Here is a 121,896-nt window from a genome sequence, read left to right as displayed (position 1 = left end):
TTCCTGATGGCTAATGAAGTTAAACAACTTACATGTTTATTGGCTATTTTGATGTCCTCTTTTGCTACGTACCTGTTAAAAATCTTGCCTACTTTGGGATCTTTTTCTTATTGATTTGTAGAAGTTTTTTGCATATTTTGGATGTGAGTCCTTTGTCAGATATGTGTACTACAGATATCTTCTTCCTCTATGTGATTTGCTCTTTCACTGTCTTAACGGAATGTTGTGATGAGTGGAAGTTCTTAACTTTAACGTAACCCAATTTATCAGTATTTCCTTTATGGTTAGTCTTTTTGGTAATATTTTACAAAATGTTTGCCTTTTCTAAGGCCATAAATATATTCTCCTATTTTATCTTCAAGTATTTTTCTTAACCTTTCACATTTAGGTTTACAGCCTACCTGAAATTGATTTTTGTTTATGTTATGAGGTAGAGGTCAAGATTTTTTTTTGGAGAATATCCAACTGATCCAAAACCACTTCTTAAAAAGACCTTCATTTTCCTACTGCTCTTCAGGGCCAATTTTGTCATAAATCAAGGATCTGTATATGTGTGGATCTGCTTCTAGACTATCTTTTCTATTCTGTTGGTCTCTTTGTAAACTCTCAATATCACGCTGTATTAATTGCTTTACAACATAATGTACTCTTCCTTTGGATTTTCTACATATAAATATGTCATCTAGAAATAATGGTAGTTTTCTTTCTTTCCAATCCTTATACTTTTTTTCCCCCCTCTCTTTTTTCACAGGCTAGTACCTCCAGGGCAGTGTTGAACAGAAGAGATGAAGGGGACATCTTTATTTCATTTCCAATATTGGGGAAATCTTTTAATATTTCACCATTAAGTGGGATGTTTTAGAGACAGTCTTTGTTAGGTTAATGAAATTCCCTTTTATTCTTAAGTTGCCAAATAGAGTTTGTTTATTGTTTCTTAAAATCATGAATGGATATTGATTTTTACAAGGGCTTTTTATATATTATAATTATACACTTTTTATTTTTTATTCTCTTGATATTTATCTTTATTTCCACTGATTAATTTTAGGATGTTAGACCTGTCTCTCATTCCTGAAATTAAACTCAGCCTGGAAGTGTTGTATTTTTTCTATCCATAATTATTTTTGGTAAGATTTTTGCATTTATGTTCATGAAATATCTGCCTCTCATTTTCTTGTCAGATTTGGTTTTAAGGTGATGCTGAAATCAAAACAAGTTAGGACATATTCCTTTTTTTCCCTTCTTTTTTGGAAGAGTTTGTGTAATTTGATAGCTCGCTCTTCACCATTGGGGTGAATACTCTTGATGAAATCCTTTAGAACTAGTGTTGTAGACCATGTTTTGGGAAACAGTGGTCTAGAGAGCAAGACTTAAATTGAAAAAATCAATTGCTGCCAGTTTGAAGGCTCTTGGTTTTATTCATTTTTCCTCCCTTATGCAGCACAAGTCACTTCACCGTTCCCTCCCTGGCTGTGTGGGGCTCAGCCAAGTCACCACACAGGAGAGAAGTGAGCCATCTGAGGCCTTAGCCTGGTCCTCAGGGACTTGCTCTTTCCAGCCCTGCTCAGCCATCTCCACACTCCTCTGACAGAATGAATGCCCTGGATGATGTCCCCTTCAAGGTGCCCAAGGGCTTTGTGATAGACACAGAGCCCTTCCCTGGGCCAGATCTCAGTGTTCCAGACTGCAGGGAACTTCTTCTGGGTTCTATGGTAAGTGCCTCTCTCTGTGTGTCTTCTCATCCCTGGGTCTGTGGGTCTGATGCTGAGCCTCATGAGGCCCCTTGTTCCTTGATTTTAAATGGCAGCCACTCCTGTTCTGATATATTCTAGGAAGTATGAAAATAACCCAAGAGGAAAAGATAGTCCATGAAGTCTAGAGACTTGGTCATGGGGCTATTTAGTGCATCTTAAGTTTAGAATAACCAGAAGGTTGCCTGTATGGAGTTACTGAGAGTCCTAGCAAGGATACTCCAATTCCAATTTCTCTCTTCTCTATCAGCCTACTGCCAAGTCTAAAATTCCAGTTAGAATCACTCCACTGGGCTAAGATGCTATCTTGAGATTACAATGCAGACAGTTACACAGGACACATCAGAATGGAGTACTGTTCCACAGACCCAAAGTACACCTATCCATGGGGCACCTTTGAAGCACCCCTTGCCCCATGGCTCACACACTGGGGTATGCCTTCAGTGTATACGGTGTCATCACATACCCTCAGGATAAACATGACTATTTAACTTCCAAGTGAGTCAAATCTATTTGAAGATTTAGGAGGAAACCTATTGCATTTGTATTATAACATAGATATATGAGGTAGAAGGCAAAATTCACATGAATTTTAAAAAATGAAAGAGAAGGATTGCAAACAGCTGTGGAGCTGGTGGTGGATCTCTTGGGACTGAGTCCTTGGGATCTTGTGTGTACATTCAGCACTGTCTGTGGGCTACTTGGTAGGAAAATTTGAGGATCTAGTTCACCTCACACTCACTTTGCACATGAGGAACCTGAGGCTCAGAGAAGGGAAATGATCTGTCCAAAGATAGAGGCAATGGTGGGACTAATACCCAGGTCCTGGGCTTCCCTGTGGTCCAGTGGTTAAGAATCTGCCTTGCAATGCAAGGGAAACTGGTTGGATCCCTGGTCCAGGAAAAGCCCACATGCCATGGGGCAACTAGGCCTGTGATGCAGTCACTGAGCCCGTGTGCAGCAACTGCTGCAGTGTGTGCGCCTGAGAGCCTGTGGTCGGTGACAAGAGCAGCCACCGCGAGGCAGCCCGCACGCCGCACCTGCAGAGCAGCCCCACTTGCTGCAGCTAGAGGAGCCCTGCTCGCAGCAACGGAGACCCAGCACAGCCAAAAATAAGGAAGTGGATTAATTTTAAAAATTAAGTGAAAAATAAAACCTAGATCTTGATTGCAGATCATTTCATGATAACTCAGAGGATTGGAAAATGAGAGACATCAGACACATAATGTTCAAGGGCAAAAAAATACAGGGTTATGGGAAGTTAGGTGCAGAGAAACCAGTCCAGGAAGGAGAGGCCTGGAGAGGGTCAGGTAGAGAGGCCTGAGTAGCTTGGAGGCATAGGAGCAGGAGACTTCATTTGCAGCCCCTGGAGTTGCACTTGAGTTCCTCAGGACCTAGAAGTGAAATAAGCTTCGTAAAGCCCCAAGTATAGTGTTCAGGGCCCCCCTCTTGGTGCGGCAGGAGCTCTTGCTTTCCCCAGAGAACCTGTGCTGTGGGCCCTCACTCTGGCAGTAGGGCCTGTATGGCTGGGAAAGGAAATCGCTTTACTAAGCTCCAGTGGAGGCAGACAGACTAACATAACTATTCCCTCTCCGCTAAGCTGGGAGAGGCTATTCTGAAAGTTACTTCTCCTAGAAGCAGAAATAGGTACCCTTCTGCCAAGTCTATGTCTTGTGTCCCAGCCCACATGGTGGCCCTGGCCCTGCCTTCTGTTCTCAGGGTGGGCACTCCATACCTACTTGTCTCCCTTGAGCCTATTTCCCCTCCTGAGTCTCCATTTCTTTCACTGCTGTGACCAGCTATCAAATAGAGAAGCATGGGACTCCACGTATGATTTATAGCCTCTCCTGGTCAGTCTTCCAAGTTTACTGGGCTATATTTCCAGTGTTTGGAACTTGAAACACATTTCCCCATAGCAACAGTGTTATAGATAGTGGTTAGATTACCAGATGAATCTGTAGCAGTCTAAAAAAGAAAAAAAAATGCCTTCCATTCATCAAGCACCTGCTGTGTACCAGGGCCAGGCTACGTGCTCTTCATAGGTTCACTCTTCTCTCTCATTCTTATGACCCTTGTAGCAGGTGGGTGTTCCCTCTCCATGGCACAGGAAACCAAAGTTCCCACCCATGTGACCAACAGGGCCATGTGGCTGTGAGTGGCACAGCCAGGATTCCAACATGAGCGTGCCAGTCCCTAAAGCCCACGTCCACCTCCTGCACCTACTGCTTTCTTGAGGAGCCTCGGCAAGTCTGTGTTTTGTTATTTCATCATAGTTTTCCTTTAATTAGAGCTAATTTCCTTTTTGTCAGTTAAATTTTTTAGAAAGAATATATATATATATATATATATATATATATACACACAGCAAGGGTCAACAAACATTTTCTGTAAAGGGCCAGATAGTAAAAACTAGCAATCACTCAACACTACTATTGTAGGGAGAAAGGGCCATAGACATTACAGAAAGGAGTGAGTGTGGCTGTGTTCCAATAACACTTTATTTAAAAAACAATGTTGGAGGTCAGTTTGATTCCCAGGCAGTTTGCCTGTCTTCAGTTCAGTTCAGTCATGTCTGACTCTTTGCGACCCCATGAATCACAGCACGCCAGGCCACCTTGTCCATCACCAACTCCCGGAGTTCACCCAAAGTCATGTGCATTGAGTCCGTGATGCCATCCAGCCATCTCATTCTCTGTCGTCCCCTTCTCTTCCTGCCCCTAATCCCTCCCAGCATCAGGGTCTTTTCCAATGAGTCAGCTCTTCGCATGAGGTGGTCAAAGTATTGGAGTTTCAGCCTCAGCATCAGTCCTTCCAATGAACACCCAGGACTGGTCTCCTTTAGGATGGACTGGTTGGATCTCCTTGCAGTCCAAGGGACTCTCAAGTCTTCTCCAACACCACAGTTCAAAAGCATCAATTCTTTGGCACTCAGCTTTCTTCACAGTCCAACTCTCACATCCATACATGACCACTGGAAAAACCATAACCTTGACTAGATGGACTTTTGTTGGCAAAGTAATGTCTCTGCTTTTTAATATGCCATCATAACTTTCCTTCCAAGGAGTAAGCGTCTTAATTTCATGGCTGCAGTCACCATCTGCAGTGATTTTGGAGCCCAAAAAAATAAAGTCTGACACTGTTTCCACTGTTTCTCCATCTATTTCCCATGAAGTGATGGGACCAGATGCCATGATCTTAGTTTTCTGAATGTTGAGCTTTAAGCCAACTCTTTCACTCTTCTCTTTCATGTTCATCAAGAGGCTTTTTAGTTCCTCTTCACTTTCTGCCATAAGGGTGGTGTCATCTGCATATCTGAGGTTATTAATATTTCTCCTGGCAATCTTGATTACAGCTTGTGCTTCCTCCAGCCCAGCATTCCTCATGATGTACTCTGCATATAAGTTAAATAAGCAGGGTGACAATATACAGCCTTGACATACTCCTTTTCCTACTTGGAACCAGTCTGTCGTTCCACGTCCAGTTCTAACTGTTGCTTCCTTACCTGCATATAGCTTTCTCAAGAGGCAGGTCAGGTGGTCTGGTATTCCCATCTCTTGAAGAATTTTCCACAATTTATTGTGATCCACACAGTCAAAGGCTTATAGTCAATAAAGCAGAAATAGATGCTTTTCTGGAACTCTCTTGCTTTTTCCATGATCCAGTAGATGTTGGCAATTTGATCTCTGATTCCTCTGCCTTTTCTAAAACCAGCTTGAACATCTGGAACTTCATGATTCACGTATTGCTGAAGCCTGGCTTGGAGAATTTTGAGCATGACTTTACTAGCGTGTGAGATGAGTGCAATTGTGCGGTAGTTTGAACATTCTTTGGCATTGCCTTTCTTTGGGATTGGAATGAAGACTGACCTTTTCCAATCCTGTGGCCACTGCTGAGTTTTCCAAATTTGCTGGCATATTGAGTGCAGCACATTCACAGCATCATCTTTCAAGATTTGAAATAGTTCAACTGGAATTCCATCACCTCCACTAGCTTTGTTCGTAGTGATGCTTTCTATGGCCCACTTGACTTCATGTTCCAGGATGTCTGAAAGAGAGTAAAAAGCCTTTCACTGACACTTCCTTATCTGTCCTGTCCCCACTTGCCCTGGTAACTTCTATTACTTGTATTTTAAAATGTATTCTTCTGGAGATTCTTATGTGTGTACATACAAGCAAATACAGCTATTTCCTCCTTTCACACCAAAGGTAGCATTTTCTATATATTATTATTCTTGATTTTTTTTCACTTAACATATTTGAAGACTTCCCATATCAATACACAGAATGCTTCTTCAGTTTGTCTTTCACTGCATTGTATTGTATTATATGGATATATTGTACTTTACTGAATGAATCCCCTCTTGATTGACACTTAGGCTCTTCCCAGTCTTTTGTCATTACAAGCAATGCCGCAGGGAAATACTATATGCAGATGTCCTTTTGAATTAAATCATGTTGCCAAATTGCCTTCCATAAGGATTATACTGTTTTACATCCAACCAGCACCGTACAAGGGGTTCCCAGGTGGCACTGCTAGTAGTTAAGAACCCACCTGCCAATGCAGGAGACATAAGAGACGCAGGTTTGATCCCTGGGTTGGAAAGATCCCCTGGAGATCTTGCATGTCAACCTACTCCAGTATTCTTGCTGGAGAATCCCATCAACAGAGGAGCCTGGTGGGCTGTGGCCCAGAGGGTCACAAAGAGTTGGACACAACTGAAGTGACTTTAGCATGCACAGCACTCTACAATGGGCTTATACCTTAGCTGCAATCCTCAACAAAGGAGGCATCAGATGTTGCATCTTTGCTGAGGGATAGGCAAATGGTATCTCAGTATAGTTTTATTTTCCTTTCTCTTACTGTGAGTGAGATTGAGCAGCTTTTCATGTGTTTAAGAGCCATCTGTAGTTCCTTTTCTGTGGACTGTTCATATCTTTTGTTTATTTCCCTGTTGGGCTGTTAGTCTTTTCTTATCTATTTCTAGGCACTCCTATGTCTGTGTTATCAGTGCTGTTTTCCTGCTAGTTTGTTATTTGCCTTTGACCTTGCTTATGGGGTGTATTTGCCATGCAGATTTTCACATGTGCATGTGTGTACTTTCACGGCTTCTCAATTTCAATTCAGAGTGAGAAATGTTTTCCCTAATTGAGATTATAAAGGATTTGTCTCCTCTTTTCTGCTAGTACTTTTATAGTCTCATTTCAAACAACTGAATCTTTGATCCTTTGGAATTTCCCCTTGTGTATGATATAAGAATAGATCCAACTTTATTTTCTTTCTGCTGATTAACACCATTTATTGACCAGTCCCTCTTTTTTCCCATTGCTTGAGATGCCACCTTATTATCTACTGAAGTCCCATAGATAACGTCCATTTCTGGACCTTCCATTTCTGAACAGAAGGAAGGTCTCTGTGCAGTACCTTAGCTTTAATTGTTGAGGTTTGTAATATATATTAGCAGCTGGTAGGGCCAGTCCCCTTTATTTCTCTTTTTGTCCCCAGAGGTTTTTAGGCTATTCTTTTTTTGGTGTGTGTGTGGGGGCTGTACTGGGTCTTCGTTGCTGTACAGGTTTTTCTCTAGTTGTGGTGGCAGGCTTTTCTTTGCAGTGGCTTCTCTTGTTGCAAGCATGGGCTCTAGGGTGTGCAGGCTTCAGTAGTTGCGACTCCCAGACTCTAGAGCACAGGCTCAGTAGTTGTGGCACACAGGCTTAGTTGCTCCGCGGCACATGGGATCTTCCTGGACCAGGAATTGAACCCGTGTCTCCTGCATTGGCAGGTGGATTCTCTACCACTGAGTCATCATGGAAGCCCCTGGCTATTATTTGTTATTTTTCATATGAACTTTAGAATCATCTTGCTTAGGTTCCACAAATCGCTAGTGCTGGTATTTTTATTGGGTCTTTGGATCATTTTATCCCCTAAGTTCCTCTGTCTGTTTCATTATCTCTCAGTCTCGTTCCCTCCACGACGGTCTCCTCAGCTCTGAAGTGGTCTTTTCACCTCCTCTGCTCTTCTCAACCCACTCGTTTTGCTCCAGTCTCTGTTTAATCACTTATTCTGCACACACTTACAAATATCCCCTCGGAGCCAGAACTGCCCTGGGCCCCAAGAACAGAGAGAAATAAGATACACTTCCTGACCTCAGTCGGGGAACCACACTTAGAACAGCTAAGTTCTGTTCCTCTCCCCAACTTAGGGTTGTGTCAGGAGTGGGGTGAGGGGAGAGGCAGTTCCTGTCTGATTTTCTGCCTCCCACATCCCTCCCGCAACTACTCCCCCAGGCTTACCTGGCCACCACAGAGCACTGAAGTTGCCTTTAAGAATATTTATATTTTTTAATGGAGTTTTATATTTCCAGTTCTTAATTTTAATAGTAGTTAGATCAGTCCTGGGTGTTCATTGGAAGGACAGATGCTAAAGCTGAAACTCCAATACTTTGGCCACCTCATGCGACGAGTTGACTCACTGGAAAAGACTCTGATGCTGGGAGGGATTGGGGGCAGGAGGAGAAGGGGGCGACTGAGAATGAGATGGCTAGATGGCATCACCGACTCGATGGAGGTGAGTTTGAGTGAACTCCGGGAGTTGGTGATGGACAGGGAGGCCTGGCGTGCTGTGATCCATGGGGTCACAAACAGTCAGACATGACTGAGCAACTGAACTGAACTGAATGGGAATATTTTATTTTTGCTTCACATAAACTCTCAATTTAGATTATTTGTGTGGGCTCCACGTTTATTTTTTAGGTGGCTTGATCAGTCAGATGGACAGGAATCCCAGCTCATCTACTCACCACTGATCTGACCTTGAGCAAACTAAATTTCCTGAGCCTCTTTTTGATAATGTGGAAATGGGAATAACATTAGGACCAACTAAGTAGAGTTCAGGGAAAAAAAAAAAAAACAACGAATGATTTTTACATTTCCTGGGCCCAAAGTAAGCTGGAAGGCAGTGATTGGGATGGTGGCAAGTACTCCTCCATGCAGAGGTTTGTGTGTCTGGGCCGGCCTTCAAGGCCAGCTGCCTAGTGGCAAATGGTGCTGAGCTCAAGTGAAAGCTTTTTGCTGAAGGACAAGTTTTGTTGAAATTTTTAAAAAAATTTTGTTTTGGCCGCACCGGGTCTTTGTTGGGTCGTGTGTGGGCTCTCTATTTGGTGCATGCATGGGCTCTCTAGTGGTGCAGGCTCTGCAGCCTGCGGGCTCAGTAGTTGCGGGTGCCCTGGCTTCTCTAGTTGTAGTGAAGAGGCCGAGTTGCCCCCAGTGGCATGTGGGATCCTACTTCTCCCACCAGGGATCCAACCCTCATCCCCTGCATTGGAAGGCAGATTCTCAACCACTGGACCACCAGAGAAGTCCCCTGGAGAAATTGTTTAGGCCACTGTTGTTCAATTATATGCTGAATGGCAAAGGGACTTAGACTTTCATTCTGTTAACCTATCCCTCACGTTGTCCTCCTGTCTACAGAGTTTGCTATTAAATTGTTATTGACCGCCAACCACTCCAATGCTAGCTAAAACGGAGGGTGAGGGTGGCCTGCGATGAATGCCTGGGGCTTAGAATCAGAAGCTGTCTAGGCCTGGAGAGTCTATGGCTGAACAGGTTCCCCGGGGGCCAGGAGGTAGGGGTGTGCCCCCCGACCCTGGTTTGCCTGGCGGAGATTCCCCTGGCCTTGTCTCCGCAGCACGACTTCAGCCTGGAGAGGAGGACACTCTTCTGGGTGGAGGCTGTCATCCGGGGACCCTGCCCAGTCCAATGCGATGCTCCGGGGGTAGCTTCCGCCCCTCCCGCCTGGCTCTTGCTGGCCAGCCCCGAGCAAGGGCTGGAACCCGTGCCTGCGGCAGTTGAAGATCCGGAGGCCGGATCCCAGGGGCAGCCTGAGGAGGAGGAGGAGGAGGAGGAAGCAGCCTTCGCCGCCGTGGAGGAAGAGCCGGAGCCCTGCAGCCCCCAGCCCAGCTCCGCGGCAAGCCCCCGTCCGGGCCAGCACCGGTGCTCGCTGGACGTGCTGCGCGGCGTGAGGTCGGAGCTGGCTGGGGCCCGGCGGCGGCTCTCCGAGGGCAGGCTCGCCTCCCGCCCCCGCAGCCTCCTGCACCGCCTCCGCCACCGAGCTCTGAGCCTCTGCCCCGGCCCCGCGCCGCCCCTGGGCCCGGCGCCTCCACCGCGCAGTGCTCCCACGCAGTCCCCGCCGTCCCCTGTCTCCGAGGCCTCGCTCCCCAGCGCCCGCACGCCGCCCTTGGGCCCCAAGCCGTCGCTCCCCAGCACCCTCGCACTGCCCCCGCGGCCCTCCACGGCCGGCGCCATGCCCCCGCTGCGGAGCCACAAGCCCACAGTTGCGGTAAGGAACCTGCCCCCTTGGCCAAGGCCACAACTCAGCAGCGAGGCCCCCACATCTGGGTCCCCTGCCTGGTTGGACACTCCTCCCTACCAGCTCTCACCTGGCCCTGAGCCATGCTGTCTTTCCTGAAGCCCTATGCCTAGAGTATTCCCTGCTTCGAGGTCCCCTTCCTTGTTTCTCGCTGTGTCTCCTTTGCTTCTATTAGGGCACCTGTTAGGATAATTGTAATTACCCAGTATCCGTCTCTTCCAATGGAATGTGAGTTCTCTTAGGGCAGTGATTGGATTGCATTTGTTTCCAGAGCATCCAGAGCACACTTGGCCCACAGGGGGAGCTCAGTGAATGTCCGTTGAATCAGTGAATGTGGCTCAGATCTAGGGCTTCCCACTGTTCAAGGATTGGGGGAGTTCAATCAAGGAATATTCACAGCGCAGTTATTTCTTGCAAGAGACTGGATTAGAAGAGACAAAGTCAAAAGCATGCGATGAGGAGATTGGTGAGGAAGTGTGAGAAAAGGCAGCACTGCGCAGTGGGAGGGATCAGGTTCTGAGGGGGAGGTGAAGGCTGCTGCAGGCTGGGACGGCTTCAGGACAAAGGATGTGCACCAAGAACTGGAAGCAGATGCGAACGGACTGTGAAACCAGGAAAGCTTAAGCTTCAGGCTTAGATCCTCCCAAGGCTTTGAGCTTGTGTGTTCAGTTGCTCAGTCGTGTCTTTCTTTGGGACTGCCCCCCCGCCCCCAACTGTAGCCTGGGGCTTCCCAGGTGGCGCTAGTGGTAAAGAACACGCCTGACGTGTAAGAGACATGGGTTCTATCCCTGGTTCCGGAAGACCCCTGGAGGTGGGCATAGCAACCTGCTCCAGTATTTTTGCCTGGAGAATCCCATGGACAGAGGAGCCTGGCGGGCTACAGTTTATAGGGTCGCAAAGAGTTGGACACCACTTAGCATGCGTGCGTTCACGGACTGTAGCCTGCCAGTCTCCTCTGTCCATGGGTTTAATCCCGACAGGAATAGTGGAGTGGGTTGCCATTTCCTCCTCCAGGGGATCTTCCTGACCCAAGGATCAAACGTGGGTCTCCTGAGGCTCCTGAATTGGCAGGAGCATTCTTCACCACTGAGCCACCTAGAGGCCCTTCCAAGGATTTGTGCACAGTTTTATGCATATGTTTATGCTCCTGTGTCTTTTTCCTTTAAGTAGTCTACATTGTTTAAGTGTCAGAGTCCATAAAACCTAGGTCTGGAACAGATGTGTTAGGTTAGATTAGTAGCAGGAGGTGACATTTAGGCACAGCTTTCTGCCCCTGAGCAACTCCAGTCAGGCCAGGAGATGCAACAGAATAAGGCCAAGGTGAAAACAAGTCCAAAAGACAGACTCAAAGTCTGGCTTTTCCCACTCGATGCCGTGTGAGCTTAGGCAAGTCACTGAACTGCTCTGAGCCATCCCTTCTCTATCTGTAAAGCAACCCTGCACACAGTTACTTAGAGCAAACAGAGAAGAGGTTATATAAACGGTACAGGCCACACCTACATCACGGGCTGGATGCTGATGCTAGGAGGGCTCTTCCCTGATCCCAATTAAATTTAACTCTAGCAATAACCCTGTAGTGGGATGGGAGAGAGATGGGGGCAGATGGGACACGTATTCTGCAGAGGAGGAAACTGGGGCAGAGAGCACCTAAGCATCTTTTTCAAGGTCACAAGGGTAGACTCAAATCCTAAGGCTTGCATGGTTTTCACTCTAGGAGTAGAGTAGATCCTAAGGTGAGGTCATGGCAGGAAAACCGCTGAGAAGATGAGGATGTGTAGGGAATGCACATGTCACATGCACTCTGCTCCTGGAGCCAGGGCAGCACCTAGGCCTTCCTGCCCGAGGAGGGGACCGGGTTAACAGTTGGATGCTTTTTCATGGGGAAAGGGCTAGGGATGATGCCAGCCAAACCTACTGAAATGCCTTCAAGCCACCCTCCTTAGTCCAGGGTCTGTGGGTTTCCCCAGCACCACATCTGTACCCAGTTCCTATCTTGCTCCTTGCCTAGCCAAGCCCCAGTCCAACCAGACTCAGGAAGGAAGTTCTGGCTAGGAAGCTCAGTCCTGCTCCCCTGCTCCCTAAGGTATGGGGTCGAGAACCCTGTGTTGATTCTGAGTAGGGTTCGGGTCCCAAAAGTGTGTTGTTTGCCAGGTCATTTGCCAGCTTCTCTGAACCTTGACTTCAGTAGCTATAAAATAGAATGAGCTTATCGTATTTGTCTTGCAGGCTTGTTCTAAGCAATAAATATTATTATCTACTGGCAGTTTCTGTATGCCAAACCCTTTGCTAGTCACTTTTCTCACCTTGTCTTATTTAAGCCTTGTAACAACCCTGTGAGGTATCTGGTATGATTGCATCCATTTTACGCATGAATAAACTGGCTTCCCTGGTGGCTTAGTGGTAAAGAATCCACCTGCAATGCAGGAGACTCAGGTTCGGTCCCTGGGTTGGGAAGATCCCTTAGAGAAGTAAATGGCAACCCACTCTAGTATTCTTGCCTGTGAGCTCTCATGGACAGAGGAGCCTGGTGGGCTTCAGTCTATGGGGTTGCAAAGAGTTGGACACGACTTAGCAACTAGACAACAAACTGAGTAAACAGTAGAAAGCTGGGATTTGAACCCAGGTCTGCAGGACTCCAAGACCCTCTCTGTATTAGCCCCGATGCTCTGTAGCGAAGGCACCTTTAAAAATGTCTTGCCCAGCCAGGTGTCACCTCCAGTGGTAACTGACACTTACAGCTTGTCTGTGTTTCAGTCCCTCAGCCCGTTCACCTGCCTGCCACCTCCTGGACAGGTGCCCCAGCCTTGTGCTGCCCACAGATCGCACCCTGATTCTGCTGACTTGCTGTCTGCCCTGAGCCAGGAGGAGCAAGACCTCATCGGGCCAGTGGTTGCCCTGGGGTACCCCCTGCACAGGGCCATCGTGGCTCTGCAGAAGACGGGGCGGCAGAGCCTGAGCCAGGTCAGTGGGGGACCCTGAGCTGGGGGGCTGTGGAACTGGAGTTGGGTCAGTGGCCACATTGTTTTTATCTTCAACTTGAAGTTATTTTGTGCTTTTCTTTGGAGGCAGAATTTCAGCTTTGAATTAATTATTGGGGGTGGGATCAAGTTTCTAGATCCTAAGGCTACCATCTCCATGGGAGTTTAGCAAGACTCCCCATGTCTACTTGGGGAGTCTCAATATTCTACTCCTGTCCAAGTCTCTGCCCCGAAAGTAGGACTGAAGCTCTGGGCAGTCACAGATCTTTCCAGAGCTGCCCAGTAGCACTTTCTGCAACAGGAGAGATGTTTTATTCCTGTGTTGTCCAATATAGTAAACACTAGCTATATGTGGTTACTTGAATGTGGCTAGTATGACTGAAAATTGTTATTAATTATAATTAAATGAAATTAAAAATTAAATAGCCACATACAGCTACCATATTGGATGGCACAGCTCTGACCACTTCCTTCAGCAGTTAATCCACACCGATATCCATCTCTCTCCATCTACCCATCCATCAATCTAGTCATAAGTATTTACTGGACGCTTCCTTGGTGTTTAGATGCAGCTGGGAGCTATGGGGAAACCAGTGTTGTGGGTTGGGTTCCCGGGAAGCAGACTCCAGTGGGGTTTGGCATACAGAGATTTATTAAGGAGACCCTTGGGAACAACTTCTGGGGAAAGGAAAGGACAGAAGCGGGGATGGGTAGAGGGAGAGGTTGAGCTTTATAGACCCAGGGACAGCCAACCCCAAAGCTCTGAAACACATATGGCCCTTTGGAGTTGTCCTAATTGGGGATGAGCTGGTCAGGCCTTCATACCTCTGCCTTAATGAGTCACCAGATGTAGAAAGAGGGTGACTTGAGAGACGTGATCTCTGCAGCTAAGGCAGCCCCTGAAGGGACAGATAGCTGATGGTTTCTACCTCCTCTGCAATAAGACCTTCAAGGAAGGTGTGTCTGGAAGGGGTATCTCAGAGTCTACCACCCCAGGTTCCAATTTTAAGGACTCTACTCCTATTGGAAGAAGAGTGGACACCAGTAATAACAAGGGTAGGTAGCACCCCAAGCGGCTCTAATATTTGGGAGCAAATCTTGACCCCCCCAATACAAGCTAAGAATATGAGAACACCTGCAGGAGAGTGAGAACCCCTGAACTGCCAAAAGAGAGGTGCTGGTGAGAAGCCTGAGAGCAGAAGGAACAGGAACAGTTCGGGGGTGTTTCAGTTATCCATTGCTGTGTGACAGTCACCCCAACACTTAGTGGCTTAACATCACAACCATGTAATGAGTCTCTGGGTTAGCAGTGTGGGTGGAGTCAGCAAGGAAGTTCTTTTGCTGGTCTCACCTAGGGTCTCTCTTGTGGCTACAGTTTGGTGACCCAGCTAGAGCTGAATAGTCTAGGATGACCTTGATTACAATCCAGTGGTTGGTGACACTTGTCAACTGGACCACATATCTCCAGCAAGCTAGCCCACGTGTTCCCAAGAGTACAGGAGTGGAAGATGCAAAGTCTCTTGAAATTATAGTCACTCCTGCCTTATACTGTTGACCGAAGCATATCATAGACCAGATCAGATTATAAGGATAGCAAAACAGACTCTACCTCTTGATGGAAAAAGTTGCTAAGAGTATATGACTGTTCTTAATCTACCATGGGGAGGTTTCAGTAATTGAGAAAGGCTTCATGAAGGTATAAAGCCTTGAGCTGGACTTTAAGGATGGATAAGACCTGAATTTGAAGAAAGGAGAGGATGATCTTCCAGGCAAAAGGAACAGTATCAGCTGAGAGGTAGAGGCAGGAAGGACTTGGGAGGCCCTGATCCAACAGTCTCACTGAATATATGACGTGGGCTGGGGGAGATAGGACAGGAAGGGGAACAGAGGGAAGATTAAGGGTGCCTTGAAGGCTGGCCTGAGAGTTTTCTCAAAGACCCCACAGCAGAAGGGAGGCATGAAAGGACTGTGAGCAGGGGCAGGAGGGCATTGAATATCATTGTCTGAATCCCTTCCCCCAGCTGAATGTTGCATCCCTTTTTGCATTGTTTTCTACTCACCAGGGTTATTTGTGGTTGGAAAGCTGAGCCACAGGTATTGAATGGCACATATTTCTTTCTCCTGTCTCTGTCCCACCACCATCAGAGGACTTGGAGACCCTCTCCCTTGTCACTGATGGTGGCCATATGTTGAGTCCCTGAGGTCTGGAGCTGCCTGCTCCTGGGTGAGGGAGTGACGGAGGGAGAGTGGCTCAAACAGGAGCCAGATCCGGATGTGCTGCTGCAGGTTGAGGGGATGGGAAGGCACTGGGTCCTCTTTCCCACCCCCTCCTTCTCCTGCTCTGCTCGGTTCATCAGTCCTAGGGGAAAGCGTTCAACATGGTGACCCCCACGTATGGTGGCTAACGTGGTGGAGGAGATGGCAGGGGTGCTGCTAATATTTACTGAGCACCTTTGTGCCACCCCCTCAATCTGAGAGTATTCATTTAGGTCTTCTCATTTCTGCAAGGTTGCTTTTACTGTTCCCACTTTGCAGATGAGGAAACTGAGGTCAGGGAGGTTCAGATAGTCAGTGGTGGCACCGGGGTGAATGCCAGGCTGGTGTGGTTCTGAATTTTGTTACACTGTGCTTTTCTCTCATTTTCTGTGTGAAAATCTTCCAGGGCAGCACCTTAGGTTGATCTGACATTTAAGAGTAGATTTAAAGTTGCCTCCACTTTCAGCTGCTGCTGAAAAGCCAGGACGTTGGCCAAGAAGCAGTCCAGAAGCGCCGTGAGGGGCCAGGCCCATGGTGGGGACTCTGACATGCCTCCCCAACCGCTCCAGACCCTATGACAAGGCTGAGGTCTCAGGTCATCACTGTGGGGATCTGAAGATTAGCTGGGGGCACCTCAGGGCATTGGCCTCCCTTTGGGTGGGCTGGAAGAATCTCACTGCATCAGGAACACTGTATTTCCAGGCATAGACTGACCACCTGCCTGGTGGGCCTTCTCCCAGTGAGCATTCAGGGGCCAGGCTCTAAGGTGTGGGCCTGAGGGCCATTGGATGACTTTATCTTGATCTCCCCGACCATATTAGTGTTCCTCTCTGTTCTGTGAAGTTCCACCATTAACTGAACATCTCTTTTGGGTTCACAGCCCTTTTCCCCATGAAAGACAAATACTACAATAAATCATTTTTGGTCAGAGAAGAACAGCAGATGGTCCGGGAGGGTGGGCATCAGGTGATGGAGACAGGGCACTTGGAAAAGCCAGGGAGAGAGGAAGAAATACAAAACCTCAGCTTTGTCCATCACTCCTTCCTTCCTGCCCCAGAATCAGCGTGCCCACTGACTGCCTGCAGGACAGGCATGGGTGGCACTTTTGAGGGTCCATCGGCCAGACCCAGGCTTACTTTTAGACTCTAGACACATCGTGGCCCCTCTCTGAGCCTCATTTTCCCCATTCACAGAATGGATGAGAATATGTTTATGACCAGTGACTGCTGGGGGTCCCATCCTGGGATCTGAAGGTGACATCCTCACCCACCCTGGATCCTGAGCTAGTCCTAGTTACTGACCAAGCAGCAGAATCCTTACAAATGCAGATTCTCGGAACCTACTCTGCAGGATCAGTAGATCTGGAGTGTGCCCAGGGGCCTATCATTTTAAAAGATCTGCAGATGGTTCTGATACGCAGCCTGGCTTGGGTCTACTTGGTTGGACTGAGTCAGAGACCCTTAATCTTGGCTGCACACAAGAATCACCTGGAGAGCTGTAAAAATCCCAGTGCCAGGCTTCCCCACTACCAGTCATATCAGGGCCTCTGGACGTGACCATCATCAGCAGGGTATGGGTAGTGATACTGAGACACCAGTGTTTCGTTGCTATTGTTTTGTTAACTTTTTATTTTGTATTGGAGGATAGCTGATTAACAATGTTATGATAGTTTCAGGTGGATTGCACAGGGACTCAGTCATACATATACGTGTATCCATTCTCCCACCTAATCCCCTCCCATCCAGGCTGCCCCCTAACATTGAGTGGAATTCCATATATTATACAGTAGGTTTTTGTTGGTTATCCCTTTTAAATATATCAGTATGTACATGGCCATCCCAAACTCCCTGACTATTCCGTCCTCCAAACTTCTGCCCCTATAGTAATCGTAAGTTCATACTCTAAGACTGTGAGTCTGTTTTGTGAGTAAGTTCATCTGTTATCATCTCTTTTTAGATTTCACATGTAAGGGATGTCATAGGATGTTTCTCCTTCTCTCTCTTACTTCACTGTATGACAGTCTCTAGGTCCATCCAAGTTGCTGTAAATGGCATTATTTCATTCTTTTTAATGGCTGAGTAATATTCTATTGCATATATGTACCACATCTTTTTTATCCATTCCTCTGTCAAAGGACATTTAGGTTGCTTTCTTGTCTTGGCTATTGTAAACAGTGCTGCAATGAACATTGGAGGGCATGTATCCTTTTTGACCGTGTTTTTCTCTGGATATATGCCCAAGAATGGGATTGCAGGGTCATATGGTAGCTCTATTTTTAGTTTTTTAAGGAATCTCTGTACTGTTCTCCATAGTGTCTCTACCAATTTACACTCCTACCAACAATGTAGGAGGATTTCCTTCTCCACACCCTCTCCAGAGTTTATTGTTGAGGCCCCATAGTTTTAAAGCTCCCAGGTAGCTACAGTCGGCACTGAGGCTGAGAACGTTTGCTGTAGATGAACAGACCTTCGGAAGCTCTGTCTACTTGCAAGCCAGCTGAGAGTTCCTCCTCTAGCGGCGGGACCCAGGGACAAGGCACTGGTCAAGAAGTCAGGTGATCTGGGCCCTAGTCCTGGGACCCTGGTCCACCCTGCCTGGACCTCAGTTCCCTCAACTGTGCCAGGAGAACTGATCTGGTTGGTTTACAAAATGTGCCCAGAGCAAGGTTCCTGGGGTGAGGGCCCCCACTCTGGGCTCCCTCTACCTCTTGCCCCCAGTTCTCCCAGAGCAACTGCAGCCTCCCCCTGTTACTGTTGAAGCCCCCTGGTGCTTGGACAGTTCACAGGCTGGAACAGTTTGAATGCCATTAGTCTGTGCGGCCTGCTTTCTGCTCCGTTCCGAAGGTCTGCAGAAATCCGACTTGCTTCTCCTCCACCGTACCCATACTTTAATCGTCTGGAGCCTTCGTTTGGCACCAATTCCCTGTAAATCCTGCTTTGATTTGCCTGGCACTCGTGTTTTCCTGTATCTGGTTTATCTCCCCCAAGGAGCTATGAGCTCCCGGAAGGTAGTTCTTAATTTCGTTTATAAACACAGCTTACATTTATTGAGCTCCTTCTGCCTGCCTGCCATGCTGGATGCTGGGACATAGTGGTGTCCTCCTGTGGGACAAAAACTTGGTGGATGAGAAAGCGGAGAAAGATAGTAGGCATTTACAGAGCTGCAGGTGCAGGGAAGCCCTGAGTGCTGTGGGAACACCTGGTGGAGATGGAGGTGGGAGTGGGGGTGGGGAGAGGCTGCCCAGGGCAGAGGAGTGAGGCTGGCCTTGGCCTTGGAGCCGGATAGGCAGGCGTCTGGGGGTGCTGAGGGAAGCAGCCAAGGCTGCTGACAGAGCGAGCAGGTCTTTGAACGTGGGGTTGGAAGGCAGAACTTTATCCTGAGGGCAAAAGCAGCCCTCGGTGAATAAGCAGGGAGTGGCTGGAAGAGGTGCTCAGCCCTGTGGGCCCTCGGCTGTCTCCTCCCCTCCCAGCCTGGGCGCAACACTGCTGTGGGGTGGGGCTTGTGGAGTCCCGGGTGGCAAAGATACTATGTGTCTGGGGGGGAGGTGCACAGGGGTGGGTGGGAAAGAGGCACCCTCACACAGGTGAGTGCTCACCAGGGAGGGTGAGCAGGCGGGGCGGATGGTGGGTTGACCCCTGTGTTTGAGGCCTGGCCTGTTCCCCACTTAGGTTCTGGGAACACCTTGACCACCCCCCGACAGCTCTCTTCCTGGACTCCAGCCCCCAGCTTGGACAGTTGGTGAGGCTGTGCTGTCCACCTGTGCCCAGGGAGGCCTCTGACCCTCTTCTGTTGGCTCATGGATCTCTGGGGCCATGTTGTGTATGGCTGGTTGCCCAGTCAGCCTGGCCCTGAGCTCAGCCCTCCCGAGGCCCTTGGGTGCCTCCGCCACCGCACCTGCTGTCCAGGTCATTCCTCTTACTGTCCTTCCATCTGTGCCCCTTCCCTGCCCAGTTTCTCAGCTACCTTAGCGCCTGTGACCGGCTCCTGCGACAGGGCTACGAGGAGGGCCCGGTGGATGAGGCCATGGAGATGTTCCAGTTCTCTGAGATCCAGGTCAGTGGAGCCTCCTGTCCGGGCCCCCAGTGAGCGGGGGGGTGGGTACCCATTCAGGCCTGGCATTCAGGGGCTGGCCAGCACCAAAGACAGCCTGGGGGTCTCAGGAGACAGCCTGCTTGCTGAACCCCAGGGAGAAGGAGACGGCCTAGGGAGATGAGACATGTAGAAGGCAAGAGGACCCAAGGGGAAGGGGTGGGGAGGAAACAGGAAGCAGAGCTTTGTGCCAAGTCGCTTCAGTCATGTCTGACTCTGTGCAACCCCATGGACTGCAGCCCGCCAGGCTCCTCTGTCCGTGGGATTCTCCAGGCAAGAATGCTGGAGTGGGTTGCCATGCCCTCCTCCAGGGGATCTTCCCAACCCAGGGATTGAACCTGTATCTCTTACATCTCTTGCATTGGCAGGCGGGTTCTTTACCACTAACACCATCTGGGCAGAGCTTTATAGCTGAATCAACACAGCAAATATTGACTGGCTCCTCTTTGTCTGACACCCAGGCAGGAGCCAGGCAGGTAGCACGATGATGCTTGAAATCTCTTCAGGGAGTTTGCCACCTGCCTGGAAGCCCAGAAAGCTTGAGGTTGTGGCCCCAGTTAGGAGGACAGTCTGAGACCTGTCCACGGTCGGCAGTTGGCTAAGGCAGAGCAGACTTCCCGGAGACTATGGTAGGGATGGTGGGTGGGAGGGATGCCGAGGGGTGGGGGGAGAGGCAGGGAAGTTTTGAGCAGTGGGGTCAGAGGAGGCAGGCAGAGGCTGTGCTGTGTGAGGGTTTGGGCCCTGTACAGAGACCCTGTGCTGTGCATCCTCTGGGCGCCAGTGTGCAGCCTTCTCTTCCTGCCCCAGTGCTGGGCATGAGCACAGGGAATCAGGAGGGAATGGGAGAGGGGAAGGAAAGCCACGACAGAGAGAGCCAGCAGCCAGGCTGGGGCCTCCTTCCTTGGCACAGGAAGTGAGGTTTGAGCCCATGTCACCTCATGTCATTGAGATACAGGAAAACCATAGGTGCTGGCCAGGATCAGGCTCACCTGGCTTGTGGGGTCATGGCTTTCTGGGGGTATGTGGAGTGGGTACTTGGGAGGGGACTGCCCAGGGCAGAGGCCCAGCCTCCCGGAGCCCCCCATGCCCTCTTTGCCTCCTCTTCCTCAGGCAGGGGAGTTCCTGCGCCTCTCGGAGCAGTTCAGAGACATGGGCTTCCAGCAGGACCGCATCAAGGAAGTGCTACTGGTCCATGGCAACCGCCGTGAGCAAGCCCTGGAGGAGCTGGTGGCCTGTGCCCAGTGACCCCCAGGGCACCTAGCAGTGTCTGTGCATCCTGGTCCTGACCCAGACCTGGCAATCCATCCTGACTGTATCATGAAGACTACACGAGAATACCAAAGCAGTGCATGCCTATTGTAAAAATGCACATGATGTCAAGAGCGGGAGTAAACCCTGTAGAGGAGGCAAAACTTTACCTCTGAGAACTTCACAGGGGCTCTTTAACAAAAAGATTCACAAGAGAAAAGCCAAAATGTATTAATGCAGGTGGCACACATCGTGCCCAAGAAACTTCAATGAAAAGTAACTCAGGATAGCAGTTTAGAACTCTGGCTGGGGAAGATCCCGTGGAGAAGGGAAAGGCTACCTACTCCAGTATTCTGGCCTGGAGAATTCCATGGACTGTATAGTCCATGGGGTTGCAAAGAGTTGGACATGACTAAGTGACTTTCCTCTTTCACTTTTATCAAGAGGCTTTTGAGTTCCTCTTCACTTTCTGCCATAAGGGTGGTGTCATCTGCATATCTGAGGTTATTGATATTTCTCCCAGCAATCTTGATTCCAGCTTGTGCTTCTTCCAGCCCAGCGTTCCTCATGATGTACTCTGCATATAAGTTAAATAAGCAAGGTGACAATATACAGCCTTGACGCACTCCTTTTCCTATTTGGAACCAGTCTGTTGTTCCATGTACAGTTCTGACTGTTGCTTCCTGACCTGCATACAGGTGTCTCAAGAGGCAGGTCAGGTGGTCTGGTATTCCCATCTCTTTCAGAATTTTCCACAGTTTATTGTGATCCACACAGTCAAAGGCTTTGGCATAGTCAATGAAGCAGAAATAGATGTTTTTCTGGAATTCTCTTGCTTTCTCCATGATCCAGCGGATGTTGGCAATTTGATCTCTGGTGCCTCTGCCTTTTCTAAAACCTGCTTGAACATCTGGGAGTTCACGGTTCATATATTGCTGAAGCCTGGCTTGGAGAGTCGGAGAAGACTCTTGAGAGTCCCTTGGACTGCAAGGAGATCCAACCAGTCCATTCTAAAGGAGATCAATCCTGGGTGTTCATTGGAAGGACTGATGCTAAAGCTGAAACTGCAATACTTTGGCCACCTCATGTGATGCGTTGACTCACTGGAAAAGACTCTGAAGCTGGGAAAGGTTGGGGGCAGGAGGAGAAGGGGACGACAGAGAATGAGATGGCTGGATGGCATCACCGACTCGATGGACATGAGTTTGAGTGAACTCCGGGAGTTGGTGATGGACAGGGTGGCCTGGTGTGCTGTGATTCATGGGGCCGCAAAGAGTCGGACACAACTGAGCGGCTGAACTGAACTGAAGTGACTTTCACTTTATATAGCATTTTCAACAAACAACAATACATTTGTAGAGAAATGACAGGACAAAGGAAAACAGTTTCAGGCTTCCAAGGATGGCAAACTGTAGGGAGGTAAATATATGAAGGGAACTAACGAAGTAAGATTTATTTTCTGGTTCCCTGGTGCACTGCTGGGCTGACAAGAATCTGTCTCCAGAAAAGAATGTATATCCTGCCTCAAGGCAGAAAAGAGGGGAAGGGAAGAGAGAACTTTGCGTGCATTTTCTGCTTAATTGCCTTCAGCTCAGTTATGTCAAGGGTTTCCCAGAGGGCTCACTGGTAAAGAATCCACCTGACAATGCAGGAGATGCAGGAGACACAGGTTCAGTCCCTGGGTTGGGAAGACCCCCTGGAAAAGGAAATGGCAACCTGCTCCAGTATTCTTATCTGGAGAATTCCTGTGGACAGAGGAGACTGGCAGGCTACAGTCTGTGGGGTCACAAAGAGTTGGGATGCAACTGAGCAGAATTATGTCAAAGAGGCATATTTTGGGATGACATTCCAGTTTCCTTCAATATCAGAAGAAGCGGCTTAAAGAGGTGAAAGTGGTTCCTTGTGAGGAGGGCCAGATGGGGTGCATAGGCGATGAACTGCGTGTTTTCGTATAAGCCTTGTAAAATGATCTGTATTTGATTCTTTAAACTATGGGCATTAGTAACTTTAAGAAAATTAAAGCAAATAAATAATGTGTATTTCTTTGGGTCCTGGTTTCTGATCTTGGTGTGGAAACGATATCTGACTGTGGGTGAGAGGACCTAATTCTGATTTTGGTTCTGCTGATGACTGACTCAAGGCCTCTTTGGGCTTAAGTTTCCCCAGGGAAAGTGGAATGACTGGGCCTGACTGCTATCCGTAAGAGTGCCCTGGGGAGTTTGTTAAAATGCCCATAGCCCCACTCCTGGATGATCTGATTCAGAAAGTCCAGCTTGGCAGCCCACAGGAATCTGTTTTGTTTTTATAAGAAGCTCTCTGGAGATTCTTTCGTTTTCCTTTTTATTTTTTAAATCGCTGTTTTGGTTATTTTGTTGGCCGTCTTCATTCATTTCCCCCCTTTCCCATCCCCCACCTCTGGCAACCACTATCTGCTCTTTGTATCTGTGAGCTTGTTTTTGTTTAGTAGTCCACATATAAGAAAAATCATACAGTATTTGTCTTTCTGTGTCTGATTTATTCCACTGAGCAAAATGCCCTCAAGGCCCATCCATGTTGTCACAAATGGCAAGATCTCATTCTTTCCTATGGCTCATTCTTTCCTATGGCTGAATAATATCTCATTGTATATATACACCAGAGTCTCTTTATCCCTGCATCCGTCAATAGACACTTAGGTTGTTTCCATTATCTTGGTTGTTTCTAATAATATGGCAGTGAACCTTTGGGGTGCAGATACCTTTTCAGTTTAGTGTTTTCATTTTCTTCAGATGATATCCAGAAATGGAATTGTTGGCTCATATAGGAGTTCTATTTTTAGTTTTTGGAGGAACCGCCACACTGTTTTCCTATTTTCTGTAATGGCTGCACCAACTTCCATTCTCACAATGTGCATGAGGGTTCCCTTTTCTCCATATCCTCACAGACACTTGGGGTTTCTTGTCATTTTGATAACAGTCATTCTGATAGGTGTGAGATGGCATCTCATTGTTGTTTTGATTTACATTTCCCTAATAATGAATGATGTTTTCATGTGCATGTTGGCCTTCTGTATGTCTTCTTTGGGAAAAACTCTATTTAGATCTTCCCGTTTAAAAATCATATTGTGTGGGTGTTTGGAGTTTTTTTTTTTTTCTGTTGACTTGTATGAGTTCTTTTTCTAAAATTTATTTTTAATTTTTTATTATTTTTTGGCCATGCCAAAAATAATAATGGGATCTTAACTCCGTGACCAGGGATCCAACTGTACTCTCTGTGGTAGAAGCTGGGAGTCTTAACCACTGGACCTGAGGGAAGTCCCTGAATGGGTTCTTTATCTATTTTGGATATTAGCCCTTTATCAGATATATGATTTGCAAATATTTTCTCTCATTATGTAGGTTGCCTTTTGACTCTGTTTATGGTTTCCTTTGCTGTACAGAGTTTTTTAATAATAGTTTGATGTAGTCCCACTTGCTTATTTTTGCTTTTGTTGCATTTGCTTTGGGTGTCAGATTTAAAAAGTCCTCACCCAGACCGACGTCAAGGAGCCTTACTGCCTATGTTTTCTTCTGGGAGTTTCATGGTTTCACATCTAACATTCAAGTCTTTAATTCCCTTGAGTTAATTTTTGTGTGTGGTGTGAGGTAGTTGTGGGGTTTTATTCTTTTGCATACAGCTGCCCAGTTTTCACAGCACCATTCATTGAAGAGCTGTTGTTGTTCAGTTGCTCAGTCATGTCTGACTCTTTGAGACCCCATGGACTACAGCACGCCAGACTTTCCTGTCCATCACCAACTCCCGGAGCTTACTCAAACTCATGTCCATCGAGTAGGTGATGCCATCCAACCATCTTGTCCTCTGTTGTTCCCTTCTCCTCCCACCTTCAATCTTTCCCAGCATCAGGGTCTTTTCTAGTGAGTCAGTTCTTTGCATCAGGTGGCCAAAGTATTGGAGCTTCAGCTTCAGCATCCGTCCTTCCAATGAATATTCAGGACTGATTTCCTTAAGGATAGACTGGTTGGATCTCCTTGCAGTCCAAGGGACTCTCAAGAGTCTTCTCCAACACCGAGGTTCAAAAGCATTAATTCTTCTGTGCTCAGCCTTCTTTATGGTCCAACTCTCACATCCTTAAGTGTCTACTGGAAAAACCATAGCTTTGACTAGACGGACCTTTGTTGGCAAAGTAATATCTCTGCTTTTTAATATGTTGTTTAGGTTTGTCATAGCTTTTCTTGCAAGGAGCAAGCATCTTTTAATTTAATGGCTGCAGTCACCATCTGTAGTGATTTTGAATCCCAAGAAAGTAAAGTCTATCACTGTTTCCACTGTTTCCCCATCTGTTTCCCATGAAGGGATGGGACCAGATGCCATGATCTTCGTTTTTTGAACGTTCATTTTAACCCAGCTTTTCACTCTTCTCTTTCACCTTCATCAGGAGGCTCTTTAGTTCCTCTTCACTTTCTGCCGTAAGAGTGGTGTCGTAAGGGTGTCATTGAAGAGCCTGACTGTCTTTTCCCCATTGTATATTCTTGGCTCCTTGATTGTAAACTAATTGACCACATATATGTGTGGGTTTATTTCCCTGCTCTCTAGCCTGTTCCATTCATCTGTGTGTCTGTTTTTATGCCAATATCTTGGGGAATTTTTAGTCAATATAATGGGCCCATGACCAGTGTGTCTGGCTTCTGTGCCTCTATGTCAGTTTTCCCTCACTTGGGGTTGGGACCAGAGTTGTCTTCAGTCATCCCAGGCCTATCTTCCGGAGGTCCCCAGGGACTGAGGGGACAAATTGCTGGAGCTGCCCGTGACAGGCAAGTAGAGGTCAGAGGACAGGGCACTGATGCCTCTGTCCTTCCCAGTTGCCCTGAGCACTGACCTGGAGCAATTAGTGCAGAACTGAAATCTCTCAGCCCCCTCCACCCAACAAGCAGGGCTGGACCTGGAGCTGAGGCCTGTGAAAAGACAAATAAAATCTTGTTTGAACATGCAGTGAGGACCTTAGCAGGCCTACACAGGCCTAAACAGAATCCGGGTCTTTTGAGGCCCATCCAGTTCCTGAGTACTTTCCACTAAGCCTCAAGGCCTGCCAACTTGAAATTACATTAAAAATATTCTTTGCCCTTAAAATTTTTCTTTAAATAACTTGCAGGCAATATAAAACTATTTGAGAAATCCATGAGATGGCATAAAGTCAGTAAAAAAGTATATATATAACTGCACTTGGAAAAGACAGGAAAATTAAAATTCAATTCTAAGATGCAATGTTAGATCCAAGGTTATTTCTGTTTTGATTAAGGTAATCTGGCCTTAGTCTGCTGCTTTATTAAGTCCTCTTGATTAGAGGCGACCAGTCGGCTGGCCCCTCCCCCACATTGCAGTGCCTTCCGCTGTGTTACAACCCCATCTTTCTCCCATCTGCCCAAACCTTCCCATCCCTAGAAACTATGGTTTGATTACAAATGAAACATCAACGGGCACATTGTTAGTTTACATTATTTTTTAGGAGGTAGAATAGTGTCACAGTTAAAGGCATGGGCTCTGAAGTCAAACTTGGGCTGAAACTACAACCCTATTACTAACTAGCTGTGTGACCTTTTGAAAGTCTTAACTTCTCCGTGCCTCAGTTCCTTACCCGTAAAATATGGATACTAAAACTTCCCAATTAGAATGATTAAACAGGAGAATGCACAGGAAGCTTGTGACATGGTATCTAGTAGCTGTTTACTTATTTATTCATATTTATGCCCTACTTTGTTCTATAATCACTACTACCTTATTCTGCCATCCTTCCCATTATTGTTATGGTTAAAATATCTCCAGCATTTATGATCAAACTCAGAAAACCTGGGAGAACTTCTCCCCCAGTGACTTAGCCTCTTGGTCAGCAGGATTTAAGAAGAGGGCCAGAGCAGAGGATTGTGGGAGAAAAAGAATCTCTACAACTAATAGAAAGGGTCACTGGTGGCCCCTTGAAACAGCAGCAGATGGCACATTCAGCCATCTGAAGCCAGAGTCTAGACAACATGACCCTTGGAGAGGAAGCCAGGGATGGTGGAGTCCCCCGAGGGGACCATTCTGACCCAAAGATGCAGAATGAAGTAAGCTCTCCCTGAGGCATTGCTTCTGCTTCTGTCCCCACATCCTCTGTCTCCTCTTCTGTGTCCCCATCATGTTCCCTCGGAGACCCATTGCCAGCAGTTTGAAGGACCTGACTGGTGGGGAGGGTATAGTGCGGGGTGGGGAGGCCCTCAGAAACGATTTCAGGCTGAACCCAAGTTCTTTGTGTGTTCCCTTCCCAGGGAGATGTGTGCCCTCTAACTAGCTGACCCTTCCGCCTCCACATAAGGACCTTTGTGATTACGTTGGGCCTACCTGGATAATCCAGGTTAATCTCCCACTTCAGAATCTGTAATCACATCTGCAAAGTCTCTTGTACCATGTAGGGCAGTTAACTCCAAGGATTAGAACATGGACACCTTTCAGTTCAGTTCAGTTCAGTTCATTTCAGTCGCTCAGTCGTGTCCGACTCTTTGCGACCCCATGAATCACAGCACGCCAGGCCTCCGTGTCCATCACCAACTCCCGGAGTTCACTCAAACTCATGTCCATCGAGCTGGTGATGCCATCCAGCCATCTCATTCTCTGTCGTCCCCGTCTCCTCCCGCCCCCAATCCCTCCCAGCATCAGAGTCTTTTCCAGTGAGTCAACTCGTCGCATGAGGTGGCCAAAGTATTGGAGTTTCAGTTTTAGCATCAGTCCTTCCAATGAACACCCAGGATTGATCTCCTCTAGAACGAACTGGTTGGATCTCCTTGCAGTCCAAGGGACTCTCAAGAGTCTTCTCCAACACCACAGTTCAAAAGCATCAATTCTTCAGCGATCAGCTTTCTTCACAGTCCAACTCTCACATCCATACATGACCACGGGAAAAACCATAGCCTTGACTAGACGGACCTTAGTTGGCAAAGTAATGTCTCTGCTTTTTAATATGCCATCTAGGTTGGTCATGACTTTCCTTCCAAGGAGTAAGCGTCTTTTAATTTCATGGCTGCAATCAGCATCTGCAGTGATTTTGGAGCCCCAAAAAATAAAGTCTGACACTGCTTCCACTGTTTCCCCATCTATTTCCCATGAAGTGATGGGTCCAGATGCCATGATCTTTGTTTTCTGAATGTTGAGCTTCAAGTCAACCTTTTCACTCTCCTCTTTCACTTTCATCAAGAGGCTTTTTAGTTCCTCTTCACTTTCTGCCATACGGGTGGTATCATCTGCATGCTGCTGCTGCTGCTAAGTCACTTCAGTCGTGTCCGACTCTGTGTGACCCCATAGACGGAAGCCCACCAGGCTCCCCCGTCCCTGGGATTCTCCAGGCAAGAACACTGGAGTGGGTTGCCATCATCTGCATATCTGAGGTTATTGATATTTCTCCCAACAATCTTGATTCCAGCTTGTGCTTCTTCCAGTCCAGCGTTCCTCATGATGTACTCTGCATATAAGTTAAATATTGGGGGACCATTATTCAGTCCCACACAGGGGGCAGTGATTAACCCCAAATAATACATGACTACTGGTGGAATTTCAGGCAGTCACATAAGGGGGTTTTGTTGTGGTTTGCGTTACTCTTTACACAAAGAACATTTCTATTTTGGAACAGAATGACAGTGGGGCAGGCCTTACCCAGGGGTCAGGGTCTCAGGCAAGGCCAGGCCCTCAGCAGGCTCAGGCCCACACAGCCTGCTCTGCTCCCCTCTCGCCTCTAACAGGAGCCTCTGGGGCTCTAGCTTCAACTTGAGTCAGCCTTCTACAGCTGACAATGTTCTCCTGGTACCCAGAGCAGTGCCAGCTGAGAGGCTGCCAGAGGCTCCTTTTGGCCCTGACTCTTGCCCTCAGGGGCAGTGGAGGAGGACACACCCTCTGGGCACAGGTGGCCTCCGGGGATCCCTGGAGGACTCAGGAGCTTCCTCTTCCCGGGCCCTCCTCCCCTCTGGGCCCCTTGCTTCCCACTTCCTCCCTGCCTCTGCCCCCGTCTGCCCCCTCAGTGCCCTGTTCTCCTGTCTTATCTAGTGATTAGACAGGTGATTGTCGGCCCCTGCAGAGAAATACTCTTTGCCTTTTATAAGAGGATTTAGGGCCAGAGCAATGCTCGTGAATAGTGGCTCATAAATGATAAGCTTTAGGCCAAGTAAGAGCCGGCTGAGGGATGGGGTGGCTCCCCCAGTTTTCACCTTATTTGACCATCCATTCTGTCTCTTTTAAGACTCACTTAGAGGAGGATTTGGGGCTTTTGGGGGTGCTGGAAAGAGTCTTTCATAATGAGAACTGGGGGAGGCTTCCAGAGCCCCTTCCTTAGGACAGGGTCGCCTGGCACACACCGCCCCCACCTTCCCACACCAGCGATGAGGGCTTTGTTCTCAGAAATGCTGAGTTCAGACGAGCACGTGGACAATCGGGAACCTCCTGGAAAGGCCTCCCCACGCCCACCACTGCCTCTCTTCCTCTCTGTCACTTGTTTATTTTTAGTTGCTCTGGGTCTTAGTTGAGGCATATGGACTCTAGTTCCCTAACGAGGGATCAGACCCAGGCCCTCTGCGTTGAGAGCACAGAGTCTTAACCACTGGACCACCAGGGAAGTCTCTCTCTCTCTTATAGCTACCCCACCTCACTGTCCTGGTGTTGGGGTGTGGGGCGGGGGGACGTTGGAAAATGAAGTCCCACCCCAGGCATTCTCTGGAACAGTTGTGGAGCACGCGTGCCTTCCTGCTTGGTAACCCTGAGTGAGGTAAGAACTGATGGCTCAGCTCGACTCAAAGGCAGGGGCCACCCAGGCACCGAGTTATTTCTTAAGCATTCACTTGGCTGTGTGCTTGTCTCCCTAAGGAGGCCCTACCTGTGTTCCAGGGGCTACAGCCTAGCTCATGAGTCCAAACTACCATTAAACAACCATTCACTTAATAATTCTTCTACCCAACAAAGCTTTACTGCATGCCAGCTGGGAGCCAGGACCTGCTGGGCCACGAGTGCGGGGAGTTGGGAAGGAAGATGAGACATGGCCCATCCTGGGGTGGGAGGGCTCTGGGTCCCAGGCTGGTGGTATGAGTCGGCGCAGCAGCTGGCGCAATGTCTGTGCTGCTGCTGGTGGCAGGGCAGGCGGGAGGACAGGCGGGCTTTGGCCCAAGCAGGGCCTCTGGAGATGGTACGTGTCCAGCTCTTCCTGTGGAGCTGGGTCCTCGCCAGCACCCCTGCTGGCCCCACTCCCAGCCCAGCGATGGGGCACCCACCCTCACCGCCACCTCCCTGTCTCCTGGCGGGTCTCTCTGCCTCCTGCCCATTCTCCTCCTGAACCTGCCCTTATAAGGCCACCCACTCAGGAGACGTGTGTTCTGTGTCCTCTGGGAAATTGCCCACACAACGTCATCTGCTGTTTTATTGCTTGAGACTGTTAACCTATGATTTTATTTATTTATTTATTTTTTGTCTTTAAGAAAATGTTTCCAGGCTGAACGGAGACATTAACTGGGTGAGGGTGGAAGGAGGGAAGCCAGGGGACCCAGGACAGGCGAGCCCCAGGGCAAGGCTTAGTCACAGACTCTGAAAGCCTCAGCAGCCAGGCGATTTCATGAATCTCAGCCGGCCCTGTGCCAGGTTCAAGGGGGACATGGGGGTGGCAGGGAGGGCATCAGGGGCTCTGCCAAGGGGACAGATGGCTCCTTAGCTTCCGAGGCTGGTGCAGCGAGGGCAGCCTCCAGGCAGAGGTGAGCCCCACCTGAAGGAGCTCCTGCCAGGCTGAGGGAGGAGCCTCAGGCTGGCAAGAGGCGTCTTCCAGGAGGGGGCACAACTGAACTGGGTCTTGTAGGATAGGTAGGAGTTCTTCATGTGGAGAAGGAGAGGAAGGGTCTTCCAGGCTGCTGTCACCCAAGCAGGAGACAGCCTGGGGTGGGAAAGGAGAGGCGAAGGCCCCAGTGTGCCTGGGAGGTCGTGGCTGGGCCCTGAGGGGTTCACACTTAACGCTGCAGCCAGGGAGCTGTGGAGTCGACACAGTGGTGCCAGTGAGGGGGATAGAAGGGAGACTGGAGTGATCACTGCTGCTTTCTGGCCACCCAGCTAGCGGTCCTTCCCCTTCTTCTTCTTTTTTTAATAACGCACCTTTAAAAATATTTATCTATTTGGCTGCAGCAGGTCTTCGTTGTAGCACACGGGATCCTCGATCTTCATTGCAGCATTCAGGATCTTTAGTTGCAGCACGTGGGATCTAGTTTCCTGACCAGGGATCGAACCTGGGCACCCCCACATCGGGAACGTAGAGTCTGAGCCACTGAAACAGCAGGGAGGTCCTCCCCTACCCCGCCCCGCTGCCACTGCCGCCTTATTCTTAGCTGACACCCAGTGAACTTGGAGGAATTACCTCCCCCAGCTGTGGGTCATCTTGTTGTCAAAGTGCCCTGACCTTCCCTGACCAGGCAGATGGGCTCATGTCACCCGCCCTGGGCCTGGCTGGCTCTGGCTGTCACCTTGGAACCGTGAGCACACTCATCCTGTCCTTTCTTAGCCAGTGCTCTGACCTTCCCTGGGAGCCTGGAGCTACTCAGCGTCCTTCCACTGGAAGCCCGCTCTCCTTAACTGAGCTAAAGGTGGGTTCCCTGTCAGAACCCAAAGTGTCCTGCTGATGCAATGAGAGAACGTGAGTAATGGCAGCCCCAAATGGGGCGGAGAAAGGCCTAAGAGTGTAAAGCAGGCTGAGGGAAACATGGGCCGAGGTGTGGGCTCTCTCCATCAGGGACGCCCTGCGGTCTTGTAACTGCGGACAGGTGCCCCCATCGTGCCTTGTGAAGCCCTGGAGGGTTGCGGGCGGGCAGGGGCCAAACCTGCTTGGTCTCTCTGCCCCCGTGCCTGACGCAGCTTGTGATTAGAGGAGGTGCTCCGAGTATTTGCTGAATGAAGAAGGAGGAAGGAAGGGAACAAGGGAAATGATGAAAATTAGCCCTATGGGGAGGGTCTATGCCAAAGGTAACTGGCTTCCAAGGAAGTGTCACCGATTTGCCAGATGAACGACTCACCAGAAGGTGTTAGGGAAGCTCTGGGTACTTGGGATGACACTCTGAGCACAGTGATCTTGGGGGACAAAGGCAGTAAGCCCCCATTCCCTAGTGTCCAGCCCCTCAGAGCCTGGAGGGACCATGTGGCTGGCGCCAGAGTGAGTAAGCCTTCTCAGTGTCTGCTAGGAGGTTCCCATGGAAGGGACAGAGGCTCAAGTTGGCTCACGACCCCTGTGATGGGCTCCCATGGGGACTGCATGGGCCCTTTTGGATGGCAGCAGAGCTGGACAGAAACAAGAGAGGGTCACTGTCCCTGCGCAGGCCGGAAGAAGTGACCACACTGTGGTGGATCACGCTGAGCTCTGAGGAGATCAAGGTGACCAGCCCTGACTCTGTGATGAGGAACTTTCTTTGGTCTACCCCAGTGCCAGGCAATGTGGGGCAGGTGGCCAGGGAGATGGCTGAGCAATAGTTGTCTCAGGGTTCAAGGCAGGTCACTGCTGCTGAAGTGAAGTGTTTTGAGCTCCCCAGGGGAGCAGGACTTTCAGTTCAGGGGTTGGGGCCCTAGGATCATAGGGATGACACAGTCTCATATCTGGTGAGAGAACTCATACGCCTGCCCTACCGACCCACCAGCTCTATGACCCTAAGATGCTGCAGGGTCCAGGGGTTACACTCTGGAGATAATGGCCAGCTGGGAGGAATGGTGCGAGAGGCTTTCAGGGTTCCCAGCCATACCATGTAGTCATTGCCTTCTCCACCGGAAGCCAGTCTGACTGCTACTGACCAGTTAATCCACTGCCCTCGCCTGAGGATGGAGAGTTTTCTGGGGTTTACTGACACTTGCTGTGGGCCTGGTACTGACTTTGGCTCCTTCTGTGTACTTTTTTGCTCACCTCCCAACAGTCTTCATTGACTCCTACCACCTGAGGCTCAGAGAGGCTAAGAGCTGCCCAGGGTCTCCTGGTCAGAAAGTGCTAAAATTGAGTTCGAATTCAGAAAGTCTGAGTTAGAAGCTGGAGCACCAGGCTCCCCTCTCATGGGTGTGTACACTCAACTCCTCACCTGACCATACAGCAAACATGTGCACCAGACTGGGGCTGTGTCTTCAGTGACAGATGCAAAGTGGGGCTCAGAGAGGCGGTGCGTTGGGCCCAAACGTCACCCAGCACATGGCTGGCAGGGACCCAGGACCCCTTGGTTGAACCTGGTAAAAGTCAGGTCTGACCAGGACAGTGGAGAGCTAGGCCTGACCTAGAGGCCAGCATTGCAGACCTGCCTGGCCCCTCACTTGGGAAGGGGTGGCCAAAGCTGTGCTCCCTGGAGCTCATGCACTTGGTTCTGTTTTCATTCCCAGTCACTCCACTGAGAGCTTCTAAAGGTCACTTTTTTCCCCTCAAATTGAAGTGGTTTGGGAAGCAAGTCCTTAGCTTCCGGTCACTGAGGCACCACCCATTCTGGTAAGACGTTTCTCTGGTTCCCATCACTGTGTAATCAGACCAAGATAGTGAGATGAACATTTTCCAGTCCAGGCGTATCTTGGAGATATTGCAGGTTCTGTTCCAGGGCACTGCAGTAAAGCGAATATCACAATAAAGCGAGTCACGTGAATTTCTTGGTTCCCAGTGTAAAAGTTATGTTTACGTTTATTCTATACACTATAAATGGCTTCCTGGGTGGCGTTAATGGTAAAAAAAAATCCCCTGCAATGCAGGAGCCACAGGTTCAATCCCTAGGGCAGGAAGATCCCCTGGAGGAATGCATGGCAACCCACTCCAGTATTCTTTTTTTTTTAATTAGTTAATTTATTTATTTTTTAATTGAAGGATAATTGCTTTACAGAATTTTGTTTTCTGTCAAAGCTCAACATGCATCAGCCATATGTTCCCTCCCTCTTGAACCTCCCTCCCATCTCCCTCCCCATCCCACTCCTCCGGTTTGATACAGAGTCCCTGTTTGAGTTCCTTGAGACACACAGCACATTCCCGTTGGCTCTCTATTTTACATATGGTGATGTCAGCTTCCATGTTACTCTCTCCACGCATCTCACCCTCTCCTCCCCTCTCCCTGTGTGCCTAAGTCCATTCTCCATGTCTGTTTCTCCACTGCTGCCCTGCAAATAAATTCTTCAGTGCCATATATGTGCACTAGTATATGATATCTATCTTTCTCTTTCTGACTTACTTCACTCTGCATAACAGGCTCTATCTAGGTTCATCCACCTCATTAGAACTGACTCAAATGCATTCCTTTTTATGGCTGAGTAATTGCAGATGCTGATTGCAGCCATGAAATTAAAAGACGCTTGCTCCTTGGAAGGAAAGTTATGACCAACCTTGATAGTATATTAAAAAGCAGAGACATTACTTTGCCAACAAAGGTCCATCTAGTCAAGGCTATGGTTTTTCCCTTGGTCATGTATGGATGTGAGAGTTGGACTGTGAAGAAAGCTGATCGCCGAAGAATCGATGCTTTTGAACTGTGGTGTTGGAGAAGACTCTTGAGAGTCCCTTGGACTGCAAGGAGATCCAACCAGTCCATTCTAAAGGAGATCAATCCTGGGTGTTCACTGGAAGGACTGATGCTAAAGCTGAAACTGCAATACTTTGGCCACCTCATGCGACGAGTTGACTCACTGGAAAAGACTCTGATGCTGGGAAAGGTTGGGGGCGGGAGGAGAAGGGGACGGCTGAGAATGAGATGGCTGGATGGCATCACCGACTCTGTGGACATGAGTTTGAGTGAACTCCGGGAGTTGGTGATGGACAGGGAGGCCTGTCGTGCTGTGATTCATGGGGTCGCGGAGAGTCGGACACGACTGAGCGACTGACCTGAACTGACTGAATATTCCATTGTGTGTATGTACCACAATTTCTCTATCCATTCATCTGTCAATGGACATCTAGGGTGCTTCCATGTTTTAGCTATTGTAAATAGTGCTGCAATGAACATGGTGATATATGTGCCTTTTTAAGTTTTGGTTTCCTCAGGGTATATGACTAGGAGTGGGATTGCTGGGTCATATGATGGTTTTATTCCTAGTTTTCCTCCATACCATCTTCCATAGTGGCTGTAATCAATTTACATTCCCACCAACAGTTCAAGAGTGTTCCCTTTTCTCCACACCCTCTCTAGCACTTATTATTTGTAGACTTTTTGATGATGGTCATTCTGATGGTGTGAGGTAATATCTCACTATAGTTTTGATTTGCATTTCTCTAATAATGAGTGCTGTTGAGCATCTTTTCATCTGTTTGTTAGCCATCTGTATGTCTTCTTTGGAGAAATGTCTGTTTAGGTCTTTTTCCCACTTTTTGATGGGGTTATTGAGTTGTATGAGCTGCTTGTATATTTTGGAAATTAATCCGTTGTCAGTTGTTTCATTTGCTATTATTTTCTCCCATTCTGAGGGTTGTCTTTTCACCTTCTTTATGTTTTCCTTTGCTGTGAAAAAGCTTTTAATTAGGTCCCACTTGTTTACTTTTGTTTTTATTTCCATTCCTCTAGGAGGTGGATCATAGAGGATCTTGTTTTGATTTATGTCATTGAGCATTCTGCCTATGTTCTCCTTTTAGAAGTTTTATAGGTTCTGGCCTTACATTTAGGTCTTTAATCCATTTTGAGTTTATCTTTGTGTATAGTAGTACATTCTAAAGGACATCAGTCCTGGGTGTTCATTGGAAGGACTGATGCAAAAGCCGAAACTGCAATACTTTGGACACCTCATGCTAAGAGTTGACCCATTGGAAAAGACTCTGATGCTGGGAGGGATTGGGGGCAGGAGGAGAAGGGGATGACAGAGAATGAGATGGCTGGATGGCATCACCGACTCGATGGACATGAGTTTGAGTGAACTCCGGGAGTTGGTGATTGGACAGGGAGGCCTGGCGTGCCGCTGCAATTCATGGGGTCGCAGAGTTGGACACAACTGAGCGACTGAACTTACGGTGTCAGGAATTATTCTAATTTCATTCTTTTACATATAGCTGTCCAGTTTTCCCAGCACCACTTATTGAAGAAGCTGTGTTTGCCCCATTGTATATTCTTGCCTCCTTTGTCAAAAATAAGATATGCATAGGTGTGTGGGTTTATCTGTGGGCATTCTATCTTGTTCCATTGGTCTATATTTCTGTTTTTGTGACAGTACCATACTGTCTTGATGACTATAGCTTTGTAGTATAATCTGAAGTCAGGAAAGTTGATTCCTCCAGCTACATTCTTCTTTCTCAAGACTCCTTTAGCTATTTGGGGTCTTTTGTATTTCCATATGAATTGTGAAATTTTTGTTCTAGTTCTATGAAAAATGCCATTAGTAATTTGATAGGGATCACATTGAATCTGTAGATTACGTTTGGTAGTATAGTCATTGTCACAATATTGGTTCTTCTTACTCAGGAACATGTACTATCTCTCCATCTGTTTATGTCATCTTTGAGTTCTTTCATCAGTGTCTTATAATTTTCTGTATATAGTTCTTTTGTCTCTTTAGGTAGGTTTATTCCTATATATTTTATTCTTTTTGTTGCAGTGGTGAATGGGATTGATTCCTTAATTATCTTTTCTGATTTTTCATTGTTAGTATATAGGAATGCAAGTGATTTCTGTGTATTGATTTTGTATCCTGTAACTTTGCTAAATTCACTGATTAGCTCTAGTAATTTTCTGATATTATCTTTCAGTTCAGTTCAGTCGCTTAGTCGTGTCCGACTCTTTGTGACCCCATGAATCGCAGCATGCCAGGCCTCCCTGTCCATCACCAACTCCTGGAGTTTATTCAAACTCATGTCCATCGAATTGGTTATGCCATCCAGCCATCTCATCCTTTGTCATCCCCTTCTCCTCCAACCCCCAACCCCTCCCAGCATCAGGGTCTTTTCCAGTGAGTCAACTCTTCACATGAGGTAGCCAAAGTATTGGGGTTTCAGCTTTAGCATCAGTCCTTCCAAGGAACACCCAGGACTGATCTCCTTTAGGATGGACTGGTTGGATCTCCTTGCAGTCCAAGGGACTCTCAAGAGTCTTCTCCAAAACCACAGTTCAAAAGCATCAATTCTTCGGCGATCAGCTTTCTTCACAGTCCAACTCTCACATCCATACATGACCACGGGAAAAACCATAGCCTTGACTAGACGGACCTTTGCTGGCAAAGTAATGTCTCTGCTTTTTAATATGCTGTCTAGGTTGGTCATAACTTTCCTTCCAAGGAGTAAGCGTCTTTTAATTTCATGGCTACAGTCACCATCTGCAGTGATTTTGGAGCCCCCAAAAATAAAGTCTGACACTGTTTCCCCATCTATTTCCCATGAAGTGATGGGACCAGATGCCACGATCTTAGTTTTCGAAATGTTGAGCTTCAAGCCAGCTTTTTCACTCTCCTCTTTCACTTTCATCAAGAGGCTTTTGAGTTCCTCTTCACTTTCTGCCATAAGGACAGTGTCATCTGCATATCTGAGGTTACTGATATTTCTCCTATCAATCTGGATTCCAGTTTGTGCTTCTTCCAGCCTGGGTTTTGTATACATATTATCATGTCATCTGCAAACAGTGAGAGCTTTTCTTCTTCTTTTCTGGTCTGTATTCCTTTTATTTCTTTTTCTTCTCTGATTGCTGTAGCTAGGACTTCCAAAACTATGTTGAATAATAGTGGTGAGCCCACTCCAGTATTCTTGTCTGGAAAATCCCATAGACAGAGGAGGCTGATGGCCTATGATTGATAGGGTCACAGAGTTGGACATGACTGAGTGACTAAGCAAGCACACATACACTATAAAGTGTGCATTAGTGTAATATCTTAAAAACAGGATCAGTTCAGTTCAGTCTCTCAATCATGTCTGATCCTTTGCAACCCTATGGACTGCAGCACACCAGGCTTCCCTGTCCATCACCAACTCCTGGAGCCTACTCAAACTCATGTCCATTGAGTCAGTGATGCCATCCAACCATCTCATCCTCTGTCGTCCCCTTCTCCTCCCACCTTCAGTGTTTCCCAGTTTCAGGGTCTTTTCTAGTGAGTCAGCTCTTCGCATCAGGTGGCCGAAGTATTGGAGTTTCAGCTTCAGCGTCAGTTCCTTCCACTGAATATTCAGGACTGATTTCCTTTAGGATAGACTGGTTGGATCTCCTTGCAGTCCAAGGGACCCTCAAGAGTCTTCTCCAACACCACCGTTCAAAAGCATCAGTTCTTCGGTGCTCAGCTTTCTTTATAGTCCAACTCTCACATTCATACATGACTACTGGAAAAACAATAGCTTTGACTAGACGGAAATTTGTTGGCAAAGTAATGTCTCTGCTTTTTAATATGCTATCTAGGTGATCATAGCTTTCCTTCCAAGGAGTAAGCATCTTTTAATTTCATGGCTGCAATCAGCATCCGCAGTGATTTTGGAGCCCCCCCAAATAAAGTCTGTCACGGTTTCCATTGTTTCCCCATCTATTTGCCATGAAGTGATGGGACCAGATGCCTTGATCCTTGTTTTTTGAATGTTGAGTTTTAAGCCAACTTTTTTACTCTCATCTTTCACTTTCATCAAGAGGCTCTTTAGTTCTTCTTCACTTTCTGCCATAAGGGTGGTGTCATCTGCATATCTGAGGTTATTGATATTTCTCCCAGCAATCTTGATTCCAGCTTGTGCTTCATCCAGCCCAGCATTTCTCATGATGTACTCTGCATAGAAGTTAAATAAGCAGGGTGACAGTATACGGCCTTGATGTACTCCTTTCCTGATTTGGAACTAGTCTATTGTTCCATGTCCAGTTATAACTGTTGTTTCCTGACCTGCATACAGATTTCTCAGGAGGCAGGTCAGGTGGTCTGGTATTCCCATCTCTTGAAGAATTTTCCACAGTTGTGACCCACAGAGTCAAAGGCTTTGGCATAGTCAATAAAGCAGAAGTTTTAAATAAATAAATAAAGCAGAATAAAGTTAAAGGCAAAGGAGAAAAGGAAAGATATACCCATTTGAATGCAGAGTTCCAAAGAATAGCAAGGAGAGATAAGAAAGCCTTTCTCCGTGATCAATGCAAAGAAACAGAGGAAAACAATAGAATGGGAAAGACTAGAGATCTCTTCAAGAAAATTAGAGATACCAAGGGAACATTTCATGCAAACATGGGCACAATAAATGACAGAAATGGTATGGACCTAACAGAAGCAGAAGATATTAAGAAGAGCTGGCAAGAATACGCAGAAGATCTATACAAAAAAGATCTTCATGACCCAGATAATCACGATGGTGTGATCGCTCACGTAGAGCCAGACATCCTGAAATGAGAAGTCAAGTGGGCCTTAGGAAGCATTACTGTGAACAAAACTAGTGGAGGTGATGGAATTCCATTTGAGCTCTTTCAAACCCTAAAAGATGATGCTGTGAAAGTGCTGCACTCAACATGCCAGCAAATTTGGAAAGTTCAGCAGTGGCCACAGGACTGGAAAAGGTCAGTTTTCATCCCAATTCCAAAGAAAGGTAATGCCAAAGAATGTTCAAACTATCGGACAGTTGCACTCATGTCACACGCCAGCAAAGTAAGGCTCAAAATTCTCCAAGCCAGGCTTCAACATGAAGTTGAAGTTCATGAGCCATGAACTTCCAGATGTTCAAGCTGAATTTAGAAAAGGTAGAGGAACTAGAGACCAAATTGCCAACATCCGTGGGATCATTGAAAAAAAAAAACAGCATAGTGACCTTAATTTTAAAAGATTTTATTGCTGAAAAATCCTAACCATCTTCTAAGCCTTCAGCGAGTCATAATCTTTTTTTCTGAGGTGGTAGGGGCCTTGCCTTGTGTTGATGGCTGCTGATTGATCAGGGTGGTGGTGGCTGAATGTTAGGGAGGCTGGGCAAATTTCTTAAAATAATACAACAATGAAGTTTGCCACATCAATTGACTTCCTTTTGTGAATGATTTGTCTGTTATATGCAGAACTCTTTGACAGCATTTCACCCACAATAGAACATCTTTCAAAAGTGGAGTCAGTCCTCTCAAACCCTGCCATTGCTTTGCCAACTAAGTTTATGTAACAGTCTAAATATTTTCTTGTCATTTCAACAATTCATTAAGTTCACCGTCTTTTATGGGTGCAGCTCAAGGCACCCCCAAACAATTACAACAGTAACATGTGATCACCATAACAAATGCAGTAACAATGAAAATGTTTGAAATACTGCAAGATTACCAAAGAAACCAAGTGAGCAAGTGCTTGTTGGAAAAATTGTGCCAGGGCTTCCCTGGTGGTCCAGTGGTTGAGAATCTGCCTTGCAGTGCAGGGGACACTGGTTTGATCCCTGGTCCAGGCTAAGATTGCACATGCCACTAAGCCCAGGTACCACAGCTACTGAGCCATTGCTCTAGAGCCCGCAAGCTGCAACTGCTGAGTCTGAGTGCTGCAACTACTGAAGCCTATACACCTAGAGCCTGTGCTCTGCAACAAGAAGCCCCTACACCGCAACTAGAGAAAGCCTGGGCGCAGCAACAAAGACCCACCACAGCCAAAATATAAGTCAATAAACTAAATTTTTAAAAAATGGCAGCAACACTTGCTCAGTGCAGGGTTGCCACAGGCCTTCAATTTGTAAAAAAAAAAAAATGCAACATTGGCAAAGCACGATAAAGCAAAGCACAATAGCACGAGGTAAGCCCACACCCTTTGCTGTTGCAAACCAAGGCACTTGATGACCAATGCCCAGAGAGACGAGTGCCAGAAGGGACAGGGCGCATATCTTGGCAGGAAAGAGATGGCAAGTCAAATGAGGTCACTAGAGGAGACTTGAGTGAAGAGGCTGTTTACCAAGGACAGAGGTTACCGCTCTGGGGCTGGTGCAGGGCTCGCGCCAGTGGGGCTCTCGCCATTCCCAGGCCTGCAGGGGGAGGGTAGAGGTGGCCACCGCAAACAAGAGACTCACAGGGCTGCAAGGGATGGGCCGCCTGACCGGAGCTGCGACTCTGGTCAGTGGAGGAAAGGAGTAGGTGCAAGGCCGCTGGGCAGGGAGGGAGCATGCAATGAAGTCCCCAGACTCCTGCTCCCCTCCGCCCCTCACCATCTGCTGCTGTCCCCACTGGGGTCAGAGTCAAGGAAGCCAATAATACAACACAAAGGGCACCCTCCCAGGGCAAGAGACAGGAGAGGGGACAGGGGCTCTGAAGGGCAGGTGGGACAGCTGAGGGGCTTGCTCTTGGAATTTGAAAAGCATGGCATCCATTTTCCATATTCATCACCCCAAACACATGCTGTGGCTCCCTCTTCCTACAGAATGAGACCCACAATCTCAGCCTGGCATTCAAGGCTTTTTGCACCCAGACTCCAACCTCCCTCCCTCCTAGGAGAGATACAGGTGCTTCACGGGATCTACTTGCACAACAACTCTGGGTACAATGAGCCTCATTATCCTCGACATTTTATAAACAGATGGAGTTTGCACCGGACGACACAGCTGGCAAGCAATGGAGCTGGAATGTGAACCCAGGTCCCCTGATGCTGAAGCCGACGCTTACCCACACTGCCATGCAGCCCCCTCAGCGAGGGAGAAATGCCTGGACCGCATGTCTGTGTTCAGCCCACCCCTGCCTGCCTCACAGAAAGGGTCTCAGTGGAGAAGGGGAGGGAGGAGAAGGGAACATGGATGGTGAGCATAATCTGTGCTGGCTTCCAGGTCCTCATTCCACTCTTATAACCACCCTCCAGGGAAGGAATTATCTGAGACATCTTAATATCAGAAAGGTTAAGGAAATTTACAGTGGTCAGAAAGCAGAGCTGGGACTTGACCTTGAAACCGGCTGCCTGCTCCGGGCAGAGCTGGCCCTCTGCAGAGCCTCAGCCTCTGTCTCCACCCCAGGCCAATGCTCACTCCTTCTTTGAGCCCCTGAAATTTCCTCTGCTAATCAGAACTATGGAGCTAGGGACCATCCACAGAAGGCCCCAGTTAGAATGAAGATATGTTACTTGAGAGAAAAAGCATAGTAGGCCAGTGTCATAAGGCCACCCTCAGAGTTGTCAAAATCATGTGTGTGTGCACATGTGATGTGAAGGGACCAGGTACTCAGATACCGCCATTACAGACGCCCTTTGTCTCTATCTGCTGAATAAAGCAGAGTGCTAAAATAATGTGACAAAGAGGGTTATATTTCCTGGAAAAGTGAGGGTGGAGGTCCGGAATCAGGGAAGGCAGACCGGATGGGTCATTTTGGAGACCTCCCTCATGGGTGTCCTGGCAGGCAACACAAGAGATGCAGCATGGTGTGATGGGAAGAAGATTCTAGAGATGTGGGTTTTAGCTCAGAGTGGTCCACTGCATTGCTGTGTGTCTCCACACAAGCTATTTGTCTTGCCTTTGCCAACTTCCCTTTCCTCTCTGTTCTAAGACACTGCGACCTGACAGAAAGACCCCTTTACCTTTTGCTAATTGCTAAGATGCCAGAGAGAGAATCCCCATTCCAGCTGGGGCAGAATCTTGAGGGTTGCAGGGACATTGCTGGGAAGAGACCCAGGAGAACCCTTCCATGGGGGTCCTGCAACCCACGCCCACAATGAGCCTGCTCAGATGTAGCCTGTCTGCCTACAGCTGTGTCTCCCACCAGCACAGTTAACTTGCCACTGTTCCTGGGAAGTGACAGCAACTTGAAGCAAAGCAATTAGGATGAAAAAGAGGTCCAGCTGCTTGGGGCCAAAGGAAAATAAACAGACCAGCCCTGTGTGTATTCCACTGCCAAGAGGAGCAATTCTTCATGGGATGATTAGCACTTTAATTCCCATCGCCTCCCCTCCACGAGCCTCTGGGCTGCTGTCGTTTTCAGATCCCACTCTTCCCATGGTGTGCTGTGCACCCCACAGCGCATCACCTCATCATGAAGGTCTCCCTTAGTCACCTGCCCACGCTGCCCCCTGGCAGAAATGATACCCCTCTCCTCTGAAATCTCCTCTCTCTGTGGGTTTTCCCTTTGATTGATTGATCATGTGATGGATTCATTTATTCTTTTGATATCCATTGAGCACCATTCATTCATTCAATATTTATTAAGCCTCTACTATGTTCTGTTCACTGTCCTGGTGATACAGCAGTGAGCCAACAAATCTCTGTCCTCATGGAGCTCAGCTTCAGTAGATGAAGGATGAAATCTGGAGGAAATGGGACAGGGGATCTGGAACGGACTTGGCTCTCACTCAAGAGAGATGAGACACACCCAAGGGTCTAAGCAGAGAAGCAACAGTTTATGGCTGGTGGGTCATCAGGACAGCTCTGCCCATGTGAGCATGCTGGAGAGGCCAGCAGGGAAGCAGGCCCTGGATGGAGTGTGGGAAGGGCTGGTGTTTCCTCTTGCCTCTGTCAGGCAGGCTATGTAAGCAAACCAGAAAAATTCCCAGGGAGAGGAACACTTGGGGTGCAGGGCATCCAGCATCAGGGTCAAGGAGAAAGTTTACAGAAGACAGGAGAGAGCCCTGGGGAATGGGGCTGCAGGGCTCTCATGGAGGTTCAGAGAAATACACCTTACTGCAGTAAGCTCTCTGTGTGTGTGTGTGTGTGTGTGTGTGTGTGTTTGCGTGTGTGTGTAGATCTCTCTGGAAGGACAAAACTTCTTAGAGTGTCCCTCTGGGCGGGCACAGAGAGATTTCAAACTCAGCCTTCTGGGCTCAGTAACTCCTAATATTTCTGTAACTTGCCTTCCTGCACCTGGCCTGCTCCCCCAGGTACCTACATGCAGTTTGGATGCCAGGGCATGAGAGGTTGAGAATCCCAAATCCTAATCACAGGTCCTTGCTCTTCCCCCTTACTGACTGCGTGACTTTGTGTGAAAGCCTAAGTTCTTTCAGAATCCCCTACCCCATCTCCTCCCAGACTTCCGCTTTCTGCAAACCAGACGTGGTAACTATCTTCGCCAAGGGCAGCAGGCTGTAGGAAGAAATGATGGAGCCTGACCTGTGAGGCCGAAGAGGAGGTGGGCTGGATTATTAAAACCGCCCCCACACTGAGGGGGTATCTGCCAATGTGTCAAGGCCCCTGCCCTCCTGGGTCTTCAACAGTCATTAACACCCTTTCGTTAATGGTGAAGGGGGCCGTTCACCTTCCAGCTAGGTCCTAAGGCAAGAGAACCCAGGACAGTTAATTTTATTATCTCAGGAGTTCGAGAGAAAGGGCTGAGTCCAGGGGGGGCAGATGAACCCCCAGAGAAGAGGTCAGCGAGAAGGGTAACAGGGAGGGGAGTGTAATTGAGACTGGCAGAACCAATCTGTCCATCCCAGTATATCAGCGGAACAGGGAGGGGACGCAGCAACAGAAAATAGCACATGGCCCTGGGTTCAAGGCCAGGATCTGCTACTTGCTACTCAGGCCTCTTCTAGTCATCATGACCTTTAGGTGTTTGGGTTTGTTTGGTTTTTTTTTTTAACTTTATCTTTAAGAAGGGAGTGCAGATGTTGCCCAGCTGCCTTCCACTTAAAATTCTTGCAAAGCTTAAATAAGTCTACTGTGGGAAAACTCTCTGTGAATACTGTGTTATTATTACACAGCAAAGGCATCTCAGTAAGGGCTGCTCTGGACCAACGGACAACTGAACCCTGGAGCCAGCAGGCCAGCCTGGGCTGGTTCATGTGGTCGGCTGCAGAAGCTGATGAAGGTCTATGGGCTGAGAGAGCCGAGGAGCTGGTGGGTCTGGAGACCGGAAGTGTGTTCAGCACTGGTCAGGAGGAGTGAGCAAGGAGAGTGTTCTGCGCTTTAAGAAAAATTATCTGTAACTTGGAAATAGGCAAAAGGACTGCGTGTCCTTTCAGTGTCATTCTGGGGCAGGGTTGGAAGCATTCAGAGTTATTTAATTCTCCCTGGGTTGGGAAGATCCTCTGGAGGAGAGCATGGCAATCCACTCCAGTATTCTTGCCTGGAGAATCCCAAGGACAGAGGAGCCTGGTAGGCAACGTATGGTCCATAGGGTTGCAAAGAGTCGGACATGACTGAAGTGACTTGGCAAGGGGCTGTACCTTTGCTCTACAATTGACTACTTTTAAAAACTATTTATTTGGTTGCATCAGGTCTTAGTTATATCACGTGGGATTTTTCGTTGCAGTGCAGGTTTAGTTGCTCTGCAGCATATGGGACCCTAGTTCCCCAACCAGGGATCAAACCTGTGTCCTCAGCATTGCAAGGCAGATTCTTAACCACTGGGCCACCGGGAAAGTCCCAGCAATTTACTATTGATTAAGGTCCTGACTTTGTAGAGTTATATGCTAAGTTGTAGCTGCATATACAAGTATGTATGTGCATGTACATGAATATGAAAAGGAATTTAGCCCAGTAGAGAACCACAAAATTTATGGTATTATTCCCTATATTAACCAGTTTCACCTCTACCTTAGCAAACTTATTTTGGTGTATCTTTTCCAACAAAATATACAGACCTTTTGCCTCTCAAATGGACCACTGAACCAGCCTTACTATTTTTTGGTTCCCTTATTAATGAGTTAGATAAATCTTTGACATGTGAATAAAATTACACTTGGATAGAACAAACAAGTGAGGGGCTCAGTGGCACGGGCCAGCCGCTTGGTCATGAACCTCACATAGCTCATCAGTTGGGAGAAGGTACCCAACTCTCAGGCTGAGGCAGGGCTAGAGTGGGAAGACAGATGCGAAAGTACTCTGCACAGCATTCACAGGATGTAAAAGTCTGGATTTATTATTGTGACTCATCAGATTAGGTTAATCCAGGCCTGAAAGGTCCCAGGCTTCTAGGTCCACGTTCTCCAGGGTTTGGAACATAGTTCAGGGGAAAGGCAGCAAGGGGTAACCCAGACACTAGGCTCCATGCCCAGGAGGTGCCCGGCTGATGGCGTACTCGCCATTTGTGACAAGGCCAGGATTTCCCACAGGCCTTGCATCTTGGAGGATGGAGACCATTTAGGACCACTCAAAGAAGTCTGCCCAGGGGCATGGAGCAGCTGGATAACTGAGGTGGGCATCTGACCAGAGACCACTGTAGGGGTATGCCAAAGGAGAGAAAAGAGTCCTAACACCAGAGGTCAGCACCAGATTCCTAACTAGTGGTCACTACAGCCTGGGGTCTTTTAGGACCTCGTGTTTTTCTTTCTTTTTTTAAAAAAATTTTATTGAAGTATTTACAATATTGTATTAATTTCTGGTGTACAGCAAAGTGACTCATATATATATGTCTATTTTTTTCTTATTCTTTTCCATTATGGTTTATCACAGGATACTGGATATAATTCTCTGTGCTATACACAAGTAGGACCTTGTTGCTTATCCATTTTGTATATAATAGTTTTTATCTACTAAACCCAGACTTTCAATCCTTCCCTCCCAAACCCACCTCTTCCTTGGCAACCCCAAGCCTGTTCTCTGTGTCTGTGAGCCTGCTTCTGTTTCATAGATATGTTCATTTGTAGGAACTCATCATTTTATCCTGCAGGTAGGAAAGTGCCCCAGCTCAGCTGACAGCACAATAAGATCTCTGTTCTTGCTACCTGCATATGTGCTCAGCTGCACGAATGTGCACACACACACAGCCAGGTGTCAGCCAGGGGTCCAACGAGCAATGCAGGCAGTCAAGGTTGGGAACAGCCAATCCTGCACAGAGGAGGTAGGGACAGAGGCACCAGAGAGAAAGGCATTCCAGGTTCAGGGAACGGCAGCAATGGAGGCTGTTTGTTTATTTACCAAGTCCTCTCTGACTCTTTTGCAACCCTATGGACTGTAGCTGACCAGGCTCCTCTGTCCATGGGATTTCCCAAGCAAGAATACTGGAGTGGGTTGCCATTTCCTTCTCCAGGGGATCTTCCTGACCCAGGGATCGAATCCGTGTCTCCCGCATTGGCAGGCGGATTCTTTACCAGCAGAGCCACCATCAGACCTGCTCTAAATTGGGCTTATACTTTGAGTAACCTGAAGTCATGAAAATTAACAGCCCACTGCCCCTGGGGTGATGACCAAAAAGGCGGTGGGTAAGAGACTTCCGACTGGGTTCTCCCCTGTGGGCCACATCCCATTAAACAGTGCAGGGATCCCTTTCTCCCTCACAGGTCAGTGAGGTCACTCCAGGTGCAGCTCAGTGTCTCTCTCCACAGGCCAGGCCAGCCTCGATGCCTGCCCATAGGCCTCCATCTACAGCTGCTCTGCCTCAAAGGCAGGGCTCACAGACTATTCCTATCTGCCCAGCTTTCCCCGTCTCTCCTCTTCTGAATCTCCCCCTTTAGCAGCTAATTATCCTGTTTGTTTTAATACAGTTTGTTTACAATCCTCCTGCCTGGAATAACATATTTTCCCTCTCCCTATTTTCCCTTTGTCCTGATTTCTTCAGTACTTTCTTTCATTATATTGCAGGGTTTGTTTCTTGTTTGTTTTTCTAAGTTGCCTTTAGCCCTCTGTGGATCAAGACAAGTGCATGTAAACCCTTTGTTGTCCTGGGCTAGACTCTAAGCTTTTGAACCCCTGTCTGGTAACTACAGTCACATGAGGCCCAATGCCGTGCTGAGCAAACAGTAAGTGCCTAATTCTTACTTGACTGGCAGTTTCATTAACATCACTTAACCCACTCCCAGCCGGTCCTCAATTACTGGCCCTTTCACACACAAGCCTGGATTATTGAAATCCTATCCCCCATCCCTTCCACTGACATTGTGACCCACCAGCTCTCAAGAGAGCCCAAGTAATTTGAGGGTTGAGATCCTGAGTCGATGCTTCCTGAGATTCTTGGATACCTTCATACAACCAGAAGTCACAAGACCCTGGACATCTCAACCAGGGCCTGAAGTTCCCCGCAGCTCCTAAGGTCACTCTCATAGACTCAGCCATAGCTCACAGAAGACTCTGGGCATCTAGTCCGAAAGTCCAGCCCAAGGATCACAGTTCTGGTGTTGTGGAGGCCACAGGCCCCCGGGCACCGGGAGGCAGCCTCAGGAGAAAGGTCTGCAAGGAACCAGGCCGTGGGAAGCCGGCCTTCTCCCTAAGCAGCCGCCAGGAGCCGCTCTCGATGGCATAGAGCAGGGTGAACACGCGGTTGACCGTATAGACGGTGTCGCCGCGCACCACGGCAGTGAAGAGCGCGCCTTTGCTGTTGACGAACTGACCGGGCAGCGCTGTCCACTGGCCCGTGGCGAGGTTGAGGCAGTCGATGGCGCAGTGCAGGAAGTCATCCTTAGGTCCGTTACGCACCACGTAGAGGCTGTCCCGGTGGGCCACCATGCAGTGGCCATAGCTCTGCGGGCGCCGCAGCTCGGCCACGGGCAGCCACTCATCAGCCCGCGCAGCGTACTCCACCACGGCTGTCGTGTCTGCCGGCTGCCACAGGCACACGAAGAGGCGGCCGCGGGCGTGTGCGCAGGGAACGCAGGCAGCTGGCTGCGGCAAGTCGGCCACGAAGCTCCAGCAGCCCGAGGCCGGGTCGTAGCGCTCCACCGAGCTCATGGCTGTCCTCTGGAACTCACCCCCGATGGCATAGAGGTGGCCCTCGAAGCCGGCCAGTGCCGTGTCGTAGCGCGGCTGGTGGGGGCTGGGGAACTCGCGCCACGTTCCGCCGTCGGGGTCGTAGCAGAAGCCCAGGTCCACCACCTCCTTGTTGGGGCCCCGCACCCCCCCCACGATGTAGAGCTTGTTGCCCAGCGTGGCCACGCCGGCCAGGAGCGTGCTGGCCTCCAGGGGCAGCGCGGCCAGCGTGCGCCAGGTGTCCTCCTCCTCGTCCAGGTAGCACATGGTGCGCGAAGGGTCCTCCAGGAAGCCGGGCGCCGGCGCGTGCGTGCTCACGGCCACGTAGCTGCTGGGCCGCAGCGCCGCCACGTAGCTGCGGGCCTCGGGCAGCGCCAGCTCGGCCGCCAGCTCGCGGGCGCCGTCGCGGATGAAGAGCGCGGCGCTGTGGAAGACGTCGTGCAGGCCGAAGGCTGCGGCCGCGTCGCACAGCAGCGCGCAGTTCTCCGACGTGAGGCTGTGCTCTAGGAAGCGCGCCAGCGCCGGCGCCTGCAGGAAGGCGGCGCACTCCACGGCCTGCAGCAGCTCGTCGGCAGCCGCCAGCGCCGGCCGCTCGCCGCGCAGCACGCGCAGCGTGGTGCGGAAGCCGTCCGGGCTCAGCGCGCCCAGGTGCACCTCGGCAGCGCGCGCCTCCCGCATGCCCGAACGGAAGAGGCCGCGGAAAAATCCGCAGTGCTCCACTAGCAGGCCCCGGTCAGCCTGGAAGAGCTGGCTGCCCACCCACACCTGCACCGGGGGCTCAGGGCCCTGCGGCATGGCGGGCTCGAGGGGCAGAGGCCGCCTCCGGGGGCCCGGACGCGGCGGCCACCCGCACTGGGGCTCCCCCGCAGTGACAGAAACTTCCCCCGGGGGATATAAATATCTCCCTGGCTAAAGATAGTAGGGCTCATGTGATGTGGTGGCCAGCGGGCTGGATGGCTGAGGGCCCGGAGGGCATCTGGACACCTGCCGGGTCACTCACTTCCGTGTGATAAATAATAATAATAGTGACCATATAGTGGGCACCTACGAGCCTTAGGGCACCGTGAGGACAGTTTACAAAGATATCCCATTTAACCTGCACTAAATCAGCTGTAACCCCTTTATCTGATACCCTAACTCTGACCCTCTGCTTCCTTAAAATGGGGCCGATAATTAACACGGTATTTGGACAATATCTAAAGTGTTCAGAATGAAGGTCGGAGAATTTATATGGCTTTTCAAGGTCATTCAGGAAAGTGCAAGGATGAGGTTACTACCTGGCCCACGCCTTGGTTGGTGGGGTAGGGGTACTTGGGCCCCAGACAGACAGACAGAGGTAGAGTCTGTCCAGGGCCAGGCTGGGGTCCAGGGCAGATTCTCTTTTGCCTTGGGCCTCTGCTTCTGAATCCGGCTAGTCCAGTCTCTTTTTGAGCTTTGATTTCCTACTCTGTAAAATGGATGGGTAACAGGTGAACGTTCAGTAAGTGCCTTGAGTGTGGAAGTAGTCTCTGACTCGGGATGGGAATGGGAAGCTGATGTCTATTCCCCACTTGGTACTCCCTACTCATCCATTGCTGTATAGCTCAGATCTTGGGGAAAAGAAAAGTGGCGCTGCTAAGGGGACTCTTTGTCTGTGGATGGGAAGGAGACAGGTTTCTCTGGTTTAAGTGAAGCCTTAAACTGCACCTCAGGCCTTTTTGTGAGCACTTTAACTTCTATAATCCTTACAACAATCTGATGAGTAGATACTGTTATTTTCTCTCAGTTGATAGATGTTATCTGTTTATTGCTTATAGCATGCATGCGTCAAATATTATTAAACTCATAGATGAGGAGACAGAGTCACCAAGAGGTCTGCTCACCTGGCCGAGGTGACGTGGCCAGAGAGCAGCCCAGCTGGGACTGGAGTGCAGCCCGTCTGATCCCGGAGCCTCCACCCCTAACTGTTGTGCTCTTTCCTCTCTGTGCTACAAATGCTGGGCAGTCACTTTGTGCCAAGAGGTCACAGTTGGAAGGAGTTTTGGTCTCCTATGATTCAACCCCTTCATTTACAGTGTGAAAGTGAAAGTGTCAGTTGCTGAGTGGTGTTCGACCCTTTGCAACAGCCTGGACTATAGCCCACCAAGCTCCTCTGTTCATGGAATTCTCCAGGCAAGATTACTGGAGTGGGTTGTCATTTCCTTCTGAAAGGGATCTTCCTGACCCTAGGATCCAACTCGGGTCTCCTGCATTGCAGGCAGATTCTTTGCCACCTGAGCCACCAGGGAAATCTCAGAAAGGGAATTGCCCAGGGTTGTGTAGCTGGTAGCAGAGAGCCTCAGGCCTCCTGCTATCCATCTTGCCTGGAACTTTCCTGGGTTACCAGCTAAGACTCTGGGTTCTAAAATGTCAGTTGGAGGGAGCTTAGTGGTTAACTTCTCTGCTACTTTGTGCTACAAGTGGGTTAACTGAGGCCTAGCCCTGTGTAGGGTGTATCTTCCCCTCAGGAGATTTTCAGCTGCAAGTCTTCAGGAGGATGGAGTGGCTCAGTGGCTCACAGTGATAAGGGAGGGGAGCTGGGGAACTTCCCTCCCCCCAAGACACACGCATGCATAGATCCTCACGTGTCAATCTGTAGATCCAACACGAGTGTGCCTTTCTTGCCAGGGAACTCTCAGCCCAGTTCACCCCATCAAAGCAGGGCTGGGGTGTGGGGACCACTTGTGTGAGCCTGGGAAGCCTGAAGCCTGGAGGAGGCAGCAGCCAGAAATAGCCAAGACTCTCTGCCCCAGAGACCTGACCGGAAGAGGAGGAGGAGATGGAAAGCATGGGCCAGAGTCCCCATGGGTACTATACCAGGCCCTTTGTCAGCTTTTCTCCTTCCCTGAGGCTAGATGTTGGCTATAGGCATGACAGTCCCCCTTTTGAAGGAAAGTGGGCTCTGCAGTGCCCAGGCCTGACTCTGACCTTGCTGGTGGCCTCAAGGACAGGAAGAATGTTCCCATTTCATGGATGAGGAAAGGGAGGCCTAGAGATGGAATGGGCCTTTCCTTGGTTATGATTGAAGATGTGGGAGGGATTGAACCCCCGCTTGACTCCAGGCCCCAGCCCAATTGCCTGTCCTCACCTGCACTAGCCTTGTCTTTGGGAAGGGTAACTGCTGCCTCCTGCCAGGCTCAAACAAAGGGGCTGACCCCCAGGGGACTACAGTTCCCTCCCCAAATGGCTGATTCCTGGCACCTACTAACGGTGGCAGACAGGCAGAACCCCTGCTTGCACCTCTCCTGAGAGCACAAGCCCCTCCAGGCTGAAGTTTGCCCCCAAGCCTCGTTTTTCTACAAGTCCAGCCCTGGTTCAGTGAGTTGGGCACTAGCGCACACACCCAACTCCCACCCTTACAACCAGGAACGGAAGTGAGGAGCAGGTCACCCAAGGTGGGGGGTCTTGATTCTGAGACTAGATCCAGGATCTGCACTCTGGCTCTGCGCCCAAGGCCCCAGTGGGGTGTTTTCTGCAGCTGGTGAGAGTTTCCTCCACCCAGACAAATGTCCCTCTGGGACTTGGAGAGGACAAGGAACTGTCATGGCTGTGGACAGCCCACGGAATTCCCAGGCCCTGTGCGACCCCACACCAACCTCCCTCTCTACTTTGTGAGGTTGGGGGTGGGAGCAAGGAATGGGGCTCTGTGTCAGACTCTTGAGCTTTTCCAGAGCGCACCCTGCCTTGTTTATCTCTTTCTCTGCAGTGACTGGCCCCTAACCTGAGGAGGAGCCCCCAGTCTGGCGGAGGAGACACAACCCCTGACCCAGGAGATCCTGCTGTCTGGTGGAGGACTGGGCTCAGCTCCTCCTGTGCTGGGTAATTCCCTTTGATCCATTATAAATGAAGGGGTTGAACCGTATGAGACTGAAGTCATTTCCGATTGTGACCTCATGGCCTTCCTGCCTGATGAGTGACTCCTGGCCTTTGCCACCCATAGTGATGTTTCTGCACACAGGGTAGTGATGTGCTTGCCTGTACCTGAAGAAGAACACTGTACTAGGAGTCAGGATTCCTGCTGGGTAGCAAAAGCTACCCAAGTTGTCCAGGCCTCGGTTCTTTGTAAAGTGGAGCTTGTTTTTGTTCAGTTTTCACATCTGACTTTATAATTGAAAAATCACAGAAGAGGTTATCATATTGTGCCTCCAGGGAATGCAGTGATATCTCAAAGGGAGCCAAAAATGTTAGCTTTATATGTGGAATGGCTTCTAGGGGTGAGGTGGGTGGCAAGGGCAAGACTTAGTCCTACCTGTCCAGACCCGTCTAGATGGGACTCGTGCACTCTGGAGACATCTACTGAGCATCTATCGAGCCCATTGCTGGGCGAGGAGCCACATCCTCTGCATTTTGAGTGCCTGAGGGCCCCTTATAAGAGCCTCAAAGGTGGGGAGGTGGTGATGAGGAGGGGTGGGATACTTGTAGTAGAATCACCTCTCTTTTGACCTAAAGTGCCCAAACTTCTGGTCATTAAACAGTTATGACTTCTTGGTAGTTGGGTAGGAAGTGTGAGCTATTTGTGTCTGGGTGAGTTCAGGAAACTATCATTTGCTGTTTGGGGCTATGGGCGAAGCTCTGGGAGGAACATTCTCATATTATCTCATCTAATACTTAATATTATCCCTATTTTAAAGATGAGGTGTCTCTGTAATTCTTCCACTGTGAAATGGGTGTGATAACCATCTCTTAGGATGATAATAAGGAACAGATGGATAAAAGCAGATGTATTGCAAATAATTATTGGCTTAGTCTAATAGATATTTAATTATATTGCAGCTCTGGGAACTCTGAATGAGTTTGGGGTATTTGAAAAATAGACCAAGAAGGCCATCTGAAAAATCAATGATAATTTCTCATTGATAGGAATTCTAAACACGTGTATATCAAATCCTTTAACTCACAGTCCTTTAAGTTCAACATTGTTCATAGATTTTTACAAAATCCCCAAGATAGGTTAATAATTTGGTGATGGTATTTGCATATACAAATAGTGAATATTCCTATTCAATAAATTCTACCCTCCAGGGAGTGACATAGGTGGAAAATGTTGAAATTTTTATATTTCAACCTGATAGATCTGATCCAGTACTTCATATTTCCTGTGTCAAATTTCCATAATTACTTGACTGTATTTTGATTGTTTTATTTGGTTGTTTTGTTTTGGCCATGAGATATCACACTCTAGTTCCTCAATCAGGGATCGAACGTGTGTCTCCATCAGTGCAAGTGCAGAATCTTAACCACTGGACCACTAGGGAAGTCCCTTGACTGTATTTTTGGATAGATTTTGGAACTGCTGATAGTGTTTGAGAAAATAGTGATGTGTGAGAAAAAACATGCAGATAGTCATATTCTTAAAAAAAAAAAAAAAGATGATGAACCGAGGCCCAGCTTATTCCATGGTTTGACAGTAAATGATGATTCCAAGGGCCTTTCTGGTCCAAGTGGGCACTTCCGGGTGCTCGACAAGCAGCCCACAGATGAAGAGGCTGAGGATGGAGAATGGGAGTGGTTGTAGCTGTGAGGTAGGCAACTGTTTTCCTCCTAAACCTCATAGGAGGTGCAGACTTTGAGCACTTAGCAGTCATAGCTGAGGGCCTGAGCAACCAGCTGGCAACCAATTCATATAATCTCTGAACTAGAAGGGGATTAAGAATCATCTCATCCCATCTTGCAAATGATTGTGGTATATTCTTACAACAGCAGTCCCCAATATTTTTGGCACCAGGGACTGGTTTTGTGGAAGACAGTTTTTTTTTCCACAGACCCAGGGGTGGGGATGGTTTCAGGATGATTCAAGTGTACTACATTTATTGTGCAGTTTATTTCTATTACGATTACATCAGCTCCACCTCAGATCATCAGGCATTAGATCCCAGAGGTTGGGGACCCCTGCCTTATAACACCTTGAAATCTCACCCCCATGATTGCCTTTAGTGTCAGGAGGTTCATTTCCTCCAAAGACAGTAGTCTCTTCTAACTATGGACAGCTCAGGTGGTTAGAGTTCTCAAAATCACTGAGCTGGAACCTGCCACCTTGAAGCTCCCATCTACTAGTTGGTCTGAGTCTTAAAGATAAGAAAAGTAACTCTCCCCAAATCACATAAGTAGATAAGTAGCAGAGCCCAAGTTTATTCCCTGTTGTGCCTCTGGGAGTCCACAGCTTGCCCTCCCTCCAGTAGTCCATCTGTGAGACCGAGTCTCCGCATAGCCCCACCCAGAACAAGTCTGTCCTCCCAGGACTCGGGCCAGCCCAGGGATGTGGCCAGAACTTGCCTCCCACTTTTTCTCATTCTACAACTCAAAGGCCATTAGCTGTATGAGCGATTCTGGTCTGTGGGTGTAATCTAAACAAATTCCTCCCAACACCTTAGAGTCTTAATAACACAGCTGCTTTACCATGATCTCCCAGAAACAATTAGGCTGAGTCACTATTCATGTCCTGTCCTGGAAAATAATTTTCTCTCTTGGTTGAGAAGAAGTTATTACCATCAGGCTCTGACTCCAGTCCCTCCATCTGCTGACCTGGACTTTCCTGGTTTCTTTTGTGCATAGGTGAATAGATTAGCTGTGGCAGGATAGGGGGGTTGGGGTTGGAGGGGGTTGTGTTGCAGTGAGAAGTCTCTTGAGACGCCCACATCTTTCCCCACTCTGGTCTGGGGTGTATTTCAAAAGAGAGAATCCACAGGGTTCTAGAAAGTACTTAGACCTGGAACCCAGGGTTGATTTTTGTCATTCTCCATTGGGCCTGAACCACTCATGGAATTTTGGATTCATCTCCCCCTTCCTTTAGCATTATAGATGGGAGTGTGTGTGTGAGAGAGAGAGAGTGTGAGTCACTAAGGTTGTGTCTGACTCTGCAACCCTATGGACTGTAGCCCACCAGGGTCTTCTGTCCTTGAGATTCTCCAGGCAAGACTACTAGAGTGGGTTGCCATGCACTCCTCCAGGGAATCTTCCCAACCCGGGGATCTAACCTGCGTCTCCTGAGACTCCGGCATTGCGGGCAGATTCTTTACCACTAAGCTACTGGAGAAGCCCGTAGATGGGTCACCAAAGCCCAAGGAAGTGAGATGACTTGCCTAATGTCACCCATTTAAGATATGGTACTAGATCCTAAATGTCCAGATTCCTCATGATGGTCCTTTGCCCTTTCTCTAGCAGGTCCAGATTTTTCCCTGGGTTTCAAGGGCAATGACAGGTGATCCCTGCTAGGTTCATCCATCAGTCCCAGAATCATAGGCAAGAGGGAGTGCTAGGTTTTAGAACAAATAAATGCCCCTTTTGCATGCTAGGCCACTCATAAGCTCCCATCAGGGAGAAAAGCCTAATCCCGGTTGGGTTAGGTTTCTTGAGGCTGGGCCCAGGTTGGCCATGAAATCTTAGTAAGGAGATCTTCCCTCGCCCCCTTCCCAGAAGCCAGGGTCCTTTATGGGTTCTGCAGTTCCCACATCGGAGGGGAGGGTAATGTGGTTGGGGAAGTTGAGCGCCAAGGCTGAGGGGCTTTCGATCCAGAGAAAGCACATGGCTTGGAGTTGAAGCCGGCAGGCTTCCCGAAGGAGGAGGCGGGCCCGACGGGTAAGACAAAGGGAGGGGTGGATCTTCTCGCTGATGGGAGGTGACTGGCTGGAGATTCAGACCAGGCTGGAGACATCCTTCCCCCAGTCCCTCTACCCCTTTCCTCCCTCTCTCCGGTCCTTGCCCTTTCCCGTCGGGTCTTGGGGGGCGGTGACGGCGCTTGACCTTCGAGGCCCAGCGCAGCCGCGGGGCGGGCGGGCGGGCGGGGAGCGGGGCAGTGCCCCGCGGGGGTCTCCTCGGCCCTTACAAGGAGGCGGCGGCGCCCGGGGCGGCCCCGCCCCGGCCCCCCCTCCCCGCCGGGCGCCGGGCCCGGGAAGCGGACGCGGCGCCGCCGGCCCGCGAGCGCCAGGGGGCCCGCCACTCGCTCCCGAGGCCCCGACGGGCGGGCGCGCTGCTCGGGGCCCCGAGGCGGGACGCGCGTCTCTCTCCGCAGCGGCGCCATGGCCTCGGTGTTCGGGAAGCCCCGCGCGGGCGGCGGGCCGCACAGCGCGCCCCTCGAGGTCAACTTGGCCATCCTCGGGCGCCGCGGGGCGGGCAAGTCCGGTGAGTGGGGTGCGGGCGGAAGGGAAGGGGTTCGGCGGGGACGGGAGGCGCGGGGAGCGGCGGAGAGAAGCGGGAGCTCGGGGTGTGCAGGCAGGCTTTCCCACTGCCGTGCGGGGCTTTCTGCGCCCAGGTGGGCTGGCTGAGACTCCCTGATTTTCTTCTTTGCCTCAGTTTCTCTGTTGCGTGGCTCTCCCTCTGCTTTGTTTTCAGCTCCTCCGTGTCTCAGCTGTCCTGGGTTCCTGGCCTGTCTGCCCCTCTGTGTCTCCCCACTGACCGCGTCCTCCTCGCCTGTGATCCCAGCTGTCTCCTCTCTGCGTCTCCGCTCCCCTGCTGGTCTCCTCCGTGCCCTGTGCCACCCCCATCTCCTCTTCCGGGCCAGCAGACAGCCCTGGTGACTGGCCCCGAAGGACCCGTGAGGCACTGATTCCCAGCCCCGTGCCCCTGTTAGCGTTGTCGCAGCCTTGTGCTTCTAGATTTCGGCCAGGGGTGAAGGGGCCCTGAAGGGAGGCGATAAAAGGCATTGACTGGGGATTTCCCAGAGGGAGAGTGGCCACTCCCCGCTCCCCACCGCAGTTCCCTGGAACTCTGGAACAAAGTGTGAATTCTTTTCAAATGTATTTGTTTCAAGCCAGACCCTTCTCTTGACTTTCTGGAAACACATTGGACCGTAATCTCAGGTGCCTTGAACTGAGCCTTGATGAACGAACAAAGCTCTTGGATTTCTACTCAGGCCATTTCTAGCACCACTGAACAGCCTTCATCACTTCTGGTAGCTATCACCCAGCTGGAGCTCAGGTGGTGGAGGTGTCACCGTAGACAAAGATCCAGAAAAAGGGTTCACCGTCCTCTTTGCCACTCTCAGTCCCAGGCAGCTGAAGGTGGGAGGGCCAAGGGGTCTCCTCCACTGGCTGTTTTCCAGTTACAGCCATTAGTGAATGGCCATCATGGACTCCGCTATGAGTTTCCTTCTTTGAGAGTCACCAGGGGCCTCCTTTCCAGTTTTGAAGCCAGCGCCCTGACTCAGAGGGGGGATTCTGAATCATGCTGTCTTACAAAAAAGACTTCCCCTCGTCCCTTAGAAAATCAAACTGTTATCCGCAGCTCTGTCACTGGTACATTAGACAGTGACTACATGAATGAAGGAATTTAAATGTTAAAATATGTGTTCCCTGGATAATTAGTTTGCAAACTGACACTGTTAGGAATCCTGGGATAGAATTTTAAGGATTTTCTTTAAAATATTGTGCTTCAAAAAACAAAACAAAACAAAAATATTGTGCTTCTTTTTAAGAGTCCAGTATAGTAGTGGGCTTGGCTTTACGTGGCTAAAGTTCTGAACAAAATCTGTCTTGTGAATGCATTCCACCAAGACAGCTTCCCTGGTTTTATGTTCTGTGAGACTTGCATGATGAGTATGGAGGCCTTAGAGGCAAGACTTGAGGACTAAGGACTAAAATGTGTTTACTTGGGACTCCGAGGTTTCATACCCCTCCCAGAGATTACCCACTGATCAACTCAACTTGTACTCTCTCTTTGGCTTGTAGCCAAGGCTGGGATAAATGCCCCTATGCTTCAGAATCTCTGTGCCTCATCTCTGAAGGGGATGTCTCTCTTCAGTTTCAGTCTCACTAGGCTGCCCCTATGGTAACTGGTTGCCTGGGTCTAGACCCCTTAATCAGGGTCTTCATAAACACAAACACCCCTTAGACTTACCTCTCATTTCTTTTCTTGCTGCCTCCCCCCGCAAAAAAAATGCAACTGGGAAGGACATGTTCCCCATATTTCTGGTTTCATCTGAGCCTCTCAAACCAGCTCCCCAGCCACATTCCCCCAGAGAGCAAAGGGGTTACAGCACCTAGAAAAGTCTTCTCTAAACCGAGAGGAGCAGCCTCCAGCGTCTGGCAGCCAGATGCAATGGGGATACTAAGCCAGCTTCTTTCTACTTCTTGCAGCCCTGACCGTGAAGTTTCTGACCAGGAGGTTTATCAGCGAATATGACCCCAACTTGGGTAAGGACCCACTCACTCCTCCCTGTTCCTCTGGCTGTGTCCCACTGCCCTCTCCCCTGCACACCCACATACACTGTGGTAGGTCCAGGCCTGACCAGAGCCACGCATCTGGGGGCCAAGGGGAGGAGCCATCAGCATAACCCAGGCCATGGGCAAAATATTTTAGTTTCCAGAAATGTACCCTTCCACAGCACACCCCAGATAGTTTGAGGGTTAGCCCAATTAAGAGAACTGAGAGAAGTTGATTTGCCCTAAAATATTAGGTATGATGAGGCTTGAAAAAAAAAAATTGCAGAACATCCACATCCATTAAGTGTTATTCTTCCAGATCGTCATTCAGTGTGCTTTTCCAGAAAAGCTGGACAAGACATTTGGAAAATTCCCTAGTGATGGTGGGTTCTAAACCAGTTCTTTAACCACACAAGAAAACTAGTCTTGTTTGGTAGCTCTCTCACGGTATATTGGGAAAAGGGATGCCCTGGTGTCAGTCAGAACTGAGTTTAAATCCTGGCTCTGTCACTTACTGGCTGTGCACCTTTGAAGCAGTCACCTAACCTCTCTGAACTTTTGTTTCCTTATCTGTAAAATGGGCATAAAAATAGCTATCTAAGAGAATTACTGTGAGGATTGAAGAAATAACATATGTAAAAGGTCTAGCCTAGGGCTTGACCCATAGGAGACACTAAATGCATATTTTCTTCTTCCTTCTTCCTTCTCAGATGGCTTCCCATCTGTGGTGGCTGAGATTCTCCCAAGTAAATCAAATCAGTGTTTCTGAAAATTAATTTTAGCAGCAGAATGCTTTCCTCAAATAACTGCTTGATGGAACCCCAATATCTAAATAAATACAGAATTTTATTAGTATAAACGTAATTTAAAGCTCACATTTATAGCATTTCTTTATGGTCAACTTTCCTCTGAGAAAAATGGGGTATCTGGAAGCTTTCTGCTTTTTGGAAATGGGGACTGCAGTCTTAGATTATTTTCCCCATTCATGAGAATTGAATGAACTTTTGTGGGACCCCCGAAGGCCTTCTGAGGAAATCCAAGGCTCTGGGAGGACCCTCGGTGTCCCACCCATTGAAACCTCCACAGTGAAGCACCACCCACAGCAGGCCTCTGATGGAATGCCCCTGTGACACCAAGAGAAAAGAGCTCTTTAGCCCCTAGGTGTCCATCAGCCCCTCAGTCCAGGCTGGGATATTGAATCCCAGTGTCAGACCAGGAAGGGGGCGTCATGGCTATTTGGTCCAATGGCTTTTAGAATTTATTCCTTAATTAGCATAATCTCTTCCAAGGAGGTCTTACAGAAAACCCCCGGGTGTCAAACAGAGAAAGCAAAAGGGGTCCCTGGCTAAGTCAGGAGTGCAGGGCAGGCAACTCGCTAACAGTCCCCAAGAAGATTTATTCTTCAGAGTTTGGGGTGACCACCTGCGCTTTGACACACCCCTCTGCTGCAGTGGAGGAAGTAGACCCAAGGAACTTTCTGGGCCAAGGTCATCAGTAAGTCTGAGGGGATCCCATTGATTAGCAGAGGTCAGTGACCTCCGGGGTGCGACATAGGATGCAGTTGTGGGTGGCGGGGGGTGGTGTTGGGAGAGGCCAGACTTGAAGTTGGTCACTGAGGGGAGTGGGGAGGGAGAAAAGTCACACAGCAGGGGTGTCTGGGAAGGAAAAATGGAGATGCCCAAGGACAGTGCCTCAGAAGACAGATTCTGCCTGCCTCAATATAAGTATGGGGCATACTTATAACTGTTAGCTGTTTGTCTGAAATTCAAATTTAACTGGTCATCTTGTATTTTATTTGACAACCCACCTCCAGTCTCTCTCCTTCCTGTCCCCCAATTCATACACTTCAGGCAGGGTCCCACCAGGGGCGCCTATTACAGTGGTCGCTTGAACTTCCTGATTGAGCAATTTTGGAGTTCTGAGCGAGTGGAGGAATGTGAAGTCAGATGGCTGAGGGGGTGGCGGCTGCTCAGTGGTTAGTCACCTCAGCCTTTGGTCCTCTCACCCCACCCTCAGAGCTTCTGAGCTGGAGAGACGGCTGGACGCTCTCCTGTCAGCCATTGTGGGAGGCCAGTGCTGCTCCTTGGGGAGCCTGTCCACTGTCTGAACATTCCAGCCACTATCCCATGGCTGGTTCCAGCAACGGTGGGGACTCTCTGACCAGAACCTCTTCTGTGCAGAAAGGTCTGCGTGTCTACGGGAGAGTTAGCCGTGTGCAGACGTAAAACCACCCTCTCATCTTTTCAAATACCTTCTAAGAGCTTGAGCCCAAAGAGGCCTCTTGGGGTGGAGACCTGTGTTGTTCATTCTTGTTTCCAGCTTGGAGTGCAGTGTAGGCACAACATAGATGATATTAAACATGGGATTTGAAATTGGGTTTTAGGATTACCCTTTAAAGAAGACCTCCTATTAGTGTGTGTTAGTCGCTCAGTCGTGTCTGACTCTTTGTGACCCCCTTGGACTGTAGCCTGCCAGGCTCCTCTGTCTGTGGGATTCTTCAGGCAAGAATACTGGAGTGGGTTGTCATTCCCTTCTCTGGGGGATCTTCCTGACCCAGGAATCAAACTAGGTCCTCCACGTTGCAGGCAGATTCTTTACCATTTGAGCCATCAGAGAAGTCCAGACCTCCTATTATTATCCCCATTTTACAGGTAAAGAAACTGAGGCAGAGAGGGCTCAGTGTTTTGCCTAAGATCATGGAGAACTTCAGGTGTGAAGGAAGATAAGACAACACTCCAGTTTTCCTCGATTAAGTGTAGCCTTATGCTATTGAGGACTTCCCAGGTAGCTCAGTAGGTAAAGAACCTGCCTGAAATGCAGGAGATGCCAGAGATATGGGTTCAATTCCTGGGTTGGGAAGTTCCCCTGGAGGAGGACATGGCAGCTCACTCCAGTATCCTTGCCTAGAGAATCCTCACGGTCAGAGGAACTTGGTGGGCTACAGTCCCTGGGGTCAAAAAGAGTCAGACACGACAGCATGCATGAGTGGTGTGCTATTGAGGGCCTGAAGTCAGAAGCCTGTGGGATCTCTGAGCCTCAGTTTCCCCATCTGGAAGATAGACCAGTGCTCTGTGTGTGAATTGTGCCTTATTATGGGTTGGGAGCTACTGGAGCCAAGAGATTCATGCCTGTGTGCCTGTGCTGAGCACTCCAGGAAGGGAGCAGGGTCTCCAGGAGAACACCCTCTTCTCACAGAGGGACTGGGGGAATCTTAGCTGATTTGCCTAGGGCAGAATGACAGCTTCTTAGCTCTCTTCCCCCCAACCTGCTCCAACAAGGATACAGGTACCATTTCGAAAGCATCATCCTATGCATACTCTGACAAGAGCTCCTTTGGTGGTGCTTTAAAAATTATTAGCGTAAATGAGAGAAAAACACTTTGGGGAAAGAAACTTCTCTCTGCATTAAAGTCCTCAGAATTTCATTTAGAACTGGGAGTTGTGCTGTGTGCTCAGTCACTTCAGTCATGTCAGACTCTGTGTGACCCCTTGGACTGTAGCTCATCAGGCTTCTCTGTCCATGGGATTCTCCAGCAAGAACACTGGAGTGGGTTGCCATTTCCTTCCCCAGGGGAATCTTCCTGACTCAGGGATTGAAGCCGCGTCGCTTATGTGTCTTATTTCTCCTGCAGTGGCAGGCAGGTTCTTCACCACTAGTGCCACCTGGGGAACCCCAGGAGTTATGAAGTCCCTATTTATTAAAGGATTCCAGAATGTCCTGAGGGCAGGGAATTTGTGACAGGAAGGCAGGATGTGACTACATCTTGAAAAGGAGCCCCTACCCCACCCCCAACCCCTGGAGTCACCTTACTTGCAAGGGAGCGAGGGAGCTGGGTAAGATGATCTCATGACCTCTGAGCCTTCTTCGCTCGCCCATGTATGTTCCACAGTTGTGGCTGGACGGGGCGCTTCTTCTCTGCCTAGTCAGAGCTGGAGGACTGGCGGCTCCACTGAACTGAGGGCATGAGAGTGTCTCACCGTGGAGCCCTGAGTTCAGGACCGAGTTCTCTCCTCTGGGTCTCGCCTCCTTGTCATCTCTCTTCAGCAGAGCTATCAAGAATCTCAAAAGGCTACCGTGTTGTACGGGGCTACAGTAGACCAAACCTGGGCTAATATTTCCCCCCAGGCTGGGCACAGCACCGGTGCCTCCTTGAGCCCAGGACTTGGGAAGCATCTAAAAGGCACACATCAGACAACTCTGGCAGGAAAATAAAGACAAATCTGAACGAGACGTAGGCATCCACTCTTCTTGCACCAAATATAGTTAAACATTTGGGGCATATTTTCCATTAGATTTTTTTTTTGTCTTTGAATAAGAGCGGCTATTTATCCAAGTCCCCACAGCAGGCTTGGGGATGGGAGCTGTCTGCGATTTCTGCTGGCTGCTAGTGGACCTGGCGTGTGTCCAGGCCCAGCTTGTCTGCCAGTGACCCTCAGAGAGAAGTGTTTGTGAATTCCGCCAGAGTTGGGGGGGGACTATTCTCACAGTGTATTCTGCCAGCAAGGCAGAGAGGACCCCAGTTCTGCCCAGAGGGTTCTTCTTTGGGGTCATCTGGGGGCCCAGGGCTCCCCCAGGGAAAGGTGAGGGCCAAGTGCACCCCACATGTGGGCCAGTGGCACAGGGGAAGTTTGGGGGTAGGGAGAGCAATTGCCTGTGATAGTGAGGTCCTCTTTGCAGGCCTGGCCACTTGACTCTTTCTCAGGTTTGAGGTCATGAGAACTTTGAAAAAAAAATATAAAAACTAATTTGAAATCCAAATAAGATCAGTGGTTCAGTTCATAGTGTGGTACCAAAGTCAGTTTCCTAGTTTTGATCCTTGTCCTGTGGTTATGTAAGGTGCTAACACTGGGAGGAGAGAGGTGGGGGATAGGGTGCACAGGAACTCTATGTACTGTTTTGCAACTTCTACATGAGTCTAAAATTATTTCAAAATAAAAAGTTAAAAAAAAATCACCTAGGAATGTGAACCTGCCCTGGAAACTTTGAAGCACCATGTCCCCAGTGTCCTTTCCCAGGCATTTGTGGAGGGCCAGGTTCGTGCCTAGGGGCCCATCCAGTCCTCCCACAGCCCTTTGAGATGGTGCAGGGACAAGCCTTTAGCACAGTGCCTGACACAGAGTAAAAATTTGAAAGCTGTTAGCCAGTGTTATCATGTTATCCCTATTTATTTTTAAATTTTTATATTTGGCTGAGCCAGGTGTTAGATGCGGCATGTGGGATCTAGTTTCCTGACCAAGGGTCAAACCCAGGCCCCCTAGCCACTGGACCACCAGGGAAGTCCCATGTTATCCTTATTTTAAAATTAGAAAACAGAGCCTCAAAATGTTGAAAAGACTTGGCCAAGCCATACAGCTTAAAAGTAGCTGACATTGGGTTTGATTTCCATTTTTCCAACCTAAAACTTTCAACTCTACTAGATTCCTCTGCATTTATTTTGACAAAGATTATGTGTAAAACTTCCTTGGAACTTCTAAACAAGATCTGACTCGCCAGCCTCAATCACGTTGTGTGTTTCTCCTTTCATGTCCCTTTTCCTACTGAGTGCGAGAGGATTGTCCTGACTCTCCTTGAGGGGCTTCCTGTGGGCGAGGTGCTGTGCTTGGAGAATAGGGGGGAGAAGCTTGGGGATCAGGAGGAAGGGGCTAGCAGTGTAGTTCCTGAGGCCTCTGCTGCTCACTGGGCCCAGGAGCTGCACACCTCCTTCTGCAGGCATGGTGGGTGGACCCAGCACACAGTCCCATCTGTGGCATGTTCTTTGAGTGACCTCTGATGCTCTGAGCCCTGACAGGTGCAGCAGCATCTCCTTGGTGGGAGGTTCTGCCCGTGTCCTCTTTATGGGTGAGAGCCAAGGTCCTCTCCCATGGTCCCAGCTCAGCCAGCCCCAGAGTCAGCCCCCAGGGGTGCACAGGGTATAAGCAGAAAGGCAAGCTGGGAGTCAGACCCAGCCCACCTTGGAGTGGCCAGCCTGCCTCTGACTGGGCTGACCGTCTGTGTTACAGAGGACACCTACAGCTCCGAGGAGACCGTGGACCACCAGCCTGTCCACCTGAGGGTCATGGACACTGCAGACCTGGTAACATTACCCCCCCATTACCCCTGAGGAGCTGAGAATCCGTGCAGCCCCTGGAGGAGTCCTGCTTCCAGAGTGGGGACCTTGGATGGGAATCTGTAAACCTTTTCAGCTCCAATCTGTTGTGTGTCCCTGACTGAGGTGCTGACCTCTCTAGGCCTGAATCCATTGATTTGCCCAGATGAGAGGATAGGACAGGGCCTGGGGAGAACTGATGATTCCTGGTGTCAGCTCTGAGATCCTGTGCTCCGGGTTTGATGCCTGTGTTCACAGGTGCACACGTGTTTACAGATGCCCCTCTGACCCCAACTCCCACTCCCCGCCCAGTACATACAGCTTCCTATGTTCTCACCACCCCCTACCAAGGCCCGATGCCAGTTCTTCTCAGAAGCCAAAGGGGCACCATGACCTGACCCCAAATCAGCAGTGCCCAGGCACAGCCAGGTCTCAGTAGGGGCCATGCCAGAGTCTTGGCTCTATGCCCCAGAGGCCAAGGGCTCCCAGTCTGTGGTTGGGTGGTGGGAGTGAGGCTCAGAGACAATGTCTCCTTTCACATCAAGCCAAATCCACACTCAAGTGCCCCTTTGAAAAGGGCCCTGCTGGGGAACAAAGTACAAAGACCCGGGGAGCAGGGAGGTGGGGAGAGGCAGCTCAGGTGAAGTCCTTTACCCCCTGACTGAGGCTGCCTGTTTTGTCCCAGGACACCCCCAGGAACTGTGAGCGCTACCTGAACTGGGCCCACGCCTTCCTGGTGGTATACAGTGTTGACAGCCGCCAGAGCTTCGAGGGCAGCAGCAGCTACCTGGAGCTGCTCGCTTTGCACGCAAAGGAGACACAGCGCAGCTTCCCGGCTCTGCTGCTGGGCAACAAGCTGGACATGGCCCAGTACAGGTGAGCACACACTTCATCCCACAGCCCAGAGCTTGCTTTCTTCATCCAGACGGTGTCATCTTCGGGGATTATTTGGCTGCTAAGAAGAGTGATCCCCTCTGATGTAGGTGGAAGGGAGGGGGCGTGTTGTAAGAGTATAGGGTGGGCAGGTCTTCCAGGCAGTGCCGGGCAGGAAGGGAAAGGCATCCAGGCTGCACAGGGACTGGACCCTGAAGGTCGGAAGAGAGGTCACTCCTTCCATCTTCCTGGAGCTCTGAGGTCTCTCTTGGCTTCACCCTTTCTTGCCTGAGACTATATGACCTTCTGTTTCCACTCCCTGCAGTTGGCTGGTCATCCAGGGCCCAATTCCAGTTCTAGAGAGAGAGGCTCTGACAGGCAGCCTGAGTCGGGCCAGTCAGCTCTGGTTCAGCTAGCTCTTGCCTCCCCCAAGTGAGGTCCTCAGGCTCACTCCCACCGTTGGCTGTGCCGAGGGCAGGAGTCTCTTATAAAGGGCTGGACTTTAATCAAAGGCCAGACTGGGCCGGGGGGCAGATGACCACTGAGTACTGCAGTCATATTTTGTTTGGCCGGCACAGTGTTTTAAAACACCTGGAACTGGAATGCTTTAGGGCGGGGTATGCTCCCTGTAGCTGACCACAGGCCTCACAGTCCCCATGGCTTACCCCTCCCCAAACATTCAAGTTGCCTGCCTAGCCCCTGAGGTGTTTGAGACTATGACACCTTCACCCGATGAGTGACCCCACTGCCCTCTCCAGCACGGACGTCCATCCCTTGTGGCTGGTCTACCTGGGAGGTAGGGCAGCCTTCCTCCCACCCCTCCCTCCTCAAGGTCAGTTGCCCCTGCTTCCCAGATTCCAAAGGCCCATTGACTGGTGTTAGAAAGGAGGGGACATTTGATATAGACCAGGGCTGATGGGCAGTGGGGAAAAGAGGTGTGGTCTCATGAAGGAGATTCACAGTAGGAGCCTTCAAAGGCAGACATGCCCTCACACCCAGACAAATTCTGTCTCAGGAAGTGAGGGAAGTTGTGTGAACTTAAAAGGTAGTCTTTGTGGAGTCAGAGTCCCCAGAGCCTAGAGGAGGAATCAGAAGACTGAATTGAGAATAAACCAGTTTTAAATATGAAGGAAAAAACTAGGCCACTATTTTGGTCCCAATATTTGCCCAAGGGATTGTCTGAAAGTGGTTTGGGAGCAAAGAGCAAAGCAGCATCAGTTCCCTAAGAAGTAGTCATGATGATTTATCCCCATTTCCTTCTTTGGTTGAGTCCCGAGGTTGGTAGGTCAGGATTTGACAGGCACAGTCAATCTAACTTTGCTGAGCAGTGGCCAGTGTCTCCCATGATTGTCTTGCAGCTGAAGGGTAAAATGTGGGTTAGGGCAGTGGTTCCCGAACCACTGATACCATTTTTGCTAGGCTATGCCAAAATAAGCAAAAAGGGTAGTAATGTTACATGCTGGGTCAGCCATTCACACACGTGCATGCACACATGGGGTTCTTGTTTCTGAAAGCTCATTATTCAAGCCCCACAATGACAAAGTTTCAGGTTCAGGTTCATCACAAATGCATGTAATACCAAGTATTCTTTCAAAAGGAGCTCCTCAGGAAACTGTGAACTGACAGGACACCAACCTTGGGTGGGGAATGGATTCTGTGCTGTGCCCTGACCTTTTTGTCCTAGACACTCTCCCTGTCTGATGGGCTAACCTGCTCCTACCCTTGGATCAGAAATCTTTTCCCTCCATACTCGCCCGGGGGTCTCCTCTAACCTCACAGGCTGTGCCATTGTCCTCATGGATGGTGGGTGAGGCCGTTCAGCAGTGGGATTCAGCCATTGAAACCTTGGTCTCCAGCCCTCAGAGCCTGCCACCACGTCATCTCTTCTGGACATCTGGTCTACCAAAGGGCCAGTATTTTTCTCTCACCTGATGTCCATGCTTTCAGGACCTTCCTGAAAGTTACAAATACTTGATCCCACTGTCATGAGAGGTGGTTACAAATACTTGATTCCACCATCATGAGTTGTTCAGTCATCCAGTCGTGTCTGACTCTTTGAGACCCCCATGAACTGCAACACGCCAGGCCTCCCTGTCCCTCACCATCTCCTGGAGTTTGCCAAGTTCATGTTCTTTGCATTGGTGATGCCGTCTAGCCATCTCATCCTCTGAAACCTTCTTCTCGTCCTGCCCTCATTCTTTCCTATCATCAGAGACTTTTCCAATGAGTTGTCTGTTCACAACAAATGACCAAAATACTGGAGCTTCAGCATCAGTCCTTCCAGTGAATATTCAGGGTTGATCTTAAAGGATTAAGGGAGTAAGATTGACTGGTTTGATCTCCTTGCTGTCCATGAGACTTTCAGGAGTCTTCTCCAGCCCCACAGTTCGAAGGCATCAGTTCTTTGGTGTTCTTTCTTTATGGTCCAGCTCTCACAACTATATGTGACCACTGGGAAGACCATAGCCTTGATAAAGGACCTATATGGACCTTTGTTGGCAGAATAACGTCTCTGCTTTTCAACATACTACCTGGGTTTGTCATCGCTTTCCTGCCAAGAAACAGTCGTCTTCTGATTTCATTGCTGCAGTCACCGTCCGCAGTGATTTTGGAGCCCAAGAAGAGGAAATCTGTCACTACCTTTTCCCCTTCTATTTGCCATGCAGTAATATGACCAACCTTAGATAGTATATTAAAAAGCAGAGACATTACTTTGCCAACAAAGGTCCGTCTAGTCAAGGCTATGGTTTTTCCCGTTGTCATGTATGGATGTGAGAGTTGGACTGTGAAGAAAGCTGATTGCCGAAGAATTGATGCTTTTGAACTGTGGTGCTGAAGACTCTTGAGAGTCCCTTGGACTGCACGGAGGTCCAACCAGTCCATTCTAAAGGAGATCAATCCTGGGTGTTCATTGGAAGGACTGATGCTAAAGCTGAAACTGCAATACTTTGGCCACCTCATGCGACGAGTTGACTCACTGGAAAAGACTCTGATGCTGGGAGGGATTGGGGGCGGGAGGAGACGGGGATGACAGAGAATGAGATGGCTGGATGGCATCACCGACTCTGTGGACATGAGTTTGAGTGAACTGCGGGAGTTGGTGATGGACAGGGAGGCCTGGCGTGCTGTGATTCATGGGGTCGCGGAGAGTCGGACACGACTGAGCGACTGAACTGAACTGAACTGAACTGAATGGGGCCAGATGCCATGATCTTAGTTTTTATAATATTAATCTTAAGCCGGCTCTTTCACTGTCCTCCTTCACCCTCATCAAGAGGCTCTTTATTTCCTCTTTGCTTTCTGCCATTAGAGTGATATCATCGGCATATCTGAGGTTGTTGATGTTTCTCTCTTCTATCTTGATTCTTTGGGTGGACAAACTCCCTTGATGTTTCCAGTTTTCCTGAAGAGATCTCTAGTCTTTCTCCTTTTGTTGTTTTCTTCTGTTGTTAAACACTGTTCATTGAAGAAGGCCTTCTTGTCTCTTCTGGGCATTCTTTGAAACTCTGAGTTTAATTGGATGCACCTCTCTCCCTTGCTTTTCAGTTCTCTTCATTCTTCTGCTATTCCTGAAGCCTCCTCAGACAATCACTTTGGCTTCTTGCTTTTCTTTTTCTTTGGGATGGTTTTGTTCACTGCCTCCTGTACAGTATTACGGACCTCTGTCCATAGTTCTTCAGGCACACTGTTATCTAGATCTAGCCCCTTGAATCTATTTGTTACCCTACTGTGAATTCATATAGGATTTGATTTAAGTCATATCTGGCTGGCCTAGCGTTTTTCCAAGTTTTCTTTAGTTTAAGCCTGCATTTTGTTATAAGAAGCTGGTGATCTGAGCCACAGTTAGCTCCAGGTCTTGTTTTTTTGCTGACTGTATATAGCTTCTCCATCTTTGGCTACAAAGAATGTAATCGATTTGATTTTGGTATTGACCATTTGGTGATGTCCATGTGTAAAGTCATCTCTTGTGTTGTTGAAAAAGTATTTGCTATGACTGATGCATTCTTTTGGCAGAATTCAGTTAGCCTTTGCCCTGCTTCATTTTGTTCTCCAAGGCCACACTTGCCTGTTAACTCCAGGTAAATCTTGACTACCTAGATTTGCATTCCAATCCCTGATGATGAATAGAACATCTTTTTTAGGTGTTAGTTCGAGGAGGTCTTCATAGAAATGATCAACTTCAGCTTCTTTGGCATCGGTGGTAGGGGCATAGACTTGGATTATTGTGATGTTGAATGGCTTGCCTTGAAATAAACTGAGATCATTCTGTCATTTTTGAGGTTGCACCCAGACTCTTTTGTTGATTAAGAGGGCTACTCCATTTCTTCTATGGGATTCTTGCCAACAGTAGTAGATACAATGGTCATCTGAATTAAATTCGTCCATTCCCATCCATTTTAGTTCGCTGATTCCTAGGATGTAAATGTTTACTCTTACCATCTCCTGCTTGACCATGTCCAATTTTCCATGATTCATGGACCTAACTGACATTCCAGTTTCCTATACAATACTGTTCTTTGCAGCATCGGATTTTACTTTCATCACCAGACACATCCACAGCTGAGTGTCATATCTGCTTTGTCCCAGTCGCTTCATTCATTCTGGGGATATTGGTAATTCTTTTTCACTCTTCCCCAGTAGCATATTGGGCACTTTCAGACCTGAGGGACTCATCTTGTGGTATCATAATTTTTTGACCTTTTATACAGTTCATGAGAGGTGGTTGCAAATACTTGATCCCACTGTCATGATAGGTGGTTACAAATATGTGATCCCACCATCATGGGAGGTGTTACAGGATAAAGTGGGAATAGGTGCTGCTCCCTCTCTTGTGTTGTCACCCTTGCTGTCTCTGGGCAGGCAGACAAAAGTTCCCATGAGCCCTTAGAGCTCTGCTGACCACTGGAGTCCTGAGTCATGATCATAGCCCACCAGGCCTCTGTAGACACCGTGGTCTCACATCCTTCTGACCAAACCACCACCTCTCTCCAGAGCTTAATCCACATGCCAGGGCTAAGGGCGGCTCATTTCCTGACCAAGGAAATGAGCTGAGGAGACGTGGGGCTGAGAGCAGCCATCTTCCTCTGGCCACAGGTAGAATCTTTGGGCCAGCTTCTCCTTTCCCCTTAGCCTCGTTCTGACATTCTGGCTTAGGTGATATCAGATGCCATTCACTGAGCAGGCCCTGTGCTTGGCCCTTGACACAAATCATCTCTCTTAATCTTCTTAACAACCCTGAGAGGCAGCTGTTATTCTCCCATTTTACTGATGAGTAAAACTGAGCCTCAGAGAGATGAAGATGGCTCCAGGTCATGAAGCTGGTAAGTGAGGAGCTGGGAGTAGGGCCGGGCCTGCCTGACTCGGATGCTCCTGACCCTGACTCCCCCTGCTTCCTTTCCAGGCAGGTCACCCAGGCAGAGGGCGCCGCCTTGGCGGGCAGGTTCGGGTGCCTGTTTTTCGAGGTCTCTGCCTGCCTGGACTTTGAGCATGTGCAGCACGTCTTCCATGAGGCAGTACGGGAGGCGCGGCGGGAGCTGGAGAAGAACTCCCTGGCCAGGCCTCTCTTCATCTCGGAGGAGAGAGCTGTGCATCACCAGGCCCCACTCACGGCCCGCCACGGGCTGGCCAGCTGCACCTTCAACACACTTTCTACCACCAGCCTGAAGGAGATGCCTGCTGTGGCACAGGCCAAGCTGGTCACTGTGAAGTCATCCCGGGCTCAGAGCAAGCGCAAGGCACCCACCCTGACGCTATTGAAGGGCTTCAAGATCTTCTGAGGACCCCTGCTCAGGATCCCAAGCTTGGCACTGGGCGGTCTGCTGGGCAGGGGCTAGCTTCTCACCACCAGCTTTCCTTCTGATGGAATAGTAGCCCTCACCGTCCGGCAGACAGCGGACCCCTCCTCCAGCGCCAGGCAGTGTCCCTGACACCCAGACCATTGTAGGAGCCGTAGGGACAGACAGGAATGCTGCTCCTGTTCCCTCCAGGCCTTAGTTTCCATGGTAACCACTGTATCCCTCACCCTGAAGGAAACATACTGTAACAACGTGGAGACCTGGGGTCAGCCAGAAATGGAAGAAAATGGCAACATCCATCACGGTGCTGTCACCCCCTTTCCTGCTCCAGCTATGTGAGGAGCCAGGCCTGATGTGGCCCCTAGGGGACGGCTCTGGGTGGACAGCTTCATGAGGCCTTCATGAGGCTTGAGAGCAGCCCACCCTGAAGTCCCTGCACCTCCTGGTGGATGGGCAGGGCAGGGCAGGGGCAGGTTTGGGAGGGCTGGAGCCTGACCCTCCCCTTGTCTTCTGACCTCGCAGAACCCCCAGGCCACAAACCCCACAGTTTATTCAAGTAAAATCTAGTTGGGAAATCCTACTAAGCCTGTGAGAAGCAAAGGTGTCTGGGAAAGGGCTATTTCCAGTGCTTTGCCACTCAGCGAAGGTGGAGGGAAAGCGCTGCAGGCCGGCCAATGCAGGAGCCTCCCGAATGTTTCACTGGCAGGCAGGGCGCCTGTATTTTCCAACCTTAAATCAAGGGCTCTGTCCACAGACCCTCAGGACCTGTGGACCCTCAGCCTTCTCAAGGTGACTGATCAAAATTGCAGGACAAAGTTGTCCTCTCCGATGACAATCACCCAGGACTCCAGGGAGCCCACACTGGGTGTACCAGGCATCCAGTAAGGAGAAACAGTGTTCTGCGTATTCTGTCTCTAGTCTGGGATGGCAGGAACTAGGACCTTTGGCAACGGGTCTGTGTGTTCAAAGTCCCCTTTTGTAAGATAGAACCTACAGCATTTTGGGTTCATAAATTTTGCATAAATTATTTGGGGTTGCCACCCCAGCTTGTACTGCAACATGGTGGCTCACATACGGGATCAAGACACTCCTTTGGGATCCCATGGTTAGTAAAAGAAAGGCCTCAGAGGCAGGGGGTTTCACAGTTTTCTAGCTCTGTTTACCGCAGGACCCCTGGCCCAAAGGAAGTCTTTCATGGACCCTTGGCAGATCAGCAGGTAAAGGAGAGAGCTGCGGTGGAGGGAAGGGAGTGTATACATGCTAAGTCACTTCAATTGTGCCCAACTCTGTGTGACTGTATGGACTGTAGCCCACCAGGCTCCTCTGTCCAGGGCTTCCCTGGTGGATCAGACGGAGGGAAGGGAAGGGAAAGGAATTCTGAGCCCAGAACCCTGCCCCTTCCTTACTCAGCCCTTCCAGGAGCTTGGATTGAAAACAGGAGCTCCAGCCCAGGCTTCAGTCACATTCTACAGATGGAGAAGTCGAGGTCAGAGGGAAGCTGGGAACTCCAAGATCACGTGAGGAGTCTGACCAGGCTTCCTGACCCACAGGCTGGCTCTGGATTTCACACTTTCACTCCAAGCCACTTATGTGTGGCCCACCGCCATTTGAACAAACTATGCAATTCCAACTGCCCACATCCAGAAGCATTTTAATAAAAAGATTTTGTTCGTTTTTTTCAAAACAGGGTTTTAGTTTGATTGCAGTTCACTCACTCTGTCTGCTAACTCTCCGGGGGCACTGCCCTGCACCCTGACTAGCTTTCAGATTCTTGTGGGTCTGGAAGACGGACCAGCGGCACATCCCTGTATTTTGCCTCCATTTCTCCCTGGGCCAAAGTTGGCTTTTCAGAGAGCAAAGTCTCTGTTAGGATGGTCAGGTTATTGTCATCTTTGTTTCCGCCCTCAGCCAAGTACAGGACTTCTGGAGTTTGCTTTTCCGGTGGCAGCTTCTTTTGATTTCTGGGAGGAGAGAAAACACTATTGAATGGGGGGTTCCCTGTGTGGGGGTGCCAAGTGGTTGGAGCAGTGGTTGGGGCTCCCAAGTGGGTTAGCAAGTTTGAGGGGGTAAATCCAGGACACAGTTCTGGAAACAGTCTGGGGAAAAAGCTGAGACGGTTTGATAGGCTTTGGGCAGAGAAGCATCTTGGACGCCTCCGTGCCTCATCTTACCAGCCCACAGGGCCGTCTGTGAGCTCAGCCACTGTTGCTCCTCTTGCAAGTGACATAGTGCGGCTCAGAGGGGCCTGAGGAGCATGTGCCGGGGTCATGCATGTCTCTCCTGACTCCCAGTCCTGTGTTCTTTTCACCAAGCTCCACTTTCATCCTTCTTAGTGTAGTCCTTATGACCCCATCCCCACCCTCACTCTGCTCCATCCCTAGGCAGACTAGCAGGAAATTCCCACCTAATCCTTCTGCCTCTAGGCGCTTAAGTCTCCAAACCAGCCTGCAGACACCAGCCCTGATTCCAGAGTCCTCAACTCAAATACCTTCACTGGCTCCCCACTGCCCACTTCTGGAACCTGGCATCCAAGATCCAGCCTTCCTACCAGTAACTTACCCAAACATCTTCCCTCCGAGGTGGTTCTACTCCAAGTCCCCACCCCTAGATCTCCTAGCAATAGTGGAGAGACCCCGCCAGAGTTTGAGCTGACTGCCCAGACAATCTGTTTGGGTCATAGGGGAACATCTCACTGTCTGCTGCTCCTGAGGACAGCTGCCTTGTCTCTGAGGTGACTTTGCCGAGGTGGATGCTTCCTGACAGGCTGAGAGAGGAAAAGTCACCTTCTCAGAGGCATTACCCCTCTGGGTCCTTCTAGCAGACTGATCTTGCTAAAACATAAACCTTTCATGTCCCTGTACAAAGTTCTTCTCTGGCTCCCGAGTGCCCATGAGCTAGAACTGAAAATTTAGGAAGTCCCCAGGGTGTGTACCCTCTGGGCCCTGCTGCCTCTTGACCTCCCTTTCCTTGCTCCCCCACGGTCCACACTACAGCCCCCTGGGCCCTCCTGCTCCTCCCTTGAGCTTGGGGCGTGCTGTCCCTTGGTCAGCCCAGCCTCCGTCTCTTTTTTTGCCCTCAAGGCCCTAGATCCCACCTCTATATATCTCACAGTCATCACCTGTCATTCTCAACCACAGTTGCCTCCCCGCCAAACTGTCAGCTCCATAAGACCAGGGCCGAATCTATCTTGCCCAGCCCTGTGGTCCCCATTCTCGGCACAGAACCTGAAACAGAGCAGTGCTTGGCTTATTCTGTGGAATGAATGATGACTGAGCTGTAGCAGTTCATAATGACTAGTTACTGATGTGAACGCAGGGGACTGAGTTATTTCTTTCTGGCTTTACAGCAGAACTATGAGGAGGATTCATAGATGACATAAAATATAGCATAGGAAGAAGAGCTTGGAGGGTAGGCCAACTCTTCCATGGATCCTCAGTGACCTTATTCTGTACAGTGGGAATAAGTAACTTGTGCCAGCCCCATCCTACAGGGCTGGTTTGATCAAGTGAGAGAATGTGAAGGTGCCTTCAAAAGTGCAAACCATGATACAGATCTGAGGAGGGATTCTCAGTATTACTATTTAAAAGTTACTGCTAGTTACTAGGATATAGTAATTATTGAATGAATGAATGGGAATGAGTGAACCAAGTATTCGTTGAATACCTTCCAGAATCTGACACTGCACCAGTTGCTTGGGGAAGCAAAGTTGAGTCAAATGTAGTTCCCACCCTCAAGGAGCTTTCAAAAGTTAGTCGTGGACTCATCCAGAGAGTTTAACAAAATGCCAGTGCCCAGGTTCCCCGCAGACCCTCTGCATCAGAATCTCTAAGGTGAGGCACAGATTTCTGTGTTTAACATTCTTCCACAGGTGATTTGTTTGTTCATCCAGGGTTAAGGAGTATTGTTGTTATAAAAATGTCAGAATTACCCAGGAGCCCCAAGTGATCTCAGGTCTCTATCCATGCCCTGCATTTGGCCTTGGAGTAGCACAGGGTTTTCCCATGTAACTACATCCCTAATTCTGCAAAAGCCCCCACTGAGCACTCCCCACAATCCTAGGAGGAAAGAATCCATCACAGTTGCCATTTATAGAAGGAGAATCCAGCCTGGATGTACTGAGTGTCTTGCCCAGCTAGTGAGTGGCAGAACTGGAATCTGAACCCAGCCTGCATGACTCCAGAGCCAGTGATCCTGATTTCTGAGACACACCAGCCCCCGCCCTGCTTGCTGGCCAGGGAATGGTCACTGGGGACAGCTGCTAGTTTTTCTGCAGCTTTGGGTTCTCAAACAAACAAAACCCAGCAGGCTGCATTTTGCTGACCCAAAGGGTGGACAGCCAAGGTCTCTAGATGACCCCTCTTTAGATTTCTCCACCCTCCAGAGACCACCCCTAGACCAGCTCCTCACCTGTTTGCCTGGATGTTCCTTCCCAAGAGGATGGAGCTTACGATGACCACCAAGGCTGCCAGGGCAAACATGGAACTATTCCAAGGAGTTGCTGTGGAGGGACACACAGGATGGAGCCTTGAGGACAGGCCGGGTGCCCCTCAGGCCCTTAACAGACCAACTCACAGCATCAGCTTCCCCCTGCTGTGGGCCACATATTGTAGAGAGAGACTAACAAGCTGAAGATGAGCCAGGGAACTCCTGGTCCAAAGTAGGGGACGGGGGAGAAGAGATCTTTGCTCCAAAGACGTTCTCATCTACCTGGGAGAGACAGCACTGCAGTGGGATCATAATAAGTGGGGAAAGGAGGTGTGTAGTGAAGATAAACTTCACCATCTTCAGAGTTTTGCTCGGGGCTGGCCGAGTGCAGTACAAGGGAAAGAGGAAGGGAAGAAGGAGGTGAGGGAGGGAGGAAAGAAGAGAGGGAGGGAGGGAAGAAAGGGTGGCAGTTAAATTAGATTTGACAAGCTGCCTGCAGATAACACATAAAGTAGCTAATCTGAGCTTGGATAATCAGGATCTGTCCATACTGTACCCAGATGAGGTAGCATCTAGCTTCAGAGCTTTTGCATCTACTGTTCCCTCTACCAGGAATGCACTTCCCCACATAATCTGCATGGCTAATTCTGTCACCTCCTGCAACCCTTTATTCCAACATCAGCTTCTGAGAGAGGCCTTCCTTGACCACGTTACATTCCCTGGCTGCACACTTCCTGTTCCTTTCTTGGCTTAAATTTTCTCCTTATTACTTATTTCACCAGCACGCTATGCATTTTAGTCATTTGTTGGTTTATCTCTTTCACTAGAAGGAATGCTCTGTGAGGGCAGAGATTTTGTGTGTTTTCACTTCTGTAACCCCCATGCTGAGAACAGTCCCTGGGGCACAGAAGGAAAAAATAAATATTTGTGAATGACAGGATGGACGAGTAAATGAGTGACCAGCCCCGAGGAAAGAAGAGTGCAGTTTAGCCAGGCCCCTCTGGGGAGTGAGACCCTCGGCCCCAGTTCTTGCCCTGGAGGAAATGTGCAGCCTGCCACGGAGGAGGGGACCTCAGCCAGGAGAGCGCACCCCTACCACCCATCCCCACCACTTACCATCCTCTACTCGGAAAAACCAAAGCATTTCTTCCAGCAGCTCCTTAGGCACCTTGGTGATGGGTGGGGCTCCGGTTAGCGCCTCACTGTAGTTCATGCCCTTGCTCCTGGTTGGGATATGTTTCTGACAAGGAAGTTCTCAGACCCCTTCGCCCCAAGCTGCTCTCCTGGCCTACTAAGGTTATGACCCTTGGCAAAGGCCTGAAGACTCCTGGAAACGAAGAACGGAGCATGAATGGATATCCCACCCAACTTACTCTCCCCTCCCTGCCCAAACCCTGGGCCCAAACCCTGCCTCTCCCTGGGCCCAAAGTTACAACAGGGAAATAGCTGGAACTCCCGAAGCAGGTGGGGCCTGAGCAGAGACCATGGAAGTGGGAGCTGCTCAAATCTTTATTAAAACTCATTACACGTGGGAAGGAGCACTGACATGGGTGTGGGGAGGTCTGAGCCACTGATGGGCTGTGGGACCGACCCTTGCAGGGTCTCTCCAGTTCTCGCCTGCCCAGCATCCCCTCCAGCTTTTGCAGTCCACCCGACTCCTTCACCAAGTTTCCTTAGCAGAGGATTTTCCTGGGCTGGCCAAACACACGTGCCTGTCTCCCCCACGTGATGAAGGCTGGGCCTATCACAGTCTCTTTCCTGGATATCAACATACCCAGGACCTAGAGTGGAGAATGGTGAAATGCCAGACAAAGGTAGCTGCTGGTTAAATTTGGACCACTACAGTTTAAAATAGTCCTAGAGGTTCTAGCAAGTGCTATAAGGAAAGAAAAGGAAGTGCAAGACTTGATAAGAAAGAGTTAAAACTCATAATTTTCAGATGACAAGATCATCTATTAATACCTAGAAAAATAAACAATAGAACTAATAGACGGATTCACTGAAGTTGCTGTATACAAGCTCGAAATAGTATTTCTCCCATTATTAGTGAAACTGGAAAATTAAATAAAAATAAGATCATTCACAGTAGCATCCCAGCATCCCACAGTAGCACAGTAGCATATGAAGAATTTTTTGGAGGGGGGCGGTGCTCTGCTGCAGGGCACGTAGGATCTTAGTTATCGGAACAGAGATCGAACCTGTGCCCCCTGCAGTGGAAGCATGGAATTCTTAACTCCTGGACTACCAGGGAAGTCCCCTGAAGAACATTTTAAAACTATGCTGCTGCTGCTGCTAAGTCGCTTCAGTCGTGTCCGACTCTGTGCGATCCCATAGACAGCAGCTCACCAGGTTCCCCAGTCCCTGGGATTCTCCAGGCAAGAACACTGGAGTGGGTTGCCATTTCCTCCTCCAATGCATGAAAGGGAAAAGGGAAAGTGAATTTGCTCAGTCGTGTCCGACTCTTCACGACCCCATGGACTGCAGCCTACTAGACTCCTCTGTCCATGGGATTTTTCAGGCAAGAGTACTGGAGTGGGTCGCCAGTGCCTTCTCCATTTAAACTCTAGAACAAGATAATAATAATAAATGATCTGAATAAATAGAGTGAGATTTATGTTTTCAGACAGGGTAAACTTACTAAGATATCAGTTATCCCCAAATAAATCTATAAATTCAGTGCAGTCTCAGCCAAAATTCTAACTGGATGTTTTTTGAGGACCTTGATACACTTATTCTAGTATTTATATGACAAAGTAAACTACAGAGTCAGACAGGACTGAGCACATAAACATAGAAAAAAAGACTAAGAGGGGAGACTGGCCCCATCAGATGTTGAGATGTATTATAATAAAAAATGTGGTTTTGACATAAAACCAAGTCATTATACCAAGGTATGAGAACAGAGATTTCATAGAGACCTATATTCATGTAGAAGAAACTTGATATTTCTAAGATAAGGATAGCTCTGCTGATCAGTAGGGAAAGGATGAATTGTTTAGTAGATGGTGTCAGGAAAACTGCCTCACTCTATGGAGAAAAGGAAGACCAGTTGCACATCTAGGGGTTTCCCAGATGGCTCGAATCCACCTGCCCGTGCAGGAGATGCAGGTTCAATTCCTGGGTTGGGAAAATCCCCTGGAGGTGTAAATGGCAACTCATGCTAGTATTCTTGCCTGGGAAATCCATGGACAGAGGAGCCTGGCAGGCTACAGTCCATGGGGTCACAAAGAGTCAGACATGACTGAGCACACATCATGCACAGATGCACATCTAACATACAACACACACAAACAGACTCCAATGTTAAAGGCCTAAATGCAGGAGGAAAAAGTGAAAAGTTAATAGAAGTAGGATAGCACTTCTTAAAACCATATAAGCTTAAATCATTGAATAACAACAGAAAACTATTGATTGATTATATCAAAATAAGATGATCTGTTCAATGAAGAATACTATAAATACAGTAGTAGACACATTTCTGTTTGGGATAAGATACTTGTGATGCTTAAAACTTGTGATGCTTTAGATATGCTTAATATCTAAAATGTACAAAGAATTCTAACAAATTAACAGGAAAAAGACTAGAATCCTAATAGATAATATAAACAGGCAGCTTATAAAAAGGAAACTCAAAAGGCTAGCAAGAATATGAAAATATGCTTAAACTTTTTGGAAATCAGAAGAATGACAATTGAAATGAAACACCACTTGACATCTATTCGACTGGCATACTTTGGAAGGTGGATAATGCTGGTGTTGGTGTGGTTCTGGGGCTGTAGCCTTACACACTGCCAGGGTGTGTAGACTGGGGCAGCCATCTAGAGAGCAAATTAGTCAAAGTAAGTGTACAAATGACCCAGCAGTTCTACTCCTGAGCCTATTCATATCCCGAAAGTATCCCCAAGGATCATAAGGGAGCATGCAACAACATTTATGAAAATTCAAAATTTATGCATCAGTTCAGTTCAATTCAGTCGCTCAGTTGTGTCTGACTCTTTGCGACCCCATGAACCGCAGCACGCCAGGCCTCCCTGTCCATCACCAACTCCCGGAGTTCACCCAAACTCAGGCAAAACAACAATACACATTTTACAAAAACATACTCTTAAAAAGACACATTCAAGACATTAGATAATTGTCTCTGGGGGTCGGCATGGGAGGGAGAGGGGAGGAAAAGGAGACAGAAATGGAGATCAAAGTAAAGGGTTTTGAACAAACCAATCATGAAAACATGTCATAGGGCTAAGAGGACAACAAGGCAAAGAGAGCCCAGAGGCCGTCTCAAAATCCCCCCACTCTTGATGTCCAGTCCAAAATAGCCTTTGCAGGCTCAGCCAGGAACGTCCAAAAACAACTGGATGACAAGCAACCAAACAAAAAACCAAGGTGCTAATAAAAAGACTGACGTCAGAGTTTTTTCCAACTCTAAATGCTCTGAAAAAACTGAAGCAACATCTACAGATTTTGAAGGAAAATATTTTGATACAAATATAATACTGAGCCAAGTTTTTCATATATGAATCATCATTCATGTGCCAAGGGCTTCCTGGGTGGCTTGGTGGTAAAGAATCTGCCTGCGATGCAGGAAACGTGGATCTGATCCCTGAGTTGGGAAGATCCTCTGGAGAAGGAAATGGCAACCCATTTCCAGTGTTCTTGTCTGGGAAATTCCATGGACAGAGGAGCCTGGCGGGCTACAGTCCATGGGTCACAAGAGTCGGACACAACTTAGCAACTAAACCACCACCACACCACTAATGTGCCAAGACAGAGATGGAAGTCAGGGAAATAGAAAGATTTTTTTTTTAAAGAGTTTCAAGGACTCAGATGCCCACTACCTACTTACTCATTTGAAGGAGATATATATATATATATATATACTGAATAATGGAAAGACAAATTATAGGGATGGCCGATCGATGTGATCTTGTGTTCCAGCTCCAGCTTTTCCAGAGCACTTGTTAAGGGTTGTGATCCTGTCTAGTCTCAGATGCAGGAATGCCTGGATTAATTAGTAATATTGGCCACAGACCCCTGCTGCATATGCAGAACAGCCACCCCCTCCCCCGACACACACCCACAGAGAAAAGAACATGGAGATCAAGATGCCAACACCAACTCCCTCTAGGGAAGTGAGCTGGGGTCTAGACCTGTGGGACATCCACTTGGAACACTTCTATACTGTGTACATTTCTCTGAGTACATAGTGCTGCTGTTGCTGCTGTTAAGTCACTTCAGTCATGTCCGACTCTATGTGATCCCCCTAGATGGAAGCCCACCAGGCTCTCCCTTCCCTGGCATTCTCCAGGCAAGAACACTGGAGTGGGGTGCCATTTCCTTCTCCAATGTGTGAAAGAGTACATACTACCTTTATGAAAATGATACATGTAATTAATTTTTAAATATATATATTTTTTACGTGTATTCTAAACATATATTTTGTGTATTTGTGTGTATTTTAAATGTATACATATATTAGCCAAAGAAAATGAAAACACCAATTCAAAAGATACATTCACTCCGATGTTCATAGTAGCATTATTTACAATAGCCAAGATATGGAAGCCACCTGAATGTCCATTGACAGAGAAATGGATAAAGATGTGGTACATCTGTACAATGGACTCAGTCATAAAGAAGAATGAAATATTGCCATTTGCAACAACATGGATGGACTTGGAGGTATTAGGCTAAGTGAAATAAGTCAGGCAGAGAAAGACACATACTGTATGACATCACTTTTACCTGGAATCTAAAAAATAAAATAAACTAGTGAATATAACAGAAAAGAAACAGACTCACAGATATATAGAGAACAAACTAGTGGTTACTAGTGGGAAGAGGGAATGGGGAGGGACAAGAGAGGGGTAGGGGATTCAGAGATACAGACCACTATGTATAAAATAAATAAGCTACAAGGATATAGCATACAGCATAAGGAAAACAGGCAGTAGTTTATAATAACTATAAATAGTATAACATTTAAAAATTGTGAATCACTATATTATACACCTGAAACATATAATATTGTAAATCAACTATATCTCAATAAAAAAGTATGTATCTATTGTATTTATACCTTTCCAGACAAAAATTCCAATTTTGGATGTCTAATGAGTGGAACTAATCAACATGTCGGTGCTTCCCAATGTGATCTATAGATACAGGGCAACCCAAATAAAAATCCCAGCAAGTTATTTTATGGATATTGACAAACTGAGTTTCAAGTTTATAAGGAGAAGCAAAAGGCCCAGGATACTCAACACAGTACTGAAGGAGAACAAAGTTAGAGGACTGATGCTACCCAACTTCCAGACTCACTTTAAAACTCCAGTCATCAAGACAGTGTGGTACTGGAACTAATCAGAAAGGTGCACACATCTGCACGTGGACTGATGCCCACAGTGGAATGTATGATTTAAACATGCATAATATTGTTATAATAAAAATATACCAACAAATGAAACAAATTGATAAGATGGATACACGTTGGCCCTCTCTGTGTTAATGCTACAGAAACAAAGGACACAGTCCCCTCAAAGCACTTATCCAGTTTTCTTCTACAGAGAGCATAGTGGTAATATCTCTGAATTTTTAAAAGATTATTAGCGAAAGGTCGTGATTTGTTTGCATTCACTTTTCTGTCGTTGTCTTTTTCCTGCTTCTGGTTCCCACCCAGGGTATCATACTGCGTTTAGTTGTCACGTGCCCTTAGGCCCCTCCAGGAGATTCCTGCTTTGTTTGTATTTTTATCTTTTCTTTTTTCTTTTTCTTTTGAACTTTTAATTTCGTATTGGAGTATAGCTGATTAACAATGTTGTGATGGTTTCAGGTGAAAAGAGAAGGAACTCAGTCATCCATATACATATATCCACTCTCCCCCAAACATCCAGGCTGCCACATAACACTGAGCAGAGTTCCCTGTGCTACACAGGAGGTCTTTGTTGGTTATCCATTTAGATATAGCAGTGTGTACAGTGTCCATCCCAAACTCCCTAACGATCCCTCCCTCGGGCAGCCATAAGTTCTGTTTCTCTGTCTGTGAGTCTGTTTCTGTTTTGTAAGTTCGTTTGTATCATTTCTGTTTAGATTCCACAGATAAGGGATGTCACAGGATATTTCTCCTTCTCTGTCTGACTCACTTCACTCAGTATGAGATTCTTGCATTTTAATCAGAGCTTAACCATCTGCCCTTGGACATGATTCCTGCCAAAGACCTGGCACCCGCCACCCCATTCCTGCGGCAGGCTGAAGGCACTCACCCTGGGTCCCGGGTTCCGAGGACTTGTCTGGTCTGCTGGTGGGAGCAGCACTGATTTCTCTCTCCCTCCTCCTCCTTTCAGGGGACACTGGCTGGTCTCTGCACCTGAGCTTCCCGCACAGCTGTCACCTGGGGGGCAGTGCGGCAGAGCCTGTCGCAGCCGGGCCCATCTAGGAGCTCTGCATTTAGCACACGCCCAGGCCTGGAGCCTCCTTTGTCACCTGAGGGTGACTGACCTCTTGAATAAGTGGCCGCTGATGGCAAACAGGTTCCATCTGACTGTCACAGTCAGCAAGAACCAGTAGCCCAATACTTTCCTTCTTATCTGTTCGCCTCAAGTAACAGGAAAACATCCAAACCCTCCTGCCAGCCCAGAGGAACGGGCTGGGGAGAACGCTCTGTCTGGAGCGCCATCATCGCAGGGGGATGTGTGGTAAGCCCACTCTGGGCCTCTATTTCCTGGTGTTATCAATATTTAACCACCTAGCAGAGAGCCAAGGCCAGCCTTTTACAGCCTCTGCTTTTTCACAGCGAGGGTCATGGCCTCATGTGATATCCTCACAGGAAGCTATAAAATAAGACCTTTGGAGGGCTGGGGGTGGGGAGGCAAGACACATGAGGCTGTGTGGGTGACCCAGCGAGGAGGAAGCAGGTCGGGTTGAACAGTGCTGAGTAGCAAGGGCTTGGTGGGGAGGCAGGAGTGAGGTGTCCTCCCACCAAGCCAGACACATTCAGTTCTGATCTACCTACCAGCTCCTTGCATCTCCAACAACCCTTAGAGCTGGCTTAGCAAGGGGTAGGTTTCCATTTCCCAAATGACAAAAGAAAGAAGTCACATGACAGGTGCAATCTCCTCTGTGAGTTAACACTGGCCAGCGGTGTGGACAACAGAGAAAAGAAGGTGCAATGGGGACCTGGGGCCTGAAAGGAAGCCCAGCGCCTCCTCATTCCATCACTCACTCCATAAAGACTGCTTGGACACCTACTGTGGACACAGGGAATCAAGACAGGCAAGGTCTCTAGTCTCCTGAAGCTCATACTCTAGGGGACAGGCAGCCCACAAAAAAGTGAGTAAAACATAAATAATTTCAACTAGTGACAATTTCTGTGAATAATTTCAACAGCAAAATGATGCAGAAATAGATGGGGGACTATGATTACTATATTACTTTACTAAAAATGAATGATGATGAATTACCTATGCAAAGACCCGGGGCAGCAGGAGCAAAGGTGCTGAAGAAATAATGAGTCTGCGAAAGACATAAGGAAGGGCAACGCAGCTGAAGCAGTGATGATTGGAGGTGGCACGGAATAGTTTCAGGGTAGACAGAAGCAGTGGAGAAGGCAATGGCAAACCATTCCAGTACTCTTGCCTGGAAAATCCCAGGGACGGGGGAGCCTGGTGGGCTTCCATCTATGGGGTCGCATAGAGTCGGACACAACTGAAGCGACTTAGCAGCAGCAGCAGCAGCAGCAGCAGACAGAAGCAGATCATGCCACAAAACAGGATAAGGAATATGGATGGACAGAGAAATCACTGGAGGTGACATCACTGGACTGACATTTATCCAGGATCAGTTGGGTGGACAGTGGTTTGTCAGGGAGCAAGAGAGGAGATGGGAGCCTGTTGCTTTCATCCAGGCAAGAGACAGTGGTGGTTTGGACCAGGTTAATGCAGCGGAGATGGTGAGAAGTGCTCAGATTCAGGATGTATTTTGGAGAGAAAGGCAGCTCATAGATTTCGAAAAAAAGGACCGCAATTCTAACTTTCTTAAGCACAAAAGGATTTTAAAAGGAATTCCTTGGCTCATATAATTGGGAAGAGCAGAGTGGAGCCAACCGCAGGGATAGCTGGAATCAGAAGCCTGAAGATCCTTCGCTCTTTCTCTCTCTAGGTCTCTCCCTGTTCTCTCTGGATATCAGGCTCTTTCCGACAAGCAGGCCATCTCCTGGCAGCTGGACCAGACTGTGGGAAATCCAGGCTCACACCCTCACAGCCAGAGGGGGAAGGAATCTCTTTTCTCAACTCCAGTTTGACAATTCCTGGGACAGGACACTAATTATCCAGGTCTGGGTCACAAACCCACATTTTGGATCAGTTATTGTTGTCAAGGGTGAAGTACTATGAATGCTGGCTCAAATCTCATGCCCATCGAGTAGCCAAGAGAGAAAGGCTGTGAGCTGGATAGGCATGTCAGTGTGGGTCCCTAAAGTGACCCTTGACCTCAGCCGTCTGAATCTGCCCTGGGGGAGTGTCACTAGGATTGTGTCCCCTTCAGGAGGTGCCTGCCGCAGCCAAGGTTTTCCACTCTCCTGCCTGTGTCTCTTTTCTTCCTTCTCTTATTCAGTTCTTTCTGCTATAACTTACCCAATAATTATTATTCCATGTCTGCTCTGTGCCAGGATTTATGCTACTAATGAACAATCACAGGCATTGTCCCTGACCTCATGGAGACTGCAGTCTTCTAGTCACACCAGGGATCATGCAATTGATTGCTGTGTGATAAGTGCCATGAAGGAAACGTACACACAGAGATGTGAGTTCATTACCAAGCCCTCTCTTCCGCATAGCGTCAAATGTCACCTCTGGACAAATCAATCTTACCTTGAACTCTCTTGACCTCTCCAGGCCCTAGTCTCCCTGTCTGGAAGATGGTGGGCAATTAGTGGTGGAAGGCAGTAGAAAGGGCTTTGAACTTTCCCCTGCTACTCTATCTGCCACCTATAATCTGTCTAGTCTCAGCTTAAACATTATCTTGTCAAGGAAGCTTTCCATATCAGTTAAGAATTGTGATTGGCATGGATAGCAAAGACCCAATTTCAATGGTTTAAATACATAAGGGCTTATTTTTTCATATAGAATTTGAGAGGTAGCCAATTACTAATTTAACTGCTCAAAAGCTGAAGGAAATCAGTGCTTAGATTTCTGAGATTTCCCTCATGGCTGACGCAGCCCTTGCTATGATGTTCAAGTTCCAAGGAGAAAAAGAAAAAGGGGAAAAGGTAAAAAAAAAAAATGTGGCTATCAAGTATCATGGACAAATAACCTGACAGAGAGTAAATCCAGACAGCACAGAATTACAGACGATGATAGCATTCCCATAGTAGGCTAACTAGGGAAGTTTATTGCCAGGGGAAACGCACAGGTCATGCCCGGTGGGGTTTGATAACTGTCATGGGCCAGTGATGGCTGCACAGACTGTAACAGAGCCTTCTAACTATCTCTAGAATACATTCTTACCTTCTTCCTTTTCATGAAAGAACCCTCTGAATTTCAGAGTCATATGGCCACCCAGCTAGAGACCACATTTCCCAAATCCCTTGCAGTTTGGGGTGCTCCTTTGATTCGGTTTTGGACAAGAAATGAGAGACAGTAGTGTAGTACTTTTGAATTACTCTTTTTTTGAAAATTATGTAAACCTTCTAATTGATGTGTAACCTATACACAGGAAGGTAAACAAATATTAAGCTGTGGTTTAGTGGGTTTTCATGTGTGAACCTACCCACGTGTGGGAACTCACATCCTCCAGATCAGAATATTGTCAGAAGCTAGAAGCCTTCTTGTGTCCACTTCTGGTTCCTGACCCCACCCCCTTGAAGGCAACCACTATCCTGACTTTTAATACCATATGTCAGCTTGCCTGTTTTTATGTTTTCCATAAATGGAATCGATCAGTATGTACTCTTTTGTGTCTGGCCTCTTTTGCTTGACATTATATTGTGGTATTCATCCATGTTGTGTGTAGTTGTGGTTCATTTATTCTTATTTTCAGAACATTCCATTGTGTGACTATGTGATTAATCTATGGATTTTGTCTTTATAAGAGAAATTTCAACCCATTCACTTCCTTTCTCTGTCTGGAACACGAACATAATGGTGGAAAGAACATCTAAAGGCAAGAGTCATTAAATTAAACCCATGGGCCAAGTCTAACCTGCTTTTATAAATACAGTTTCATTGGAACATGGCCATTCCCATTTGCTTATGTTATGCCTATGGCTGCTTTTGGGCTTCCCAGGTGGCTCAGTGGTAAAGAGTCCACCTGTAATGCAGGAGACTTAGGTTCGATCTGTGGGTCGGGAAGATTCCCCTGGAGAAGGAAATGGCAACCCATTCCAGTATTCTTGCCTGGAAAATCCCATGGACAGAGGATTTATAACCCTCGTGGGCTATAGTACATAGGGTTGCTAAAAAGTTGGACACAATCTTAGTGACTAAACAACAACAATATGGATGCTTTTGCATTACATTAGCAGAATTGGGCAGTTGTGACAAAGATTGCACAGCTTGCAAAGCCTAAAATATTTACTATTTGGATTTACTATGGGAAATGTTTGTGGACCCAGAAAACAAGTTAGAAGGACCTGAGTCCCTGGATGACCTCATGGAAAAGAGCAGCCTACCTGCCCTGGATCAGTTGTCCACCTCTGGAGTGTTATGTGTGAGAGAGGCACACTTTGGTATGGTTTGAGGCACTGTGTTTGAGATCTCTTTGTTACAGAGTCTTAGTCTATACTGTAACTAATACATACATTATGTATGCTCAGTAACTGCTTAATTAGTGGATGCAATGGCATCAGAAGAACTTAGTACTAGCCCAGTTCACTTTTACTATGACCAGTCATACGTCCTTGGACCTTGGACTTCTTTTTCTTATGAAATCATATAAACCTCAAAGAGGAATGAAAAGAAAAGGTATTTTAGACATTATTACCATAACAAAACCCAGGCCCTTTAAACTCAGGAGGTTTTTTATGTGGGGCTAACCAGTTAGCTTTTCTGCCTAATAAATAAACAGGTAAAACCCAATATGAAGGGGGAGCCCTTTGCCTAAGTACGAGGTTAGTGAAGGGAGGGCCACACCAACTGAGCTGTCCAGGGTCCTGATCCCTCAGTTCCGGGCCCTTCAACATGCTCCCAGGATTAAAGTGCCAGGTAAGGTCCTCCCCTGAGCTCCAGGGTCTTAGGCGTGAGCATCTTTCTGCTTCTCAACCTCCTTCCTCCCCACATAAAGATGTGATGCTTGCCAAGGCTGACATCCAGCAAAGGCTTCAAGGTGGTGGAGACTGCTCTATATTTTCAGATCAGACTGTTCTGTTCTTTGGGGTGAGCCATTCATTATTAGCTGAAGCCAAAAGAGATGGTCACACCCTTGACTAGATGTTCTTTCCTTCATTTTCACAAACACTGCTTACACTCAGAAGCCAATTTAATCATTAAAATGATAACTTTTCCAAGTCCCCCAAAGCAGCACATCCTCTTGTCATTAAACTTCACAGAAAATGAAATGAAATCCAGAGGGAAATGATAACAGACAAGATAATGCAATGAGATACATGTACAAAGATGTTCACTGCAGCATTGTTTAAAGAGGTTTAAAAAAATCTAAATGTCCAAGAACAAGGGAGAGGTTAAATCATGGTGCAATTGGAAACAATATTTCTTCTAAGGGCCAATTTTTATATTAAACTCAGAGGAGGGAAACACCTAGTAGAATTAGTGAGAAGATTTTCTGAAAAGACACAGCAATTAAATGTTCAAAACTATTGGTGCTTAATCACTGACCTGATGCCTCCATCTGCAATAGGGTGATTGAGAAAAAAGATCAGTATCCAAAGGGAAGCCACCGTTACACTGAAAACAAATCTTCTCAGTGATTAAATGCTTTTTCAACAAACATAGGTTTTGCTGGAAGTATTTCAGGGACATTTCTAAAGTATTGGAAGTTTGGGCAGAAACTGGTGTGAAACAATGGCACAAAGTTTATGCCTTCTCCAAGAAAGGGCATTCTGTAGCCAGCACTTTTACCTTAGCTATAACACTGGAAACTTTCTATGTCATTGACCCTTAATTCTATGTCATTGACCCCTTGCTCCTGGTTATAATATAACCAAATATCTTCTTCAGTCTCTGACTAAATCAAAGTCCGAGAGTAGAATAAAGCCAAAGTCTATCATTTTAATCATATGAGGTACTTGAAGTTTAATCATTCCCCTGCACAGGACACTGAATAGTTTTATCTTGAAGAAAGGTGCTCAATAATCTGTTCGAGAAATGTCTAACGACTTGGTAAATAAGCATTGTGTGTTACTTTGTCTGAATTTTGTGGTTCTCACCTTCACAAGCAGGTAAGAATTCTTTCAGGAAACTAAGTAGAATATAGTTGAGAACTCTTGAGACTGCTTAGTTAGGACTATAGTTAAAGTTTTATCACCATCTTGCTGTCAGGGGAAAGGCCTCTGGTAGTCCCAGTTTGCTGCTGCTGCTAAGTCACTTCAGTCATGTCAGACTCTGTGTGACCCCATAGACGGAAGCCCACCAGGCTCCCCCGTCCCTGGGATTCTCCAGGCAAGAACACTGGAGTGGGTTGCCATTTCCTTCTCCAATGTGTGATAGTGAAAAGTGAAAGTGAAGTCGCTCAGTCATGTCCGACCCTTAGCGACCCCATGGACTACAGCCTACCAGGCTCCTCCATCCATGGGATTTTCTAGGCAAGAGTACTGGAGTGGCTTGCCATTGCCTTCTCCGAGTCCCAGTTTAGAGGTGTACTTTTGGTGCGTAATTACATAATCATTGTGAGACTAGATTTAAAACCAAAACCATGTTCAATTAGAAAGTCACTAAGACTCTTGACTGATTTCAATTGTGTGGGTAAGTGACTAGGATTTCCAGAATAAGTCTTAATCATCTTAAGTTTATCAGAAAAATTTCTAATTTTTTTATCAGAAATTTTAATTTATTTCCAGAAGGAAGTTATGAATTAAATCATTCAAAAAGAAAAAAATTCTATCCTGGACTATATTTGGGACAATTTTTCTCTTGCACAACTCCTCCTTTGGGGTCAGATAAGTTTTAAAGACCTGCTTTGGTTAAAAAAAACAACTCTATGCCCATTAAGTTTTTTACCTAGTTGATCACTTTTTACTTTTTTGAGAAAATGGAGGCAAGTAGCCATATAAAAATAAAACCATTGATGGAAATATTTGTATCCACATTAATATTATTCCTTTAAGCCAGCTTCCTATATTTGGAAGGAATTTCTTTTTATTTTTAATTGTTTTCTTGAAATGTAGTTGATTGACAATGTTGTGTTAATTTCTGCTGTATAGCAAAGTGATTCTATATATATATATTCTTTTTCATATCTTTTCTATTATAGTTTGTCACAGAGTACTGAATATAGTTCCTTGTGCTTATGCCGTGGGCCCTCATTGCTTATCCATTGTGTAACACCAGTGTGCCGCTGATAACCCTAAACTCCCACTTGACCCCTCCCCCAATCCTCTCTCCTGCTTGGGAATCCAAGTGTCCTCTATGTCTGGGAGGCTTTTCTGTTTCATAGATCAGTTCATCTGGGTCATATATTAGATCCCACATATAAGTGATATTATAAGATACTTGTCTCTCTCTCTGACTTACTTCACTTAGTGTGAAAATCTCTAGGTCCATCCATATTGTTGCAAATGGATGCAACATCCATTTAGTTCTTTTTCATGGCTGAATAACTTTCCATTGTCTATTCGTACCGCATCTTCCTTGTCCATTCCTCTGTTTGTTGGCAGACACTTAAATTGTTTCCACATTTTGGCTATTGTTCATAGTGCTTCTATGAACATAGAGGTGCACGTATCTTTTTGAATTCTAGTTTTGTCTGGGTATATAGATATGCCCAGGAGTGGAATTGCTGGAACATATGGCAACTCTATTTTTTAATTTTTGAAGAATTTCCACTGTTTCCATAATGACTGCACCAACAGTGTAGGAGGGTTCAGAGAAATTTCTAAACAAATACGGTATGGTGTTTCATTCAGTCTGGTGGTAGCTGTCTAATGCAGTTTATGAACCTGAATTATGTAAATATTATTCTACGTGTCATGTTTTAAATCAGGAGTGCAACAAGAGGCATCTATAAATGAGCAAAGCCTCCTTGCTGAGTGGTAAGCAAAATCACAGCCATAAGATTGGAAGCAGGAAGTTAACTTTTGCCTGTAAATGGTTACAAAGCTGTAGGGTTGAGTTTCCATTTCTTCCACCAGAAGTGCCTGATACTGACCTTCTCAGTGTGTTTGCTCTGAGAACAGAAACCAAGCACCCTCTAATTCCCCTCGCCAGGTTTGGCCATCAGTTTCCACATCTCTTTTGCAGCTCAAGTTCGTCAATGTTTCTGGCCTGCCTAGTAGTGTCAGCCTGTATGACATGTAAGTTTGTGACTCCGTAACTCATTTCCCTGAAAGGTTTTGTAGCATCATTTCCATATATAAAATGCAGTGCTTGTTTCTTATCCATGGGAAGTTTTAAACCTCATAAAAAGAAATTAATCTCTAAATATGACCCTCCTGACTGGATTTACATGTGTGGATCTTCCAGTCATACTTTGGTGAGAAGCAGAACTAATTCTAATTGAACTTATGACTGGAAAGCAAGGGCTTTCCAGACCTCTCTTCTGGATGGTGCTGCAGAGAAGGACACTTTGTACATCCTAGTCTCTAATGCAGTGTGATGGTGGGGCACATATTCTGAGGCAACTAGTCCCTGGGTTCTGAAAACTGGATGATCTGAAGTATACAGTATTATTTCTTTCATGAGTTTTGATGGGTCAAAATAGGAATAGGATTTATCTGGGAAGTAATTAAAATGTTCTAAAATTGACTGAAATAAAACACAAACTTATGGGAAGGATTCACAAAGCTAATAATAAGGGAGATTCAAGGTAAATCTCCTTTAACTATGCGTGTTAAGGGAGAGCATTCCTGGACTTCCTGCTTAGTCCAATGGTTAAGACTGTGCTCCTAATGCAGGGAGCACAGATTCTAGCCCTATTCAGAGAATTAAGATCCTTCCTGGTGCAATCTGAAAAACAAAAGAGTATACCTTTCAGTTCGAACAGTTAAAGCCTGCTAAACTGAAGGTTAGAGATACAATAAAAATGCCCTTAATCAGTCATATGTATAGCAGAGTACAGAACGGAAAAAAAATACCAGAAACATTCCAAGACAATGCCATCCACATTCCATCACTAGTTTCATTCAGTCCTACATGATGAATTCTCTGTAGGCAAATATGGGATCAGCTGTCCAAATTTACAGATTTATCTGCTTCTAGATAAAGGAGCTTCAGCAGTTTGGGGATTTAAGTGCTCTGGTACATCCTGTCAGGCAAAGTCAACTCACACGCAAAGGCCAGAGCTCATGAGTTAATTCTCGGTAGTATTAATAGTTAAAATTGCTGGCACACCATTGTACACTGCTGGTGGAAATACAAAACAGTGCAGCCGCTTTAGAAAACACCTGAGAGTTCTTCTAAAAAAGAACGTGAAACTATCGTCTGACCCAGCAATTCCACTCCTAGGTCTGTACCCAAGAAGACTGAAAACATACGTTTACACCAAAATTTGCACACAAATGTTCACAGCAGTATTATTCATAATAATTAACAAGCAGAAACAACCTAAATGTCCTTCAGCTGGTGAATGAGTGGGCAATGGAATATTAACCAGCTATAAAAAGCAATGAAGTACTGATCCTTACAACAGATGAACCTTTAAAACTACATAGTGAAAGAAGCCAGTCACAAAAGACTACATTTGATATGATTCCATTTACATGAAATGTCCAGAACAGGCAAATACATGGAGACAGAAAATCAATTAGTGGTTGCCTAGGGGCAATGGAGGGGTTGAATAGGGGTAATGGAATAGGACTTATATGGGAAGTAACTAAAATGTTCTAAAATTGACTGAATTAGTTGGTGCACAACTCTGTAAATATAGCAAAAGCCACCAACTTGTACATTTTAAATGAGTGAATTGAATAATATGTGAATTATATCTTGATAAAACTGTTAAAAATAATGAGCATCTGATACAGTCCTTGGGCTTCCCTTTGTGGCTCAGTGGTAAAGCATCTGCCTGCCAATGCAGGAGACACAGGTTTGAACCCTGGGTCGGGAAGATCCCCTGAGAAGGAAATGGCAACCCACTGCAGTGTTCTTGCCTGGAGAATCTCACGGACAGAAAAGCCTAGTGGGCAACAGTCCATGGGTCACAAAGAGTCAGACACGACTTAGCGACTGAGCACACATGCATGATACAGTCCTTATGACCAAAGTTATAAGATTTTCCTTTGACATTTCTTGCATTTCTTGACATTCTTATGTACAAGGGCATTTAGAGAAATGTGAAGAGAGAGCAAAACCCACATGTTGATGACAAGCCTACGTATTAACAGCTCTGATTTTATTTATTATTACAGTGTCAACTAAATACATCAGAATGAAAGAGAATGGAATTTCCTACTGGAGAGTAGGATAGAAGCAAGGGGCTTTCCCATTACTCTTATATAAAGACTTAATTGATCATCAGTCCCAGAGGGAAAGATGTATTACAGACAGTGAAAGTTTTGACACATCTCCAGGATAGGACCCTCTGTCTGTAAAGTGTAGAGTGGATATCACAATCACCTCCAACTGACAGAGTTATTATCATTCTAAGAGAAACTGTCTTAGAAATAAATTTATTGACAATGTTTATTCATGAACAGAAATACGCTACTATCCAACACAATTGGATATAATAATATAGCCACAGTGATACTTTACCTGTAGAAACTAATAGGGTAGTAGCTTGTGTTTCTTGCACTTCTCTTTTTAATTTGGCAGCTTTCTCCATATTCTGAATACAATAAATAAAGAAGCATGCCATTGAAGTAACTGAAAACTGTGGAGTCTAACTCCATGTGTAACTTATTTCTAGCATCTCTCTTCTCTGTGCATGATATCTGAGGGTAAAAGGTGAAAGAAGCTTTGGTGCTGTCTAGTGGCTGTGTGACTTCACTTTCACTTTTCACTTTCATGCACTGGAGAAGGAAATGGCAACCCACTCCAGTGTTCATGCCTGGAGAATCCCAGGGACGGGGGAGCCTGGTGGGCTGCAGTCCATGGGGTCGCACAGAGTCGGACACGACTGAAGTGACTTAGCAGCAGCAGTAGCTGTCTAGGAAATAAGAAAGATGGTTTGGGTGTAAAATCAGGCTATTGCTTCAGATGTGGAGCCCAATTTCAGGGAAGAGCAATGTCAAAAAGAACCCAGGTGTCCAAGAACAAGAAATGGCCATTGCTTTAGCTGTCTTACTAACCAGAGTTTTGCAATGCTTTGAACACTACAGCAGAAGGCCACACAACAAAGAGGAACTCCAGCTGCTCAAGAAGCAAGGGGTCCTTTACAGTTCTGTTTGCTTGCTTACGGTCATTCAGAGATTTTATTTATTTCCAAAAGTTCTGTGAAAGTTAACAGACTCTTTTAGGATTTCCCCAGTGGTGCAGTGGATGGGAATCCTCCTGCCAATGCAGGGGACACAGGTTTGATCCTTGGTCCAGGAAGATTCCACATGCCATGGAACAACTAAACCTGTGTGCCTAGAGTCCATGCTGTGTAACAGGAGAAGCTACCACAGTCAGAGGCCTGATCGGGGCAACTAAAGTGTAGCCCCTGCTTGCTGCAACTAGAAAAAGGGCAGAAACAAAGAAACAAATTCTCCAAGCACGTTCTTCAACAGAACATGAACCAAGAACTTTCAGATGTTCAAACTGAGTTAGAAAAGGCAGAGGAACCAGACATCAAATTGCCAACATCTGCTGGATCATCGAAAAAGCAAGAGACTTCCAGAAAAACATCTATTTCTGCTTTATTGACTATGCTAAAGCCTTTGACTGAGTGGATCACAACAAACTGTGGAAAATTCTTAAAGAGATGGGAATACCAGACCACCTGACCTGCCTCCTGAGAAACCTGTATGCAGGTCAGGAAGCAACAGTTAGAACTGGACATGGGACAACAGACTAGTTTCAAACTGGGAAAGGAGTACATCAAGGATGTATATTGTCACCCTGCTTATTTAACTTGTATTCAGAGTACATCATGTGAAATACTGGGCTGGATGAAGCACAAGCTGGAATCAAGATTGCTGGGAGAAATATCAATAACCTCAGATATGCAGATGATACCACCCTTATGGCAGAAAGTGAAGCGGAACTAAAAAGTCTCTTGATGACAGTGAAAGAGGAGAGTGAAAAAGTTGGCTTGAAGCTCAACATTCAGAAAACTAAGATCATGGCATCTGGTCCCATCACTTCATGGGAAATAGATGGGGAAACAGTGGAAACAGTGTCAGACTTTATTTTTTGGGCTCCAAAATCAGTGTGGATGCTGATTGCAGCCAGGAAATTAAAAGATGCTTACTCCTTGGAAGGAAAGTTATGACTAACCTTGATAGAATATTAAAAAGCAGAGACATTACTTTGCCAACCAAGGTCTTCTAGTCAAGGCTATGGTTTTTCCCGTGGTCATGTATGGATGTGAGAGTTCGACTGTGAAGAAAGCTGATCGCCAAAGAATTGATGCTTTTGAACTGTGGTGCTGGAGAAGACTCTTGAGAGTCCCTTGGACTGCAAGGAGGTCCAACCAGTCCATTCTAAAGATCAGTCCTGGGTGTTCATTGGAAGGACTGATGCTAAAGCTAAAAGTCCAATACTTTGGCCACCTCATGTGACGAGTTGACTCACTGGAAAAGAGTCTGATGCTGGGAAGATTTGGGGGCGGGAGGAGAAGGGGATGACAGAGGATGAGATGGCTGGATGGCATCACCGACTCGATGGACATGAGTTTGAGTGAACTCTGGGAGTTGGTGATGGACAGGGAGGCCTGGCGTGCTGTGATTCATGGGGTTGCAAAGAGTCGGACAGACTGAGCAACTGAGCTGAACTGAATACATATATATTTTGAATATGCAGCCTAAATGATAGGTACAATGTTATTTAAAGTTTAAAATTTTGGCTTTAAAAATAAAATTAGTCTGATAAACATACTTTATGACATTTTTTACTGCATTGATTTTATTCTTATAATTTGAATCTAATGAAAAAGTACATTCCATACAGACCAGAGTATATAAAAAACATGCTTTAATAATTTTATTGTCATATAATTGATGCACCACATGATTCATTCATTTAAAATGTGTGCAAGTCAGTGATTTTAGTAAGTTCACAGAACTGTGTCACCATCAATGCAGCCAATTTCAGAGGGTCTTTTATCATCCCCCAAAGAAACTCTGTACCTTTAGTGGCACTCCTCAAGTGTCCCAGCACCCACCTCTGCCCTACTTTCTGTCTCTACACATCTGCCTATTTTGGACATTTGTGTATATGGAATTGCACACTTCTTTGGTCTTTTGTGACTGGTTGTAAAAGGGACTGTGTAACCTTCAAGAACTTGGATCCTGTCTATTCTCTTTAATTTCTTTAGTTTTTTTAAGATAGCCAATTTATTAACTACTTTAATATGTCTAAGCTCTTAAAGTTAACTAGTGACCTGGGAATTACTCTTTAAACTGACATTAATGAATTAATCACTGTTGATATTAACTACACACCCTAGCTTTTTCTGAGGTATTGCAAGCGGGGCAAGTCTGTGGTTTCACATGGTTTGCAGTGCTGCCTACATTTTACACATCACACTTCAGTTCAGTTCAGTTCAGTCACTCAGTCGTGTCGGACTCTCCGCGACCCCATGAATCACAGCACGCCAGGCCTCCCTGTCCATCACCAACTCCCGGAGTTCACTCACACTCATGTCCACAGAGTCGGTGATGCCATCCAGCCGTATCATCAGCAATATGTGAACCGTGAACTTCCAGATGTTCAAGCAGGTTTTAGAAAAGGCAGAGGCACCAGAGATCAAATTGCCAACATCCGCTGGATCATGGAGAAAGCAAGAGAGTTCCAGAAAAACATCTATTTCTGCTTCATTGACTATGCCAAAGCCTTTGACTGTGTGGATCACAATAAACTGTGGAACATTCTGAAAGAGATGGGAATACCAGACCACCTGACCTGCCTTTTGAGAAACCTGTATGCAGGTCAGGAAGCAACAGTTAGAACTGGACATGGGACAACAGACTGGTTCCAAATAGGAAAAGGAGTACGTCAAGGCTGTATATTGTCACATATCACACTAGTCATTATAATTGCATTCAGTTGAGATGCCATGTTTATGTCTACATAATTTTATGTTCTTGGTGTAAAGAATAATTAAAATCACTGCGGATGCTGATTGCAGCCATGAAATTAAAAGACACTTACTCCTTGGAAGGAAAGTAATGACCAACCTAGATAGCATATTAAAAAGCAGAGACATTACTTTGCCAACAAAGGTCCGTCTAGTCAAGGTTATGGTTTTTCCAGTGGTCATGTATGGATATGAGAGTTGGACTGTGAAGAAAGCTGATCACCGAAGAACTGAAGCTTTTGAACTGTGGTGCTGGAGAAGACTCTTGAGAGTCCCTTGGACTGCAAGGAGGTCCAACCAGTCCATTCTAAAGGAGATCAATCCTGGGTGTTCATTGGAAGGACTGATGCTAAAGCTGAAACTGCAATACTTTGGCTACCTCATGCAACGAGTTGACTCACTGGAAAAGACTCTGATGCTGGGAGGGATTGGGGGTGGGAGGAGACGGGGACGACAGAGAATGAGATGGCTGGATGGCATCACCGACTCAATGGATATGAGTTTGAGTGAACTCCGGGAGTTGATGATGGACAGGGAGGCCTGGCGTGCTGTGATTCATGGGGTCGCAGAGAGTTGGACACGACTGAGCGACTGAACTGAATCTATAAGATAAGCATGAGGAACTTAGAAAAATCCAATTAATTAGACTTATCAGAATATAAATCCAAGCCTCCCATGAACTAAAATGCTATGTTGGCATTTTACCCACATTGTGATCAAATCTGAGTCTTTAAAAAAATTGAATTATACCACACATAGAACCCATAAATCATAAAAATAGAAGTTGATGAATTTTCACAAGCCAATCCCACCTGCTGTCATCAGTCCCCAGATAAAGAAATGGAGCCTGACCAAACGTGTGTGCTCCTTCCCCAGTCACCACCACCAAACCCCCTCCGAGGGTAACAACTATCTTGAGTCTTTTTTTTTTTTTAATAAGCATGCACTTGGCCAGCTTTTGTCTCCAAGCTTAGTCTTTTAAAAAGTATTTATTTTTGGCTGCACTGGGTCTTCTCTGATGCTTGTGGGCTTTCTCTCATTGGGGTGAGTGGGGGCTACGCATTGTGGTAGTTTCTAGGCACAAGGGCTCAGTAGCTGTGGCACATGGGCTCACCAGGGATTGAACCGGTGTCCCCTGCACTGGCAGGTGGATTCTTAACCACGACCACCTGGCAAGTTCACAACTATCTTGATTCTAACACCATGGGTCGCAAAGAGTCGGACACGACTGAGCAACTGAACTGAACTGAAATGGCTTTACTATCTTGTCAGTTTCCTATGGCTAGGCAAGGGTAGTTTATGAAAAGACATTATACTCTCCCTTTGTTAATACTACACAGTTGTTTTGCTTGGGCGAAGGGGCTGAGAAACAGACCAAAGATTTTATGATTTGATCTCTTCAAGCCTGTTCCAATTTCTCTTGCTTTCCTAGGTTGACTGTGGGCAGCACAGAGCAACTTTCTTAGCCCCCTCTCATGCCTAAGCTGCGTCTCATTCCTGTAGTTCCTCGTCTGGCTTCCCTCCCTGGGACGGCCGGCATTCTTCAACTGCCATGCGACCTCTCCAGTCTCTCTCCTCCAGGGCACTCAGTCCTGTGGGTCCACGATGCTTCTCAAGCTCGCTCCGGAGGTGGAAAGGCACACAGACGTTGCATAGAATAGCCTCTTCAACATTTGTGTATCATCTGTAAGAGCTGAGGGCTTCCCTGGTGGCTCAGAATTTGGCTGCAATGCAGGGGACCTGGGTTCGATCCCTGGCTGGGGAAAATACCCTGGAGAAGGGAATGGCAACTCACTCCAGTATTCTTGGCTGGAGAATTCCGTGGACAGAGGAGCCTGGCAGGCTACAGTCCATGCGGTCGCACAGTGTGGGACACAACCGAGAGACTAACACTTGTAAGAGCTGGGGCGGGTGTAGGGATGTGGGGTGGTCAGCAGGTCCCGGTCCTTCCCCGGTGAGGGGGCCTTGCAGACCCAACCCTGCTTTACAAGCGGCTAGACAGGTTAGGAAGTGACATCTACTGTAAGAACAAAGCCGAAAGGGAGTCGGAAGCACTGTCAGGGACGGGAAATTAGTGCGCAGCGCCCCCTCGCGGACTTCATATGCAACCACAGGCAGTAGATGGTAGGATACGAATCTTCGCACTAAGGGGCTGCATCCCAAAAGGCACCACTGGACTGCGTCCCTCGGTTCAGTTCCCGCCGCTGACAGTGGCGCGATGCTTATATGTGGCAAACCTCCCCCTGGTTACATGTGGCACGGCCTCCCGGGCCACAAATTCTTGTGAACTAAAGCATCAGCCACCTTACTAACCAGAGCTCTGACCATTTTCCTCTTGTGCCTCAGCTCCATCTTTCCCAGGGCTCTGACTGTTCCTCGTTAAGCTCTCAATGTCAACGGGCTAATTTTACACACACACACACACACACACACACACACAGTCTGTGGCAGGTCTCCCGACTCCTCAAAAATCACATACACATAGGTTTAGGTGGGATGATGGGGAACAAGGGACATTTCCTTAAACTCCTGGATCACCTCTCACCAGCTTCTCACGGAAGCCACTCCCATATTTTAGATTCCTACCAAAACATCTCTGCTTGCTTGTCTCATCACTTCAGTTTCAAAGCATTCAAAGCTGAAATGTTGTCATGGCTACCGCAAGGCAGTTCTTCCTCTGTCAACCACACTGCTCTTGCCTTGTCACTCAGACTCAGAACTTGGAGTAATTTCATTGATTCAAATGCACACATACTCCATTCATCAGGGGAGAGAAGTTTCTGGAAACTGAAGCATCAGCCAAATTAGCACTATCTGGGTTCTATCCTAGCCCAGTCCTCTTGGACATGCTCTCTGAACGTCTTAATTTATTACCTAAAACTCCTTGCCATCAGGGGCTGATGTCTTCATCTTTGTGTGCTACAGCCATGGATTTGTCTGGGGTTGGAGATGATTTCACCCTACTCCTGCCTCCATACATCCCCAGTTTACCATCAAGAGTTTCAGAAAGATTTCCGTGTTAGCATCCAGGGAAAATGTCAGTTGTTATAATAACAACATGCTTAGGTTTTTTTTTTTTAAGAAGTTTGCTAAAAATGAAAAGAACGCCTGCTGGAAATTTAGATGTCAGTGGTTCAGTTCAGTTCAGTTCAGTTGCTCAGTTGTGTTCGACTCTTTGTGACTCCATGGACTGCAGCACGCCAGGCTTCACTCTCCATCACCAACTCCCGGAGCTTGCTCAAACTCATGTCCATCGAGTCGGTGATGCCACCCAACCATCTCATCCTCTGTCATCCCCGTCTCCTCCTGCCTTCAGTCTTTCCCAGCATCAGGGTCTTTTCAAATCAGGTGGCCAAAGTATTGGAGTTTCAGCTTCAACATCAGTCCTTCCAATGAATATTCAGGACTGATTTCCTTTAGGATGGACTGGTTTGTTCCACTTGCAGTCCAAGGGACCCTCAAGAGTCTTCTCCAACACCACAGTTCAAAAGCATCAATTCTTCAGTGCTTAGCTTTCTTTATAGTCCAACTCTTGCATCTATACATAACTACTGGAAAAACCATAGCTTTGACTAGACGGACCTTTGTTGGTAAAGTAATGTCTCTACTTTTTAATATGCTGTCTAGGTTGGTCATAACTTTTCTTCCAAGGAGTGTCTTTATTTCATGGCTGCAGTCACCATTTAGTGATTTTGGAGCCCCCCCAAAATAAAGTCTGCCACTGTTTCCACTGTTTCTCCATCTCTTTGCCATGAAGTGATGGGACTGGATGCCATGATCTTAATTTTTTTAATGTTGAGTTTTAAGCCAGCTTTTTCACTCTCCTCTTTCACTTTCATCAAGAGGCTCTTTAGTTCTTCTTCACTTTCTGCCATAAGGGAGGTGTCATCTGAATATCTGAGGTTATTGATATTTCTCCCAGCAATCCTGTTTCCAGCTTGTGCTTCATCCAGCCCAGCATTTCTCATGATGTACTCTGCATAGAAGTTAAATAAGCAGGGTGACAATATACAGCCTTGATATACTCCTTTTCCTATTTGGAACCAGTCTGTTGTTTCATGTCCAGTTCTAACTGTTGCTTCCTGACCTGCATACAGATTTCTCAAGAGTCAGGTCAAGAGGCGGTAGTTTTCCCTACTTTCTTCGGTTTAACTATGCGGAGGAAAGCCAAGGGATTGGAAACGACTCTTCAGACTGAGCAGTCGCTATGTGATCAGCAGAGGGCGCTGTGACCGACTCAAGGCAGCTCGGTGGGGCGGGGCTATCAGAGGTTAATTTGGGTCGCTGAAAATTAATTGGATCATAATGCAGTCTCTCTAATTCAAGGAGAAAAATTACACAAACACAAATATGAAGAGTCACACTTTAGACAGCAGCCAGATTCTAAGGTGAAAACCCAAATGACTATTTAACTTACATTTATAGGTCTTGTTGTATGGGAAAAGACCATTAAATAATATTAGAGGAAATTCCCTGGGGGTCCAGTGGCTAAGACTCTGTGCTTTCACTGCCCAGAATGCAGATTCAATTCCTGGTTGGAGAGCTTAGGTCCTGCAAGCCCTGCAGTGTGGCCAAAAAGAAAAAAAAATCATATTTCACTTACCATGAGAGGATAATAGAAGATAACTTGACCGAAGGAATAGAAGGTTGAGATCTTGTCTCCATCCCCTTCTCATATACAATCAGATGAGCAGAGTCACTGGAAGTACAGTCCCTCCCTTCCTCTTTGCCTATCTCTTTTCTATTCAACACACAGGTGAATTTGTCAATGTCGAAATTTCCCGTGGCCAGGTATGGATGTGAGAGTTGGACTGTGAAGAAGGCTGATCGCCAAAGAATTGATGCTTTTGAACTGTGGTGTTGGAGAAGACTCTTGAGAGTCCCTTGGACTGCAAGGAGATCCAACCAGTCCATCCTAAAGCAGATCAGTCCTGAATACTCATTGGAAGGATGGATGCTGAAGCTGAAACTCCAATACTTTGGTCACCTCATGCGACGAGTTGACTCACTGGAAAAGAGTCTGATGCTGGGAGGGATTGGGGGTGGGAGGAGAAGGGGACGACAGAGGATGAGATGGCTGGATGGCATCACCTACTGGATGGAGGTGAGTTTGAGTGAACTCTGGGAGTTGGTGATGGACAGGGAGGCCTGGCATGCTGTGATTCATGGGGTCGTGGAGAGTCGGACATGACTGAGCTACTGAAATGAACTGACTGAAATATCAATAACCTCAGATATGCAGAAGACACCACCCTTATGGCAGAAAGTGCTGCTGCTGCTGCTAAATCACTTCAGTCGTGTCCAACTCTGTGTGACCCCATAGACGGCAGCCCACCAGGCTTCCCTGTCCCTGGGATTCTCCAGGCAAGAACACTAGAGTGGGTTGCCATTTCCTTCTCCAATGGCGAAAAAAGTGAGGAGGAACTAAAAAGTCTCTTGATGAAAGTGAAAGAAGAGAGTGAAAAGGTTGGCTTGAAGCTCAACATTCAGAAAACTAAGATCATGGCATCTGGTCCCATCACTTCATGGCAAATAGATGGGGAAACAGTGGAAACAGTGTCAGACTTTATTTTTTTGGGCTCCAAAATCACTGCAGATGCTGATTGCAGCCAGGAAATTAGAAGACGCTTACTCCTTGGAAGGAAAGTTATGACCAACCTAGATGGCATATTAAAAAGCAGAGACATTACTTTGCCAACCAAAGTCCATCTAGTCAAGGCTATGGTTTTTCCCGTGGTCATGTATGGATGTGAGAGTTGGACTGTGAAGAAAGCTGATTGCTGAAGAATTGATGGTTTTGAACTGTGGTGTTGGAGAAGACTCTTGAGAGTCCCTTGGACTGCAAGGAGATCCAACCAGTCCATTCTAAAGGAGATCAATCCTGGGTGTTCATTGGAAGAACTGATGCTAAAGCTAAAAGTTCAATACTTTGGCCACCTCATGGAAAGAGTTGACTCACTGGAAAAGATTCTGATGCTGGGAGGGATTGGGGGCGGGAGGAGAAGGGGACGACAGAGAATGAGATGGCTGGATGGCATCACCGACTCTATGAACATGAGTTTGAGTGAACTCTGGGAGTTGGTGATGGACAGGGAGGCCTGGCGTGCTGTGATTCATGGCGCCGCAAAGAGTCGGACACAACTGAACGACTGAACTGAACCGAACTGATGCGTACATCAGACAACTTCCCTCAGTAATTCCAAACTGTGAGAAGCAGAGGTCCCCATAGAGCATTAAAAGGATACATAGAGGTACTTCCCTGGTGGTCTGGTAGTTAAGATTCCACCCTTCTACTCCAGGGGACACGGGTTCAATCCTTAGTTGGGGAAATAAAATGTCACACGACCAAAAAGTAAAAAATAAATATAAATAAATTAGGCCAACATATTAAAAGAATACTATTAAAAAGGGTACATAGAAAAACACTACATCCATACAGGCAGGAGCTCGAGGCTTCAAGGGAGGATGTCTGACCATGACATTAAAGAATGGATAGTATTCAGAGAGGAAGTGGGGAGGGGAGCATAAGCTAAGGCACTGAAGCAGGGATGTGCAGAGCTTATAATTTAGGAAAAAGGACTGGCCCAGGGTCTTTGAGCCTGAGGTTATGTGATGGGGAAAGGTGGTGACAGTAAGTCTAGGAAGGAATCTGGTCTCCACTCTACAGTCAGGTTGCATAGGCCACTCAAGGACCTCAGAGATACAGAATCTAAGCACTAAAAGCTTTTAGATTCTTCTGAGGACAGCTTCCCCTGCCCATAGCCCCTGAGAATTTCTTCTGTGTTATCCCTCTGAGCTGAAAGGTACCCACAAGGTATGGGAAAAAGTGGGCCTTTGAGTCACTAGAGTGACTACAAGCAAGAATTGGGGACACTGACTTCCCTAATACTTGGGATTGCTGTAAGGGTTAGGATAACAGACTTTGGAGCCCCGTGGGGCTAGCTGTGAGGACCTTACATAGGTAACTACCCTAATTTCACGGATTCTCAGATCCTCTTCAGTAAAATGGGTGTAAGAATATCTACCTGGTAGCTCAGAGGTTCGATCCCTGCGTTGGGAAGATACCCTCGAGAAGGAAATGGCAACCCACTCCAGTACTCTTGCCTGGAGAACCCCATGGACACAGAAGCCTGGTAGGCTACAGTCCACGGGGTCGCGAAGAGTCGGATACGACTGAGCGATTTCACTTTCACTTATGGGTGATATGAAGATTAACTAAACAAAGGGAATCTAGTAAGTATCAGTTATAATGACTGAGAAAACGGTACAGAAATAAATAAAGATTTCGTCATCTGAAAACATATATGATTTGTTTCTAAAAGGAGTTGTTTGGGGAGATTGGCTAAATCGTGCAAACAAATGCAACAAAAGTCACGAGCTTTTGAACCTGCGAATTCCTTTTCCAGCTCCAACACAGATGGGCCACGCCTCCAATCAGGAAGCCACGCCCCGGCCGCGGAAGGGCCTCGCCGGGCGTTTCCTCCCCGGCCCCGCCCCTCCGGCCGGGCGCCGGCTCCCGCACCGCAGGCGCCTGCGCGGGTAGGCCGCCCGCGGAAGAGATGAGGGTCCTGGCGCGCTGCTGCTGCGGGCCCCTGCCCGTCGGGGGCGGCGCGGGCCGGGGGCCGAACGCACGCTGGCGCGCGCTGGCCAGGCTGAACGCGTCCGCTGGCTGGGAGGACGGCCAGGGCGCCCGAGTCCGCGAGAAGCCGCCTTGGAGGGTGCTCTTTTTCGGCACTGACCGGTTCGCCCGCGACACGCTGCGGGCGCTGCACGCCGCCAGGTACCGGGGTCGGGGATTGGGCGGCCCGGGTGTGGAGGGCGCGGCTCTGGAAACCGCGCCCGGCCTCGAGGGTTTGGGCTTCTCGTCGAGAAAAGCAGATGGGCGGGAGGAGCGTGGGCCCAGATCTCGGCGTCTCGGGCGCCCGGAAGGTGCGCCGCCCCCGGCGTCAGGCCTTGGGTGCCCGCCTGGTCCGGCCCAGCCGGTCTGCACTCCCCCGACTCTTAACGCGCTCTGAGCTCTCCCTGGCACCCCATGGTGTCGAGACCTTGCTGCCTGCTTTACCTGCATCACTTCTGTCTTGTCCCAGCACCTCCCTGCCCCCTTTGCATGGAAACCGCGACCCAGAGAGGTTAAGAGACTGCCCAAGGTCATCAGCTGAGCAGGTTGGGACTAAGATGGGGTCTGACTTCAAAGACCTCCCCTTTCCACTCCTACTGCCTCCTACTCAACATGATTTGTACCCTCTAATCCTTTGGGCTTCTTACTAGACACAGGCATCTCTCTGCACACGCCTGCCTTACACTTTGACTGCCTATCTCCTCACTGTATACATCCGATCCAGTTTTCTGGGACTGAAACGAAGATGCACCCCAGAAGAGAACTGCTTTTACAATGAATAAATTTATAAATCAGAACTCTTAGGTATACATTTAATGTTTATTCCGCAGGGGGATCCTAGTTCCCCGGCCAGGAATCAAGCCTGGGCTCCCATAAGTGGAAGTGTGGAGTCCCAACCACTGGACTACCAGGAAATTCTCTACGTTTAATATTTCTAAAAGTCAACAAATCGTGATTCCTAGGGGGGAGAATTATTTGAGATCTAGCCTGTCCAGAAAGTCCGTGGTATGTGGTGGGTATCCCCATATGCACCGCTCTGCCTCCTTTCCCCTAGTCTGCATTTTTTGTTTCCCCATTCCTTGTTTTCCCCATGCACCCCAGACTCAGTTCTGTCATCTCCCTCCATCACGTCTTCCCTGCAAGTGCTTCCCAGCAGACCCTCGTGTGGACTCCTTCATGAATCCCCTTGTATTCCCCAGTCCACACACTCCGCTCCGTAACACACCCTGAAACACTCCCTTCACACGTGTGCCTTTGCACAGTCTGCAATGCACTCTCTGCATGCTGCTTTCCCTGTGTGGTCTCCCGCATCTCTCACTGCGTGTGTCCTGATGCTTCTGTTGGTGCTTCCCTTGGCAGCCCCAGTACTCCTGCACTTTCTTTTTTGGGCCCTCCTGTCTACTCCTTTTCTCATAACTCCTTAACATTTGATGCGATACCTGCCAAGTAAATGAACAGCCCCTGGCACTGGAATACTATAAAAAATAATATTAAAAAAATTTTATAAAAAATAGAGCAGGTAAAAAATAGAGATAGTGCTACATACAGTGTCATGGAATGATGCCCATGGCGGGTGTGTGTGTGTACATAGAAATATATATACATACATATATATTTTAAAAATATCTATTGTTTGAATAATGTGGTTATAGTAAAAAAAGGAAATTCAAAAAATTTAGACGATACACAATGAAAAGTCAGTTCCTTCCTTTTCGTTCTCCCAGTTCCCAATTCTTCTCTTCAATTTCTTATTCTAGAAATGTTTGATGCATACATAAGCAAATGTATGTTTAACCATTTTTTTTAAAGACTCACATAATATCATTCGGTGTTAGAAAAAATGCAGGACAGTATATATAATATTCCAGTTGTGTGAAATGTCTACTGTATGTGTTTCAGTGTGCACGGGAAATTTCTAGAACCGTAGCAGTCCGGACAGTAGCCAGTAGCCACTTGTGGCTCTTTGAATTTAAACAAAATTAAATAAATAAACCAAACTTTAGTCTCTCAGTTGCACTAGTTTTAACATTTACCCTTAAATGCTTCGTGAATTAATCAGAAAAATGCCTTAGAAATGTATGAAGTAGTTTAACATTCCGTCATTATCTTAACCCTGTCATATTTTCTTCTAATCTTTCCACCTTAGGGAAAACAAAGAGGAAGAGTTAATTGAGAAGTTGGAGGTGGTCACAGTGCCCTCCCCATCACCAAAAGGACTGCCAGTGAAGCAATATGCTGTCCAGTCTCAGCTTCCAGTGTATGAGTGGCCAGATGTGGGATCTGGAGAATATGATGTTGGCGTGGTAGCATCATTTGGCCGACTTTTGAGTGAGGCTCTTATTCTTAAATTTCCCTAGTAAGTTTTATTTGTAAGGAAATACAGTGCACAGACCTTGGTCTTTATATATTGGACCTGGTATCTAAAGTGCAGTATGGTGTGACTTGAGCTCTAATTCTCCTTGGTTCAGTATTTTCTTATAAAGTAAAATATTTCATTAGTGGCCTGAATTGTTTTGTTTGTTTTGTGGCTCAAAATGACATAAGTTTATTGCCTTATAGTTCTATAGGTTGGGAGTCTACCTATGGCTCATGAGGTTAAAATCAGAGTGTTAGCAGGGCTTCATTCTTTTCTGGAATCTCTAGGGGAGAATCCACTCCTTTGCCCTTTCCAGCTTCTAGCGGCCACCGACTTTCTTTGGCCCATGGCGCCCTTCCTCTGTCTTCAAAGCCAGCAATGGAGGATCAAGTCTTTTTCACTTCATATCTCTCCATTCCATTATCACTTTCTGACTTTCAGCTGGGGAAGGTTCCCTGCCTTTAACAATTCATGTGATTAGATTGGACCCACTGGATAATCCAGAATAATCTCTCTATCTTGGGGTCTTTTACCTTAACTGTATCTACAAAATGTGTAAGGTAGCACATTCACAGGTTCTGGGGATTAGGACATAAACATCCTTGGAGATCCATTATTCAGCCAACACTGGAGGAGATGCTATGATTGGTTTCATGAGTCAGTCAGCACTGGCTTGAAACGCCCCTGAAATCCTCTCTGTGTTCCCGTATTTTTAAGATACATTGCACAGTAATTTGATCAGTTCAGTTCAGTCGCGTCCAACTCTTTGCGACCCCATGGACTGCAGCACACTAGGTTTCCTTGTCCTTTGCTGTCTCCCAGAGTTTGCTCAGACACATGTCCATTGAGTTGGTGATGCCATCCAACTGTCTCATCCTCTGCCGTCTCCTTCTCCCCCTGCCTTCAATCCTTCCTAGCATCAGGGTTTTTTTCCAGTGAGTCAGTTCTTTGCATCAGGTGGCCAAGTATTGGAGCTTCAGCATCAGTCCTTCCAATGAATATTCAGGACTGATTTCCCTTAGGATGGACTGGTTGGATCTCCTTTCAGTCCAAGGGACTCTCAAGAGTCTTCTCCAACACCGCAGTTCAAAGAATCATCAATTCTTCAGGGCTCAGCTTTCTTTATGGTCCAACTCTCACATACATACGTGATTGCTGGAAAAGCCATAGCTTTGACTGGACAGACCTTTGTCGGCAAAGTAATGTGTCTGCTTTTTAATATGCTGTCTAGGTTGGTCATAGCTTTTCTTCTAAGAAGCAGGCGTCTTTGAATTTCATGGCTGTCACCACCTGCAGTGATTTTGGAGCTCCCTAAAGTAAAGTCTGTCTCTGTTTCCATTGTTTCCCCATCTATTTGCCATGAAGTGATGGGACTGGATGTCATGATCTTCGTTTTTTGAATGTTGAGTTTTAAGCCAGCTTTTTCACCCTCCTCTTTCATAAAGAGGTTCTTTAGTTCTTCTTCGCTTTCTGCCATAAAGGTGGTGTCATCTACATATCAAGTTATTGATATTTCTCCTGGCAATCTTGATTCCAGCTTGTGCTTCATCCAGCCTGGTATTTTGCATGATGTGCTCTGCATATAAGTTAAATAAGTAGGGTGATAATATACAGCCTTGTCATACTCCTTTCCCAATTTGGAACCAGTCAGTTCCATGTGCAGTTCAGTTCAGTTGCTCAGTTGTGTCCATCCCAATTATGAAGTATGCAGTCATCGAGATTTCAATATTGGCACAAAGCCAAATGGCAAAAAAAGCCAAGTCAAATGCACAGCTGAAAATGAAAAACATGCCATAGCAGTCTAAATTGTCTTACATGTCAGTTCTCATACTGACGTTTCAAATCACATGGGAAGATTAATTAACATTCCTGGCATGAATTGTTAAAATGTATGATGCCTTTTGTCACTATCTATATGGATTCTCACCCACCCTCATTTAAGTTCTGCATATATGCTGACAATTCCCAAATTTGTCCCTCCAGTTCAGATCTCTGAACTCAAGGACCCTGGTATACACTGCCTCCTCTGCAGCTCTGCTGGATGTCTGATAGGCACCTTACATTTAAGATATCCTGAACCTTTCACCCCAAACCCTGATCCTTCCCAAAAACTTCATTTCAGCACATGGCAACTCCAGCCTTCAAGACCCAAAACCTTGGCGTTATTGTTAATTCCTTATCTCACACCACACATCCAATCCATTGGGAAGTTCTGTCAGCTCTGCCTTTGAAATCTGCCTAGAATGATGGTCTCTCATCACTTCTGTGGCCACCACTCTTGGCTCTCGTACTGCATAACCTCCTAAGTGGTCTTCACTTCTGACTTTGGCCCTCTCAGTCTTTTACCACCCAACACCATGTGATCCTTTTAAAGTGTAAGTCATGTCTCTCTGCTCATAGTAAAAATCCAATCCTTTTTTTTTTTTCTTCCTATTGGATTCACTCTTGCTTATATCCCCAGTACTTAGTGCCAGGTCATGAGTTGTACTTAGTAAATATTTGTTGGATGAATGAGACTGGGCTGAACAGTGGAATTTAGAATATAGGAGTCTCATATATATAGGGGCTTCCCTGGTGGCTCAGTTGGTAAAGAGTCTGCCTGCAATGCAGGAGACCTGGGTTTGTTCCCTGGGTTGGGAAGATCGCCTGGAGAACAGAATGGCTATCCTCTTTAGTATTCTGGCTTGGAGAATTCCATGGACTATTCCATGTGGTCACAAAGAGTCCGACACAGCTGAGTGATGTTCACTTTCACTTTATATATATATACATATATATGTGTGTGTATATATATATACACACACATACTCTCAAGTGCATACTCATGCTGATGGAAACATCATTAAACTAATGGCAGATTAGTAAATTATTAAAACTGCTTATTTATGGGTGAAAAGCGTATTGGGATACACACCAGTGGTGAATAAATCATTTGATGGGGATCAAAGCTTGTTTTAGGAACTCTATATGCAAATTTAGTAAAGTGAGGGTAATTATGTAATTTGACTAAAAGGTATAATTTTACATTGTCCATGAGATGCACGATTGGGTTTGAGTGGTTCTTCTCATATAGTAAAAAAACACATTTTATGTTTTTATTTAAAAACTCCCAGATATCACAAGCTGTTGTGGAACATCTTTGGAACAATGAATAGTTCTTGCTCTGTTATTGAGTTTCATGGGTCTGTTATGGCAAGAAAGTGTACTTAGCTCTGACTCCTGCTTTAGTTGGTTTGGGACTAGATTTAACTGTTTTTCAAAATTTCTGGCAAAGTTTAATGATGAAAAATAGCATATACTTTCAGTTCAGTTCAGTTCAGTCGCTCAGTCATGTCCGACTCTCCGCGACCCCATGAATCACAGCATGCCAGGCCTCCCTGTCCATCACCAACTCCCGGAGTTCACTCAAACTCATGTCCACAGAGTCGGTAATGCCATCCAGCCATCTCATTCTCTGTCGTCCCCTTCTCCTCCCGCCCCCAACCTTTCCCAGCATCAGGGTCTTTTCCAGTGGGTCAACTCGACTCGTCGCATGAGGTGGCCAAAGTATTAGGTAGCAGTAAATTAAGGGACTTCCTCAGTGGCCCAGCGGTAAAGAATTCGCCTGCAATGCAGAAGCCGCAGGTTTAATTCCTGGGTTGGGAAGATCCCCTGGAGGAGGGCACGGCAACCCACTCTAGTGTTCTTATGTGGAGAATCCCATGGACAGAGGAGCCTGATGGGCTCCAGTCCATGGGGTCTCACGGAGTCGGACACACTGAAGCGATCTAGCCCACATATATGCAGCAGTAAACTAAATGGTGAAAAAGCCCACTTTCATACGAATTTCTGTCTTCTCTAACTCAGCGGCATCTTGAATGTCCATCCCAGCTGCCTTCCGAGGTGGCGTGGTCCAGCCCCAATAATCCACACCATCCTCCATGGAGACACGATTGCTGGAGTAACGATTATGCAAATTAAACCTAAAAGGTAGAGCGTATTTTATTGTCTTGAGACTTTCTGTGATTTTTGAATGTTGATGTCAGTCTGCCTGAGGGAGGGGAAGGTGGATAAGTAGGTGCTAATCACTAATCTCTCTAACTCAAGGGTGCTTTTTTCTTCTCTTTCTTCCTGGTTTCTAACATAAAACATATGTGTTTTAGACTTTACACAATGTCTCTTTATACTTGTTAATGGAATAATGTTATTAACAACTGGATTTCTGTAAATGACATTTATAAGTGAGAGATGGATTTTTGCATATTAGTTGTCATAATCTCGGTTTTCTGGTTTGGTTTCTATGGCCAAAATTTTTTTGGAACCTGAAGTAATACATTGTATACCAATGTGTTATACAATTGTTTTTAATATTTAATTTCTTAAATCATACCTACAATCTAAAAAACAGTTATTTTAAATTGTACCAGGAGAGTATCTTAATACTCTGCCTGTTATCACCTAATGTCTCCAGAGAAAAGAAAAATTCACAAGTTCATAAGAATAAGTCAATATCTGAGATTTGCATTAACTTCAGAAAAAAAGAGGGGAGGTTCAGATGAAACAGGAGTGGTGAAGCTTTGGTAGTTCTCAAATCTGAGTGATGTGTGTATGGGAATTCCTTAGACTGTGCACTCTGTTTTTGGAACATTTGTAATTTTTCATAATAAGCATTTTACTAAAGCTTATAGGTAAAAAATAGAGTTAACAGACCATAGAGTTACATATTTAAAACAAAATATATTTCTAATAGAAGTTGATAGCCGATATTTGCAGAGCTTGATATAAAATTCAAGACTTGTGGCAATGCAAATACATTGGCACCCACTTGTAATCACTATTGACTATAATTCAGGCAAAACTCTTGTCCTTTGAGAAAGGAAATATTGAAAGGAATGATTATAAATTCCTTAATTGTACTTCCTTGGAAAATAAATTCTTTGCTTTGTGCTTTCATTATATAAATAGAGACTTTCTCATACTATTTATTACTAATGGTAGAATTATTTGTGGTTTTAATTAAATCCCTGATGTGCAATTTTATACTTTTTTCCTCTGGGAAAAAATAAAATCTAAATATAGGCCAGATTTTCTCTCCCGTCTTTCTTTCTTTTTTTAATTTTATGGATTTTAATAGTTAAGTAAAATGACTGTATTAGAATTTAATTTTGTTAAGCTCAAATATTGACTCCATATATGGCCTATATGACCAGAAAATGGTACTTAAGAGTGAAGCAGATGAAAATGTGGAAAATGGTGAGAAGTTAATAGGCTTAAACTCTCTGGTTAATAATAAACTCAAGTGATATCAATAACATGCTAATGTTGCTCACCGTTCTTTCAGATTGACATTTCTCTCTTGCCGATGGCTAACAGTCATATTCATGGCCATGGTTAAACTACCCTTGTTGGGGACTTCCCTGGCATTCCAGTGGTTAGGGTTCTGTGCTTCCACCACAGGGGGCCCAGGTTCAATCCCTGGTCAGGGAACTAAGATCCCACAAGTCATACATGTGGCCTAAAAAATAAACAAAAACTATCCTTGTGGTACGTAAACATTCATGGAGATAAACATATTGAACTTAATAAATAGTCAATGATCATGTTACTATTTGCTTTTGATTTTCTTGGTAGGTTTGATGTAGGCCCAATCCTCAAACAGGAAACGGTTCCTGTGCCACCCAAGAGCACCTCAAAGGAGTTGGAAGCAGTGCTGTCAAGACTGGGTGCCAGCATGGTACACTTTTCCAATATCTGCCTGCTTGTTTCCTAAGTGTTTATGGTGGAAAGAACACTTTTATTATATATAATTTTAAACTTATTTTAAAAAAATGATTTCTATCCCTGGCTTCCTAAAAATCAGCTTGGAAGTCTTTGAGAATTTACACAGAGGAGGTACTTAATCAAGGCTTTTGAATGAAATATGTGATTTTATATGATCTACCACATTCCATGGAGAGGCTTTTAGACTGTTCTTCCAATTTCACTGTTAGTCTTAGGGACATACCATTCATCCCTGTCAAACCGGACCAGGAGCATTTCCTAAGTAAGTCACAGCTTTCCTCCCACTTTTATACCTGTGTTCCAGGCATCTACATCCATGTACTTTGGAATTCTACTGACCCCCTTGCTGTAAATGGCTTTTTCTGTGACTTTTTCATTCAATCTGAGTAACTGCTTAATGACCCAATTAGTGATTTTCATCTGAACTAAACTTTCTGTAGAGGTAAACGTTCTCCCCAGGTTTATAGATGGTGCTTTCCATTCTAGGCACTCACCTCGGAAATGCTGTTATAATAGTGCCTGTCGTTTATGGAGCACTGGCTTGTGTGCCAAGGACTGTGTTAGATATGCTCTTATATCCTTTTTTTTTTTAACCTTTCCAACAAACCTTTTTCAACTGTTTTATAGATGATGACCTTGAAGGTCACAGACAAGTAAAACAACTTTTCCACAGAGACACAGCTAGTAGGCAGTGGAACTGGGATTTGAATCCAGAACTATGTGACTCCAGAGTACACTCTCTTTAAGTCTCCACAGCTTTCCTTCATATAGAGTGAGAGTGTGGTTAGCTGAGCTCAGGCTGTTCTAACAGCCAGTCAGGGCTCAGCATTCTCAGAAAGGAAATCAGTGACCTGTAGTCTGCAGAGAAGGAACAGCTCCACTGAAACTCCACCAAGTACATGACTCTTCACAGCTTAAGCCAATTTATTGCCTGACCCCAATTTCATGGTACTGAGTTGTAATGTATTTCTGTTTTTGTTCTTTTCATCTTGAATATATTTCTCTCCTCTTTTTTTTTTTTTTTTTAAAAAGCTTATTTCAGTTTTGAAAGATTTGCCTGAAAGTTTGAATAATGGAAGACAGCAGCCAGCCGAGGGGGTGACACATGGTAAGTGCAGACGGCCCAGACTCTTACATCTTTCCTGAGGTTTTGTTTGTCGTGATTGGCATCGACACTGAATCCTCTGACTTCTTCACTGTACATTTCCCTTAATTTGACTAAAGATCGTGTGTCCACTTGCAGGTCTGTTTCCAGAGAATGATCGGTAAGGGATCTTTCTCCCTCTTCTCATGTAGCCTTATGAAAGATTAAAACAGTTTTTTCTATTCTTTTTATTGAAAAGTACCAAACACAAAGGTAAACTGAAAGACAGTGAATGCCTGTTTAACTCAGAGTCAACAATTACTAATGTTTGTTCACCTTGTAAAGTCTTTGTCTCTCGTCATATTTTCTTTATATATATGTGTTTATGTAGTATATATATTTTAATTTCTGCTATACCATTTGGGGTCTTCCCAGGTGGCACTGGTGATAAAGAACCTGCCTGCCAAAGTAGGAGAAGGAAAAAAACGTGGGTTCGATCCTTGAGTTGGGAAGATCCCCTGGAGGAGGGCATGGCAACCCAATCCAGTATTCTTGCCTGAAGAGCCCCATGGACAGAGGAGCCTGGTGGGCTGTGGTCCATAGGGTCACAAAGAGTTGGACACGACTGAAGCGACTTAGCACATACCATTTGGAAGTATGCATTATAACTTTTCATCCCTCAATATTTTAACATGCATCTCCTAGGAAAAGTGAACATAGCCAGTCCATATTTAAATTTTCCTGTCTAAAAGCATATTTTATAGCTGTATATTTTTTCAGACTAGGATCCAGTTACGGTGAGTTGTATGTCTCTTTAGTTTCATTAGAGTAATTCCTCACTGCTTTTTTTTATGTCATTAACTTTTTGAAGAAACCAGGCCAGTTGTCTATTTCCTTTCAGTGTTTAGTTCAGTGTTTAGTTTTTCCAGCCCTTGAAGTTCCTGTAAATCAGAAGTTCTCAAGACTTGATTAGATTCAGGCTTAAAGTTGTGGAAAGAGAATTTCATAGATGATACTGTGTTCCAGTGATATTTGTTTCAGGTTGTTTTTAACCTTGTGTTGCTTTTTATTTTAACTTATGATTTAATTTTATTTCTTGAATATGTGAGACATTTTCATGGCTCAGAATTTAAAAATGTGTGAAGGATATTCCTGGGGAGTCTCTGGAACTGAGCGTAACTGAGCACATAGGTGCATGTGGGGAAGCCTCTACCTCTGTCGTGCAGTTTTAGTGTGTCATGTCAGCAAGCCATAATACTCGGTTGCATCAAAGCTAGTGAAGCTAAGTTTCGTCACTTGGTTGAGGTGGTGACCACCAGATCTTTCTAGTGTAAAGCCATGTTTCTCCGTTTGCAAATGACCGGTAATCTGTGGGGTCATACTTTGATAACTGTGCAGATACCTGGTTTCCTAGAGGCTCAGCAGTAAAGAATCTGCCTACAGTGCAGGAGATGCAGAGACATGGGTTCAGTCCCTAAGACCCCCTGGAGGAGAAAATGGTAAACCACTCCCGTATTCTTGCCTGGAAAATTCCATGGACAGAAGATCTTGGCAGTACGTGGGGTTGCAACAAGTTGAACATGAATGAGCAACTAAACAGCAACAACCTTTCACAATTTTAGCAGGGATTGGTGCTCCTTCCTTCAATGAATTATTTCAATGAAAATCAAAACAGTTATTTTCCAGTTCCTTTTATATTTAATGGTTGGCATTATTCTGTAAAGAAGAGCTTTTCCTCACTAATTGGGGGTGAATTTTAATTCATCCTAAAAGGGCAGGATGATTTCTTAATTCTTTCTGTAATTATCAATTTTTAAAATAGGGAGTTGGCACCATAATCACCTTCAGTTATGATGGCAAGTGAATTTTTGTATCATTTGACTTGTGGATTTTTATTTATTGTGTTTTATAGTTAATCACATTCCTGATGCTTTGTGCTGTTCAAGCTGTCCCAGATTTGGCCTGGTGGCCTCTTAAAGTTGGCTCCTGCATCCTTTTGATATCCCCCCAACCCCCAAAATAGTTTTTGAGTGCTTCCTTGTTTTTTCACAAGATGTCCCAGGCTCACCTTATAAATTCTGTGCCTCATGTTGGAATCAGCCATCTCTCCCTTGTTCATTTTAGCTGGGGAGTAGTATTTAGAAACCATCTGATACCATGATGTGTTCCAAAGTGAGGTGTCAGAAAAGGCTAGGTGTTATATATTTTTTTAAATATTTGAGTTGATACTGTTTCTTATTCAAATTTTAAAGTACAGGATTTTTCTTGTATTTTCTCTTATACAAAAAACCTTTTTAAAATCAATTCTGTGCCATTTTTTATTTGCTGTGCATAAAGTAATTTCAAAATTGCAATACCAATATTACTGTGAAAAATTTAAGTACTAAGTAAGAGTTCAGTTCAGTTCACTCGCTCAGTAGTGTCCGACTCTCTGCGATCCCATGAATCACAGCATGCCAGGCCTCCCTGTCCATCACCAACTCCCGGAGTTCACACAAACTCATGTCCATCGAGTCGGTGATGCCATCCAGTCATCTCATTCTCTGTCGTCCCCTTCTCCTCCTGCCCCCAGTCCTTCCCAGCATCAGAGTCTTTTCCATGTGAAGTCAACTCTTCGCATGAGGTGGCCAAAGTATTGGAGTTTCAGCTTTAGCATCAGTCCTTCCAATGAACGCCCAGGACTGATCTCCTTTAGAATGGACTGGTTGGATCTCCTTGGAGTCCAAGGGACTCTCAAGAGTCTTCTCCAACACCACAGCTCAAAAGCATCAATTCTTCGGCGATCAGCTTTCTTCACAGTCCAACTCTCACATCCATACATGACCACGGGAAAAACCATAGCCTTGACTAGACGGACCTTGGTTGGCAAAGTAATGTCTCTGCTTTTTAATATGCCATCTAGGTTGGTCATAACTTTCCTTCCAAGGAGTAAGCGTCTTTTAATTTCATGGCTGCAATCAGCATCCGCAGTGATTTTGGAGCCCCCTAAAATAAAGTCTGACACTGTTTCCACTGTTTCTCCATCTATTTGCCATGAAGTGATGGGACCAGATGCCATGATCTTAGTTTTCTGAATGTTGAGCTTCAAGCCAACCTTTTCACTCTCCTCTTTCACTTTCATCAAGAGACTTTTTAGTTCCTCTTCACTTTCTGCCATAAGGGTGGTGTCATCTGCATATCTGAGGTTATTGATATTTCTCCCAGCAATCTTGATTCCAGCTTGTGCTTCTTCCAGCCCAGCGTTCCTCATGATGTACTCTGCATATAAGTTAAATAAATAAGAGTTAAGATCTACATTTTTTTTTTTGTCCTTAAAATATATCCTTCTAAAGTATATAGTCATAGTACTGTGTTGAAAACTTACTGGAGATAATTATTTTTTCCATGTGGCTTTGTTACCTAGTTTGATATTAGATTATATAAAGTTTCTTTGTTTCAGTTTGGTTTTAATTTTCAAGGTTGCCTTTTTCCTCTTTACAACTAAATCTTAGTTGTGAATATTTGAAACATTTACGTGATTCAGAATTAAAAGCATTTGAAAAGGTTACACAGAGAAGTCTTACTTCCATCTCATTCCTATCTCCTTGGATCCTGTTTCTCTCCCTCTAGAACTATTAGTTTCTGATTTAGCCTTTTAGTTGTTTCCTTTATAAAAATAAGCAAAAACACATACTTTAGAACTGATTATTTTCTTTTTTATTCCACAAAGGATGGCTTAAAATAAGCACTGTTCTGCATCTTTCTTCTTTTCACTTTACAGTGAATGCTGAATGCTGGTGATCATCTATCAATAAGAAGTTTTTGTGTTCTTTTTTATGGCAATATAGTTCTCATTTGTATGAAAAAATCATAGTTTAATCAATAGACATTATTGGTGGACATTTGGATTATTTCTTTTTTTTTTTCCTTTTTTTTTTTTTTATTGGAGGCTAATTATTTTACAATATTATATTGGTTGGTTTTGCCATACATTGACATGAATCCGCCCCGGGTGTATTATTTCTAATCTTTTGCTATTTCCAATAATGCTAGTATGAATAACTTTATGCATATGTTACCTCCTAATCTAAGAGATAAGAAATTGTGTCTTGAAGTAGTTTTAATCATATTACTCCTTGAGTAAGGTTGAGGAACTTTTCATGTTTAAGGACTATTTGCATTTTTTTTCCTGAAGAGTCTATTATATCTTTTGCCCATTTTTCAGTTTTTGGTTTCTTTTGTCTCAGTTTTTAGGAGTACTTTGTGTAATAGAAATAAATAAATCTGTATAATAGATACAAAGTGCTCCTAAATATAATATAAATATAGGTAACACACACATATATAATAGTTACATGTAAATATTTATATTTATTATATAGATATATCTCTCATGCAATATATATAAATAGATATAAAACACTGTGATATAAATTGCAAATACCTTGTTTGTCATTTGTCTCCTGGCTTTATTTGTGGCATTTCTTTTTGTCTTACAAAAGTTTTTTATGTAGTCACATTTATCATTCTTTAATTGCTCTGGACTTTGAATCATAAAAGAACTTTTTCTATTCCTATGTTATAAAGAAATTTACCCATGCTTTCTTCTGTGCTTAGTCACTAAGTTGTGTCTGACTCTTTGCCACCCCATGGACTGTAGCCCACTAGGTTCATCTGTCCATGGGGATTCTCCGGATAAGAATGCTGGAGTGGGTTGCCATGCCTTCCTCCAGGGAATCTTCCCAACCCAGGGAATGTTTTCTTCTGGTCCTTTTATTTATTATGTATGTATGTGTACAGATATGGAAAACTTAAAGCACACAGAAGCTGAGAAAATAATGTGATGGATTTTCTGTCATTCAGGTCATTCTGTCAATCTGTATCAGTAATTACCAGTTTATGGTCATTCATTCTTGCCATTGGCTTTCTCTCACAGCCCCTAAGATTTCGGCTGCTACCAGCTGTATAAAATGGGAGGAACAAACTTCAGAGCAGATATTCAGACTTTATCGTGCCGTTGGAAATATAGTAAGTTGGAAGTCAAATTGCAGTTTTACCTAATTGTGTGTGTATATGTGTGTATAGTAATTTACTTTTGAAGTATTTTTATTTAGGAATAAATCTCATAAAGCCTAAGGATCCTGAAATTCATTTTTCATTTAATTATTTTTTGTTTCTGGCTGCATGGGCTCCTCATTGCAGTGGCTTCTCTTGCTGTAGAGCATGGGCTTCAGTATTGAAGCACGTGAGCTTGGTAGTCGCGGCTTGCAGGCTCAGCTGCTCCTGAGCCTGTGGGATCTTCCTGGACCGGGGATGGAACCTGTGTCCCTTGCATTGGCAGGCAGATTCTTAATCACTGGACTACCAGGGAGGTCCCCGAAATTCATTTCTAAATGAACTTTTTCTTCATCTCAAACTGATACTCTATAACCATTAAACAACAACTCCCCTTTCCACCCATCGCACCATCCCTGGTAATCACTATTCTTTCTGTTTGTGAATATGCCTATCATAGGCTCCTCATATAAGTGGAATCATACAATATTTGTTCTTTTGTGCCTGGCTGATCTCACTTAGCATAATGTTTTCAGGTTTCATTTATGTTGTACCATGTATCAAAATGTCATTCTTTTTTAGGGCTGAATAACATTCCATTGTATATATACATATATGGAACACATTTTGTTTATTCGTCTCTTGATGGCCATTTGAGTTGTTTCCACCTTTTAGCTAATGTGAATAATGCAGGTATGAAGGTGGATGTACAAATATCTGTTTGAGTCCTTATTTTAATTATTTTGTATATGCTAAAGCTGAAACTGCAATACTTTGGCCACCTCATGCAACGAGTTGACTCACTGGAAAAGACTCTGATGCTGGGAAAGGTTGGGGGTGGGAGGAGAAGGGGACGACGGAGAATGAGATGGCTGGATGGCATCACCGACTATGTGGACATGAGTTTGAGTGTATTCCGGGAGTTGGTGATGGACAGGGAGGCCTGGTGTGCTGTGATTCATGGGGTCGCGGAGAGTCGGACACGACTGAGCGACTGAACTGAACTGAACTGATATGCGACATTCATTTTTAAAATATTTGTTATATAGCATCTTTTTAAACTTTTTTATTTTTTAGTTTACTTTTTGGCTTCACTGAGTCTCTGTTGCTGTGCGTGGGCTTTCTCTGCTTGAGGCGAACAGGGTCTCCTCTCTAGCTGAGGCTTCTCACTGGCGGCGTCTCTTGTCGCAAGGCACAGGCTCTAGGGCACGTGGGCTTCAGCCCTTGCTACATTAGGCTCAGTAGCTCCAGGTCCTGGGCTCTGGAGAGTGGGCTTAATAGTTATGGCGCATGGGTCTAGTTGCCCTGCAGCATGTGGAATCTTCCTGGACCAGGGATTGAACCTGTGTCCCCTGCATTGGCAAGCAGATTCTCAACCACTGGACCACAGGGAAGTCCCAAGTTTGGGGTTTTTAATGGACTACCTTTGTTGGCTAAAATGGAGAACTGCCTTTGAATATCTGTAACATGCACAGTTCTTCAGTGAGGATTACAACCTTATGCTATGGGTATTATCCCATTTTAAGTTGACAGATTGAGGCTTAAAGTAGATGCTCAATGAATGGCTATTGAATGTTGCTGATGGTCACATTGTTGGTGAGAGTCAGATTTTGAACCAGATCCGCCTGACTTCAAATCCTGTACTTTTCCCGCTTAACAGAATGGCATAGGGAAAAGAACATTGACTTTAGAACCAGACAGAGCTGGATTCCAGCTTCTCTGTGCTACTTCCTAGCTTTGTAGACTTGAGAAAGTTATTTAACTTCTGAGCTTTAGTTAGTTCATTTGAAAATTAGAATGACATATTGTATATAAAGCATCTAGTACAGTATCTGATAGCTGCTGTTATTCCTTCATTAAAAAAAATAATTTATTGAAATCCTATTATGTGCCAGGCATTGTTCTAGGTGTTAGAGGTGATATGGGAAAGCAAAAACAAATAAGCAAATAAATAAGGATAGTATCAGATAGTGTGATAAGCTCTTCAGTGAAAATTAACGGAAGACAATGTGATAGATTCACTGGTGGCTATTTTAGATTGGATACCTGTTGGGGGAAGGCCACTCTGAACTGACATTTAAGCTGAGGTCTGAAAGACAATAAGGAGAAAGTCATGCCCAGATCAGGAAAACAGCATTCCATTCAGAGGGAGCAGCTAATACAAAACTCAAGTAAGCTAAATCAGATAAAGATTCACAAAAAATGAAAACTACAGATCAATAGCCCTTATTAACATAGAGACAAAAATCCTTAATAGAATTAACAAACTGAGTCAAACATGTAGAAAAGGATTATACACCATGGTTACGTGCAATGTAGCCCAGGAATATAAGGTTGGTTCAGCACAGAAAAATCAACGTAATACACCACATTAATAGAATAAAGGACAAAAACCACGCAGCTGTCTGAGTAGATATAGAAAAGGCATTTGAAAAATCCAATATCTTTTCATGATGAAAATATTCAACAGACTAAGAATAGACAAGAACTTCCTCAAACTGGTAAAGAATATCTACCAAAAAGAAAAAAATCCAAAGCTAACATATTTAATGGCAGAAGATTGAAATTGTTCCCTCTAAAATCAGGAACAAGACAAAGATCTCCACTCTCACTGCTTTTTTTAAAAAATTTTTATTTTTAATTGGAGGATAGTTGCTTTACAGTGTTGTGTTGGTTGCTGCCTTACAGCAACTCCCCACTTGTATTCAATATTGTACTGGAGGTTATAGCCAGAGTAATTAGACAAGAAAAAAGGAACAATGTAAAACTATGTCTGTAATATTATATATAGAAAATTATGAAGACTCCCCCTTCCAACGGAGACGGCAATGGCAACCCACTCCAGTACTCTTGCCTGGAAAATCCTATGGACGGAGGAGACTGGTAGGCTGCAGTCCATGAGGTTCCTGGGAGTCGGACACCTGAGTGATTTCACTTTCACTTTTCACTTTCATGCGTTGGAGAAGGAAATGGCAACCCACTCAAGTATTCTTGCTTGGAGAATCCCAGGGACGGGGGAGTCTGGTGGGCTGCCATCTATGGGGTCGCAGAGTTGGACACGACTGAAGTGACTTAGCAGCAGCAGCAGCAGCCCCCCTCCAAAACAAATAGAGCTAATAAACAGCAAAGAATTCCAAAGTAAATGGAAATACCTCTGTGTTTGTGAATAAGAAGATTTACTAATGGCACTGTTGCCCAAATTGATCTACAAGTTCAACGTATTTCCTATAAAAATCCTACTTGACTTTTTGCAAAAATGGATAAGTTTATCC

At 46.6% G+C, this 121,896-nt stretch overlaps 5 protein-coding genes across 6 annotated transcripts in view; 3 read left to right on the top strand and 2 right to left on the bottom strand.

The window, feature by feature from the left end:
• The first annotated feature begins 1,057 nt into the window (after nucleotides 1-1,057).
• On the top strand, nucleotides 1,058-21,303 carry UBAP1L (ubiquitin associated protein 1 like). The gene is made up of 5 exons (XM_055436973.2): nucleotides 1,058-1,712; nucleotides 9,432-10,082; nucleotides 12,867-13,073; nucleotides 19,298-19,399; nucleotides 20,546-21,303. Exons 1-5 carry the CDS (start codon nucleotides 1,593-1,595, stop codon nucleotides 20,678-20,680), a joined length of 1,215 nt encoding a protein of 404 aa, XP_055292948.2. The 5' UTR covers nucleotides 1,058-1,592; the 3' UTR covers nucleotides 20,681-21,303.
• A 21,984-nt stretch (nucleotides 21,304-43,287) lies between these two features.
• KBTBD13 (kelch repeat and BTB domain containing 13) lies at nucleotides 43,288-48,967 on the bottom strand. The gene has a single exon (XM_055437078.2). It carries the CDS (start codon nucleotides 48,909-48,911, stop codon nucleotides 47,535-47,537), a length of 1,377 nt encoding a protein of 458 aa, XP_055293053.2. The 5' UTR covers nucleotides 48,912-48,967; the 3' UTR covers nucleotides 43,288-47,534.
• A 6,879-nt stretch (nucleotides 48,968-55,846) lies between these two features.
• RASL12 (RAS like family 12) lies at nucleotides 55,847-72,704 on the top strand. The gene is made up of 5 exons (XM_055436666.2): nucleotides 55,847-56,252; nucleotides 58,205-58,261; nucleotides 64,270-64,343; nucleotides 65,041-65,231; nucleotides 70,630-72,704. Exons 1-5 carry the CDS (start codon nucleotides 56,150-56,152, stop codon nucleotides 71,003-71,005), a joined length of 801 nt encoding a protein of 266 aa, XP_055292641.1. The 5' UTR covers nucleotides 55,847-56,149; the 3' UTR covers nucleotides 71,006-72,704.
• A 75-nt stretch (nucleotides 72,705-72,779) lies between these two features.
• On the bottom strand, nucleotides 72,780-76,661 carry SLC51B (SLC51 subunit beta). Its single transcript, XM_055436667.2, has 3 exons — nucleotides 76,565-76,661; nucleotides 75,431-75,521; nucleotides 72,780-72,984 (listed from the first exon to the last, which is right to left on the bottom strand). The coding sequence occupies exons 1-3, from the start codon at nucleotides 76,659-76,661 to the stop codon at nucleotides 72,780-72,782; spliced, it is 393 nt and encodes a 130-aa protein (XP_055292642.2).
• Nucleotides 76,662-104,273: 27,612 nt separating this feature from the next.
• The window catches only part of MTFMT (mitochondrial methionyl-tRNA formyltransferase), a 23,384-nt gene continuing 5,761 nt past the window's right edge, over nucleotides 104,274-121,896 (top strand). Inside the window, exons 1-6 of one of the 2 annotated variants that reach the window (XM_055436424.2) lie at nucleotides 104,274-104,552; nucleotides 106,537-106,746; nucleotides 110,593-110,715; nucleotides 112,357-112,459; nucleotides 113,539-113,614; nucleotides 118,506-118,597. In XM_055436424.2, the coding sequence (XP_055292399.1) occupies nucleotides 104,332-104,552; nucleotides 106,537-106,746; nucleotides 110,593-110,715; nucleotides 112,357-112,459; nucleotides 113,539-113,614; nucleotides 118,506-118,597 (825 nt within the window). In that variant the 5' untranslated portion in view covers nucleotides 104,274-104,331. The remainder of the gene's footprint in view (nucleotides 104,553-106,536; nucleotides 106,747-110,592; nucleotides 110,716-112,356; nucleotides 112,460-113,538; nucleotides 113,615-118,505; nucleotides 118,598-121,896) is intronic. The other variant, XM_088839911.1, reaches the window with a different exon arrangement.

This window comes from Moschus berezovskii, chromosome 9 (genome assembly GCF_049115385.1).
Source record: "Moschus berezovskii isolate FMDL1 chromosome 9, NW_MosBer_1.0, whole genome shotgun sequence".
Classification (NCBI taxonomy): domain Eukaryota; kingdom Metazoa; phylum Chordata; class Mammalia; order Artiodactyla; family Moschidae; genus Moschus; species Moschus berezovskii.
Note: the sequence above shows the minus strand (reverse complement) of the source record. Positions and strands in the feature narration are given on the sequence as shown.

Coding starts and splice junctions, on each gene's coding strand:
- RASL12 (XM_055436666.2), top strand. CDS start 56,150: ATGGCCTCGGTGTTCGGGAAGCCCCGCGCGGGCGGCGGGCCGCACAGC. Junction 64,344..65,040: donor TCATGGACACTGCAGACCTG/GTAACATTACCC, acceptor GTTTTGTCCCAG/GACACCCCCAGGAACTGTGA. Junction 65,232..70,629: donor CTGGACATGGCCCAGTACAG/GTGAGCACACAC, acceptor CTTCCTTTCCAG/GCAGGTCACCCAGGCAGAGG.
- UBAP1L (XM_055436973.2), top strand. CDS start 1,593: ATGAATGCCCTGGATGATGTCCCCTTCAAGGTGCCCAAGGGCTTTGTG. Junction 13,074..19,297: donor GGCGGCAGAGCCTGAGCCAG/GTCAGTGGGGGA, acceptor TTCCCTGCCCAG/TTTCTCAGCTACCTTAGCGC. Junction 19,400..20,545: donor TCCAGTTCTCTGAGATCCAG/GTCAGTGGAGCC, acceptor CCTCTTCCTCAG/GCAGGGGAGTTCCTGCGCCT.
- KBTBD13 (XM_055437078.2), bottom strand. CDS start 48,911: ATGCCGCAGGGCCCTGAGCCCCCGGTGCAGGTGTGGGTGGGCAGCCAG.
- SLC51B (XM_055436667.2), bottom strand. CDS start 76,661: ATGAACTACAGTGAGGCGCTAACCGGAGCCCCACCCATCACCAAGGTG. Junction 75,522..76,564: donor GTTTTTCCGAGTAGAGGATG/GTAAGTGGTGGG, acceptor GTCCCTCCACAG/CAACTCCTTGGAATAGTTCC. Junction 72,985..75,430: donor AGGAACATCCAGGCAAACAG/GTGAGGAGCTGG, acceptor CTCTCCTCCCAG/AAATCAAAAGAAGCTGCCAC.